The sequence below is a fragment of the Dendrobates tinctorius genome, unplaced genomic scaffold, assembly GCF_039654945.1.
Source record: "Dendrobates tinctorius isolate UK_male_01 unplaced genomic scaffold, ASM3965494v1 ptg000014l, whole genome shotgun sequence".
NCBI lineage: Eukaryota > Metazoa > Chordata > Amphibia > Anura > Dendrobatidae > Dendrobates > Dendrobates tinctorius.
In genome coordinates, this window is record NW_027361682.1 from 7,631,898 (window position 1) to 7,776,076 (window position 144,179).

At 44.7% G+C, this 144,179-nt stretch overlaps 1 protein-coding gene across 1 annotated transcript; it reads left to right on the top strand.

Moving 5' to 3' along the window:
* The first annotated feature begins 17,540 nt into the window (after positions 1 to 17,540).
* LOC141073844 (uncharacterized) lies at positions 17,541 to 91,601 on the top strand. The gene is made up of 7 exons (XM_073561333.1): positions 17,541 to 18,676; positions 18,888 to 19,037; positions 19,167 to 19,346; positions 19,429 to 19,552; positions 19,636 to 19,733; positions 38,687 to 38,777; positions 89,301 to 91,601. Exons 1-7 carry the CDS (start codon positions 18,650 to 18,652, stop codon positions 90,323 to 90,325), a joined length of 1,695 nt encoding a protein of 564 aa, XP_073417434.1. The 5' UTR covers positions 17,541 to 18,649; the 3' UTR covers positions 90,326 to 91,601.
* The last annotated feature ends 52,578 nt before the right edge of the window (positions 91,602 to 144,179 follow it).

Genomic DNA, 144,179 nt, shown 5'->3' on the forward strand with positions numbered 1-144,179 from the left:
TCCACTTGGGATTACATGTCATGGTGACAAACAGATCTGGGCGACCATACTTTGTTACTATACACATAGCATCCTGGTAGCGCTGTTGCATGTTGCACCCCATCTCCAGCACAGGCTGCAAGCCGCGGTCTTTCCTACTGGCTGTGACTGCACGGAGGTGGGTGGGCAGGCAGTAGCAGCGACGTGTCCTGGCAGCATGTCCAGCAGTGGTTCCGGCAGCAGGTTCTGGTGGCGGGTCCAGTGGCGGCAGTTGTGGTCCGGCGTGGGTGTCCCAGCAGCGGGTGTGGTCCGGCGTGGGTGTACTGGAGGTGGTACTGTGGAGGGGCCTGTTACCGCCACCAGGTGCCATATTGGAATACCCATCACTTGGGTATTCCAATATGGCGGTCGGCGTAATTTCGGTCAGCGCGGTGAATCATGGGATTCGAGGACATCCAGACGGAAGTGGATGATGGACAATTTAAGGAAATTACATATAGATATGCATGTGAGCACATAACTGGATGAATGTATATATATAGTATTCAAGATTATATTAAAACAACAATAAGATATATATAATGAAATATTATCTATATAAACAAGGGATGACCAGTAGTTAAATACATTCAATCAACAAACATGATGGTCAATCAAAGGTTGAAACTCGACTCTTGAACCCCTTGAACTTGGCAAATAACTCCTGAAAAAGGTCAATCGGTTTCTTGCCCAGAAAAATCCCACAAATCCAGGACTTGAGGAGGATGTAAATGAATTACATTGATGAATCATTACTATAATGATAAAAAACATACTATTAAAATCATAAACCAGTACACACCAAGAAGGAAAGGAAAAAAGAAGAAAAAGGGGGAATAAAAAGGAAGAAGGAAAAAATTAAAGAAGGGAAGGGGGGGAAAGGAAGAGTGGAAAAAGGGGAGGTGTCCTTATAAAAAGGGGACGAATGAGAGTTTATCAATTGGGAGATAACATACCCAAGGTGACAATCCACCGACACTCAACCTGAGCCAATATGCGTTTCAAATGGCCTCCCCTGATTCCACACTGTATGTGGTCTATACCAATGAACTTCAATTCTGCAGGGTTGCAATTATGGCACAGCCTGAAGTGTCGGGGGATCATCTTCAGAGTGGCCACATCATCCGCCTCCCTAGCAGCCTTGAGTCTCGAATGTGCTCCCTAACGTGAACGCAAAATTCACTTGATGTTAGGCCTACATAGCTCAGGTCACATGTACATGTGGTCAAGTAAACCACAAAACATGTGCTATAAGCACGTGATCCGGTAGTTCCCACTGGTGAAGGTAGAAGTAGAGAATGACGTTGCCCGTGTAATGTTCCTGCAAACCAAACACGACCCGCATGGAAAGCAGCCCCATCTCTGCACACCAGCACCAAAAAAGTCAGAAGGCTTGGCTACATATTGACTTCTCACCAGTAAATCATGTTGATTTCTACTACGCCTTGCTGTCAGTAAAGGACGTTCTGGCAGAATCTTTTAGAGTTTGTTCAGACCTCAGAATTGACCAATGTTTCTCCAAAATTTGGCGCATCACAGACCACTGGTGAATATAAGTTGATATGAATCTGATTGGTGGATCCTTGGCTGAGCAACTCTGCCTGTTGTTAAGCAATTGGGTGCATGGTGTGCCCCTGGCACGGAGATAACCACGTTTAACACTTCTGCTATAGCCCCGATCATGGAACCTCCGGGATAGGTCCCGAACCTGGTCCTCAAAAACTCCAACGGATGAACAGATCCGCTTAACTCGAAGAAATTGACCAGTTGGAATAGCCCGAATGGTGGAGGGCATATGTGCAGATGTCGCATGGAGGAGTGCATTCACCGATGTTTCCTTGCGGAAAACATTGGAAGAAAGAATGCCATCTTCCTGCACTGTGATCTTAATGTCCAAAAAGTCAATGCTGGTGTTAGAACATTTATATGTCAATCTGATATTGCCATCATTTACGATCAACATACTGCCAAATCAAAAAAAGTCATCAATATACCTGTACCAGCAAAGCGCATGGGAGGAGGTGCATGCTCCGCCCACAAACAAATCCCTCTCTCATAACCTGAGAAAGAGATTTACGTATGATTGAGCGTACGCCGCCCCTATCGCAGTGCCTCTACTCTGTAAATAAAACCGGTCTTTGAACGTAAAGAAATTATGAGTTAATATGAATTCTAGAAGCTCCATGATCAGGGCCCGCATGGGAGGATACAAATCACCCATCTCTAGAAAAAAATGTACAGCCGCCAAACCATCTGAATCATTGATGCTGGTGTACAGAGACTCGACGTCAGCCGTGTCAAGGTACATGTCCAGCTCCAGGAGCAGGTCCTCAATCTTCCTCAGGACGTCCGTGATGTCTCTGACATAGGAGGGCAGAGTTTCAACCACGGGGTGCAGGTAATATTCAATAAATCTACACACCGGGTCACATAGCCCTCCCATGCCAGAGACAACAGGACACCTTTATGAATTTTAGGAAGTAAATCTACCTAATCTAAAATTGTATTTATCTTTGAGGGTATCATGCTCCATGTGTTTGTAGGTTCCAATTATATAGGGATTTACCCTTTCTCTACTTATGAGCATGCTTAATTTATTTACCCATGGTGTCGGTTTGTTAAAACACTATGGAATAGTGTATGGCTGAGAAATGTATCCTATGAAAATGACGCAATGATTTTTGGGTGTGTTCTATAACACAGAAAAGGACCTCAAAGCACGTAAATCAAAGTGTATTCAATTTTTTGATCCCCCACAAACAATGAAGCTATATACAGTATTTGCCAACAGACTGTACGGGCCTAATCCCTGTCTACAGACTTTATTCTGTCACTTTTCCTGCTCCTGTGACTCTCTTTCCTTCCCTAGGCTAAATGCAGATTGTATGTGCTGCAAACAATTAGCCTTTAGAAGGGCTGTTAGTATGATGGATCAGCTTTAGCACCACTATCGACACTACAGGCCTCTGATGAGTTATACTATGCACACAAGCAGGGGTGCACCTACCATGAGGCAAGTTGAGCACTCTGCCTCAGGCAGTGGTGCGTCCCTGAAGAGAGGGGGCGGCACATTCTCCTCATCTGCTTTGGTTCCTCATACATGGCTGTTGTGTGCGCACAGGACCTGTGATGAGGTCACAGGAGGGGAGGAGTCAGAGGTCACATGATCAGGGGCCTCATTGTATGCAGGACTCTGCTATGCTGGTTGTCATGGTGCTGGATGAGGGGAAATTTGTGTGGGGTCAGGAGGGGGTTACAGGGTGGATGTAGCAGAGCCGCGTGTACGAGGTGTGCGGAGCAGAGCCACGTGTGTATGGAGCAGATCTGCATGTGTACGAGGTGTGTGAAGCAGAGCCGCATGTGTACGAGGTGTGAGGAGCGGAGCCGCATGTGTACTGGGTGTACGGAGCAGAGCCACGTGTGTACCAGGTGTACGGAGCGGAGCCGCGTGTACCGGGTGTACAGTGGAGCTGCGTGTGTACAGGGTGTATGGAGCGGAGCTGCGTGTGTACAAAGCAGAGCCCTGTGTGTACGGTGCTGAACTGTGTGTACGGAGCGAAGCCGCATGAGTACAAGGTATACGGAGCAGAGCCGCATGAGTAATAGGTGTATGGAACAGAGCCGCATGTGTACAAGGTTTACGGAGTGGAGCCATGTGTGTACTGAGTGGAGCCGTGAGTGTACGAGGCATAAAAAGCGAAACCATGTGTGTATACGAGGTGTGTGGAGCCATGCATGTATGAGGTCGGTGTATGGTGGGGAGCATTCATACCTCCCAACCGTCCCGGATCCAGCAGGACAGTCCCAATTTTGAGAGTCTGCCCCGCTGTCCTGGTCGGGAGATTACTTTTCGCACGGACACAGGAGTGCACGGCGGAGCCCCGAGGAGCACTTTAAAACTCGCATGTGACATTCCACTGGAAGTGATGTGCTGGAACCTGACCGGAAATTAGGTAATTTTGGGAGGAGATTGTGACGGAACAATGGAGGCACTTCAGGTAATGCTTCAGATCCATCACCGTGTTCTCCGACAGCGCAGACAGCGGGATCGCCTTGGAATCAGGGATGCCGGCTATGTGAGCGGATCATAATATGTCCTACATCGGGAGGCTCAGGTGGGCATTACAATGGGAGCCAGGCTGCTATAGTATCTTTATAGATTATTTCTTTTTCTCTCTCTTTCTTTCTCTCTCACTCTGTTCTTTCTTTCCCTCTCTAATCTCTGTTTCTTTCTCACTCTGTTCTTTCTTTCTTTCTCTCTCTCTGTTCTTTCTTTCTTTCCCCTCTTTCTCTCTCTGTTTTTTCTTTCTCTCTCTGTTCTTTCTTTCCTATTTTTCTTTTTCTCTGTTCTTTCTTTCTCTCTCTGTTCTTTCTTTCTTTCTCACTGTTCTTTTTCTCCTTTTTTCTCTGTTCTTTCTTTTCCTCAGTACCAGTCAGTGTGCCCATAGTACCAGCCACTGTGCCCTCAGTACCAGTCAGTGTGATCAGCAGTGCTAAATGGGTGCGATTGGGGCGTGGATATGGGTGCGACTAGTTGTGAAATGGGTGTGGTCAGGGGTGCAGCCTAAAATTTGTCGGGGGCCAGAATGGAGCACATAGGGGGCAGAATGGAGCAGAGGGGCAGGATCATGGGGCAGGATGGAGACAGATGGGTAAGGATGATGGGGCAGGATGGATATGATGGAGACAGATGGGGCAGGATCATGGGACATCACATGGGGGCAGGTTGCAGGATTTGGGAATGTTTAGTTTGCAAAAGAGAAGACTGAGAGGAGACTTAATAGCTGTCTACAAATATCTAAAGGGCTGTCACATTGTAGAAGGATCAACTTTATTCTCATTTGCACAAGGAAAGACTAGAAGCAATGGGATGAAACTGAATGGGAGGAGACACAGATTAGATATTAGAAAAAACTTTTTGACAGTTAGAGTGATCAATGAGTGGAACAGGCTGCCACGAGAAGTGGTGAGTTCTCCTTCAATGGAAGTCTTCAAACAGAGGCTGGACAGACATCTGACTGGGATGATTTAGCGAATCCTGCTTTGAGCAGGGGTTGGACCAGATGGCCCAGGAGGTCCCTTCCAACTCTACGATTCTATGATTCTAGAATGGATACTCATGAGGGCAGGATGGGAGAACATGTGGCTGGAACCAGGAATTTGACACACGGGGGCCAGGATATACCATAGGGGCTAATTAAGGGATTATCTGTGTAGCAAGGTGGATATTAAAACTTAACCTTTATTAGGTAAAATTATAAAAAGCCAAATTAGTCAAACAACAAAAACAAAGGGGTACCACAGTGAAGGAAGTCACCTATAACCGACGAGCAGAAACGGGGGGGTTGTTAAAACGATACTACTGGCCTCTCACATCCTCAATATTAATCTGACCTGATAGCAAATGACTATAGTTGCCCATAGGATGAATAGTATATACATGATCTCATTTATATGGTACAAATAAGTGGTGCTTACAAGAAAACAATGGTATACCCATACATGTTATTGTGACTTACTTGGGCAAGTGGATGACATATCCTATGGGCATCTATAGTCATTTTGCTATCAGGTCAGATTAATATTGAGGATCTGAGAGGCCAGTAGTACCAGTTCAATAACCCCCCCCCCCAATTTTTCTGTTCGTTGGTTATAGGGCACTTGTTTTTGTTTGACTGATTTGGCTTTTTATAATTTTACCTAATAAAGGTTAAGTTTTAATATCCACCCTGCTACATAGATAATCTATTTTGTGGATTGTTCTATTCCTGCTTTACATGCTAATTAAGGTATAGTATTATTGCAGTGAGGTATTAATTTTATTTTTTGAGGATACTGTTTTAAACGGGTGGGCGGTCATGTTAATGTGCAGAGCGACACTGTTGCTTATTTTCTTCATCTGGTGTAGTTTAGAATTTGGGATAAAATTCAGTCATGTGTTCTGGAAGTGGTGCTCTAGATAACTGTGTTATTTCCTGCAGAGATGAGCTCTGGCTGGAACAAGTGATGGCGGTCTGTGCTGGATGAAAGATGAAAACCAAAGATGAAGGACTTAAACTAGAGACATCACTGGTGAGTTAGTGTGTTACCTGTACATTGACACTATACACTGCATACTATATACACTACCGTTCAAAAGTTTGGGGTCACTTAAAAATTTCTTTATTTTTGAAAGAAAAGCACAATTTTTTCCCAATGAAGCTAACATTAAATGATTCAGAAATACACTCTATACATTGTTAATGTGGTAAATTGCTATTCTAGCTGCAAACATCTGGTTTCTAATGCAGTATCTTCATAGGAGTATAGAGGCCCATTTCCAACAACCATCACTCCAGTGTTCTTATGGTACTTTATGTTTGTGTGGCGCCCCTGAGGCTCGGTCGCCACAGAGGTACTGCACCTTTTCCTAAGGTGTAGTGCCCCACCATCCAGGTAAGGTGGGAACTCCTTGCCACACTCCAACACCTGCATCCCACACACAAGATAGTTCAGCAGAGGACCAGATTGCAGCTCAATGCTTAGTGGGTAGCAGAGCACCTTTCGTGGATCCTTGCTTCGTAACACGAGATGTGCTGGGAGGTGGGTGGAGTTAGTATAAAAGAAGGGGAAAGATAGGATCTAGAGTTCAGTTCAGTCAGCTCAGTCAGTCAGTATGACTGGAGAGGAGAGAGCAGGCTGACAGGAGGTCAGCCTGCCGGGAAGTCAGGCGGAGGAAAGACAGTCAGTCAGGAGAGGCTGAGGACTGGTCTTAGTGGAGCTCCTGAGGAAAGGAATACAAGAAGGAGTGCTGCAGCTACCTCAGTGATCTGAGCCAGCTGGCACGGGAAAGGAAGAAGAAAGAGAGAGACGTAGAACTGTAACCTGCATTTCCATAAGAGAGAGAAAGACAAGTACGGAACGAAGAAGGAGAGAGAACAGAGAGGAGGAGTGAGTTGGATAGGAACCCTTCCTATAGGTTCTCAGCGCAAGGCCGGGGCCTGGTCCCCGAGGTTGTATGGACACTTATAGTTCTGCAGCAGACACCGGTGGAGTAGTTGGCTGTAAATGCACTACTCCCATCCAAGACTTGGGACACAACACCAAACGGATAGAGAACTGGGATCCAGGAGGTCGCTGATCAGGCTACGGCTGTCTGTCATGCAAGTGAGAGTTCTAGGAACATCTAGACAGGAGGTATTCCAGGGTAACTAAGTACTGGAGTGCTTCACCAATAAAGGCACATTGGCGGAGTTGTTCAGAAAGACACATGTTGGTGGAGTGTTGGCAGGGAGAGTCCTATCTCACCTGGAGGTTGGCTGGGCCTCTGCCCCGGAGGACACGGTACTGAGGCGGGCACCTGTGTGCACTGCGAACTGTGAGCAAAGCTTTGAAACTGCAAGCTCTGGTGTCCTCCATTCATTCTCGCATCAGCACCGCTACATCTGGGTATCAGCATCCACACCATTTGTGCCTCTCCTCAGTCATTGCACCCACTGGACTACAGCTCCACCTGTGGGGAGCTATACCATCTTTGCTGCATCACACCATCAGTCCCAGTGGATCTGCAAGCAGCGTTGGCTTAACATCTTATTTGCCAAACACCAGGGGTGGCGTCACAAACTATCCATATAAACTACATTACAAACATCACCCGCCATCGACTTGGGCGCCGAGGGCCACGGACCTGGCCACCGCTGCTGTGACACATTCTCCCCCTGACACCGGCCCGGTACCGAGTACCCCACGGCCCTGGGAGGGAGACCCAACTTGGCGTCACAAACAGGATGACGAGACCCGATGCCATTGGGTTCTGTGCGCCTGAGATTTATTGGACTTTACGCTTTTGAAAATGTGCAGAAGACCGGATTTGATAGACTGTAAAATGGACATTAGAAATGGCCGCTGGCATGGAGAAGAAGGGCGTGAAGAGATGGGAGGTCCTAGGAAAAGACCGCGAAGAGTCTTGGGCCTCCCCTGCCTGAATTACTATGTGACAGCTACATGGCCCACCCCCCAAGGGGTTCGTATACTGGCTTGGTATGGAGGCGCTGGAAGAAGACGCCGCCCCTGTAAGGAGGGGCAGGAGAAGCCAATGGCGGGAAAGGGACTGAGGCAGGAAGAAGAACGCCATTTTGGAGAGTGAGGGAAGGAAACCTGCGGAGCGCGGGGAAGTTCATATCCCCGGCGCCATGGCTGACGGCTCCAACCCGAGCTCCGGAATGAACCACCAGCAACTAGAAGATGAAATTGCTGAACTGACAACCCGTCTGCAGCTGAGGCAGGAGGCCTTGGAGAAGCCGAGATGGCAGCGCGCCCCGGCAGGGCCTACGCCTGCGGTACCCTCTCCATCGGTACCCGCTGCTGTGGCACCGAACATTTTCTGGGCAGATTTAAAGGGGCATACAGCCGCTGCCAGACCACCAGCAGCGCACCTTGCTCCCTCCCTGCCGCCGCTACTGGAGGAGTTGTACACAGCCCAGGGAGCTGAAGCGGAGGAAGAGAAGCTCCCACCTGGACCTGGCGCGGCTACGCAGGTCCCACCAGCAACCCCCGCGGACCCGGAGCTGCTAATGGCTCCACCACCGTCCCCGGTGTCTCACCAAACAGCACCCATTGCCATCACGCCTGCACCAGAGTAGAGACCGTACCGCCAAGAACTCCCAGGTATATACCCCGGCCTTCCTAATGGGTTGATGGGGAAGAAGAGGATGACCCTGCTGCTAGGGGTACGGTTATAGCCAATCCGAAAGGAAAGGAATACAAGAAGGAGTGCTGCAGCTACCTCAGTGATCTGAGCCAGCTGGCATGGGAAAGGAAGAAGAAGGAGAGAGACGTAGAACTGTAACCTGCATTTCCATAAGAGAGAGAAAGACAAGTACAGAATGAAGAAGGAGAGAGAACAGAGAGGAGGAGTGGGTTGGATAGGAACCCTGCCTATAGGTTCTCAGCGCAAGGCCGGGGCCTGGTCCCCGAGGTTGTATGGACACTTATGGTTCTGCAGCAGACACCGGTGGAGTAGTTGGCTGTAAATGCACTACTCCCATCCAAGACTTGGGACACAACAGCAAACGGATAGAGAGCCGGGATCCAGGAGGTCGCTGATCAGGCTACGGCTGTCTGTCATGCAAGTGAGAGTTCTAGGAACATCTAGACAGGAGGTATTCCAGGGTAACTAAGTACTGGAGTGCATTAGCGGAGTCGTTCAGAAGGTACATGTTGGCAGAGTGTTGGCAGGGAGAGTCCTATCTCGCCTGGAGGTTGGCTGGGCCTCTGCCCCGGAGGACATGGTACTGAGGAGGGCACCTTTGTGCACTGCAAACTGTGAGTAAAGCTTTGAAACTGCAAGCTCTGGTGTCCTCCATTCATTCTCGCATCAGCACCACTACATCTGGGTATCAGCATCCACACCATTTGTGCCTCTCCTCAGCCATTGCACCCACACTGCCCTGGGACTACAGCTCCACCTGTGGGGAGCTACACCATCTTTGCTGCATCACACCATCAGTCCCAGTGGATCTGCAAGCAGCGTTGGCTTAACATCTTATTTGCCAAACACCACGGGTGGCGTCACGAACTATCCATATAAACTACATTACAAACATCACCCGCCATCGACTTGGGCGCCCAGGGCCATGGACCGGGTCACCGCTGCTGTGACACATTCTCCCCCTGACACCGGCCCGGTACCGAGTACCCCACGGCCCTGGGAGGGTGACCCATTTGCTAACTGTGGAAGAAGGCTGATGGATGGCTAGAATACCCTTGAAAACCCTTGTGCAAATATGTTAACACTGCTGAAAACAGCTTGGCTGATTAGAGAAGCTATAAACCTGACCTTCCTTTGAGCTAGTTGAGAATCTGGAGCATTACATTTGTTGGTTCCATTAAACTCTCAAAATGGCCAGAAAAAAAGAACATTAATGTGAAACTCGACAGTCTATTCTTGTTCTTTGAAATGAAGGCTATTCCATGCGAGAAATTGCCAAGAAACTGAAGATTTCCTACAACGATGTGTACTACTCCCTTCAGAGGAGAGCACAAACAGGCTCTAACCAGTGTAGAAAGAGAAGTGGGAGGCCCCGCTGCACAACTGAGCAACAAGACAAGTACATTACAGTCTGTAGTTTGAAAAATCGATGCCTCACAGGTCCTCAACTGGCAGCTTCATTAAATAGTACTCGCAAAATGCCAGTGTCAACACCTACAGTGAAGAGGCGACTCCGGGATGCTGGCCTTCAGGGCAGAGTGGCAAAGAAAAAGTCATATCTGAGACTGGCTAATAAAAGGAAAAGATTAATATGGGCAAATAAACACAGACATTGGACAGAGGAAGATTGGAAAAAAAAGTCAAACAGAAGAACATTTGTGAGACGCAGATCAACTGAAAAGATGCTGGAAGAGTGCCTGACGCCATCTGTCAAGCATGGTGGAGGTAATGTGATGGTCTGGGGTTGCTTTGGTGATGGTAAAGTGGGAGATTTGTACAAGGTAAAAGGAATTTTGAATATGGAAGGCTATCACTCCATTTTGCAATGCCATACCCTGTGGACAGTGCTTGATTGGAGCCAATTTCATCCTACAACAGGACAATGACCCAAAGCACACCTCCAGATTATGCTAGAACTATTTAGGGAAGAAGCAGGCAGCTGGTATTTTATCTGTAATGGAGTGGCCAGCGCAGTCATCAGATCTCAACCCCATTGAGCTGTTGTGGGAGCAGCTTGACCGTATGGTACGCAAAAAGTGCCCATCAAGGCGAACCAACTTGTGGGAGGGGCTTCTGGAAGCATGGGGTGAAATTTCTACAGATTACCTCAGCAAATTAACCACTAGAATGCCAAAGGTCTGCAATGTTGTAATTGCTACAAAGGGAGCATTCTTTGACGAATGCAAAGTTTGAAGGAGAAAATTATTATTTCAAATAAAAAAATGTTTTTGGAACCTTGTCAATGTCTGGACTAGATTTTAAATTCATTTGGCAACTCATTTCATTAATAAAAGTAAGAGTTTTCATGGAAAATACAAAATTGTCTGGGTGACCCCAAACTTTTGAACGGTAGTGTACATCGTTCCGGTGTATAATGTCACCGCTGATCACTGTATTACCTGTACACTGACACTATATACAGAGCTCCTGTATATAATGCTACTGGTGATCACTGAATTACCTGTACACTATACACTATATACAGAGCTCCTGTGTATAATGTCACCGTCTCCACCTTTTATCAACGCCATCTTGTGACTGCAACTTCTGTCTGAGGGAAGTCAGAAGTAGCAGAAACACTCTATCAGGCCACGTTCACATGTTCAATAATTTAACTTATGTATTTGTAAGCCAAAATCAGGAGTGGAACAATCACAGGAATAGTATAATAGAAACACGTCACCACTTCTGGATTTCTCACCCACTCCCGATTTTGGCTTACAAATACTGAGGTAAAATACTGACCAAATACTGAATGTGTGAATGTGGCTTTACGCTGGTTTCACACATCCTGATATTTTCAGTACCGGAAAAACCGGTAGTAGAGATATTCGTGTCCATGTGTGTAATACGTGTGGCAACTGTGTGACGCATCAGTACTACACGGACAGCCACCGGGAAAGAAGCGCTACAGTAAGCACTGTTCCCTGGCCAGGGGTGCACCTAAAGTGAAGCAAGTTGATCACTTTGCCTCAGGTGGCATTGAGTCCCTAAAGACAAGTGTAAAGATCGATGTTTCAAATATAGGCTAGTAAAGAGTAAACCAGATTTATTTGTACTGATTTTACTACAGGGGGGGCTCCATTTTGCAGTTTGCCTCAGGCAGCAGAGAAGCTAGGTTCACTCCTGCACACATGACTAGACAAGCACTCTCTCCCTCCAATACGAAGTGTCACAGAGCTGTGCAAAAGTGTCAGTGTGCCGAGTCTGGTGGCATCTGTCCTTTTATAACCTCTGATCATGTTACACAGCCAGTCAATGACAGTAATGTCACAACCAAGATGGCTACGGCATTACTGTAACACACAGGCAATCACCGCATGCTTATTGGCTGCGTAACAGGTGCCAAATATGAGGGGCGGGGATTCGAGTTTTCACTTGTGACCTGACAATTGCTCGCCAAGTAACGAGCACATCGGAGCACCGTGATACTCAAGTGATAACCGAGTATCACCGAGCACATTCACTCATCTCTAATGCAGATGATGCGCAATTATACACATCTTCTCCTGACATCACTACCACCTTAATACAAAACACCAGGGATTGTTAGTCCGTTGTCTCTTGAATCATGTCCTCCCTGTATCTGGAAGTGAATTTCTCCAAAACTGAACTTCTCTTGTTTCCGCCCTCTACTAACCTACCTTTACCCAATATTGCAATTCCCTTGGGTAGTCCAAGCATTACTCCCAAGCAGTATGCTCGCTGTCTTGGGGTCATATTTGACCCAGAACATTTCTTTATTTCCTATATCCAATCACTCGCTCATGTCACCTCCACCTTCAAAACATCTCCAGAATCCGGCCTTTTCTCACCTTTGAAACTGCAAAAACTCTTACTGTCGCTCTTATTCATTCTCGTCTGGACTACTGCAACTCTCTACTGAATGGTCTCCCTTTTACCAAACTTTCTTCTCTCCAATCCATCTTAAATGCAGGAGCCAGGGTAGTTTTTCTGTCCAGCCGCTTCACCGATGCCCCCATCTTGTATCAGTCTTTGCACTAGTCGCCCATCCACTACAGAGCACAATATAAATTTATGACTCTCACCTATATATCTCAGCACAGTTCTGCACCATCATACATCTCCTCCTTCAGCTCCATCTCCCACCCTACCTGTGCTCTCCATTCTCCAACAGATCTAAGACTACATCTTACATAATCTGAAGCTCATACCTGCATCTTGAAGACGTCTCTAATGTTGCGCCAGTTTTCTGGAATGCACTTCCCCGGATGCCACTTATACCTAGTTCCCACATTTTTAAGCATGCTATAAAAACGTCTCTTTAGACACCTATCACCTCACTTCGCTAACGTAACTCTACACTATTCCCTCTTTTTAATTTTCGCTCAGTCTTGTCCCTCCTATTCATCTGTCTCCACATCCTCCATGCCCCCATTAAAACTTGGTGACTGTGTAAGCAGGTTGTTGGATGCAGTGTCGCAAGAGATCCAGAAAAAGGGTTAACAACTTGAACAGATTTAATATAACAGGGGTTAAACTCCTCGCAGGGAGATAAACAGTTAAAGGGAGGTTGAACAGTACAGTGGCAGATAATAAGCAACAAAAGTGAGCAGTAAACGTAATAATGGCAGTTTCTGAAATCACTTATGGTATCAAAGGCCTCGCAGTATTTAGCTGTAGCTCTAGAGACGATGGCGCCAGCAGCAGATGGCGTGGTGTGGTTCCAGTGGGATCTTTCACGCAACGGTCCTTCTGGTGGCCAAGGCAAACAGGGCCGCAGCACTTCCAGATTCCGGCGTAAGATGGTCCACGAGGATTAATTGGTCAGGCCACAAAAGTCTATCTGGTGCCCGTCTCTCTCAGCGGCCCGGGCACTGTGCTCACAGCTGAGGAGCACACAGCTCCCAGTCGGGTGAGGGCAGGATACCCAACTGCTCGGTCCCTCCTGGGCACTCGGGTGATGGCAGGGACTGGCGGGCGCAGTGTAAGGAGGTCAAGGGCTTCACCTTGCAAATTTTGACATTGTTATAGCTTATGTGTGCAGTATGCGTGTCGTGTGCATGTGTGTGTTTGTGGCCACACGGCCACACGACATTAGGTTATAGATAGTTGTAGTATTAGAAAAGGGCCAGTAGATGGGGGCACTGAGCTCAACTAGTGAGAAGACTGCTGAAGGGTTAACTCTTAGAGGAGTGGCTAGGCAAGGAAAAAGGAGATAGATTTCCATCCAAAGTAAAGTTGAGGGGGGGTTAGCGAGCAAGACAGAAGTGAACAGGACAGAAGTGAAGAACAGCATAGTGCCTACAGCAGAAGCCAGCACGTAGTGGTTCTGGAGGCCTTGCAGTCAGAGACTGGGGACTGTAAGGCTAGAGAGACAGGAGTAGGAGTCTCGTCGGTTAAGTCAGCTAGCAAGTGACAACCCAAGCCAGTCTATTGAGTCCAGCCCATGTCTGGAGAATTGCAAGCCGGGGAGTTCCGTGGAAGAGTCCCTTGTAAGTAGCAGCTGGAGTACGGAGGCTTTGTGGAGAGTTTAGTGAGCTGCGAACCTAGGACACGAACGGGAGCAACAGTGCCGTAAAGGGGTGAGCTGTAACGGAAAAGTCAGGTACCTTCGTGGGCTGAAGTTGGGCTCTGGAAGAAGGGAAGTGTTCCTTGTTCATCGTGCTCCATGTGATGTGTCAGCTTGTCTGTGTGGTGCATACGTGTGAAGTGAAGGAAGAAGTGATGTACTGCTGTAGATGAAGATGCACTGCTGTTATCAAGTGAAGAGTCCTGTAGCCATTGTGGAGCTGCTGTGCCCTGAAGAGAATAAAGCTGAGTTGTTAACGTTGTTTCCAGCCTCTGTCTGCAGTCAATTGGGTCCCCAAAGTGAACAGCATACGGGTGATGAAACAACCTTCAGCACAGTGAGTACTGGAGCGGCCGCACAAGCTACCCCCCGGCGGCCATGGTATTACATTTAGCGTAGTCGGCAGGATCTTGCTGCCCAAAATGGCGGTGAGACCACATCGGAGGAAGAAGACAGTCTGATAGTGACTGCAGCGCTCTATAAGATGCAAATTGAAGAGAGCAGTGATGGGTAAATGAAGATGATTGAAATACCGATTGTGACAGGAAAAATGCTGAAAAATGAGACCAAGAGACTGATTTTGACCCAAGAAGAAGATCTGCAAAGTGACTCTGTGGACCCCAAGATGGTGACTACCAAGATGGAGAATTCTGGAGCCAAAATGGACTGTCCCTGTCAGCAAGGAGCACTTCATGGGCGTGTCAGTGTCTGGATGGCGCCAAATGTGAGCTGCCAGCAATGTCAGGTCCGCCCCTGGAAGGAGTGGTATGTGCAGCACCCTTTCCCCCTGAATGCTGAGAAGTGGGTGGAGAGGACGGCCAGAGCACCATCCTAGAATGGGAGTGGCCCTGCAGAATGTGCTGAGTGCAGCTGTCTGTCTTCAGTAGGACATCAGTCGCATACTTGTAACAAAGATCCACAGCAGGAGCCTGACATCAGTCTGAAGTTGCATCTGCCCAGAGCGAGCTGACGGAGCTCACCGGAACGGAGGAGGACGCGGCTGCAAGGTGTGGAAGGGCTGCTGATGTCCGTGAAGAGGAGGAGGGAGGACGTGTCACCCAGAGCTGGGAGCAGCAGCTACAGGAGTGCCGAGCTCTTACCCGGACCGCAGTCCCGCTGTCCACGGAGCCACCGACACCTGGCCCTGTTGCACCGGAGAGACGCCTGCACTCACCGCAGGCCACGACACCGAAAGTCTCGTGAGAAGCGGAGCCTGCTTCTCACCCCGAGGAGCCCGAGGGCGCGGTTCCTGCAGGACGGCAGGTAGAGGAAGGACCCAGCATACTGCGGAGGATCAGCCTGGCGGTGACGTTGCAGTGGAGGAGATCACAGAGCTGGAAGAGACCCCGGTTTCCCGCTGGCACAAGTACCTGGAGGAGCTGAGGGCTGGATGGAGTGGAGCTGTGCAAATAAAGGAGGTGAGTGCTACTCAACCTCAACTGGTGGTAGACCACGCTGCCCCAATGCTGTCCCACTGCAGGGATACGCGACCCAATGTCTGTGCCACCGTGCACCCACGCTCCCGCCATGCGTCCCTCAAAGCCCCTGAGCAGCAGCGCTTCAGCCAGTCGTCCCCTGAAACACTGTATCCTCGGGAGCTGATGTGGATCTGCGTGCAGAGGCAATTGAGGACCCCTCTGCCCTTGATTCTTTATAGCCCGTGCCAGGGCCTGGGCAACAAGTGGAAAAATAGTGCAGAATACGCACTGCTGAACTTACTGTGCTTAACCCTTTAAGTGCCTGTTGCACCATTGGCGACTGTTCCGCATCCCCTCAGGGTAAAGGGAACCCTGCAACGCTCTTATGGAGAGCCTATGCTGGTCTACGGGGCCTTTTTGTAAAAATGTTTTTTTCTCTGTCTTCAGTTTTTCTAAGAAGCACTGATGCGCTCTGAAGTTTGGCAGCAATGCGGCCGTTATGGCCTATAAGAGAACGTTATTTTGTATATAATTTGTAGTGATGGCCCTTCTACTGAATTATAGGACTTGCCTTTTGTGGGGCCATAGGTCCATGGACCTTTGGACCAAGTGTGGCTGCAGCAACAGACTGCGTATGATTACCATGCAGCCCGCGCATGTAGCACCGGACTGTGCTGTACACCAGGAAGGGGGTGTACTCCTTTAATAATTGCTAAAAAGACTTGTTTCAGTGCCTGACAGCATGGACATGCGCGGTGCTCCCTTCAAAGGAAGGGGGGAAAGGACACTTTTGTTTTTCTCTGAAGAAGTTTCTTATATGGACACATGCGGCATCGTGTCCAAAAAAATGGACATGACATTGTTGTTTTTTTCTCGTGAGACATAATTTTGTAGAAGTAATAAGAATTTTGATGTGAAGAATGTACAGAAGAACTGTGTTTATAGGGGACAAAGATTGCTATATTTGTAGAAAGTAAACTGAAAAAAGTGGTTTTGAAATATAGAGAAAATATATAGAGATGTTTATATATTTATGAGCTAATAAAGTGTTTATACTTAGTGGGAGTATTTGAAAAAAAAAGTGTGTAGAAAAATATATAAAAAAAGAAAAAAATGGGTTTTTGATATGTAAAGACGAGTGTAGACATATATATATATACATTTTTGTATAAAACAAAGGAAAAGTGTGTTTCTGTTTAATAGTAAAGTGTACAGTATAGTGTAGTCAGGGTTTCTTAAGTAAAAATATGTTTGAAGATAAGAAATTTTTGTAAATTTTTTTTTTAAAAATATGGAGTTTTAGTAACATGTAGAGATATACATATTGGACAGTTTAAAATGTGTGATCTGTTTGGTACACCCCTGCATTGCCGGGGACGGCAATGATTTTAGGAAGGGGGAATGTAAGGAGGTCATGGGCTTCGCCCTGCAAATGTTGATATTGTTATAGCTTCTGTGTGCAGTATGCGTGTCGTGTACGTGTGTGTTTGTGGCCACACGACATTAGGTTATAGTTAGTTGTAGTATTAGAAAAGGGCAACTAGATGGGGCACTGAGCTCAACTAGTGAGAAGACTGCTGAGGGGTTAACTTAGAGGAGTGGCTAGACAAGGAAAAAGGAGATAGCTTTCCCTCCAAAATAGAGTTGAGCCGGGGGTAGTGAGCAGGACAGAAGTGAACAGGACAGAAGTGAAGAACAGTGTAGTGCCTACAGAAGTAGCCAGCACGTAGTGGTGCTGGAGGGCTTGCAGTCAGAGACTGGGACTGTAAGGCTAGAGAGACAGGAGAAGGAGTCTCGTCGGTCAAGTCAGCTAGCAAGGAAGACCTGAAGTGACAACCCAAGCCAATCTATTGAGTCCAGCCAGTGCCTGGAGAATTGCAAGCCAGGGAGTTCCGTGGAAGAGTCCCTGTGGAAGTAGCAGCTGGAGTACGGAGGCTTTGTGGAGAGTTTAGTGAGCTGCGAACCTAGGGCATGAACGGGAGCAACAGTGCCGTAAAGGGGTGAGCTGTAACGGAAAAGTGAGGTACCTTCGTGGGCTGAAGTTGGGCTCTGGAAGAAGGGAAGTGTTCCGTGTTCATGGTGCTCCTTGTGACTTGTCAGCTTGTCTGTGTGGTGCATTCGTGTGAAGTGAAGGAAGAAGTGATGTACTGCTGTAGATGAAGATGTACTGCTGTTATCAAGTGAAGAGTCCTGTAGCCATTGTGGATATACTGTGCCCTGAAGAGAATAATGCTGAGTTGTTAACGTTGTTTCCAGCCTCTGTCTGCAGTCAAATGGGTCCCCAAAGTGAACAGCATACGGGTGATGAAACAACCTCCAGTACAGTGAGTACTGGAGCTGCCGTAGAAGCTGCCCCCCGCCGGCCAAGGTATTACAGTAGAGCGACGCAGCGTGGATGCTCATGGGACAGAGCACACTCCTCAGCCTGCTGCTCGCTATCTGCCCGTGACAAAACTGCTTCCCCACACATTTTCCTTTGAGCACGCCCCCTACTGCCAGGTGAGGGGGTCTGTCCGCGCTTTTAAGCCTTCCCCCGGACAACAAGGGACGTAGCCTCAGCAGTGCCGGACCCGGCGCAGTGCAGGTACCCGCGGTCCGGTGCTTCTCCTTACAACTGCACTTAGATCCTGGCTGGTGACCGGATCCTGCAGCTTTATGTGTAACCCCCTATTTAATATACTGGTGGCTGCACCGTACATGACGGCACGTCCTACCTATTGTGTCCCCCTAATTCCTCACATTGTAGCCTGTGAGCAGCAGGACCCCCACTCCTCCTGTAACTGCTGAACTATCTGTTACTTTGTACTGTGTTTGTTGTCTGTACATGTCCCCTCTTATTTGTACAGCGCTGCGGAATATGTTGGCGCCATAGAAATAACATTATTATTATCACAGCAGAGTCCTGCACACTGAGGCCCCTGATCATGTGACCTCTGACTCCTCCCCTCCTGTGACCTCATCCCAGGTCCTGTGCGCACAGAACAGCCATATATGTGGTGTGCGGCTCTGCAGGTGGAGGTAGGTGCTGGAGATTCCCCATTACTGGGCACAGGTTACATTAACCCCCTCAGTGCTGAGCCTGCATGTGACTATAATGGGACTGTGTGTTATATCGGGGGCAGGACGGGGCCATGACTGGATGTAGTGATCATGTGAAGCCGGTAACAGCTCCGGAGATTTCTTACATGGGATCTTTATGATGTTACATCATCATCTTCTCCCCATTCAGGTCCCTACAATATCGGATCCTCTCAGTGGAGATCTTCTATATAAGAGAATTCTCCTGAGTGACCCTACAAGGATGGATAGGGACAGGGACAAGATGGCGGAGAGGATATTACACCTCACCCTAGAGATCCTCTTCCGGCTTACTGGAGAGGTGAGAGATTCTGATGACGTCACATTACATCATTCTTATCTATGGGAATAACAGATGGACAGAACTGGAGAGGTGAGGACTCTGGAAATGTCTGTAGTGAGGTTTATTAATGTGTCTCTCCATAACTAGGATTACACAGTAGTGAAGAAGACCTCTAGTGAGCGCTGTCAGGCCCCTGTGTCTGAGGGATGGGGAAGACCCCTGAGCCCAATCACGGGGCATCCACCTCACCCCCTGATACATGAGGACATCAATGACCAAAAGATCCTAGAACTCACCTACAAGATGATTGAGCTGCTGACTGGAGAGGTGACACTGCTGGGAATGCTGGGACATTATACAGTAATGTTATGGAGGGATCGGGGGATGACGGTATCATTGTATGTGTCAGGTTCCTTTAAGGTGTCAGGATGTCACCGTCTATTTCTCCATGGAGGAGTGGGAGTATTTAGAAGGACACAAAGATCTGTACAAGGACGTCATGATGGAGGTTCCCCAGCCCCTCACATCACCAGGTAATAGACAGGACTAAATACACACGGCCTATAATTATCTGTATGTAAAGAATGAATTCAGTCCCTGTATGTGTTTCCTCCAGTTCTATCCAGTGAGAGGACAACACCAGAGAGATGTCCCCGTCCTCTTCTTCCACAGGACTGTAAACAAGAAGATCCCAGTGTTCCTCAGGATCATCAGGTAGATGGAGAGAAGGTGTCATGAGATCTCCCCTATGCTGTGTAGAAGCTGTGAAGGTCTTGTGCTCAGTCTTGTTTTATCCACCAGAATTATACGCTGAATGACCAATTTATTAGAGACAATGATTCTTTCATAATTAAGATTTCTGTATATGGTAATTAGACCAATGACACCAGAGTTCAGCAAATAATGAAGTGATAATTTTTCAGTGTTGTTTTACCACATCAAAGTGACAGGGTGGGTATGCCCTTACTTACGTAATGCTCACTAGTATACAAATTAGGCACACTAAATACAGTTTTATGGTAAAACAATAATATAACAATTTATTAAGATTACATCAGGATAATGCTGAATTATGGAATGGCAGTTATAATATTAGCCTGTTTTGTTAATACATTTAATGTGAATCATACAATTAATATAAATTATAGTACATAGAGAAATAAGCATCAATACATTACCAAGTATTGTAACATCTCTTCTCCACTGGAGGGACCACAGTGTCAGAGAGAAGGAAATACTAAATACTCTGGTCTTGTCATCACAGAAACCGTGCGTCCACGATACCTTTTGGAATGTCCCTACCTCGCTGAACCGGGTCCCCTTTTTTATACACAACTCCCACATCCTCCCCTATCACATCAGTGCAGTATTTTTAAGCCGGATCATCAGTATCTTGCAATTGCGCAGTAGGTTGTTGTCTTGATAACAGCACAAGACTTCAAGGTCTGTTTGTTACTGATTACTACAATCTTAAAGTTTGTTTGCACCAACCCAAGAGAAGTGGAAAAAAGCATTAGCCAAGACAAACAGTAAAATTTTTTACGTGATGTCACGGATTATGAATCAAATAAAATTTTTCGCTGGCAAATGAAAAAAATACCCGTTGAGAGAAATATTTCTAGAAATTCCTCTATGGTTTCATTATCTTCAATGAGTGAGGGCGGAGATGTGAGAAGTGAAACAGGTGGAGGTCCTAGAACGAGACAGTTCAGCAAAAGGAAACTTCAGAATTCCCATTTTAATCGGAATAAAAACTTTAAAGCAGATTCTTTAACCCCTTCACCCCCAAGGGTGGTTTGCACGTTCATGACCGGGCCAATTTTTACAATTCTGACCACTGTACCTTTATGAGGTCATAACTCTGGAACGCTTCCATGGATCCCAGTGATTCTGACATTGTTTTCTCGTTACATATTGTACTTCATGTTAGTGGTAAAATTTCATTCAAATAACTTGCGATTATTTGTGAGAAAAACGGAAATTTGGCAAAAATTTTGAAAATTTTGCAATTTTCCAACTTTGAATTTTTATGCCCTTAAATCACAGAGATATGGCACCCAAAAAACTTGATAACTAACATTTCCCACATGTTTACTTTACATCAGCACAATTTTGGAACCAAAATTTTTTTTTGTTAGGAAGTTATAAGGGTTAAAATTTGACCAGCGATTTCCCATTATTACACCATTTTATTTTTACGGACCACATCACATTTGAAGCCACTTTGAGGGGTCTATATGATAGAAAATACCCAAAAGTTACACCATTCTAAAAACTGCACTCCTTAAGGTGCTCAAAACCACATTCAAGAAGTTTATTAACCCTTTAGGTGCGTCACAGGAATTTTTTTGAATATTTAAAAAAAAATGAACATCTAACTTTGTTTCACAAAAAAAATACTTCAGGTTCAATTTTTTTTATTTTACCAAGGGTAACAGGAGAAATTGGACTGCAAAACTTATTGTGCAATTTGTCCTGAGTACGCTGATACCTGATATGTGGGGGGGAACGACTGTTTCGGCGCATGGCAGAGCTCAGAATGGAAGGAGCGCCGTTTGACTTTTTCAATGCAAAATTGTCTGGAATTCAGATCGGACTCCATGTCACGTTTGGAGAGTCCCTGATGTACCTAAACAGTGGAAACCCCCTACAAGTGACCCCATTTTGGAAACTAGACCCCCCCAAGGAACTTATCTAGATATGTGGTGAGAACTTTGAACCCACAAGGGCTTTACAGAAGTTTATAACGTACAGCGGTACAATTAAAAAATCATATTTTTTCCACAAAAATGATCTTTTCACCCCAATTTTTATTTTCCCAAGGGTAACAGGACCCTAAAAGTTATTGTGCAATTTGTCCTGAGAACGCTGATACCCCACATGTGGGGGTAAACCACTATTTGGGCGCATGGCAGAGCTCGGAAGGGATGCAGCGCCATTTGACGTTTTTGGCTGGAATTGAGATCGGACATCATGTCGCGATTGGAAAACCCCTGATGTACCAAAACAGTGGAAACCCCCCACAAATGACACCATTTTGGAAACTAGACCCCCTAAGGAACTTATCTAGATGTGTGGTGAGAACTTTGAACCCCCAAGGGCTTCACAGAAGTTTATAACATAAAGCCGTACAATTAAAAAATCATATTTTTTCCACAAAGATGATCGTTTCACCCTCAATTCTTATTTTTCCAAGGGTATCAGGACCCTAAAAGTTATTGTGCAATTTGTCCTGAGTACGCTGATACCCCACATGTGGGGGTGAACCACTATTTTGGCGCATGGCAGAGCTCGGAAGGGAAGCAGCACCATTTGACGTTTTTGGCTGGAATTGAGATCGGACATCATGTCGCGATTGGAAAACCCCTGATGTACCAAAACAGTGGAAACCCCCCACAAATGACACCATTTTGGAAACTAGACCCCCTAAGGAACTTATCTAGATGTGTGGTGAGAACTTTGAACCCCCAAGGGCTTCACAGAAGTTTATAACATAAAGCCGTACAATTAAAAAATCATATTTTTTCCACAAAAATGATCGTTTCACCCTCAATTCTTATTTTTCCAAGGGTATCAGGACCCTTAAAGTTATTGTACAATTTGTCCTGAGTACGCTGATACCCCACATGTGGGGGTAAACCACTATTTGGGCGCATGGTAGAGCTCGGAAGGGAAGCAGCGCCATTTGACATTTTTGGCTGGAATTGAGATCGGACATCATGTCGCGATTGGAAAACCCCTGATGTACCAAAACAGTGGAAACACCCCACAAATGACACCATTTTGGAAACTAGACCCCCTAAGTAACTTATCTAGATGTGTGGTGAGAACTTTGAACCCCCAAGTGATGATTCTGTCACACTAAGGTGCGACCCGTCTTAATTGTCTGTGGCCGAATTGTAGCTTTGGCACAAGGTATACGTATACTCGAGGAAAGAATACACAAGACAAGAGGGTATCGTGTCAGTATGATTCTTCTCTGTCTTTAATCAAACGTGTACAGCTTTTATAACAGAATTTGAGCTACATCATCAGTTACATCATGGACATGTTTCCAGTTACTATTTGCTTTTCCCAGGTCGCTACACAATCATTATGTACATTTCTGGGTTACCGTTTACTGCTCCCACATTGCTGAACAATACTTATATACACAAGTATTGTTTTCTAGCTTGGCTTACCCTGGTCCACCCAGTTTATTCAATATTTGATGAAGCTTAGGTGAGTGATACCATACAGAAACAACTCTAAGAAAATATAAGAAAATCAGAAGTATCTTAAAGCAACATGATCCCAATATCCAGCAAAGCGTCCATATAGTGATACAGTTTTGATTCTTGTATATATTCATGTGCCATATATTCTTCCCTTAACAGTCCCTCCTTTGGAGATATGCAAAATCAAAATCCTAATCTCGTCGAACCTATCGATCTGTCCTCCCGGCCTACCTATCTCAACAATGCTGGAACCTAACTAACTAACCTTCACCGTATATACGAGACGACCCATCTCTAGTAGATGGACCCCCTCCTAACGGACTTTGCACAGGAGGAAGTCAGATCCTGGACTTTCCCTCATTGGCTTGCTTCAAGCAGGCATATTCCGGAGGTGGTGCTTGCATGTTTTCATTGGGACATCTTTCATACAGGGGATCTTCAAAATCGGCATGCATGGTCATCACTGTGGTTTCCATAGTTTTCATCATCATTTTCTTAAGGCATGGCACTATGCAGCATAGAATTAAAGAAAATATGATCAAAGGACATAAAATAACTTTTGCAAACTTAATGGGTCAATAATTGCCTTTATGGCATCCCCAGTGTATTTTATAAACCGTTGTTGATTATTGTATAAATAGTTTATCCGCTTTGCATTCTTATTTGCGGGGATGGTGGGTTTAAACACAACTATTGTCTCGTTCTCGACTTTGAATTTGTCAGGTGCTCCCTGTGTGCCCCCACTGGTATCTATGCTTCTTAGCCAAAATTTACCTTTTGTGTCACCATTTTCCCTCCCAAGTTTAGTACTTGAGCCTAGTACATATAACCCTTGCTCATACTCTGAAGGGTTGTCAATAGTAAGGTACAGAACTATGCATCCCTCCTTGGGGCAGTGAGTGGCAGTGACAGGGAGTATTGAATCTGGAAGGCCACTCTGACCCTTAAAATGGGCTTTGGACAGGGTCATGCAACTTAATAGGCTTATTCCCCATTTGTCCCTTCGCTGTAGGGCCTGGGCTGGTTGATGTCTCCAGTCACTTTCACCAGTGTGCCACCCAACAAGAGACTAATCCTCCCAGTTTGAACCTTCCCCTATTTCAGCAGTAGTGACACAGATGAATTGTGTATTAAACCTGATATGAAACTGTGCCATGGGGCCTGGACATTCTTATTGTGAGACAGTAGTCAAATTGATATGTTACTCTTGGGGTGGAGACATTATACCAGAAAGTCAGTATGCCCTTCTCATGAGTGACTACCCCTTGGTGACTGACTACCCCTTGAGCTAGGAAAAAGGATAAGTGCCAGATGGATGAAGAGTGGCAGCCGCTACTGGACTCTGGATCCGGCATCTCCTTGCAGTGGGAAGCGAGGACCCATGGACTGCTGCGATAGTTGACAGGACTTGGAACAGGCTGTCATCTCTAGGTTCAAGGGTACGTCTGTTGAACCTCTTGGTGATGAGGACTCAGTCACCGGGCAGGATCTGGTGGGCTCCTATGTCCTCAGGATCTGGGATGGATGAAAAGACTCGAAAATGCATTTTAGTCACATGTTTTTAAACTTAGTCTACATATAGGCAATTATACTTGTGCGTGTATGTGACCCAAGGGAAAGACTAAACTCTTATGCTATGACCCCTGTTTCCTGTATAGCATCAAGTATGTAGAGTTTTGTTCGAGGCCTTAAATTTTCCTTGTTCATCCTTAGGCGTATTTCATCCTGTATAACTTCATCTTAGGTCCATTTCTTCTTTTCTTCCTTGGATACTTGTTTCTGGAGTGTTATTCCTTTTCCTCTGTTTCCGTGTCAACCGGTATTACTGCTGCTTCTTTTGCTGTTACTTCAGCTAGTCTGTTGCCCACTGCTTCCCTTGAAGTGTCTCCAGTGTGTGTGCTTTTACTTTTACCACCGCAACTCTTCCTGGCATCAACAAGGACTCCATTAATTCTTGTATGGCTTTGTGGTGTCAGACTGGCGTTCCGTTAGCCGTGATGAAGCCTCTTTCCCTCCAGATTGATCTTGACAGCTTCATGTTGAGTGGACCTCTCGTATGCTTCTGTCAAGGCCCGCAGTCCTGCCTTTGGATGTAGGCAGTGGTTTTGCTGGCAGCAAGTTACTTCTGTGGCTACTGCTATACCAGTGTGCGAACGGCCTTCTTGGTCTGCATACCTTGGCCTAGCCACAAAGAGCATCAGGTCAGGATCTTCCAGGTGTTCTCTTGCCTCATGACAGCAAGACAATCGCGTTCAGCCATTTCAGAGTCGACTACCTCTTCCACTAATGTGTCAGAGATGTGGTTTTCATCCTCCATCTTCCTCCCCCCTTTGGCAGAGGTAGAAGAGTAGCTGGATTATGGACAGCACATCTGGAGATGGTGACGTTGTCCGGGAGCAGAGTAGGGCATTGCAGACAGAAATATCAGAAGCTTTATCCAGCACAGGTGGGTTGCAAACACGGTTCTCATGCAGGTTTGGACTTCACGAGTCACTTGGTCAGGTTTTGGAGAGTAGAAGCCAGGAGGGCATTGTCTTCCTCCGTGAAGCTGTGTTAGGACTCCATTTACATGGTCAGGCTTCTTCATGACAAACAGACAAAACAGTTCAGTATAGCGTGGCAGTCCTAGAGCTGTGAAAATGTGATTGCAATTTAGCATATAAAACACACCGATACCTTCTTTGGTTAACCTTAAAATAGTTATAAAAAAGGTTGCATGTGTAGAAGAGCAGTATTGTCTTGGCTGTCTTCAGTCAGGGTCGGAGGTCATCCATATGTATTGTAAAAAAAAAAGTGGCTGTGGGATGTATCCTCTTCCAGGGCTCCAGGACCGTGGTCATGGCTCGGGTGAACATAGAGAGGCTATACTGTGCCCCTTGAGGCATCATAGTCCAAATATATTGCTGGCCCTCGTGTGAAAACAAACAGGTACTGGCTTGCAGCATGTAGAAATAAACTGAAGAAAGCATTGGCCAGGTCAATCACCGTGAACCATAGAAAAATAAATAGAATTGATAAAAACAAAACATAGTGTGTGGGTTTGGTACCATAGATGTGTTCAGTACTATAACTTCATTGACATGTATTATCATGTATTATCCATAACTTCATAGAAATAATTGCAAATTATGAAATGGAGGGTAAATATTGCAATTTCCTTGGCAGCTGGGCTACTGGCTTCTGCCCCACCTTTACAAACTGGATTTTCAGCCTGCCAATATTGAGTCTGGGATCAGTGCCATTAGTTCAACGCCCACATGATCTACAGATGTGTCCTGTAAAAAAAAAAAAAAGAAAAGACTACATACTTCTTCAGCAAGTAGATCAATGTCCCTGATCAATCTTCTGATTGCATCGGGACCCACCAGGAATTTGAGAGGAGTATCCTCAACCTCTGTCTGGGTGAGAGATGTTGTTTCTCCATTGTATTTTTGTGGGGGGGGGGCGAGCTGTTTACTAGGGTATCTGTCTCCTGGCATTTCCAGGAGTCCTTGCATGTAGTAGATTGTGTATAAAAGTATGAGCTTTGAGGCTTAAAAGATGATGATGATAATTATGTCCCCTCACCATATAACGATAAATACTGTAGATTATCAGTCTGAGCTATTTATTTCCTGTCTCCTCCGGTTCTGTTTACTTATATACCTCCATGTCATATTCATCTTTTTCTTCATTATTCTTTTCATAAATTACATTAATTAATAAAACTATAATGGATGCTGGACAGGATGTAGCACAAGACGTGCCGTCTATATAAATAGTTGGAAAGAAGGTACGGCTCTTTGGGTTGGTCATCTGACAGTCAGAACAAGTCTCACGATATTCTGCATTCTGCGTTTGACAGCTGGCACACGTCCAGTCATCGGGAATGTATATAAGAAGTATAAATGAATGTAATGCAGATATTGCAACTGACATCTTCCTGTGTAAATATTTGTTTTGCACAAAATTCAGCAATCTTGTTATATTCCTCTCCTCATGCCTTTTTTCCTAACTTCCTCTGCCATCTTATAAAATGCTTCAGGGTCCTGTAACACCTCATAATACCTGAGGCTGGGAAGCTGCTCTCCACTCAGTAACACATTCTTCTATCCCTTCTTATCTAATGCTCCTCCCCTCGTGATCGGAGGGTTTCTTAACGTACATTTTCTTTCTCACTCCACTATGGGTCATATCTGTCTTATAGATATTGACTGACTGCTCCCACCCATTCTATCATCTGAATTCTGAGTATATCTGAAAAACATATGTATGTGTGCGTCTTGAAACAAATTCTCACGGGGTTATGAACAGTTGGATATGTGACTGTAAAAGCTGTATGTACTCCTTATGTCCGAGTAAAGGGGTCTTCAGTGAACACAGTGATGTCTAGCTATCTTGAACACAGTAATATAGGGAATTAACCAACAACTAACACCAGAGTATTTCACATATCTTGTGTATCCAGAAACTGCGTAGTATAAAAATACCTTATAAATTGTTAAAATTTCTGTTTCCTCAAAACTTTCGCTCAAAAATATTTAAAAGAAAACCATCTCATAGAGAAATATAATAACATTAGTAAAACAATAACTAAAAAGTAACAATAGACCTCGGATCTCACAGAGATATCTGTACAAATCAAGCAATTACCATTCAAGTAATTCTCTTTCTACCTGAACCAACTAACCTTATAATTATAGTATGCAGAACAAAACCAGTTTATCCAATTCTCTAATTTCACAACATATATATGTATACACACATAGAATGCATTCAAAAATTTTAACCACATGCTAGTACGCCTCCTGCAAATTATACACACTACAAAAGACAAAAGACAATGAATTTAAAACTGGTGCTGACATCAAATACTGCGAATCCTTGACACCAAAACAATTCGCAATTTACCTATCCATATGCCAGCCTGATTTGTAGAGGTGAAAAATCTACACCTGGGCAAACCATACTTTTCAGGGAGAGAGCAATCACTCAGTCACATCAACACGGTAATTGAAATTACCCTTCCACCCATATAACTTATGAACCTATGCTGCAGCTAAAACACCATCATCTTAGCCAGATGATGTCCGGTGGGAAACCCGCAAGAAGTCACCAACCACTTAGAGGTTGGAAAATCACTGAGAGTAATCAAGCCCCTACTCCCACTTGCCCACTGGGAGAGACACAGTTCAGACTTCTGCGATCATCGGTCAAGCCGAGAGCAGGACCGGAACCAGAGTGACAGTGAATTTGCTCAGTACGTCTCCCTATCTATATTTTTTTCCTTTTCAGGCTGGCTGAGGTAACAATCACGTATGCAAACAACCAAAACAGCAAAGCAGAGAGGCAAAGCAGATAAGGCAGACAATTAAACTTTTAGATTACCGTAATTATAAATATGCTTGAAGGGTTACTGTGTGTATACTATAAAACAACTTATTACACTCTATATTTTATATCCTCCGGACTGAATACAGATAATGTAGCGTGATTGTTAAACACTTTGCATTCAGGAAATGCAGCTGAAATAGCAGTCTAACCAGTATGGCAGTATATTCAATATGAGAGCTGCGGACAGGCGTGTCACAACAATGCATCAATACTTCAAACATAAAAAAAACTATTATGAATGTATTCCTTATCCCTTTCACTGTTCTTTTGTTACCAAGGCAACTAGGGCTGGGCTTTTTGTCACTTTAGGTATAGTAAATAGTGGTAATCACTTCTAGATAGGTGGTTGATATTTCAGCAGAGGGGGAAAAATTAGTAATCACCTCTTTCCTTAAAAATGTATATACCGTGTCATTCACGTCACCGGGCCCAGTTTATACCGTGGGCGTATGGCCGGACGTGAGCACCTATATGTATATATATATACCTATAACTTCTTCGACCTTCTAAGGTCGGAACCAGGGTGATAACCCAGTGTGAACACCCCCTTTGTACTCTGCTCTGTTTTGTTTCTAGTAGCCCTAGTGCAGTATGAAATAGTTTTTATCAGATACTTGACAGATTCTAGACACACCCTCTGAATTGGTTAGACCGGACAATACACACAGACAATTAAGGAATTATATACCTGACCGGGTCCGTAGGCTCAGGACTTTCAAACGTGGTCAGTTTAAGGGTTCAGAGAAGACAGCCAACTATCTCCTCCCAGCCGGACGTGAATACAGAAGGTTAGGTAAGATGATATATTTTCTCACCAGGTCTCGAGCTGCAGTCTCGTCCCGCTGGAAAGACGTCCGTCCTGGGGGAGATTTTGTTGCGGCTGTGATCATCTGGTATCGTCCTGAGCCCCACGTTGGGCGCCAACTGATGATTCTGTCACACTAAGGTGCGACCCGTCTTAATTGTCTGTGGCCGAATTGTAGCTTTGGCACAAGGTATACGTATACTCGAGGAAAGAATACACAAGACAAGAGGGTATCGTGTCAGTATGATTCTTCTCTGTCTTTAATCAAACGTGTACAGCTTTTATAACAGAATTTGAGCTACATCATCAGTTACATCATGGACATGTTTCCAGTTACTATTTGCTTTTCCCAGGTCGCTACACAATCATTATGTACATTTCTGGGTTACCGTTTACTGCTCCCACATTGCTGAACAATACTTATATACACAAGTATTGTTTTCTAGCTTGGCTTACCCTGGTCCACCCAGTTTATTCAATATTTGATGAAGCTTAGGTGAGTGATACCATACAGAAACAACTCTAAGAAAATATAAGAAAATCAGAAGTATCTTAAAGCAACATGATCCCAATATCCAGCAAAGCGTCCATATAGTGATACAGTTTTGATTCTTGTATATATTCATGTGCCATATATTCTTCCCTTAACACAAGGGCTTCACAGAAGTTTATAACATAAAGCCGTACAATTAAAAAATCATATTTTTTCTACAAAAATGATCTTTTCACCCTCAATTCTTCTTTCTCCAAGGGTAACAGGACCCTAAAAGTTATTGTGCAATTTGTCCTGAGTACGCTGATACCCCACATGTGGGGGTAAATCACTATTTGGGCGCATGGCAGAGCTCGGAAGGGAAGCAGCGCCATTTGACGTTTTTGGCTGAAATTGAGATCGGACACCATGTCGCGATTGGAAAACCCCTGATGTACCTAAACAGTGGAAACCCCCCACAAATGACCCCATCTTGAAAACTAGACCCCCTAAGGAACTTATCTAGATGTGAGGTGAGCACTTTGAACCCCCAAGGGCTTCACAGAAGTTTATAATGCCCGGGCATGAAAATAAAAAAATCGTATTTTTTCCACAAACATGATCAATTAGTCCCCAATTTTTTTATTTTCCCAAGGGTAACAAGAGAAATTGAACCCCAAAAGTTGTTGTCCAATTTGTCCTGAGTACGCTGACTCCCCATATGTGGGAGAAAACTATTGTATGGACACGTCAGGGCTCGGAAGGGAAGTAGTGACGTTTTGGAATGCAGACTTTGATGGAATGGTCTGCGGGTGTCATGTTGCCTTTGGAGAGCCCCTAATGTACCTAAACAGTGGAAACCCCCCAAAAATGACCCCATTTTGAAAACTAGACCCCCTAAGGAACTTATCTAGATGTGAGGTGAGCACTTTGAACCCCCAAGGGCTTCACAGAAGTTTATAATGCCCGGGCATGAAAATAAAAAAATCGTATTTTTTCCACAAACTTGATCAATTAGTCCCCAATTTTTTCATTTTCCCAAGGGTAACAGGAGAAATTGGACCCCAAAAGTTGTTGTCCAATTTGTCATGAGTACGCTGACACCCCATATGTGGGAGAAAACTACTGTATGGACACACGTCGGGGCTCGGAAGAGAAGCAGTGACGTTTTGGAATGCAGACTTTGATGGAATGGTCTGCGGGTGTCATGTGCGTTTGGAGAGCCCCTGATGTACCTAAACTATTGAAACTCCCCACAAGTGACCCCATTTTGGACTCTAGACCCCCCACGGAACTTATCTAGATGTGTGGTGAGCACTTTGAACCCCCAAGTGCTTCACAGAATTTTATAACGCTCGGACGTGAAAATAAAAAAATCATTTTTTTCCACAAAAATGATATTTTTGCCCCCAATTTTTTATTTTCCTAAGGGTAACAGGAGAAATTGGACCCCAAAAATTGTTTTGCAATTTGTCCTGAGTAGGCTGATACCCTATATGTGGGGGTAAAACACTGTTTGGGCGCATGTCAGAGCTTGGAAGGGAAGGAGCACCATTTGACTTTTTCAACTCAGAATTGGCTGGAATTGAAATCAGACGCCATGTTGCATTTGGAGAGCCCCTGATATGCCCAAACAGTGGAAACCCCCAATTCTAACTCCAACCCGAACCCCAACACACCCCTAACCCTAATCTCAGCCCTAACCCTAGCCGTAACCCTAGCCCTAACCCTAGCCCTAGCCCTAACCCTACCCTAGCCCTAACCCTAACCGTAATGGAAAAATGGAAATAAATACATTTTTTTTATTTTATTATTTTTCCCTAACTAAGGGGGTGATGACGGGGGGTTTGATTTACTATTTATGGCGTTTTTTATGTTTGGCGGCTGTCGCACGCTAAAAGACGCTTTTTATTGTAAAAATAGTTTTTGCATCACCACATATTGAGAGCTATAATTTTTCCGTGTTTTGACCCACTGAGTCATGTGAGGTCTTATTTTTTGCGGGACGAGTTGACGTTTTTATTGGTACCATTTTCGAGCACGTGACATTTTTTGATCGCTTTTTATTCTGTTTTTTGGGACGCAGAATGAACAAAAACCAGCGTTTCATGAATATCTTTTGGGGGGTGCGTTTACACCGTTCCGCGTGCGGTAAAATTGATAAAGCGGTTTTATTCTTCGGGTCAGTACGGTTAGAGCGATACCTCATTTAGGTCGTTTTTTATGTTTTGTCGGTATTATGCAATGAAAACTATTTTATATAAAAAATAATTATTTTTGCATCGCTTTATTCTGCGAGCTATAACTTTTTTATTTTTTCGCTGATGATGCTGTGTGGCGGCTCGTTTTTTGCGGGACAAGATGACGTTTTCAGCGGTACCATGGATATTTATATGCGTCTTTTTGATCGCGCGTTATTACACGTTTTGTTTGGCGGTATGATAATAAATCATTATTTTTTGCTTCGTTTTTTATTTTAATTTTTTAAGGGGTTCGCTAAAGGGGTTAACTAATGGGACAGTTTTATAGGGCGGGTCGTTACAGACGCGGCGATACCTAATATGTGTACTTTTATTGTTTTGTTTTTGTTATTTTCAAAAAATGGATTTATTTGGGGGAATATTTTTTTTTTTTTGTAATTTATTTGGCGATTTTTTTAAAATTATTTTAACACTTTTTTTTATTTTTTTTTTACTTTATTAAATAGTCCCAGGTGGGACATCACTGTTCTGTGACAGATCGCTGATCTGTCACATCACAGATCACTGTGACAGATCAGCGATCTGTCACAGGCAGTGCACAAGGCTTCCTCATGCCTGCGCTTTGCAGGCACTGAGGAAGCCAGCTTCCTGCAGGCCCCCGAAGGCCCCCGTCGCCATCTTGGATTCGGGGGCCTGCAGGAAAGGAGCCCCCGGCAGCAGCGCTGCACATTGCGCTGCCGTGGGGGGCTCAGGGAAGCACGGAGGGAGCCCCCTCCCTGCCGATGCTTCCCTTTAACCCCCGGTACACCGCGATCATGTTTGATCGCGGTGTGCAAGGGGTTTACGTGTCGGGGCGGTCCGTGACCGCCCCTGACACATTGTGCCGGGTGTCAGCTGTGATAATCAGCTGACACCCGGCCACGATCAGCGGAGCTCACCACGTGGGCACCGCTGATCGCGGTAGACGTACTATCCCGTCCATGTTCATAGGGGCCCGGGTCCCATGGACGGGATAGTACGTCTGATGTCAGGAAGGGGTTAAAGGTAATTAATTTATCATCTCATGTGCTTACGGCTGATCAAATGCAGGTTTTACAGATGGGATAAACTTTTTCGCCCTCTTCTAATTTAGACTCATTTGAAACCATAAAGGATTTACACCTTTTCACTAAAAAATTGCTACTTAATAGGCTTCATAATAAAGGGGATGTAAGGAATATTTTTCCAAACAAGGAAGAGCAGGAGGCATTGGAAATTTTACAATCCTTACTGGATGAAAATGAATCAGAGGTGAGTATGTTTCCTTTGAGATTGTGTGGTAAATCTAAAAAATTTCCATCTCTTTCACTCGTTCCGGCAGTTGAGGTGTTCACCAAATTGGTGAGGGCTGATATTGAAGCCATGAGTGAAAGAAAGATTTACAGCTCTAATTTAAGTAACAAAGAGATGAGGGCCTTAAAAGAACTGGAAGCGTTGCACGATGTAGTGTTTAAAATGGCCGACAAAGGGGGTAACATCGTCATTTGGCCAAATGACATGTACGAGAATCAGGCCAATAAAATTCTTGAAGACCCTAAATGTTATAAGAGGTTAAATTATAACCCCCTGACTAAATTTCAGAATGATCTTGTTGAGATTTTGAATAGGGATTTTGAATGTGGAATTATTCCCAAAAAATTATTGTAAATACATAAATCCGCACATCCCCGTTTGGCTACATTTTATTTACTACCTAAAGTGCACAAGAATGCCCTATATCCACCTGGGAGGCCAATTGTTTCTGCAAAAGAGGGGTTGTGTGAAACAGTTTGTAATAACATTGAGTTCTATTTGAAACCCATTGTCACTGAATTGCCCTCGTACATCAAAGACACTGCGGCAGCTTTGGGGCATCTGCACTAAATACAGCTTAACACTGATATGGTCCTGGTGACCGCAGACGTGAAGGCTTTATATTCATCCATTAGGCATGAAAATGGCCTGAGAGCGGTCTCCAGATATTTGAGACACAGTAGCTTGGATAAAGAAATGATTGAGTTAATTTTGGAATTGTTGGAATTTGTGCTTACGCACAATATTTTCACCTTCAACGAAAACATTTTTTGGCAGCTACAGGGGACTGCTATGGGGGCTTCTTGTGCCCCCTCGTATGCGAACCTTTTCACGGGAGCATGGGAATGGGCTATTTTTCAAGATGAGACAGTGGCAGGTACAGAACACATCCATAAATGGATTCGATTTATCGATGACATTCTGTTCATATGGGAAGGTCCAAATAATGGCCTGGAACAACTAATGGCTGACTTAAATAACAATAATCTTAATATCAGATTATCTTACAAGTTTGGGAGAAGTATTGATTTTTTGGATCTTTCCATCACAGCCTCTCCTAATGGTCATTTATCAACATCGGTATTCCGGAAATCCACGGCAACCAATTCCTATTTATATGCAACCTCAGCACATCCCCAAAGTACTATTCAAGGAATCCCAATAGGACAATTTATGAGAATTAAGAGGATTTGCTCTGATGAACAACAATTTGAACAGGAAGCTTGACGGCTTACTGATCGTTTAAGAGAAAGAGGGTATGGTAAACGAACCATTTCTAAAGGATATCAGAGAGTCAAACAAATATCAAGGAATAATTTGCTGTATCAACAAAGACAACCACATATTCAAACTCAGGATGGTAACCAGGTAAGATTTATTACCAGGTATAATAATAGATGGCAGGAAATAAGAGATGTCATGAAAAAACATTGGCAAATTTTACTTACGGACCCGATATTGAAAGAGACCTTACCAAAAGAGCCATCTTTAATGGCTAAGAGGTCACGCAATTTACGTGACATTTTGGTGCATAGCCACTATAATCCCAAATAATGTGATGAGGACTTACGGGGTAGAGAGAAGTGTGGTTTCTACCCATGTGGCATGTGTAAAGGTTGTAACAACATGACAAAAAGTAAGACATTTAAAAATCAGGAAGCCACCAGAACTTATGACATCAGAACCAATATAACTTGTGCTAGCAAAGGTGTCATTTACTATGCGGTATGTCCTTGCGACAAAATATACATTGGGTTAACAAGTAGAGAACTTAAGATCAGCGTGAGAGAGCACTGTTTAGACATAGAGAAAGCCAGGGGTGTCTTGGATGATTCCTTGTTGAAAACAATTCCAAGACACTTTAAGAAATTTCATCAATGCAATCCCAAACTCTTAAAGTTCAAAGGGATTGATATGATCCACATGGGCTTCCGGGGTGGGGATTTGGGAAAGAGGTTGGCTAAAAAGGAGTGCCAATGGATCTATAGGTTAGGCACGGTGGCACCATTTGGCCTCAATGAAAGCTTCGGTTTTGGGGCCTTTTTGGTGTAATTTTGGATTAATATAAATAGGATTGTCTCTTTCTCTTTTTTTCCTTGTTTTTCATCTTTCGTTTTTTATTTATTTCTCAATTTCATCTAGCAATAAATGGGAAGAATTATTTTAGTATTAGGGTTGGGGGTTTTCTTATTTTGGTTTCTTATTCTTTATCCTAATTTTCTTATTCCTGGAATTTGTTTTTAATTGTATATTGTATTAATTTTCTATTTTAGTATGGATCTTCATGGTTGATTCCTGATAGTGTGACGGTGGTTGTGGAAGCATCTTTGCTGGATTTTTGCCATGTATGGGTGGAAGAAAAGGGCCTTGGATACAGTCTACATGAAATATTGAAATGATGATCGCAATATGGACTGGCCATTTTTTATTTTATAAATGGATGTATTGTCTTTTATATCACAGTAATTTGCACTGATTTGGCACTACTTTTTGCACTATTCATTGTCATGTATGGTATACTTTCTGATATACTGTTTATTATATAGTATTTTTGATAAAATTATATATTTTTGGAATTTTTTATCACCTATTAATTTGATTTTTATATGGTGTAAAAAGTTTTTTATTATATAAAAATATATATTTTTTTATCATATAATGTATAAATATTCTTACACAGCACATATTACTACCTATAATATTTATGTCGCGTTCCCTTCATGAACTTTATTCACTTTACTGTGCATTTGATATATTGAACTATTATGCACTTTGCTTTTGGGGATCACATAATGTCCATTGTTTCGGCCCTTCCGTCCCTGAATGGTAATTTCCCAGCGTCTGGTTAGTACGCATGTGCAGACCATGAGCTCACCAGTTCATGGGTCTCTGGTCTTTTCATGATGACGCACGCATGGAGAGCCTGAGCGGGCGTTCCAGCATGTGTTTATACATGTGACTGGAACACCCGGAACTACTTTAATATGGGAGCGAGATTGGTTAGCGCCGATGAGACCTATGACGCTGGTAGATCTTTCCTCCGGATTGGTCACAGACGGTATTTAACCTTGTCGGCCCCCTGCCCTGACACACCTCCCGAATAAGCTAAGCGAAACGCGCGTCAGGGCAGAGGGACTCCATTGTCTGTGCGGCGGGCAGCACTCTTGGTGTCAGGTAAATTGTTTACCCCTACTTCACAATTTTTTTGGGGCATGTTATTTACAGCTTGTATTTATTGGGGGTTTGCTCCTGTCATTATGTAGGCACATTTGGTTACTAGGGGAAATTGGTTGGACCAAAAACTGATAAAGCATATGTTGTAAAAATAATTATGGTTTAAACCTGGTCCTTTTATACAGATTTTGTGATATTTGTTGGTATGTACTTTTGATATGGGTTTACTGTCCGCATATTAGTTTTGGCACAGCTTGGATTGTTAAGTCCCTCTTTTTAAATGCATCCCTTTCTGTGTATATTGTAATTAATTGTTTAAATAGAATTATATATTTTATATTAAATTATGAGATGCTTCTTGGTGTTTCCATGTTGACATCATGGGTGACATAGTTGATGAACCAACCCAAGGTTGGTAAGATTTGTAAGATTTGTTTGCTAGTAGTTATCGTATAACATTTCAGAGTTCTCCAATATGCTGCTTGTTACAGAATTAAATCTTCATGATCATAGCATAACGCTCTAAGATGGTGGCATGTGATCAGCATGACTTCCATAATCACCTATTCTGAAAACTGGATACCTATCGTAACCCAGTCACACACTCATACTTGTCTCATTTGTATCACAATCGGTCCTTGATTATTGATGTCATGCATGACCATTGATTCATGAGACCATCAAAACATTTTGGTCTCCCTTGTCTCTGAGCATCACAATATCGTTGAACACAAGACTTCCTTGTTCAAGCAGCATAAATATTCATTATCTGTATGGTTGTTATTTTTCCTATTGTCTTTGTAATTTTTCCCAGCACATGTGTAAGAATACACCACACAACTCTTATATTAGAGTACCACACAGAATTAGTTGGAAAGCTCCTTGTAGAATTCCCATCAACCACCCCCCAATTCCTTTTAACACAATTGGCAGGGTATAGAAAAGTATTCAGTATCACTGTGTGTCAAAGCAAATATCACAGTGGTCACTTGTGTGCAAATCAGGATAATGAATCCTTGAAATACACAGCTTGAAAGACCATAGAACAATCAACCTTGTCTTACAGTATTAACACAGAGCAAACACTTTGTGGCTCAGCATCAATGATATTACACTGTAGTATATTGCAATATAGTGTTTGGATTCAAACAACCATATTTCATATTTGCAAAACATTCCACCCTTGGTCTAGTGACCACACTATATCAAAGCATATAAACAATATATTACAATATGTAGGCTATAAGATATCCATATTTTTATTAGCACCACAAGTGTGAATTCACATTAGACTGAAAAACAAGAGTGATCTGAGCATCTTTGAATGAGGCACAGTCATCGGTGCTCGGGTCAGGGCCAATATTTCAGAAACTGCCATCTCAGTGAGATTTATACTGTAATGTGTCAGGAATATACAGAGAATGTTACAATTGATAATAAACTTCCATTGAAAGGGGATCATGTGGATATTAAAATCTCATCAAAAAGATATCAAGAACCGTTCTTAGGAACAATTGGTGCACAACTAATGCAAACTGCAACTGAACCCATAAAATAATAGGAAATTCAAGTGAACTGATCATTTCAGTCTGGTAAAGATGGAGAGCTTACCTAAGCATTGTGGACGACCAAGTTCATCACTTCATGGCAGTCGTTTACCCAGTGGTAGAAGGACAACGCCCCATGCCACAAAGTTTTCTAAAAAGTATCCTGGCTTCATTGGCCAACATTTCTACACCAAGTGTAATCAACAACCACAAATTGCTGAGCTTCTGATGGCCATGGAGGTTCAGTGCTCTACTAGATGGATGTCTCTAATAATATGGCACTTCAGTGTATATTTTAAGCTTGGAGAAGATGTCAGGATAAAGCTGACCGTAGAAATGAGATGTTGTCTGGATCTTCTCCAATTTTCTGGTTATAGAGGCTGTTGGTTAGAATTAGGAGCCAACAGTTTGGATTTATACAGTCCAGCAGCTACTTGATAACTGCTGCTGTCATGTCATTTGTGGCCGTCTTGTTAATTTATAATCTTTTCTATTCTTTCCCGCACCTTTTCCATCTGTCTGTGACTTTTCCAATTTTTCTTTCAGGGTAAAGATCTGCCCCATATTCATACTACAGAGACATATATGAGGGGTGATAAGCGGTGTAAGGAGGAGATTCCTACAGATATCCGCACAGGTGAGTTCTGATTACATTCTGAATTCTGATACAATTATGTGATTAATTTTTGGGTGCATTACTCAGCATTTTTATACTTTTTTATATATTTACTGTATGGTATGAAATGATGCTTCTCAGAATAAATAGAGAGAGTTAATCTCCGTACATTGTGTTCTGGATGTAGAGAAATACGATTGTTGCGTCCAATCACTGGTCACAGTCTAAAAAGATATGGAGGGCACCATCAAGTAATAAGACTAATTAGAAGGGATCCAACCACAGTATGTCTAACTACATGTAGATCACATAAAAGACACAAAGAAGACATACACCAAATGCAGGGATCACCATAGAAAAATTATCAATTTTATTGCATAGGATACACAAGACACCAAAAATTCAATTAAAAACATTTAAAATAGACAGAGGTTATTGAACATAACCAATACATCTGGGAGCAGTAACAAGCCCTACAAAGCTCATCACCCATTTATATATATATAATATGGGGTCGCCCTGCTGGATTTGGCTGCTGTGCACACATTGGTAAGCTGTCTGCTTTACTTTTGGTATCACCAATTATGGCCACTATGAGATGTTTTATGGACATGGCTTGCCAATTTTTGCCGCTAGCACATTGCCATTCTACCTTGTATCCTGCCCTTATTTTCAGCACATGATGCATTTCTGCCTGCTGATAGTTTTGGTTGTGGGAACTCTTTGTGTCATTGTTTAACACGTTCTCATGGCAATTTTTGTGCGATTGGCTTTGATGCACAGGATTATACCTCAGTCTCTCCTTTAATGTTGTCCTGTTTGCGTCTTTTGTATTTGTTGCCACTGTGCTATTTATATGGTAATCATTGATGTTACTGTCGAATAAAATTTATACTTTTATAATGACTTTTTTGAATCCATTACTCCCTTTTTTTCGCCTTTTTTTATATATAATATGTGCAGCAAGTCCACATAACGAACCATGTGGACTTTTAACCATGGGGTTAAAAAAAAAAAAAAAAAAAATTATTTGTCAAATAAATCAGATATGAACCTCCCTTCCCATATACTTTACCACCCAGGACAGCAGGCTGATAGAATTATGACGGACATGCTCACTGAATACAAATGACCATTATAAATGAATAGGTGCGAGAGGATCAGGTATTGCTCCCATAACCCGACGCGTGTCGTTACAATAGTGACTTCATCAGGGGCACAATAAGGTGCCCCTGCTGTCCTGGGTGGTAAAGTATATGGGAAGGGAGGTTCATATCTGATTTATTTGACAAATAATTTTTTTTTTTTTTTTTTTTAACCCCATGGTTCTGTTCTACTTACTAAGCACGGGTTATTATAGTGGTTTATACCACAGTTTATTACACTGGACTAATATTTGATGCCACAATATTCTACCTTTTTGTGTCTATGATGATTCTATTGTGCTTTTTTTATATTTTTGATCCCCCCATATATATCTTTAAAAATCTGCACTCAGGATTTGGTTTTTTGATATACCTAAATTTGTGCATATAGTAACATTATGTATTCAGATGTCCTTGTTTAGGGCTGAGTATATTATATTTGTAAAATCTGCATTCAGGACATGTTTCTGGATGCTCTGAAATTGATGCATCTATTCACATTATACATCTAGGACTGTCTGTATAGGGCTGAGTGTGGTATACACATTATATTCGTTACGTGGACTTGCTGCACATATTATATATACAGTGGGGCAAAAAAGTATTTAGTCAGTCAGCAATAGTGCAAGTTCCACCACTTAAAAAGATGAGAGGCGTCTGTAATTTACATCATAGGTAGACCTCAACTATGGGAGACAAACTGAGAAAAAAAAATCCAGAAAATCACATTGTCTGTTTTTTTTCCCTTTTATTTGCATATTATGGTGGAAAATAAGTATTTGGTCAGAAACAAAATTTCATCTCAATACTTTGTAATATATCCTTTGTTGGCAATGACAGAGGTCAAACGTTTTCTGTAAGTCTTCACAAGGTTGCCACACACTGTTGTTGGTATGTTGGCCCATTCCTCCATGCAGAGCTCCTCTAGAGCAGTGATGTTTTTGGCTTTTCGCTTGGCAACACGGACTTTCAACTCCCTCCAAAGGTTTTCTATAGGGTTGAGATCTGGAGACTGGCTAGGCCACTCCAGGACCTTGAAATTCTTCTTACGAAGCCACACCTTCGTTGCCCTGGCGGTGTGCTTTGGATCATTGTCATGTTGAAAGACCCAGCCACGTTTCATATTCAATGCCCTTGCTGATGGAAGGAGGTTTGCACTCAAAATCTCACGATACATGGCCCCATTCATTCTTTCATGTACCCGGATCAGTCGTCCTGGCCCCTTTGCAGAGAAACAGCCCCAAAGCATGATGTTTCCACCACCATGCTTTACAGTAGGTATGGTGTTTGATGGATGCAACTCAGTATTCTTTTTCCTCCAAACACGACAAGTTGTGTTTCTACCAAACAGTTCCAGTTTGGTTTCATCAGACCATAGGACATTCTCCCAAAACTCCTCTGGATCATCCAAATGCTCTCTAGCAAACTTCAGACGGGCCCGGACATGTACAGGCTTAAGCAGTGGGACACATCTGGCACTGCAGGATCTGAGTCCATGGTGGCGTAGTGTGTTACTTATGGTAGGCCTTGTTACATTGGTCCCAGCTCTCTGCAGTTCATTCACTAGGTCCCCCCGCGTGGTTCTGGGATTTTTGCTCACCGTTCTTGTGATCATTCTGACCCCACGGGGTGGGATTTTGCGTGGAGCACCAGATCGAGGGAGATTATCAGTGGTCTTGTATGTCTTCCATTTTCTAATTATTGCTCCCACAGTTGATTTCTTCACTCCAAGCTGGTTGGCTATTGCAGATTCAGTCTTCCCAGCCTGGTGCAGGGCTACAATTTTGTTTCTGGTGTCCTTTGACAGCTCTTTGGTCTTCACCATAGTGGAGTTTGGAGTCAGACTGTTTGAGGGTGTGCACAGGTGTCTTTTTATACTGATAACAAGTTTAAACAGGTGCCATTACTACAGGTAATGAGTGGAGGAAAGAGGAGACTCTTAAAGAAGAAGTTACAGGTCTGTGAGAGCCAGAAATCTTGATTGCTTGTTTCTGACCAAATACTTATTTTCCACCATAATATGCAAATAAAATGAAAAAAAAACAGACAATGTGATTTTCTGGATTTTTTTTTCTCAGTTTGTCTCCCATAGTTGAGGTCTACCTATGATGTAAATTACAGACGCCTCTCATCTTTTTAAGTGGTGGAACTTGCACTATTGCTGACTGACTAAATACTTTTTTGCCCCACTGTATATAATTGGGTGATGAGCTTTGTAGGGCTTGTTACTGCTCCCAGATTTATTGGTTAAGTTCAATAACCTCTGTCTATTTTAAATGTTTTTAATTGAATTTTTGGTGTCTTGTGTATTCTATGCAATAAAATTGATAATAATTTTTCTATGGTGATCCCTGCATTTGGTGTATGTCTTCTTTGTGTCTTTTTTGTGATCTCCAATCACTGGTCACAGCAGCGATGCATTGGCCCCCGCTGAGGTCAGTGAGAGGCTGAAGTGCTCCCAGTTATAAGGTGAGTATGTCTTATTATTTTATCATACGCCGGACCATAGTTTTTCCAATCCATAACATATAATAATTTAACTCCGGATCCCTTTATATTTATTTGACTCAAACCAGAATTCAGGATAAGGATTAGGGTGTGTGCACAAGCTGCGGATTCTGCTGTGGATCCGCAGCGGTTTTGGCCCTGCGGGTCCGCAGCAGTTTCTGCTGCGTTGTACAGTACCCTTTTAGTCTATGGAAAATGAAATCCGCAGTGCACACTGCGCGGAATTTTCCACGCAGATTTGCTGTGGTTTCAAATCCGCAGAAAGAATTGACATGTCAATTCTTTCTGCGGATTCCACTGCGGTTTGCCACCTGCTCCATTGTAGAGGTGTGAAACCGCAGGGCAAAACCGCAGACCAGTCCGCAGATAAACCACAGGTCTTTTGACCTGCGGATTTTGCAAAATCCGTGCGGATAAATCCGCAGCAGAATCCGCAGCGTGTGCACACACCCTAAGAAGACTGAAGACTATGGAAATGGTTTAGGCCTATTGATTTAAGATGAGACACATGAAATAGTAGAGAATCTGTAAAGATGCAGCTTGTAGCCCATGGGATTGTTCTGATTGATGTTTTGAGTAGATTCAGCCATTGTCTCCAGACTGAAACTGATTTCCTCATTCAACTTTTTTGCATCGATCGTGAGGAAAATAAATCTAACTGAACCCGCAATAATACACAGGACACACCCCAGGACCTTGCTTCAGGCTCTGTACCTGTATCAGAAGCGATTTGCAATGGTTGATGCAGATGAAGATGTGCTTAAATAACTGAGGACAGACTGGTGGCTGCAGGAAGATCGGACAGAAAAAGTAAACCACTTTGAAAAAAAACAGTCCACAATCAGTCAAATAACTGTACAGTAAAATAAGCTGGGTACTTCTGTTATACAGTCCATCGGGAACAGACAAAGGTAGTAACAAGGCAGCATGACACCACAAAGTCCCTGTCACGGGGACACTGTTTATGATCACTTGGCAGAACTTAAGAGGGCTACTTTGAACAGGGTTGTAGCTAGTTAACTGCTGTACAAGGATTGGGACTTACACATGTACCCCTAGACTGGGCCCACGGAGCCACTTGCTGTTCTATGGTACAAGCTGGCCGGAAGAATTGTCAGGTAGCCGGCTCAGAACCATGAGATACGGGTAGATATAAAATCTTCAGGAAGGAGAAACGTCAGTAAAAAAGGCTGAACTCAAAAACAGGAATATCCAAGAAGTCAGGATCTGTGATACACAACCAGAGCCATTTAGGTTAGAATTAGGGATGAGTAAACACTAAAATGCTCAGGTGCTTGACTCGAGAAACAAGTATAATGGAAGTCAATGGGAAACTCGAGCATTTTTCCGGTAGACCCAACCAGGAGATCTGGGGGAAGTAAAATCACTGAAATGAATTTAAAAAGTGCTCAAATGGAATGAGAACAGCACAAGAAAGACGCCTGGACACATTTCTGACTCCCAGGTAGCTGCTGGGAACAATAGTATTAGAGTATTATTGGACTTTTACGGACTGACAATAAAACATACCAAACTGAAGATAAATCGGATTTTACAGGAAAAATGTTAGAAAACATTGCTTCCTGCATAGTGACTTGTATATACAGCAAAATTAAAAAGAGAGAAAAACCGCCTCTGCCACCCCTTAGGCTGTGTTCACACACAGAATTCTTGCTATGGTTTTGCACTTTCTCATTGCTTTCAATGGTGAAAAAATCCAGCAAAAATGCTGAAAGAATTGACATGCTCCTTTTTTCAAAAATACAGCAGTTTTCCATTTCAGTCAGGAAAAATAAAGAATCCTATCAATCTCACCGCAGCTCAGCCCGGCTAGGAACAGAGCCCAGTGACCGGAGGTATCCTCTATGATGTCACCCCCGGTCACTGACGCTGCATTCACAGCAGCTAATTCACCAGTGGTTTTCAGCCTGGACGGTCGCATCTTGGCACCGTCCAGGTTGAATACTAATCATCCCCCAGACTTGGATTACGGCGTGGGACAGAACGACAGACAGGTATGGTATATTGTTGTTTTTTTTATTTTAGTTTTATTACAGGAGAACGAGGGCTTCTGTGGAATAGGCATTTTGTGAGTATAACTGTCACGCTAAAAACCAAAAAGAGGAAAAGAATCATGCAAAAAAATAGGATCACCACGCAGTATCAATAGGTACAAACTAAGAGCAAATTTTATTAATGACAAGCCAAAAAACAGCACACATTTAAAAACATTTAAAACATCCAAAAGATCATAAATGGACTCTCCAAAAGATGACAGAATATAACATAATAGATTTTAATATATCAGTAGACCGCAAATGCTGAAAGTGCACAGAGAAAATTTTTTGGCTTGTCATTAATAAAATTTGCTCTTAGTTTGTACCTATTGATACTGTGTGGTGATCCTATTTTTTTGCATGATTCTTTTCCTCTTTTTGATTTCTATATATGTCATGCAAGAGATCCCCCAGTGAATATAGACTCTAATTATTACTGTTGTGATAGTGGCCGCTTGCTCTTTTTATATAAAAAATATATAACTGTCACGCTCGCGCCTTGGCTGAATGGCGCGAGCCGGGGGGGTGTGGCCCCACTGTGCCACAAACCAGACTACCTTGGAAGGGGCATGACTACGACAGCTACCTTGGTCTTCGCTGGAGCCTCTGATGGTGAAGTCAGGCTTGTGCGGCAGATAGCTGTCGGGTGCCACTCCAGGGGGGTGTCTGGCTGTGGCTGCTGATCCCACTCGGGGACAAGTAACTTGGACAGGTGTGACTAACAGGCAGACTGAGACACAGGGCAAGCAGACATGGCTGAGACACAGGGCAAGCAGGCACGGCTTGGTACACTGGCAGGCAGGCACGGCGTGGAGACACAGGGCATGCAGGCACGGCTTGGAGACAGGGCAAGCAGGCACGGCTTGGAGACACAGGGCAAGCAGGCATGGCTTGGAGACACAGGGCAAGCAGGCACGGCTTGGAGACACAGGGCAAGCAGGCACGGCTTGGACACACAGAGCAAGCAGGAGTGGTATATGAGGGAACAGGTAGAGACCTGTTCACACAGCGAGTACCAGTACTGATACAGGCAGGAAGGAGTGGAATATGAAGGAACAGGTTTGGACCAGTTCACACAAGGAGATGCAGGTATGGATACAGGCAGGAAGGAGTGGAGTATGAAGGAACAGTCTTGGACCTGTTCACACAGGAGGTGCAGGTATGGATACAGGCAGGAAGGAGTGGAATATGAATGAATAGGTTTGGACCTGTTCACACAGGAGGTGCAGGTATGGATACAGGCAGGAGTGCGGAGTAGGCGGAGCCGCAGGAGTGTGGAGTAGGCGGAGCCGCAGGAGTGCGGAGTAAGCTGAACCACAAGGTCTGCGGAGAGAAGCTGCAGCAAGAGGTTCTGCAGCGGCAGCAGGAGCAGAACAAAGCTGAACCACAAGGTCTGGAGAGAAGCTGCAGCAAGAGGTTCTGCAGCAGCAGGAGAGGAGCAGGCAGAGCTGTAAGGGTGCAGTGGCACAGACAGAGCTGCAAGGGTGCAGCAGCACAGAAAGAGCTGCAAGTAGAGATGAGCGACTTTGCCTTTTTTCGGGTCGAGTCGGGTTTCATGAAACCCGACTTTCGCAAAAGTCGGGTCGAACGAAATCGGCCAACTATAGGGAAAAGTCGGGGGTCTGACTGAAACATGAAACCCAATGTAAGTCAATGGAGAATAAAAGTCGGCAGTGAGAGGACAGGAAACACACCTACAGTGTCCATTTTAATGCCAAAAACATCAATTCTTATTCCTTAAGCTTGGCAACCTTAATTTACTTTATAATAATAGTTAGGCATTGAAAACTGGGGGTTATTTGGCTAAAGTTGTGGGAGGGTAGGTCTGGCTCCAGATTTTCGTGGGCCCTGGGCCAAAGAGTGTCACTGGGCTCCTTTAACACATGCCACAATTCATGATCTTCTGATACGGCAGAGAATTAGCGGTATAGTACAATGAAAAATACTTCACTTCTTACATCTCATGACTGATATCCATTTTAAATTCTCCAACAGCTCCAAAAACAGACAGTATATTCCTCCGTACAGTATTATGGGCACCGCATAGTGCGCCATACAGAGTAATGAGGCCCATATATTTCTCCATACAGAATCATTGGTCTCATATAATGTTCGATACAGTATATGATGAGCTCCACATAATGCTACAGTATATGTTGGTTCCCATGGATGAAGCTCCACTGTCTTATGGGCCCAAATAATGCTCCATATATAATGGGCCCCATATCTAATGCTCCAGTGTATTATGGGCCCTGTAAATGCAGCTCCACTGACTGATGTCCACCTTTGGAATGCTCCAGTGTATGTTGAGCCTCAGATATCATTCTCCAGAGTATCGTGCTCCCCAAAAACTGCTCCCAACCTTTAAAACAATTAAATAAGTCTCCTCACTAGGGAATCCCTGTACTAGTCTGGACTCCTCGTCGTCCCCATCTTCCCTCTCTCTGCACTTGGACTGTTTAGGCAGCGGGCATACAGACGTGATGTCATCGCGCTCTTTGACCAGCATGTCACTGTCAGGAAATGCGGAAGACGTCAACGCGGAGGAGCAAGGAGAGGTAAGTATTTCAACTTTGTAAGTGCTGTGATCCTTACCAAGCATGGGGGGCACACTCGTTGGTGACGGCACTGGCACAGGGCCCCTCATAGTACGGCGGTGTGTCTGATGGCGGGTGTGCCGAACCTGCACTTTCATCTGCATCTTTCTCTTTGTCACCGTGTAAGCTGGTATAGTATGTGGGAAGGGTAACCTGAGTTTCATCAGGGTCAGATTCTGGCTGTGTAGAGTGTGAGGGGAATGTAGTGTTCGGGGTCAATATTCCAGCAGAATCATCTAGCATTGGCTGGGCATCTGTGCACTTGTGGTGCCCCAAGGAGTACGTTCGCCACAGTGGCATTACCTTCCTCCTAGGGAGTGTGATGCAATGCTTGTGAGCAACGAAGGATCTCTCTAGCAGGTAAACCGATCGGGCAGCGATATTCCTACGAGTCACGACCCTCCAAACAGCGTCCATGAAGGCAAAGTGTTTATTTTCCGGGGACAGTATGGTTGCAAAGCTGAACCTTAAAGGAATGTCCAGAAGGGCACCACCAGGAGTGGAGCCTGCAGCTTAATTTGACTCAACACGGGCAACCTCATCCATCCAGCCACAGAAAAGATGCACACATTGCAAGCTTATTTCCGTTAACGAACGAGACTCCGTCATGCCCCCGCGGTCCGCGTCCAGCTTACTAGAGGGACACGCTGTAATGTATAATAATTAGATCTGTCTCTTTAAGCAAGCCAGACTTATGGGACTTGGGGGGTGGAGACAAGAGGGATGAGAAGGGAAGTTTCAGTTTCACTTCTGTGTAGCATGGGAATGCAACTGTTATGCTGTGTGCTGGAGGACGAAGAATTAAACATATCTAAAGTTTAATACCTTGAATTCTTCATAACGTGTGGATATTACAACTGGCGACGAGGATGGGATATAATCACCTACTGCTGTGAGTACGGACTCTATTTTACCACTTCACACGCCAGCACCACTGAGAGACTCTATCATGGCTGACTACTTGCACACATTCCCACAATTTGATATGACTGATGTCATTAATCTCTCCCATAACTGGAGAAAATGGCTAAACAGATTTGAGAATTTCCTAGAAGCCATGGACATAAAGGAGGAGAAAAGAAAGAGAGCTTTGCTCCTGCATTGTGCAGGCACAGGAGTCTATGACATATACAGTACGTTACCTGCAGCAGAAACAGACACATACAGCAACTGCACTAAAGCTCTCACTGGCTACTTCAACCCCAAACAGAACATCAGATATGAAAGATATAAATTCAGGATTGCCAAGCAGCTTCCAGAAGAGTCCATAGACACTTATGTCACACGGCTGAAAGAGTTAGCACATGGATGTGCCTTTACAGATGTAGATGATGAAATCCTAACTCAAATAAGTGTCACCTGCTCGTCTAATAACCTAAGGCGTAAGGCTCTGCAGCAGGATATCTCTCTACATGATTTGCTCAAAATGGCCCGTGCTATAGAAATAGCAGATCATCAGGCTACCATAATGGAGAATGGGGATAAATTACATGTGCATAATCTCAAACAGAAAAATTTACCAGACAAACAAGCCCAGAAACAGAAGAAATGTTATAGATGTGGACAGGATTTCCCTCACCACCAGAACAAATGTCCAGCTATGGGACAAACCTGCAGTAAATGTGGAAAAGGGAATCATTTTGCAGCTGTTTGCAAATCAGCGCACTACAAGCCTCCGCTGCCTATGACAAAATCTGCAGATGTAAAAGTGATAAATCAGGACACAGAAGAAATGTCTGCAACTGAGAACTATGTGTTCACTACCTCTGTCACTGGTTCAGTACAGTCTCCCTGTGTTACACTCTCAATCTGCAACACTGACATTACCTTTACAATAGATACAGGCGCTTCAGTGGATATCATAGATGGCACTACATATGAACAATTGAAAACAAGGCCAGTCTTACAACAAGTGCAGACTAAAATCTTTCCTTATGGATCTAAAGCACCTCTAGCTATAATGGGACAATTTGATGCTGAAATTAGATATAAAGAAAACAGGCAGAAAACCACTTTCCACACATTACAAGGATCGGGAGGCTGTCTTCTCAGCTATCACACTGCCTTGGAGCTAGGGCTCATCCAGATTATTCATACCATAACTGACCCTGCGGATATGGATGTACAAACTATGGTGAACAGCTTTCCCTCCCTATTTAATGGTTTGGGAAAACTAAAGGACTCTCAAGTACACCTTCATGTGGATGACAATGTTCGTCCAGTAGCCCAGCCTCACAAGCGTATTCCATTTCACCTGAGACAGAAGGTAGAAAAGGAACTCCAATTGCTCATGGATGAGGACGTTATTGAAACTGTTACTGGTCCCACTCCGTGGGTCTCTCCACTTGTGGTAGTTCCAAAACCAAAGACTCCTGATCAAGTGAGACTGTGTGTTGACATGCGCCTGCCCAACACCGCTATCCAGAGGGAAAGACATATCTCACCTACGATTGATGACATTATTCATTTATTAAATGGAGCCACCGTCTTCTCAAAGCTCGACCTCAATAAGGGATATCATCAATTAGAACTGAGTCCAGAGTCCCGATACTTGACCACATTTTCCACCCATGTGGGCCTCAGAAGATACAAAAGATTGACTTTTGGAGTCTTCTCAGCAGCAGAAATTTTTCAGGATGCAATAAGGAGTGTCATTCAACACATCCCAAATGCCTTTAATTACAGTGATGACATATTGGTTTTTGGTAAAACTCAAGCTGAGCATAATCGTGCTCTATATGCTATCTTCGAATGTCTGCTTTCTGCTGGACTCACTTTAAACAAAGAAAAGTGCGAGTTTGACAAGGGTTCATTAGAATTCTATGGTCACATCTTCTCGGCAAAAGGAGTACAACCCGACCCCAAGAAAGTGGAAGCTATCAGAACAGCCTCAATTCCACAGGATGCCAGTGAAGTGCGTTCTTTCCTTGGAATGGCAAGTTACTGTGCTAGATATATTCCGAATTTTTCAACAATCAGCAATCCACTACGGGAACTTACAAAACAAAGTTGTATTTTTCAATGGTCTCAAGACTGTCAGGCCTCTTTTGAAACAATTAAAAATAAACTCTGCTCGACAACCACTATGGCTTATTTTGATCCAGCTCTTCGAACTGAACTGATTGTGGACGCCAGTCCCGTGGGACTGGGTGCTATTCTAGCGCAGTACAAGGATAACAATCAAAATCCTCACATCATTTCTTATGCAAGTAAGAGCTTAACAAACACTGAAAGAAAATATTCTCAACCTGAAAAAGAAAGCTTGGCAGTTGTCTGGGGATGTGAACACTTTCACTTATTTCTCTATGGAGCTCCCTTCACCATTGTCACAGATCATCAAGCACTTCTTACAATTTTTGGAAATCCCAGAGCTAAAATGCCTGCACGAATTGAACGATGGGGCCTACGTCTACAGGACTACAACTATAAAATTGTTCACAAACCTGGAAAATACAGCAATCCGGCTGATTATCTTTCAAGACATCCTACTAATGATGATATACCTGTGCATTCCTCCATTGAATAATACCTACGTTTTGTTACAGATCATGCCGTGCCAAAAACACTTTCTCTTGATCAATTTATAAATGAAACAACAAAAGACAAGACACTCTGTGCCCTAATACAAATCATCCAAAATCGAAGGTGGCATGAAATTCAAAAGGAAAAATTTCCTGATTCTGAGATTGATCTGAAAGAGTTAAAACTATTCTCAAACGTACGTGAGGAATTATCAGTCACTGAAGAACACCTCATTCTTCGAGGTACCAAACTAGTTGTACCTAAGACTTTGCGTAACTTAGTCATACAGATAGCACATGAAGGTCATTTAGGAATTGTTGGCACAAAGAAGTTACTCAGAGAAAAAGTGTGGTTCCCAAATATGGATCACTTGGTGGAAGAAAAGATTAGACGCTGTTCTACTTGTCAATTAATCACTCCATCATCAACCTTAGAGCCATTACAAATGTCTCCGTTACCCACTGCTGTCTGGGAGGAAGTGGCAGTCGATATATATGGACCATTGCCAAATGGCCAATACATTCTCGTAACAATTGATGAATATTCTCGATACCCTGTCATTTCATTTATCTCTTCAACATCTGCTAATAATGTTATACCAGAGCTGGACGACATTTTCTCGGCATATGGTATTCCAAGAGTGGTCAAAACAGACAATGGACCTCCATTCAATGGACATGTGTTTACACAATTTTCTGAATACTTGGGATTCAATCACAGGAAAATCACACCTTGCTGGCCGCAAGCCAATGGAATTGTGGAACATTTTATGCGCACTCTGGGGAAACGTATCAAGGCAGCGAGTCTGGAGCACATCCCACTGAAACAGTCATTATACAAATTCATGCGTAATTACCGCAATACGCCACACTCCGCTACTAATGCTGCTCCAGCTCATTTAATGTTCAGCAGAACCCTGCGTATATGTCTCCCTGATGTGACCAGCCATCCCCGACCGAGTGACTCCTCAGTGAGATCCACAGATTTCTCCAACAAACAAGCCATGAAACGTTATGCAGACAGAAGGCGAAGGACACAGTCAAGTGCCATCGAAAGAGGGGATGTCGTGGTGGTACGTCAAAGACCAACCAACAAGACCTCACCTGTATATGGTCCTGCAAAATATTATGTTACTAAAAGGAAAGGCAGCATGATCACAGCTGAACGAGATGGACACTCCATAACGCGAAATTCTTCATATTTTAAAGTCATACCGCAGAATGATGACAATGAACTCTCTTTGGTGGAAGATTTGGTATCCGATGGTGGAGAGGACCAACAAGAGGTAGCTGGTCCATCAATAATGAACCCTCTCAATGAGCCCAGACGTTATCCTACACGAGAGAGAAGAGCTCCATCGAGGCTTATTGAAGAAGTGTAATTACAGTTTTGTTTTGTTTTTTTTTTGTTTGTTTCTCTGGTTTTGGAATTGAACAAATAAGACAAAACGGACATATGATTTCTTTGGACGTTTTCATGTTGTTGCATTTATCAGTAATATGGGTTATTTATAAAAAAAAAAAAAAAAAAAAAAAAAAGGGGATGATGTAATGTATAATAATTAGATCTGTCTCTTTAAGCAAGCCAGACTTATGGGACTTGGGGGGTGGAGACAAGAGGGATGAGAAGGGAAGTTTCAGTTTCACTTCTGTGTAGCATGGGAATGCAACTGTTATGCTGTGTGCTGGAGGACGAAGAATAAAACATATCTAAAGTTTAATACCTTGAATTCTTCATAACGTGTGGATATTACACACGCGAGGCTCTGGCACGCGAGATCGGCCAACAACAGGTGTGTCATGCCCTTACATGTCCGTGGCTGCATGCGCGCTACACTGAAAGGACCAGCGTGTGTCGCTTACAGGTGCAGATAACCCGCTGAACACCGTTAGTGATGGGGATCTGGGATTACAATTCTTCCCTGCGAACGAGGATTTCCCAGTAAGTGCAGGTCAACCGGAATTCCAGAAAAAAGGAAAAAATTAAGTGTCAAACCACAGGTGCTGTAGCTTGCTTAACAGCTGGGCTCTTCTGCTGAGTAGCACACAGTTCTTACCTAAACAGGCAGCATAGCTTTGTTCACGGGTGGCCAACTCTGCTGAGTAGCATACACAGTTACTAGACCCAAAGTATTAAGTGGTGTAAATGCAGTCAAAAACTGGTTCTTTTATAAACAGGCGGCATAGCACGGTTCACGTGTGGGCTCCTCTGCAGAGTAGCAGACACAGTTACTAGGCCAAAAAGGATTTTCATGACAATAGGTGCTAAAAAATTCTTAGAAGCACACACGGTGTAGCTCCTTCACAGGTGTACTACACCGCTGGCTTCCAGACACCGCTACTATGCCCTGAAACTGTCTATTATCTTTGAAAACCATTATTAATGTGAAAATAAAGTTATGCGTTTGTTTAATGAAACTTTCTCGAACGGAAACTCAAACAGCCGAATTGTAATCAAAGTTTTGTAGTTCGACGAACGGATCTAACACCGCCCAAAACAGCTAGAATTTGAACGTTGCTAACAGTTCCACTCAAACACCACTCAGCTGTAATCAGGAGGCAGACTCAGATGGTCTCAGGCAGAGTATGGATTCGACAAGATTGCAGAAAGTAGAGAAAGGGTACAGTATCACTGGATTACAGGTGTATTTATAGCATAGTTTACACATTACAAATATATGTCTATAGATCAGGAGGCAGACTCAGACGGTCTCAGGGCCAGTATGGATTTGACCAGATAGTACAAAGTTGAGAAAGGGTACATTTTCACTGGATAACATATATATGTAGCATAGTTTAAACATTTAAAATCTCTGTGTTTTTTCAGTATGGATTAGACAACAATCTAAAAAGTAGGGAAAAGGAAATGTATTGGAAGCGTACACCAGTATACACTTTTAGTGGTATTTTTAAATGTTCATATATATTTCTGTCTCGGTAAGACAGTCCAGACTCTCCGCAATAGGAAAATGAGATGCATTAAAGTACAGACATAAAGTCTAGTGATTGCAGAAATGTAGGAATTAGTAATCACAGGAAAAACTTCCGGGAGAATTCTCAGAGGCGATGCTGACCCTCAATTACTTTGTGTGTGGAGACAGCGAAAACAGTTCTTTGTGAAGAAATGGTTGCTGTATCGCAGTACCGTTGATCCCATCACCGTTACTCATCTCCATCAAATTTTGATCACAGGGAGAGATGTAGACATGGTGCTCACTGCCTATCATGATCTGTCACGTAACTTTGAAGTGCAAAAGACAGAAGCCACAGGCCGTAGGCGATTCTATTGGATTGGCATGAGAGGGCACATTTAAAAATGTGCGCAGGAATGTCACACGTCTGTGAGTAGGAAAACTGTGAAAGCTGATGATAAACCACCACTGCATCTCATTGTGAGTCGACGTCCATAAGAAATGGAAGCCATTGATCATCTGAAGCTAGATCCCGGCCAGCAGGACAGGGCATAGCTACGTCTTAACCATCATCTTCTATCAGTTCACCAAATTTGTAGTGGCAGTCCCAGTGAAGGATTTGACAGCCCAGACTACACAGCGGAGGAGCAGGGAGAGGTATACATTGCAAATGCTGTGGCCCTGCCCAAGCAAGGGGGGCCCACTTGTGGGCATCGGTACTGGCAGTGTGCCCCTCATAGTACGGTGGTGTGTCTGACAGTGGGTGTGCACCCCAACCGTCAGAGACACTTGATTGCACTATGAGAGACCCTGTGCCGGTGCCCACGCCCAAGAGTCGGCCCACCCACCTGTCCAGGGCAACGGCACTCACACGGTTGCGTGCGCTAGGTGGTGACCCCGGCCATGGGGGGGAGGCAGCCCAGTTACGGAGCTTTACAAAATGGCATATGTTGATGTTGGACATTCAGCTGCTGCAAAAGGCGAAATTGGGCAAGTCCGAGGAAGAGGAGGACCAAAGCAAGCCATTTTTCTGGCAACCTATGTGTCATCAGGGGAAGGCGGGACAAAATCCTTGGAAACCCATGCATGGTTCATTTTAATGAAGGTTAGATCATGCCCATTTTGGGTCGACAGACGGGTCCTTTTTTCTGTCAGGATTGATCCAGCAGCACTGAAGACTCTTTCCGATAGCACACTAGCAGCTGGGCAAGCGAGCTCCTGTAAGGCATATTGTGCCAATTCAGGCCAGGTGTCCAGTTTAGCGGCCCAATAGTCAAAGGGGAATGACCTGTGAGGGAGAACATCGATATGGGAGGAAAAGTAGATTGTAACCATAGTTGACAGCTGCTGTTTCCTGTCACTTTCAATTGATGCAGTATTACCTGTCGTGTGAGCGGGACTTGAAAAATCAGTCCACAACATGGTCATGAAACCCCTGTCTCCAACGCCACTTCTGATGTGTGCACCACCAACACCTCTTCCAAGTTGCCCCCAGCCCTTACGACTCATGTGAGAACCATCACCACTGCTGTGTGCTGGGAATGCCTCAACCAACCGGTTTACCAGAGTTGCTTGTTTGTTAGCCAATATTAGGTCAAGGTTCTCCTGTGGCATGATGTTTTGGAATTTGCCTTTATAACGTGGATCCAGGATGCTGGCCAACCAGTAGTCGTCATCGTTCATCATTTTGGCAATGCGGGGGTCCCTTTTTAGGATCTGCAAGGCATAATCTGACATGCGGGCCAATGTTCCTGGTGTCAATGATACACTGCGAGTGCTGGGTGGAGGAGCACTTTCTGGCAAATCCACATCCCTCCAGTCACGCACAAAGCCTGTACCAGACCTTGCCACACCAACATTTTCTCTTGCCCCACGAGAAGCATCCTCCTCCCCTAAATAATCATCCTCCTCCTCTTCCTCTTCTTTCTCCACCTTGTCCAGGAGAGGTCCCGGAGCAGACAATGGCTGACTGTCATCAAGGTTTCCCTCCTCCTCTTCCTCATCATCCTCGGCTGCAGACGCCTGCTCCTTAATGTGCGTCAAAGTTTGCATGAGCAGACGCATAAGTGGGATGCTCATGCTTATGATGGCGTCGTCTGCGCTTACCAGCCGTGTGCATTCCTCAAAACACTGAAGGACTTTACAGAGGTCTTTCAGCTTCGACCACTGCACACCTGACAACTCCATGTCTGCCCTCAAAGTGCCTGCCCGTGTATCCTCCCAAAAATGCATTACAGCCTGCCTCTCTTCGCACAGCCGCTCAACCATGTGCAGGGTGGAGTTCCACCTTGTTGCAACGTCGATAATTAGGTGGTGCTTGGGAAGGTGGAGCAATCGCTGCAGCTTCTGCATACGACTGGAGTGTACGGGCGACCGGCAGATGTGCAAGCACAGTCTTTGAACCTTATGGAGCAGGCCTGTTAACTCAGGATAATTATTGAGGAAGAACTGCACCACCAGGTTCAAGGTGTGAGCCAAGCAAGGTATGTGTCTGAGTTTTGAAAGGGCTATGGCTGCCACAAAATTCCGGCCGTTATCACTAACTACCTTGCCTGCCTCAAGATGTAGACTGCCCAGCCATGACTCAGTTTGTCGCTGAAAGTAGTTGGCCAGTACCTCCGCGGTGTGTCTGTCGCCCAAACACATCATCTTCAACACAGCCTGCTGATGCTTTCCACTAGCTGTTCGATAGTGGGACACCTTCTGTGCAACACTGGCAGCTGCGGATGGAGTGCTCGTGCGACTGCGCTCTGTGGATGAGCTTTCGCTTCTGGAGGAGGAGGAGGAGGGTCGAATGCCTACAGCCAACTGTTTCCTATACCGTGGGCTAGGCAGCACTGTCCCACCACCGCTGTCCCCTGTGGACCCTGCATCCACTACAATAACCCAGTGCGCAGTGATGGACACGTAATGGCCCTGGCCATGCCTACTGGACCATGCATCTGTGGTGAGGTGCACCTTTCCACTCACTGATTGCTTGAGTGCATGGACAATGCAGTCTTTCACATGAAGGTGGAGGTGTTATGAATGGGTCACCGAGGAGGAAAAAACTAAACAAGCTAAGTCACAGAAAACCAGAGAGGTTGGTAACTATGCAGATTGCAGATCCCTGATCCTAACCACACAACTAGCAGCAGCCATGGAGCGTACCTACGATGATCCTAGACGCTTCGTCACAGCCGGAGAGCTACATAAGCCTGAAGCAAGAAAAGGGGAAAACTAACTGCCCCAGAGCAGACCCCAAAGGAAAGACAGCCCCCACACATGTATTGATGGTTAGACAAGATGAAGCCACAAACACAGGCAGGAAAATAGGCTGAGCAAACGATGGGGCCCAAACTAACTAGAAAGGACAGGAAAGGAAAGACACTGTCTGCAATCTGCCAAAAACCCTACAAAAATAATGTCCAACACTTCTGATAGCAAAGTTAACCCTGAAGTCACTAGACTTCTCCCACTATATCAGCACTCTGAAATATTCTGAGACAGAGCAAAAAAGAGGCCAATCTAATAAAGGACAAAAAAGCAAATTGGCAAGTACAGATAAATAAGAGTGGAAATTCAGCAGAGCCCCAGTCGGGGTCGGCTAACCACACAAAAAACTGAATAGACCAGCAAAATCAAGTGTGAACATTAGCAGAAAACTTAGCTTGAAATTACTGGAAGAGAGCTGAAAACCAAGACCTGAAGAGCCTGAAGGAATCACCAGCACAGGAATAGGGCGTCGGCTGTCTTAAATCCAGTCTGAGATTCCTGAGGTCCAATCGTCATCCTTATTATCAGGTGGCAGATCTCTACTGATTAAATCAGCCTCACTACCTCCTGTTACCACCAGAGGGAGCCTGGAAGGAGAACTCACAACTGGTGGAGCAGAGAATGAACTCACAACAGGAGGGCTGGGATGGCTTTGCGAGAAAAGAAGTGCCGACTGGGTAAGTCATAGCGTGGTACTGCGTAGGCCATGAGTTCGCGGAAAGCTGCGCTTTCAACCAACCGGTAGAGCATCATCTCTAACGAGATTAGCTTGGCAATGTGGGCATTCAAATCCAGTGTACACAGATGAGAGGATGAGTACTTTCTTGTCTTACTCATAGTCTCTGGTAGGGTGAGCTGGACTTGAGAGCTGCATATGGCGGAACTAGCAGTGGACATGGCGGACTGAGAGAGGGTTGAAGATGGTGATGGAGTTGGTGTTCTTTCTGATAGCCTAGATTCAGTCTTTCGTAGCAATAATATTGTGATTCCCTGACTGCTTTGGCCTTGCGACAACACCTCAACACTTGCTGCTGGTGGTGTGCTAACCGGTGTGCTTAAAGTGGGGGAAACAATGTAGCGTTGCTGACTACCTTCATTGGGAGGAGTTTCACATGTGGTATGTGAGGTTTGCAAGTGCATGGTGGTTAAATGTCTAAGCATGCAACTGGTATTCAAATTTCTCAGATTTTTCCCTCGGCTAAAGGTCTTTGCGCACTTCTTACAGATAACCTTTGCCTGATCATTAGGATTTTGTTCAAAAAAGTGCCACATTGCACTCTTCCTACTAGGGAAGACATTTTGAGGCCTTGCACGCTGTGCTAATTTGACCGTCTGGCCAAGCTGTCCTGCAACTCTTTGGGTTTTTGTAATCCGTTTTTGGACTTCTACGGGCCTGCCAGATAACAGCTGTTGCGATGTTGATGCCTGCTGTGTATGCTCCTTCTCCTCTTCTGAGATATTGGCAGCGGCACCCTCTTCCCCCAATGGATGCCAATCTGGGTCAACGACTGGGTCATCCATCACCTCCTCTTCAATGTCATGTGCACCTTCCTCTGTGTCACCGTGTATGGTGGTATAGTATGCGGGAAGGGGCACCTGAGTTTCATCTGGGTCAGATTCTGGCTCAGTACACTGCGAGGACAATGTAGTGCTCTGAGTGAATGTACCAGCAGACTCATCTAGCAGTGGCTGTGCATCAGTGCACTCCATGTCAGATTCATCTTGGCCTGGGTAATTCTCGATTTGACTTGATAACCCAGGCATGGTATGTGAAAACAGCTCCATGGAGTAATCTGTAGTGTGGCCTGCCGCATCCTTCAATTTTGGTACGGGTGAAGGAAACAAGGAAAGGTGTGGCTCATGACCATGAGCCTCCAATGACGACTCTGCTTTTATTTTTTAAAACTTCAGAAGAGGAGGTGATAGAGCTGGAGGCTGAGTCAGCAATGTAAGCCAAAACTTGTTCCTGAAGCTCCGGCTTTAAAAGCGGTTTACCTACTCCCAGAAAAGGGAGCCTTTGAGGCCTTGTGGAACCAGACGATGATGCAGGCTCAACACCTCCTGCATTAGGTGCTATTTTGCTTTTACCACTACCAGCAGATCCACCAACACCACCACCAACATCATCATTACCAGCTGGCAACCCCCGCCCACTTCCACGGCCTCTTCCACCACACTTCCTCATTTTTGGGGAAAATGTACCCAAAATTCCACCAACTATATGGTACTGTAAAACAAGGTACAAGGTGTATATAGTAGTGGGGAGAATTTGAATCTCCTTACACACTTCTGGATATTGAAGTATTCTTTCAGGCCCAGTGTATATTACACCACAATGTAACAGGCTGATTTTGGATGGTGTAAAAAATGTCTATAGAGGACTGGGGAGAATTGGAATCTCTCTACAGACTTGAGGACACTGAAGGATTCTCTCAGGTCCAGTGTATATTACACCGCAATGTAACAGGCTGATTTTGGATGGTGTAAAAAATATCTATAGAGGACTGGGGAGAATTGGAATCTCTCTACAGACTTGAGGACACTGAAGGATTCTCTCAGGCCCAGTGTATATTACAAGGCTGATTTTGGATGGTGTAAAAAATGTCCATAGAGGACTGGGGAGAATTGGAATCTCTCTACAGACTTGAGGACACTGAAGGATTCTCTCAGGCCCAGTGTATATTACACCGCAATGTAACAGGCTGATTTTGGATGGTGTAAAAAATGTCTATAGAGGACTGGGGAGAATTGGAATCTCTCTATAGACTTGAGGACACTGAAGAATTCTGTCAGGCCCAGTGTATATTACACCGCAATGTAACAGGCTGATTTTGGATGGTGTAAAAAAATGTCTATAGAGGACTGGGGAGAATTTGAATCTCTCTACAGACTTGAGGACACTGAAGGATTCTCTCAGGCCCAGTGTATATTACACCGCAATGTAACAGGCTGATTTTGGATGGTGTAAAAAATGTGTATAGAGGACTGGGGAGAATTGGAATCTCTCTACAAACTTGAGGACACTGAAGGATTCTCTCAGGCCCAGTGTATATTACACCGCAATGTAACAGGCTGATTTTGGATGGTGTAAAAAATGTCTATAGAGGACTGGGGAAAATTGGATTGTCCCTAGAGAGTTTAGCAAGCTGACAATGATGCTCTCAGTCCCAAGTATGGCAGCAGGCAGAATAATAAGCAGGACTGCTGCACACAAAAGTGTGGAAAAATGAACGCTTGGTAACTGGGAAAAAAAGAGGATGAAAAGTATTTTTGCTTTTAAAAAAGCAGTTTGCACAGCAGTGTGAAAACAGCAACGCAGCTATCAGGGAGCCTTATAAGGCAGCCTAATAACCAACAGAGCTGATGTACCAAAATATAGCCTCCCCTTGCACTGCACAGTGACTGGTGTGTTGTACAGGCAAAATCACTAGCAGCAGAAGCAGTTTTTTTATCTTCTTCCCTGCCTAACGCTCTCCCTACAGAATCATCAGCAGCAGCAGCTCTCCCTATTCTGAGATCAGCATAAGTAAGATGGCGGTCGGCGTGCACGCCCTTTTATACCCCCTGTGACGCCCCACAAAGCAAGCCAATCACTTGCATGCCCTTCTGAAAGATGGTGGTGACCGCTGCCTATGTCATCACGTTGCCCACAGTGTCCGTTCTTCCTCATTGGCTGAAAAAGGGCACTGAAGCATCTTTTGAAACGCGACTTTGGCGCTAAAGTCGCCGACCTCATGGCCGACCTTACGCTAAGGTCGGGTTTCGTTTCATGAAACCCAACTTTAGCGAAAGTCAGCGACTTTTGAATTTTTTCGACCCGTTTCACTCAACTCTAGCTGCAAGGATGCAGTGTTATGAATGAGTCACCGTAGGAGGCAAAAACAGAAATACTAGCTAAGTCCAGAAAACCAGAGAAGTTGGCAGCTATCGGATTACAGACCCCTGAATCTATCAACAACAACTAGCAGTAGCCGTGGGGGGTTCCTACGGTGCCCTAGACCCCTCGATCACAGTCGGAGAACTACATAGCCTAAAGACAGAAAGGGAAATCTAAACTGCCCCAGAGCAGACCCCAAAGCAATAGGCAGCCCCCAACATATAATGACGGTGAAGTAAGATGAAAAAACACTCACACAGATAGAAAGATAGGCTGAGCAAACGATGGGGCCCAAGCTAACTACATAGGACAGGATAGAAAAGCTGCTGTCTGTAATCCGCCAAAACCCTATCAAAAAAAGAGCCAACAGCTGATAGGGAAAAAAGCCCTGAAGACGCTAGGCTTCAAAAAGACTATATCAGTACTCAGGTATTTTCTGAAGACAGAGCAAAAAGGAATTCAGCACACCCCAGCATGGAATGGCAGAAATCCAGAAAAACAAGGAAAAACAAAACCAAAACACAAATGCAAAAAGCAGGGCAGAAAACTTAGCTTTTGAGGAGCAGGAATCAGACTGGTCTCCTAGAATCCCTCAGAGAGATCACCAGCAAGGCAGAAGGGCGTCGGCTGCCTTATATCCAGTCAGCAATTCCCGTCACCCAGTCATCATCCTGCCCAGATGCTTGGTAATCAGCCTCACTACCTTCCTTCACCAGAAGAGGGAGTTCATCAGACCTCAATGGTGAAGGGGAAAATAAACTCACAACAGTGCAGAGGCTCAGACAGAGCTGCAAGGGTGCAGAGGCTCAGACAGGGAGGACACGAGGAAAGACACAGCAGGGAAGGAAGCCACAGACAAGGAGACAGTACAAGACAAGGTACAGGAACAAAGACTCAAGGACCAGGATATTCTGCTCCCTGGCAGGCAAAAGGACAAGTAAACACAAAGCTAGGACAAAGATACAGAGACCAGGATATGCAGCCTCCTGGAGGGCAGACAAAGAACACAAAGCAAGGCTAAGAGTATTCCTACAGAGAAGGAGATATACAGAACAGGGCCTGGCTTCCTCAGCAGCAAGATACTAACTGAGTTTAGACATTGCACAGGCAAGGGTTAGTGGGTGTGGCGGCCCTATATAGTGAAGGGCTCCAGGTGATTGGTCAGGGACATATTAAACAGGTGCTCCCTGACAGCATAAGAACCAGAGAGTTCTGGCGCGGCCCCCCCTATACACACATAGCCAGGAAGCATGTAGGAGAGCAGAGGTAGAGAGCACAGAGCATAGGACTGGCAGCAAACAGAATTCACAGCATGACCCGGAGCAGTGAGTAAGTTGGTGTGTGTTGGATGGGAGGCCATGCAGTGATGCCAGCAGGGTTGTTATAATAACTGTGTTTGTTAGTTTTAAATAAAAAAGTAAAACTGTGTTTTGTTTTATTTCTAATAAAAGACTTTATTCTGGCTGTGTCTTTATTTACCATGTAACTTTAGGATTAGTAATGGATAGGTGTTTTTTATAGACTCTGCTCCATTACTAAGCCATGGGCTTGATGTCACCTGACAATACAAGGATGACATCAACCTCACAAATATGAACTCCACTTGCCACCGCTACAGGGCAAATTGGAAGAGCCGGGCAAAGCTCCAGAATTGGCAAATCTAATAGATTTAACTTTTCTAGGCAGCTGCAGGCTGCTATTTTTAGGCTGGGGGAGTCAATATCCATGGCCCTTTACCATCCTGAGAATAATAGTACCCAGCTGTGAGCTTTAGCATGGCTGGCTGTCAAAAATGGGGGAACCCCACGTTGTTTTTTTAAAATATTTAATTAAAAAAAACAGCGTGGGGGACCCCTCTATTTTTGACAACCAGCCTTGCTGAAGCTGACAGCTGAGGATTGCAGCCCCCAGCTTTTGCCTGGCTGGATATAGAAAATACAGCGGAACCCCCATCAGCCGATCCTGCTCTCACTGTTATTAGCAGCAGCAGGGGTAGGCTGATCGGAGGAATAGTCCCATCAGCCACGCCTGCTGTCTGTTTTATCACTTTTTTAAATCAGATTATTTTCATTAAACAGTTTTAACTTACAAAATTGAGACAAGGCACACACAGTTTTAACATACAGATTTGAGACATACCTCTTATATACAACTCAACCCCCCCCATTATCAAATTATAACTAGAGTTGAGCGATACCGTCCGATACTTCAAAGTATCGGATAGGAATGGATCGGCCGATCTTTAAAAAAAGTATCGGTATCGCCGATTCCGATACCGGAAGTCCCATTCAAGTCTATGGGACTTCCGGTATCGGAATAAGAAAAATCCTGTTTTTCCCTTGTACAGCCTCTCTGGGGTCTGTACGGGCCTTTCGGGGGGCTGTGCCGGCCTGCCAGGGGGTCTGTGCTGGCTCCGGTGGTCTGTGCCGGCCTGCCGGGGGGCTGTGCCGGCCTGCCGGGGGGCTGTGCAGGCTCCGGGGGGCTGTGCCGGCCTGCCGGGGGGCTGTGCCGGCCTGCCGGGGGGCTGTGCAGGCTCCAGGGGGCTGTGCCGGCCTGCCGGGGGGCTGTGCAGGCTCCGGGGGGCTGTGCCGGCCTGCCGGGGGGCTGTGCAGGCTTCGGGGGTCTGTGCAGGCATCGTCCGATGGGACTACAAGTCCCATCGGGTGATGCCTGCTACCATGACAGTGATTGACACATTAGCCAATGATGGGACAGTAGTAGTCCCATCATCCGGCTAATGTGTTGAATGTAAAAAAAAAAAAAAAAAAATTACATGCTACATACATACAACATGCATACTACATACATGCTACATTCATACTACATACTACATACATGCTACATTCATACTACATATATACTACATGCAACATACATACTACATATATACTACATGCAACATACATACTACATATATACTACATGCATGCAACATGCATACTACATATATACTACATGCTACATACATACTACATATATGCTACATACATACTACATATATACTACATGCATGCTACATACATACTGCATGCTACATACATACTACATGCTACATACATACCACATATATACTACATACATACTACATGCATGCTACATGCTACATACATACCACATACATACTACATACATACTACATACATACATACTACATGCTACATACATACTACATATATACTACATGCAACATACATACTACATGCATGCAACATGCATACTACATATATACTACATGCTACATACATACTACATATATGCTACATATATACTACATGCATGCTACATACATACTGCATGCTACATACATACTACATGCTACATATATACTACATACATACTACATATATGCTACATACATACTACATATATACTACATGCATGCTACATACATACTGCATGCTACATACATACTACATGCTACATACATACCACATATATACTACATACATACTACATGCTACATACATACCACATACATACTACATACATACTACATATATACTACATGCATGCTACATACATACTACATGCTACATACATACTACATATATACTACATGCATGCTACATACATACTACATGCATGCTACATACATACTACATGCTACATACATACTACATATATACTACATGCATGCTACATACATACTACATGCTACATACATACTACATATATACTACATGCATGCTACATACATACTACATACATACATACTACATGCTACATACATACCACATATATACTACATACATACTACATACAATACATTCATACAATACATACATAGACATACAATACATATAACATAGAGTAACATACTTACCAATACTTGTCACATTGTTCCCCGAAGCCATTGTCTTTTACGGAATAAATATTAACATAACAAACCACAAAAATACTCACCCACGATCCGAAGCAGTCCACGAGTGTGTCCCACGACGATCTTGGGTAGAGAACTGCAGCATCAGCTGCTGCTGCCGTTCTCTACGGGCTGCAGGAATCCAATGACGGAAGGTAGGTATCCTTCCGCACTGTATTCCTCCGCCACTTAAAAAAAAAAAAGTCCCTAGTCTCACTTTATGCCATTGCTGTGTGGGAAAATCTCTGGGCCTCCGATAACGAAAGACAGGGCACTGAACTCAACACATAGTCCCACTGATCATCTAAGAGCTGGCCAACATCCTCGTCCCATCTGGCTTTGGTGCAAAGGGGGTACTTATCGTGGAATGCATTGAGAAGTATTCTATAGATGGAGGAAATCAGTCCTCTTCTGGAGCCCAAGCCCCCCACCAACATTGTCAAGGGATTATGGTCTATACTAAGATCTCTAGTTTTGATATGAGCTGCATATGCATGCCGGAGCTGTAAAAATCTGTAGAAAAACCTATGGGGAATGTTAAATTCAGTACACAGTTGTTCAAACTGTTTTAATGTATTTTCAGACTGAATGTGTGCCACCGTCATCACCCCCTTCGCCTCCCAATCAGAGCACCCTTGTAAAGTTTGAAAATCTAGGAGATTAGGATTATGCCACAATGGTGTAAACAAAGAGCTATCAGAACCACCCAACAAGTGCTTTCCTCCATCCCAAACATTATAGATCATGGCCAGAGTTGGAGCTTGAGATAATTTGTTTCCCCCTCCCCGGGCGTCTACCATATACATTGGTACTCTCCAGGGGCTATTCTGAATTGCCAGTCGCCCATTTTTCTCCAGTGCACCACACTGATCCCAACCCTTCAGTTGCTGAATCTGAGCCACCAGATAGTAGATCCAAGCATTCGGGATAGCTAGCCCCCCATTTGTTTTTTCTCTTTGTAGGTACTCCAGACGGATTCGAGCCTGCTTTTTTTTCAAAGTAATTGTCTGAATAACCTATGAGCCCTCTGAAAGCACCATGCCTAGATCCACACCGGGGAGTTGTGATGTATATAGAGCAATTGGTGCATTATAGCCATTTTGATGAGATTTCCTCTCCCAACAACTGATAGGGAAGTCTACATGCATCAATTTTAGTTACAAATCTATCTAACAGGGGTATCAGATTAAGAGGCACATAGTTAGCAGGTTTAGCTGTAACATTGATCCCCAGATACTTAAATTCTGTTACCAGTTTAATATTGATTTCCTCTAACCTCTGCGTGTATACACACAGGTCTATAGGCATAAGTATTTGTTCCAATTTATAAGGAGGACCGACCACTTATAATAATAATAATAATAATCTTTATTTATATAGCGCCAACATATTCTGCAGTGCTTTACAGTTGAACAGTTTCAAACACAACAGTCATAAGTAACAACGTTAACAATACAATAATTAAAGCGAAATAAGACGACCCTGCTCGTGGAGCTTACAATCTACAATGAGGTGGGGGAGATACAAAGCACAGGTTTGTATTTACAATGATGTATTTACAATGACGGTACAGCCATCTTCAGGGGGTGGGGGTTAGATGGAGATAGTGAATGGGCTACACACACAAACATGACTTTGATTACTGAATGTGATAGGCCGCTCTGAACAAATGTGACCACTTACCAAATTCCTCAAGGATAGCCATAACTGGTCTAATAGAGGAAGAGGCATCCCCCAGATACAGAAGCATGTCATCCGCATACAGTGAGATGCGTTTCTCCAGGTCCCCCACCCTAAATACCCACACTTCCTTAGAGGCCCCAATAATACATGCTAAGGGTTCAATAGCGATGGCAAATAGGAGGAGCGACAGAGGACATCCTTGTCTTGTTCCCCTCCCCATCAACACCACCCCAGACAACTCACCATTGACCCTAATCCTAGCTGACGGACCTTTATATAGTAGCTTAATGAGGGCCAAGAACTTAGGGCCAAACCTCATTCTTTCTAAAATCTTCCCAAGATAACTCCACTCAACCGTATCAAAGGCCTTAGCTGCGTCATGCAATAGCACCGCCCTGGCCCCCGCCTCAGGAGAACTTAACTGCATATTGAGGAACAACCGACGCAAATTAATAGCAGTAGACTTCCCCGGCATGAACCCTGACTGATCCTCTTGAATGAGCCCAGCAATAACCTTAGCCTGTCTGACCGAGAGAACTTCGGCAAGAATTTTAACATCCGTCTGGAGTAGAGAAATGGGCCTGTGAGATTCAGGATGGAGGGGATCCTTACCCTGCTTAAGGATGACCACTATAATAGCCTCTAGCATGGACAGAGGGAGCTGACCCTATCACACAGATTGAAAGACTTTTAGCAGCAGAGGCAGTAAACCACTACTGAAGGATTTGTAAAATTCACCAGGGATACCGTCCGACCCTGGGGCCTTCTCATTCGGAAACCCTGAAAGCGCATATTCCACCTCCTCAATTGTCAGGGGCCTATCCAACTCCTCAACTGCCTGCTTAGAAAGTTTAGGAAGTTTTATCTTAGACAGATATGTGTCCATTTCTCCCTCGCAAGGCGGGGCCCTAGAAGCATACAGTTCAGAATAGTACTTTTTAAACTCTGCTAACATGTCCTTATTATCTGTGATAGTTACCCCCTCTGTATTATGTAAACTTGATATATGGGCCAAGCCCTCCTGTGCCTTAATAACAGAAGCCAATAGGTGTCCCGTACTTTCTCCCGCCTCAAAGAACTTCTGCTTATAGAAAAAACGTTTATGCTCAGCTTTGTCATGTAAATGGTCCGAGTATACTTTCTGAGCCTCCTCCCACTGCCTCCTACTGGAGTCTGATGGTGTATTAGTAAATTCAAGTTCATATTTAGCTACCTCTTCACGGAGGAAGGATGTCAACCTTCTGGATTTGGACTTAAATTGGTAAATTTCTTTTGAAAGAACCCCTCTACAAAAAACGTTAAGAGCATCCCAGACAATGTTTAGCGGGGCGGTGTCAATATTATGATGTACATTAGATATTCCTTAATACACCCTTCTATAGTATTCCCATTAATCAGATGAAGCCAATTTGGGTTTAGCCGCCATGGGGCCCAACTTCTCACTCCATCAGCTCCCCATCTCAGCTGCACTCTAATGGGTGAGTGGTCCAAACACACTTCTTGTTAAGTATTCGACCTCGGCCACCAGAGTCAGCATCGAATCAGAGCCTATCGCCAAGTCAATTCTTGACAATGTGTGGTGGGATGAGGAGTAACAGGAATAGACTTTCAGTTTAGGATTTTTTTAACCGCCAAATATCATGAAGACCCAACTCAGTAAGTGCAGCATCCATTTTCGTGGGGGGGGGAGCACTGATATATTACCTGAGTGGAATTTATCCCAGAAGGGATGGAGGTAGTTGTTAAAGTCCCCCCAACACAAGGACTGGGGCTGGAGGGATTTTGCTGATAAAAAGAGATATTTTCCTAAGAACTTCACCAGAGTAGGGGGGTGGGATGTACAGGGCAACCAATATCATATGAATACCATAAACAGAGCAGACTAGACAAACATATCTTCCATCTGCATCAATAGAAGAGCTGTCACACACAAACGGGATGGAGCGATGAATTAGAATGCTAACCCTTCGAGCATGCGTGGAATACACTGAGTGGAATGATGCACCCACCCAGGGGTTTCTAAGTGTCTGGAGATTGTCCCTGACTAAATGTGTTTCTGTCAAGCAAACAATAGCTGGGTGATATTTACGGAGGAATAAAAAAATTGCATACCTTTTATTGGCGTTCCCCAACCCTCTTACATTGCAGGCCAATAGGTTCACGTTTTGAGCCATATCATATTTATATAATTGTTTACCAAAATATCCAAATTATCTAAGTTGACTATGCCTGCATAATATAACTGAAACCTGGGCCCCCTAGTGAGCATCTGTTCCATACTGAAACCCCCACACACAAACCCAAACAACATCCACACAACAAAACGTTTCTCTCTAGAAGAGAGATTAGGGGCCTTTAAGAAAACTAGGCCAACACCGCAGTTAAGGCAGTGTGCCATGCACATAGGCAGATACAAAAATTTCCACACAGGGAGACCCGCCATCCGGCGGGACTAGATAGCACTCAGCCCCTCCTCAAGTTCAAGTCAACCAAAAATCTGTGCGAGTTTTGGTGTGGTCGGACAAGCAATTTAAGGCTATCCCGCATATCATCCAGATCCACAGCTGCAAGGATGAAAAAATCCAAGTGCAAGTGGATATGAGAGCCACCGGCTTAGCAACAGATGCCGAAGAAATTGCCAGAAAGTGCTGGTGTCAATGTATGCTCCTCCGTAAGTCTTTCTCGTTATCATCAAGCCAGTCCAGGGCGGTTTTTGGAGAGTCAAAAAATGAGTAGTCCCCTTGGCCACCACACGTAGCTTGGCTGGGTAGAGCATAGCATAGGGAATTTGGGTATTCCTCAGACATTTCTTGATATCTAGAAATTGCGCCCTCTTTTTCTGCACCTCCAGGGAAAAGTCTGGATATATAGAAACCCTGTTGCTATCAATGGTGAGTTCCTGAAGTTCTCTATCCCGCCTGAGGATGGCGTCTCTATCTTTGTAATGCAGGAGTTTCAGGAGAATGGGCTATGGGGGTGTCCCAGTTGGGGGAGGTCGAGCTGAGACCCTATGCGCCCTCTCTATGGAAAAAAACGGGGAGAGAATGTCCTTTCCCATGGCACCTGTCAGCCACGTCTCCAGAAAGGCAGCCGGATTTCGGCCTTCCGCTCTCTCCGGGACCCCCACCAGGCGCAAGTTGCTTCTGCGAGAGCGATTTTCCAAATCATCAACTTTGCTGATCAATAGAGATATATTGTGGATACCAGGTCTCGAGTCACAGGGGTCAATTTGTCTTCAGTTATGCCCACTCGCCTCTCCAACTCACCCACTCTCTCATTCACTGTGTGTAGATCGTAGATCATTCTTTACACAGGATATGTCCGCTTTTATCTCTGCCATCTGAGTGGTTACATCCTTCAGAGTGGAATTACAGGCATTGATTGCTGCTAGGATCTCACTCAGCGTAGGTTCAGACATCGAGGAGTTAACCTGTGAACTGTCTCCATTCTTCCTGCTGGTCTTATCAGCCTACTTTGTGGAGCTAACAGGGAGGTTTGTACTCACAGTCTCTGCAGATAATGAACGCTGCTCCTCCTCTCTGTCAGGGTGTTCATGAAGAGGAGCTCTGGCAAACTTCTCAAGTTTAGCACGTGCATCTGAATTCCTGTTTGCAGGAGAGCTTATCTTAGATTGTCTTAGGGTACCGTTACACCTAGCGATGCACCAGCGATCCCGACCAGCGATATGACACGGTCAGGATCGCTGGTGCATTGCTAGGTGGTCGCTAGTGAGCTGCCACACTGGCAGATCTCACCAGCGACATCGCTGGGGATCGCTACTTACCTGTCAGACGCGGCGGTCCTGCGTCCTCCCGCCCGGCTCCACGCGTCGCTCGTCGGCGCCGCAGGAAGTGGCCGACGAGAAATGATCCAGGAACTTCTCGCGTGATCAGCGATAACCAGTGGGGGAGCCGGTCGGAGGTAAGTATCACACATAGCGATATCGCTAGCAATATCGCTATAACGTCACAAAATCGGTGACTTTACGGTGATATTGCTAGCGATATCACAGTGTGTAACGGGGGGCTTTAGAATCTTAGATTGTCCTCTTTTACCCCTTGCTGAGTCCATATCAGTCCTCCTCCTTCGGGAAGAAGCCACACTCATTCCCCAGATAATCTCTTTGTACAGGAGGATTTGGGTGAAAGAGCAGAGGGATCACAGATAGCAAATATCACCGGTGGCAGGATAAACACAGGATAATCTGCGGGAGCTCACACTTAGCAGTGTGCCCTACATGCCGTCCAGGCCACGCCCCGTCTGTTTTATCACTTAAATGTAACTCATCATTCTCTCCTGCTCACGCCGAGCAGGGGAGAATGACGAGAGCTTTTTTCGGCACCAGGGAACAGCGCTTACTGTAGTGCTTCTTCCCCTGCACCAATGCATGTCACATGGATGACATCCATGTGTGTTATGCATATGCACATGTGCGGGACGTTTTGTGGCCCGTGCCGACATAAAAAAATGGACGTCAGCGTGTTTTGCCCACGGACACATGGTCCATGGAAACACACTGACATGTGCACAGACCCATTTACTTGAATAGGCAAATAATGCTCTGTTCTTCCCGAGTCTCTTCGCATGGCTAAGTAGTACTGTACAGCCACATGAGGGGTATTGCCACGTTCAGTGGAAATTGTGGGACAAATTTTGGTACCATTTTTACCCACTTTTTGTGTCAAACTGTAAAATCTTTGGCTAAAACAAATTTTTGGTGGTAAAAATGTAGTTATTTTGTCTTCACTGCCCAATATGATCACTGCACCCCTAGATGAATTCATTGAGAGGTGTAGTTCGTAAAATGGGGTAATTTATGGGGGGTTCTGGCACCTCATGAGCTCAGTGGGTCATGGCACCTGCAAACCAAAACATTAAAATCTGGCGCTCCTTGCCTTCTGAGCTTTGCACTGTGCCTGAAAAATATTTCCCGATTACATGTAGGGTATTGGCACACTCAGGAAACATGGACCTCAGTTTGTTGTAAAAAAAATTTCCTATTAGGCTAGGTTCACTTTTGCCTTCAGGAGTGCTGTAGAGATGGCTGCTTACTTCCTCCCTTCTTCCTCCGTGAAGCTCCGCCTACTTCTGTATGCATCCTGCGTTTCCCTGCATACCTATCTTTAACATTGGGTACGCAGGGACATGCGTTGTGTGCGGATGCATCCGCACGTGGCAATTTGACGTGTGTGGCGACCGCACAAAAATGCCATCAGGAACCTCATCCCTCGTTATCACATATTACTGCCCTGGCTAGTACACTGGCCAGCAAAGGACGCTAGCCTCACCACTGCAGATAATACCACAGGGGACAGTGGCAAACACCAAAGGGACAAGGAGAAAAAACAGCAATTAGCTTCCAGACACCGCTGCCAAACTTGACATCGCAGATAGCACATCAACATGACTAATCACCAGAAGTGGCTGACACCAGAGAGCTGCTCCTGGAAACATGGATCATGACACCTGAGGAAATGCTAAGCCTTTAACCCCCCCCCCTTGGTGCAGTCTTTACATTTGTGAAAGTCAGATGTATTTATCCCCATCTAATATATCGAACGGTGTTAGGTAGATAATGGCAAGGATATATATTACTCGGTGGTTGGTCCACTTTTTTGCAATGTGAGGCGTGGATCCATGTTGATCTCCCTTCAAGTTTCACTGAGGTAGATGTTATCAGGAGTACTTGGTATTGTTAGGTGTTGGGTTCCTGCAACTGCACAGCAGGGATCCAGAGCCTCACATTCAGCGGTCTCCCATTCTCCATCAACCGCAGAGGAGCCTGCTCAGCAGTTCCATTATTCCCGACGCTCTGCTCAGACCAGCTCTGTAGGTCTGGTTGTTGTTGCCACCTCTGGGCCAGCAATAACAACGCAGGCTGCTCAGCAGCAAGCCGCTCCAGAGGCTAAGTCCTTCCGTCGCTCCACTGAGCATGTTCACGAGACGATCTCCCATTGGAGATAGGGAGTCACATGCACAGGTCCTTCTGCAGATCTGATTGGTCCATCTCAGGGATCTGGAAGCTTCCGGAAGGTCCCAGCTATAAAAGGTTCGCTCGGCCATGCGCTAGTATAGACTCTAGTTGCTACCTGTGTGAAAGATGACGGATGCATGGACTGGCAAATGACTCATTATGATTCCCCTCCCTCTGATATTACATGTGTGGATAGGGAACTAGTGATAGAGTCAGTGCCAGTCAGTGGCAAGCTACAGGCCACAGTTCATATCATCCACGGTACTAGCGTCCGACAGTGTGCCTGCTACCAGGCATTGTCATCTTGCAGCAGTGTCTGTCGCCGCGCTGCAGTCAGCAGTACTTATTGGCGTCTGCGGTTGCAACGCCGTACGCACGGTAGGTCTAGAAGGACGCTAACCCTGTGTCTTGGGCCCGAGTCCTGTGACCATATGCCGTGCATGCTTTCCGCTGAGACCTGTGAGTTCAACAGGCTCAGCATTTGTGTTTAACGCCTTGGCGTCTCCGTGAATTAACAGAGTCCGCCCAGCGTACCCCAGGTGACGTTCAACCCGCGTGCGCAATACCACCATATTGTGCATCTGCCATTACATAGCAGCAGTGTAACACCTCTGCACGGTGGACCCGGGGCGGTGAACGCACTTTCTATTATTTATTATTCAGTGCATTCTGCCGTCCCTAACATTATACTAGCGCCAGGGTCTGGCTAGTGACAGCGCACAAGCAGCAGCTACTGCAGTACATTCGGCAGCTGGAGGGCAGGTTGGCGGCTCTCGAGAGTCCCACCTCAGCTGCGAATGCTACTTCGACCACTGTTCAGGCAGTCGCAGAGGCTGTCTCTCGTATGCCCACATCCACGTCTGTGCCGACATTATCCCGTCTCCTGTTGCCCGACAAGTTTTCGGGTGACAGCGCCACCTGTAGGGGTTTCGAGAGCCAGTGCTCTATCCAGCTTGAGTTACTGGCTGCACGATTCCCTACAGAGCAGCCTAAGGTGGGGTTTATTGTCTCCCTCCTGTCAGGCAGGGCGTTAGAATGGGCCACGCCACTGTGGGAGCGTGATGACCCAGTGGTTCTGAGTGCTGCTCAGTTTCTAATGTCCCTAAAGCAGGTCTTTTTGGGACCACGGGTCACTCACGACACCTCTCTCCAGCTATTAGCTTTAACACAGGGGTTCCTTTCGGTCAGCCATTATGCGTCCATTTCCGGACACTGGCTTCCGAGCTGGAGTGGCCTGATAAGACACTCGTCCCTGTGTTCTGGAGGGGTTTGGCGGAGCATGTCAAAGACGCTCTAGCTACCAGGGAGGTTCCTGTAACTCTGGAGGAGCTGATTGCTATCTCCACCCGCATTGATCTCTGTTATACTGAGCGCGGGCTGGAGCGAGCTCAATCCAGATAGAACGTGAGGTTGGCTTCCACCTTCTCTGAACCTCTTGAACCCATGGAGGTGTCTCGCACTGGTCCCAAGTCGAGCCCGGTGCGAAGCTCCGCACGCTGTTACCAGTGTCGACAGTTTGGTTACCCGGCTAACAGGTGCCCGCAGCGGTCGAAAAAATGATCACGTACAGTGGTAGTAGGGGGGTCTATCTGATATGAAACCTTTCTCCCCCAAACCAGTATTCCGAGGGACGTTAGATAGCGGTGCTTCCACCTGGGAGGTAGAGGTCATGGTGGACTAAGGGGCTGAAGGAAACTTCATGTCCTCGGCCTTCGCCCAAAAGCACGCAATCCCGCTGGTGCTACTGCCCCATCCTATGACCGTCAGGGTGGTCAACGGTTTGGCCTTACCATCCCAGATTACCCACCAGACAACACCCTTTGGGCTCTCAATCCCACCATCTCACCACGAGATGTTGTCCCTGCTCATTATGCCAGAGGGCATCGACCAGGTGCTTCTCGGAGTTCCGTGGCTCCGTTGCCATTCCCCTCATGTAGAGTGGTCTTTGGGGAGTATACTGGGTTGGAGCAAGGACTGTGAGGGAAGGTGCATGAAGGGCAGCGTTCAAGTAGCCTCCACGGAAGTGCCGGCAGATCTCTCCGCGCTTCCCAGACACTACCAGCAGTACGCAGATGTCTTCTCCAAAAAATCAGCAGAGACGCTTCCGCCGCACCTCCCTTACGACTGTCCGATAGACCTTTTGCCAGGCGCGGAACCTCCTAGAGGCTGCGTGTATCCTCTGTCTCTCCCGGAGACGGAGGCCATGTCACTATATTCGGGAGAACCTGGCAAGAAGGTTTATCAGAAAGTCTGTGTCGCCAGCTGGTGCAGGGTTCTTCTTCGTGCAGAAGAAGAGTGGAGAGCTGCATCCCTGCATTGACTACAGAGGTCTGAATGCCATCACAGTAAAAAACAAATACTCTCTTCCTTTGATCTCTGAGTTGTTTGACAGATTGCGAGGGGTCTGGATCTTCACTAAGTTGGATCTACGGGGGGCGTACAATCTGATCCGCAAACGCGAAGGAGACGAGTGGAAGACAGCCTTTAATACCAGGGATGGCCACTATGAGTACCTGGTCATGCCCTTCGGCCTCTATAATGCACCTGCTGTCTTCTAAGACTTCATAAACGACGTTTTTCGCGATATGCTCTCCACCTCGGTGGTGGTCTATCTGGATGACATCCTCATCTTTTCTCCAAATTTGGCCACTCACCGTCTGCAAGGTCTTCGATCGTTTGCGGGTGAATTCTCTCTTTGCCAAGTTGGAGAAGTGCCAAATTGAGCAGGAGTCCTTGCCGTTCCTGGGCTATATAATCTCGGCCCAGGGGATGGCTATGGATCCTGCCAAACTGCAGGCTGTAATGGACTGGCAGGAGCCCCATTCTCTTAAAGCAGTGCAGCGCTTTTTGTGGTTCGTTAATTACTACCATCAGTTCATTCCCCACTTCTCCACACTGGTAGCTCCTTTGGTGGCCCTCACCAAAAAAGGAGCTAATCCCCAGGTTTGGTCAGAACAGGTCTCCATGGCCTTCTCGTCTCTGAAAACCCATTTTGCTGGCGCTCCTATTCTACACCATCCCGATGTGGATAAACCTTTTATCCTAGAGGTGGATGCCTCATCCGTCGGTGCAGGAGCAGTCCTTTTCCAGAAGGATGCTCAAGGTCGGAAGCACCCCTGCTTCTTCTTCTCTAAAACCTTGCCACCGGTGGAGAAAAACTACTCCATCGGGGCCAGGGAGTTGCTGGCAATAAAATTGACCTTTTCCGAGTGGAGACATCTCCTGGAGGGAGCCCGGTTCCCCTTTCAGGTGTACACTGACCATAAAAACTTGGTCTATTTACAAACAGCCCAGTGCTTGAACTCTCGTCAAGCTAGGTGGTCGCACTTCTTCTCCCGTTTCCGCTTCACCTTGCATTATCTGTCCAGTGAGAAGAACGTCCGTGCTGATGCTCTCTGGTTCTGTGGTTTCGGCGCAGGAGGAGGAGGCTGAGCCTCGGCTAATCGTCCCCACTGAGAGACCGAGGACCGTGGCCCCGGTTGTTCTCGAGTCAGTGCCGCCGGGCAAGACCTTTGTCCCTCCTCGCCTGCGGCCAGAGGTTCTCGCGTGGGCACACGCGTCCAGGGTAGGTGGTCACTTTGGCAATAAGCGGACCACAGAACTCCTGGCAAGGTCTTATTGGTGGCCGCACATGGCTTGGGACAGAAAAGAATACATTCAGGCATGCGTTTCTTGTGCTCGGAACAGGTCCTCTAGGCAGACAGACCAGCTGGGTCACTGTATCCCCTGCCAGTGGCAGACAGACAGACAGATGGTTGGCATGGATTTTGTGGTTGGCCTGCCCAAGTCCGGTGGCAGCGCACGGTCATCTGGGTGGTCACCGATCATTTTTCTAAAATGGTGCATTTGGTGCCACTCGCACGGCTGCCTTCCGCTTAAGGTCTCGCCGCACTGTTCATAAAGCAGGTATTTTGCTTGCACGGTATGCTGGACAAAATAGTTAGTGACCGAGGTCCCCAATTTGTGTCTCGGTTTTGGAGGGAGCCTTGCAGTCTACTCAGTATCGAGCTAAACTTGTCCTCCACCTATCATCCCGAGACGAATGGGTTGGTTGAGAGAGCCAACCAAACTCTGGTCACGTACCTGCGACATTTTGTCTCTGACAAGCAGGATGACTGGGCATCCTTACTACCATGGGCCGAATTTGCCCTGAATAATGCAGTGGCTGATTCCAATAGTCAGACACCGTTCCTTCTTAATTACGGCCAGCATCAGCGCGTCGCCGTCCCGATGCAAGTGTCTTCCACTGATTCCAGGGTGGCAGACTGGGCAGTGGAGGCTTGCGACATTTAGGATCGCACCCAGGATGCCATTCGAGCCTCTAAGGAGAGAATGAGGGTGTCCGCCAACACACATCACCCCGCTCCAACTTTTGCCCCTGGCAACTTGGTGTGGCTTTCTGCCCGAAATATCAGGCTGTGGGCCGAGCCCACCAAGTTCGCACCGCGATACATTGGTCCCTTCAAAATCCTCAAGCGGATCAGCTCAGTGGTCTACCGTCTGGCTCTTCCACCACACTTGGCCATCTCTGACATCTTCCACGTGTCCCTTCTCAAACCTGTTCACATGTCCCAATTTTCCGAGTCATCTGCCGGGACATCAGATTTGTCTTCGGATGAGTTTGAGGTCAACGCCATTGTGGGACGCAGGGTAGTGCATGGCAAAAGATTTGATTTGGTGGATTGGAAGGGTCATGGTCCAGAGGCCCGGACCTGGGAACCAATAGAGAACATCCACGCCCCGCTCCTTATCGCGGCATTTGAGCATTGTGAGGCCCAGAGGGGAGGGGGCCCTAGGAGGGGGGTAGTGTTAGGCGTCGGGTTCCTGCAAGTGAACAGCAGGGATCCAGAGCCTCACATTCAGCGGTCTCCCATTCTCCGTCGACCGCAGAGGAGCCTGCTCAGCAGTTCCCGATGCTCTGCTCAGACCAGCTCTGTAAGTCTGGTTGTTGCTGCCACCTCTGGGCCAGCAATAGCAACGCAGGCTGCTCAGCAGCAAGCCGCTCCAGAGGCTAAGTCCTGCCGTCGCTCCACTGAGCATGCTCTTGAGAAGATCTCCCATTGGAGATTGGGAGTCACATGCACAGGTCCTTCTCCAGATCTGATTGGTCCATCTCAGGAATCTGGAAGCTTCTGGAAGGTCCCGGCTATAAAAGGTTCGCATGGCCGCTCGGCCGTGCGCTAGTATAGACTCTAGTTGCTACCTGTGTGAATGATGACGGATGCATGGACTTGCAAATGACTCATTAAGATTCCCCTCCCTCTGATAACATAAGTCTGTCGATAGGGAACTAGTGATAGAGTCAGAGCCAGTCAGTGGCAAGCTACAGGCCACAGTGCATATCATCCACGGTACTGGCGTCCGACAGTTTGCCTGCTACCGGGCATTGTCGTCTTGTGGCAGTGTCTGTCCTCACGCTGTTCTCAGCAGTACTTACTGGCGTCCGCGGTTGCGACGCCGTAGGCACGGTAGGTCTTGAAGCACGCTGACAATGTGTCTTGGGCCCGAGTCCTGTGACCATATACCGTGAGTGCTTTCCGCTGAGACCTGTGAGTTCAACAGGCTCAGCATTTGTGTTTAACGCCTTGGCGTCTCTGTGAATTAACAGAGTCTGCCCAGTGCACTCCGGGTGACGTTCAACCCGCATGCGCTATACCACCATATTGTGCATCTGCCATTACATCGCAGGAGTGTAACACCTCTGCACGGCGGCGAACGCACTTTCTATTATTTATTATTTCGTGCGTTCCGCCGACCCTAATAGGTATGGCCCCTCATATCTGGTCTCGAGCGGCGATATCCTGGTGAACTTTTTGACAAGGATGAAGTCCCCGGGCTGCAAGCAGTGGGCGGACACGTCTTGGTCAGGGTCTGGAATGGAAGACAGAACCTTTGCATGTGTTACTGACAGTTCTTTGGTTAATGCAATAACAAAATTTACTAACCAATCATGTCCTGCACTAAGCTGTTGAGGGAAATGACATTCTAACCTGGGTGGGCCGCTGAAAAGAATTTCATAGGGTGTCAGTCTGTGTACCTCCCAGGGAGTGTTTCGGACAGAATATAGGGAAATTGGGAGAATATCCGGCCAGGGTAAAGACACTTCCTGGCTAATTTTGAGAATTTTGTGTTTGAGGGTGCCATTGAGTTGCTCAACCTGTATGCCCAGTCCCACCCTGACCGTGTCCCAAAGTTCTTTTGTGATGTGCTGCTGTGAAGGCCTGACCTTGGTCGCACTCCTCAACTTCAGACATAACATATCTGCAAACCACTTCTGTCATAAGTCATTTTGCGGTGGTCCTGGCTGTCATGTTGGCTACTGGGTAGGCCTCTGGCCATCCTGAGAACATGTACACCACCACCAAGGCATATTCGTATCTTTCGGCCTTAGGCATCTGGATATAGTCGATCTGAAAACTCTGAAAGGGGTATAGGGGCTTTGCTAAATGTTTCTGGGGTGTTCTTGCTCTTCTCCCTGTGTTGTAAGAGGCACAGACAGACAGGACTTGGTGTAGGCGTGTATTGGTGTAGATATGCCCAGTGCCACATAGTACTTGTTGATAGTATCATTCATCTGGTTCTTTCCTCTGTGGCCAACCCTTAGGCCAATGCTATAACTGAGGAGTATAGGCTTCGGGGAAGGCATAATTTGGTACCTAGCAGCCACAATCCATCTTGACTTTTTACTGCCTTCTTGCTGATACATTGGCCTATTTCCTCAGGCTCCAGTTGGTCCTGATGTATCTTTAACTTGGTCACAGGGGGTAGCTGTGGTTCTTCATCTTCCCGCATATCCTTGTTTTTACTTTTTACTCGTGACCACATACATCCTTGCTTCCTCTTTCCCTGGGTCTCACAGGGCTGCCCATTTTGCCATCTGGTCTGCCAAGTAGTTTCCTTTTGCTTCTGCAGAGCTTAACTTGCCATGAGTGTTGGTCTTAATGACTACTACCGCCTTCGGGAGCGTCAGACCATCCATTAGCAGGCGAATTGCTTCGGCAGCTTGGAGTTTGTCTTACTTTGCTGGCTTTGAATGTGGCAAGGATCTGACTGAGATAAGTTCTTCTTGGGTCACTACAGCCCATCCGGTGTGAAATCATCCAGTTTCATCAGCATACCTGGATCCATCTGTATACACCACAAGGTCGGCTCCTGGTAGTGGTGCTACCGATATCCAGAGTAAATATTGAGTCTCCGATAGCATGTGTTCCAGGCAGTCATGATTTGAAATGGCCCAGTTCATCTGGTAAAAGGTCGTTTGGAGGTTTGGGGGTCTCTGGCCATGGGTGGTCGAGATCCACTGGATCCCCCCCCTGGAAAGAGGAAGTAGGGTGGATGGATTGAGCACAGTACATCTCTTCAGTGTTACATTGCTTGGAAGGAGAAGAGAGCATTGAAGTCTGAGCTGTCGCTCAGTAGACCAGTGCTGAGGCTGTGTCTGGGAGAGGATGGCTTGTATGATATGGGGAGCATAGATAACAATTTGGTGTCCTAGAGTTATATCCTCTGTCTTATCCAAGAGGATGTGAGCTGAATGAACGACTTTGAGACTGGACAGTGAGGCAAGGGCAACGGGGTCTAGTTTCGCTGTATAGTATCCAATAGGACATATTTTCTCTCCGTGCTTCTAGCATAAAACTACAACTGGGTAGCCATCAGTTTTGCTGATAAAAAGAGTAAAAGGCAAATCCATAGTTTGGTATACCAAGTGCTGGTTTTGACTTTATAGCCTCTTTCAGAGCGGTAGTATTGCATTCGGAACTAGGATAAAGTCTAAAGTAGGAACTGCTGACTGCACCTGACTTAAGATCCTCATACAGCAGTGCCAGGAGTTGTGAGGCATTCGGGATCCACTGGCGGGAGTAGGTAACAAGCCCAAGAAAAAACTGAAGTTCCGTGAAGCCTCTAGGCGTGGGGATTCTATATATAGCTTCCTTTCAGTGGTTAGATGTTTGAGTCCTTGGGAGATGCAATGTCTGAGAAAAATAACTTTGCTCTGGCACCACTGTACCTTGGCTAATGAGACCTTGCAGTTCTGTGAGGAAAGGAACAAGAAGAGAGCCAGACTGGATGTCTAGCAGGATTCCTCATCTGGGGCACACAGGGGGAGGTCATCAACGTACTGCAGGAGATTGACCTGAGAGTTTACATCCTTCCTGAGAGTGTACATCCTTCCATGGTTGGAGGCAAACCTGGAGAGCTTGAGAGAACTGGTTAGGGGAGTTCTAGGCCACTTGAGGCATAACAGTCCATGTATACTGGGACCCTCGGTAGGTAAATGCAAAATGATATTGGCAGTCTGGATGTAGGGGAATGCTGAAAATGGCATTAGCTAGATCGATGACAGTAAATGTTGCTGCCGTAGATGGAATTTCTGATAGAAGGGTATGAAGGTTGTGGACTGTTGGAGTTTTGAGGACCGTAGTCTTGGTGTTGTGAGGTGGTGGTGATAGCAGTGGAGGTAGCTCAGGAAGCAGTTCCACATCTTCCTCATCATTAAGTTTCTTGTCCATTGTTCGGGGGTGGGGGCCTGTCACGGTTGAGGCATCATTCCACTCAGTACTTGCGGGGATTGGGTTCTGGTATGAGAGTGCCCCAGGGAGACTGGGTGCCCCTGCTGGTTCACCCAGATTATATGGGGGTGGTGTATGTTCCCAGGTGGACGGGACAACGCCTGCATACCCGGAACTCAGATTACTGTCAGCATTGGGGACAAGCGGGCTGGGGCTGAGAACCGGGGGGGACGTAAGGAAATAACTGTGACATTGAGAATATAGATGCCAATGGATCAGGTGGTGGAGTGTAATATTGACCATTAAGGATAAGGACGGGGTAGGCCGCTGCAAGCACCGATGTGGTTTCAGCCAGGGCCTTCTCGGGATGTGACTTGGTTGTCCCAAGATGGCCGCCGATGGCAGCTGGGGGCTGGATGGGGTGTGGTTTCTGTATCCCAAGATGGCCTCCAATGGGGGCTGGACCGGTCACAATGACTGTGCAATTAGCTATTCTCTCCTTTACAAAATGAGTTCCATATTGGGGGGTTCTGTTGTTCTGGCACCTCAGGGGCTCTGCCAATGTGACAGCAAATTCTGAACTCCAGTAAGGCGCCTCTTCCCTCCTGAGCTTTGCACTCTACCTCAAAAGTAGTATTCCCGTAAATATGAGTTATCGGTGTACTCAAAAGAAATTGCACAACAACTTGTGGGGTCCAATTTTTCCTGTAACCCTTGGTAAACTAAAAAAAATATTGGATCTGAAGTAAATTTTTTTGTGAAAAAATGTAAATGTCCTTTTTTTTTAAAGATTCCAAAAATTCATGTGACGCACCTGAAGGGTTAATGAACTTCTTGAATGTGGTTTTCAGCACCTTGAGGGGTGCAGTTTTTAGAATTTTGTCACTTTTGGGTATTTTCTATCATATAGACTCCTCAAAGTGACTTCAAATGTGGTGTAGTCCCTAAAAAAAAACAATGTTGTAAAAATGAGAAATCACTGTTTAACTTTTAACCCTTGTAACGTCCTAGCAAAAAAAAATTTTGGTTCCAAAATTGTGCTGATGTAATGTAGCCTTGTGGAATATTTTACTTATTAAGTTTTTTGTGTGCCATGTCTCTGTGATTTAAAGGCATGACAAGTCAAAGTTGGAAAATTGCGAAATTTTCAACATTTTCACCAAATTTTTGTTTTTTAAATCAATAAATGCAAGTCATATCAAAGAAATGTTACCACTATCACGAAGTACAATATGTCATGAGAAAACATTCTCAGAATCACCGGGATCCATGGAAGCGTTCCAGAGTTATTACCTCATAAAGGGACAGTGGCAGAATTGTAAAAATTGGCCTGGTCATTAACAAGCAAACCACGCTTGGGGGTAAAGGGGTTAATATTCCACTTAGGAGACTTGAAGCTGTGATGATCCGATCACGTGTGCTATACCTAGCATGGCTTCAGCATTGCTGTGTATAGCAGAAATCATTATCTCCTGTGATTACCATTATTGTTATTATGATTATGAAATCATTATCTCCTATGACTATGATACAGAATTATCATAATGATAACTCAAAGGTCTTGTGCTGATCCTTTGCTGGGCTGTCATGACAATTCATCAGCGCACTGCGATCTTGCCACTGGCACGCTAATAGGAGCGTGTAATGACGAGCGCCCCACTGACAAGTGTTAAATCTCGCTGTCCGAGATTGACAGATTTAACACATTAATAGCTGTTAAAGACACATGACAGCTGAGTGCGGTCTTCTAGAGGGGATAAGACAAATGACGTAAATAGCTACCTTGGATCTAATCCTTATAAACAGGGAGGAAATGGTTGAGGAGGTAAAAGTGGCTGGGACCCTAGGAGGTAGCGACCATGCTATTTTATAATTTTGGATAACTAGAGGAGGAAGACCTGTGAAGACTCAGACGTCAAGGTTAGGTTTCAGAAAAGCAGATTTTAAGGGATTCAGAAAGAGAATTGGAGGGATCCAATGGATGGATATCCTTAAAGACAAAAATGTCCAGGAAGGATGGGAAATCTTGAAAAATGAAATTCTCAAAGCACAATTGTTAACAATTCCGAAAAGAGGGAAGAATAGGAAGCATTTAAGGAAGCCAGGATGGATGAACACAGAGCTTAAGCACATGCTAGAAAGGAAGAAAAAAATGTTTATAAAATGGAAAGAGGGAGGCATATCTAAAGAAGAATATAATGCTGTCTGCAGAACCTGCAGGGCACAAATCAGATTATCTAAAGCTGACAATGAATTAAGGCTTGCAAGAGATGTCAAAAGCAATAATAAAGGATTTTGGGGATATGTCAAAAGTAAAAGAAAAGTCAAAGATGCTATAGGATTTTTACAGGATGAAAATGATGAAATGGTAAGACAGGATGTTGAGAAGGCCGAACTTTTAAATTCCTATTTTGCATCTGTTTTCTCTCAGAAAGGAAATGTAACATCAACTGTTCTTCACTGTCCTATTAAGGGAATAGAAGAATCCAGGATATCTATAAACAGAAAGATAGTGAGGAAACACTTAGCTAACCTAAATGAATTCAAGTCTTCAGGTCCAGATGAATTACACCCCAGAGTACTGAAGGAGATAGCAGAAGAAATTTTTGAACCCCTCTCCATAATCTTTGAAAATTCTTGGAGAACAGGAGAAGTGCCAGAAGACTGGGGAAGAGCAAATGTTGTTCCTATCTTCAAAAAGGGGAAGAAGGTGGACCCAGGCAACTATAGGCCGGTGAGTCTGACTTCTATACCAGGAAAGATCTTTGAACAAATTATTAAACAACATGTATGTCAGTACCTGGATAAGAATGAAGTGATTAAACAGAGTCAGCATGGGTTTGTAACTAATAAGTCATGTCAGACTAACTTAATTTCCTTCTATGATGGAATCACTGATTGGGTGGATCAAGGAAATGCTGTAGATATAGTATATCTTGACTTCAGCAAAGCATTTGACAAAGTATCTCATACAATCCTTATTGAAAAAATGACTAAGTATGGAATGGACAAGGCAACTGTTAGGTGGATTCATAACTGGCTTAGTGATTGGACCCAAAGTGGTCGTAAATGGCTGCACATCCAGTTGGAAGAATGTCTCAAGTGGGGTACCACAGGGCTCTGTCCTGGGCCCTGTATTGTTCAACATCTTTATCAACGATTTAGATGAAGGAATTGAGGGTAAACTGATTAAATTTGCTGATGACACAAAGCTAGGAGGGATAGCTAATACTAGAGAAGAGAGAGAGAGGATTCAAAAAGATATAAATAAACTGGAGAAGTGGGCAGCAACTAAGAGAATGGTTTTTAACAGGGAAAAATGCAAAGTACTACATCTGGGCAATAAAAATGAAAAAAGCATATACAGAATGGGAGGAACAGGGCTAAGCAACAGCACATGTGAAAAAGACTTAGGTATACTAATAGATCGCAAAAAAGGCAAATGCAATTCTAGGATGTATTAACAGAAGCATACAGTCTAGATCACGTGAAGTCATTATTTCCCTCTACTCCTCTTTGGTCAGACCTCATCTGGAATATTGTGTCCAGTTTTGGGCACCACATTTTAAAAAAGACATCAATAAACTGGAGCAAGTTCAGAAAAGAGCGACCAGAATGGTGACCGGTCTGCAAACCCTGTCTTATGAGGAAAGGTTGCAGGATTTGGGAATGTTTAGTTTGCAAACGAGAAGACTGAGAGGAGACTTAATAGCTGTCTACAAATATTTAAAGGGCTTTCACATTGTAGAAGGATCAACTTTATTCTCATTTGCACAAGGAAAGACTAGAAGCAATGGAATGAAACTGAATGGGAGGAGACACAGATTAGGCTAGTTTCACACTTGCTTTTTTTTGCAGCGCGTTTTTCCCGCAAAAAAACGCATTGAAAAAACGCATACAAAAGCATACAACTGCTGCGTTTTTTTCAAGCATTTTTATGAGCATGCATGAAAAAAACGCAGCGTTTTTATGCGTTTGTATGCGTTTTTAGTGCGTTTTTACCGCATTTGCGTTTTTTCCAAACATTAGGTGGCCCTCACACTAACCCAAACCATGACTTTACTAACCCTATCCCTGACCCTAACTCTAACCCTAACCCTGACCCTAACCCTGACCCTAACCCTTAACCAAACCATACTTAACCCTAACCCAAACCCTAAACCCTAACTAACCCTGACCCTAAACCTAACCCTGACCCTAACCCTTAATCAAACCATACCCTAACCCTAACCCTTAACCAAACCATACCCTGATCCTAACCCTGACCCTAACCCTTAACCAAACCATACCCTAACCCAAACCCTAACCCTTAACCAAACCATACCCTGATCCTAACCCTAACCTTGACCCTGACCCTAACCCTTAACCAAACCATACCCTAACCCTGACCCTAACCCTTAACCAAACCATACCCTGATCCTAACCCTGACCCTAACCCTAACCCTTAACCAAACCATACCCTGATCCTAACCCTAACCCTGACCCTATCCCTAATCCTAAACCCCCTTAACTAACCCTAACTCTAACCCAAACCCCTAAATTCCATTGTCTAAACTAATGGTAAAAAAAAAAAAGCATGTGCAAAAAAACGCATACATAAGCATGCCAATACGCACATATGCTCACCATAGACTTATAATGGGTGTCTTGCTGTAAAAAAACGCATTGCGCGCGCATGCGTTTTTTTGAGGCAAGTCGGACGCACAAAAAATGCAACAGGTTGCATTTTGTGCGCCCGAGCGCATACCGCAAAAAAACGCATGCGCGGAAAAACGCGTACAAACGCATGTGTATGCGCACATAAGCGCATCCCATGCAAAGTATAGGGAAAAAAAACGCATGCGCTATTTAGCGCTAAAATACTGCGAAAAAAAACGCAAATGTGAAACCAGCCTAAGATATTAGAAAAAACTTTTTGACAGTTAGAGTGATCAATGAGTGGAACAAGCTGCCACGAGAAGTGGTGAGTTCTCCTTCAATGGAAGTCTTCAGACAGAGGCTTGACAGACATCTGACTGGGATGATTTAGCGAATCCTGCTTTGAGCAGGGGGTTGGACCAGATGGCCCAGGAGGTCCCTTCCAACTCTACGATTCTATGATTCTATATGTCATACGATATGTCGTGAGAGGGTTAAGAGATTTCCAAATCATTGCATTCTTGTTTTCTTTCCATCTTAGGCCTCTTTCACACATTTTTTTTTTCCAGTACGTGTAGTGACAGTTTTTTCATGTACCGGAGACACTGACACATGTAGACCCATTCAAATGGGTCTATGCACATGTTAGTGTGTTTTCACAGACCATGTGTTCCGTGTGCAAAATACGCTGACATGTCCGTTTTAACACGGACACAAGGCCCGCAACACGTGCTGCACACGTGCACACGGAGAACAATTCACACTGTCCTCCGTGCCGCCAGGGAAGAAGCTCTACTGTAAGCGCTGTTCCCATGCAGGTGGTGCTGAACGCGGCTGCCATTCTTCTCTCCTGCTCTGCCAGCAACAGCGAACAGGAGAGCAGAATGAATGAAAACCCAACGTGGGGTCCCCCTCAGTTTGCGAACCAACCAGATGAAACTTATAGCTGGGGGCTGCAGCCCTCAGCTGTCAGTTTCATCAAGGTTGGTTCTCAAGAATAGAGGGGTCCCCACGCTGTTTTTTTAAATATTTAAATACACTACCATTCAAAAGTTTAGGGTCACTTAGAAATTTCCTTATTTTTGAAGGAAAGCCACAGTTTTTTCCAATGAAGCTAACATTAAATGATTCAGAAATACACTCTATACATTGTTAATGTGGTAAATGACTATTCTAGCTGCAAACATCTTGTGTGTAATGCATTATCTTCATAGGCGTATAGAGGCCCATTTCCAACAACCATCACTCCAGTGTTCTTATGGTACTTTGTGTTTGCTAACTGTGTAAGAAGGCTAATGGATGGTAAGAATATCCTTGAAAACCCGTGTGCAAGTATGTTAGCACAGCTGAAAACATTTTGGTTGATTAGAGAAGCTCTAAACCTGACCTTCCTTTGAGCTAGTTGAGAATCTGGAGCATTACATTTGTTGGTTCCATTAAACTCTCAAAATGGCCAGAAAAAAAGAACTTTCATGTGAATTTCGACAGTCTATTCTTGTTCTTAGAAATGAAGGCTATTCCATGTGAGAAATTGCCAAGAAACTGATGATTTCGTACAACAGTGTGTACTACACGCTTCAGAGGAGAGTATAAACAGGCTCCAACCAGAGTAGAAAGAGACGTGAGAGGCCCCACTGCACAACTGAGCAACAAGACAAGTAAATTAGAGTCTGTAGTTTGAGAAATCGATGCCTCACAAGTCCTCAACTGTCCGCTTCATTAAATAGTACACGCAAAACGCCAGTGTCAAGTCTACAGTGAAGAGGCAACTCCAGGATGCTGGCCATTAGGGCAGAGTGGCAAAGAAAAAGCCATATCTGAGACTGGCTAATAAAAGGAAAAGATTAATATGGGCAAAAGAACACAGACATTGGACAGAGGAAGATTGGTAAAAAAGTGTTATAAACAGATGAATCCAAGTTTGAGGTGTTTGGATCACACAGAAAATTTGTGAGACTCAGAACAACTGAAAAGATGTAGAAGAGTGCCTGACACCTTCTGTCAAGCATGTCGGAGTTAATGTGATGGTCTGGGGTTGCTTTGGTGCTGATAAAGTGGTAGATTTGTACAAGGTAAAAGGGATTTTGAATAAGAAGGCTATCACTCCATTTTGCAATACCATGCTATACCCTGTGAACATTATTTCAAATTAAAATATTTTTTTCTAACCTTGTCTTGTCTGGACTAGATTTTAAATTCATTTAGCAACTCATTTGATTAATAAAAGTATGAGTTTTTTAAGGAAAACACAAAATTGTCTGGGTGACCTCAAACTTTTGAACGGTAGTGTAAATAATTAAAAAAAACAGCATGGGGTCCCCCCTATTTTTGATAACCAACTTGACTAAAGCTGACAGCTGAGGGCTGATATTCTCAGGCTGGTAAGGGGCCATTGATACTGGCCCCCCCACAGCCTAAAAACAGCAGCCCCCAGCTGCCCAGAAAAGGTGCATCTATTAGATGCGCCTATTCTGGAGCTTTGCCTGGTTCTTCCCACTTGCCCTGTAGCATTGGCAAGTGGGGTAGTAAGGGGTTAATGCCACCTTTCTATTGTAAGGTGACATTAAGCCTGGATTAGTAATGGAGAGGTGTAAAATAAGACACCTATCCATTACTAATCCTATAATAATTAAAGGGTTAGATAAACACACAATAAGAGCAAAGTATTTTAATGAAAGAATACACTACACAGTTTTAAAATCTTTGTTCCACTGCTAATTCCATTGCGACACCATCTATCTCCTGTAAAAAAGGTGAAAATAATAAAACAACAATATACATTACTTGTCCGGCGCTCAGTCACATCCTACGGCGTTAATCCATCTCCATCTAGCTACTGACCATGCGCCGGCTGCTTCCATTCATTCTACAGTAGCTTACAGTTGGGAGCAGCTGGGTTAGCAGTGTTCCGCCTGTAAACTCATTAACCCCCCTTAGATGGATTTACGCCGTGGGACGTGACTGAATGCCAGACAGGTGATGTATATTGTTGCTTTATTATTTTCACCTTTTTTACAGGAGATCAATGGAGTTGCAATGGAATTAGCAGTGGAATAAAGATTTTAAAACTGTTTGTAAGTGAATTCTTTCATTAAAATATTTTGCTCTTATTGTGTGTGTGTTTATTTAACCTTTGACTGACTCTAGTATTAGTAATGGAGAGGTGTCTTATTGACACCTCTCCATTACTAATGCGGGCTTAATGTCACCTTAAAATAGAAAGGTGGCATTAACCCTTTATTACCCCTCTTGCCACCGCTACAGGGCAAGTGGGAAGAACCGGGCAAAGCTCCAGAATAGGCGCATCTAATAGATGTGCCTTTTCTGGGCCACTGGGGGCTGCTGTTTTTAGGCTGTGGGGAGCCAAGATCAATGGCTCCTTACCAGCCTGAGAATATCAGCCCTCAGCTTTCAGCTTTAGTCAGGTTGGTTGTCAAAATTATTTAAAATTATTTATTTTATTAATTATAACAACAGCGTGAGGACCCCTCTATTCTTGAGAACCAACCTTGATGAAGCTGACAGCTGAGGGCTACAGCTCCCAGCAGTAATTTTCGTCTGGTTGGTTCACAAACAGAGGGGGACCCCACGTCGGGTTTTCATTCATTCTGCTCTCCTGCTCGCTGTTGCTGGCAGAGCAGGAGAGAATGACAGCCACGGTCAGCACCACCTGCAGGGAAGAGCGCTTTTACTGTAGCGCTTCTTCCTGGCGGCCGTCCGTGTGGTCCTGATGCGGCCACACGGAGGTACCACATATCCACACGAATTGCTCCGCTACCGTTTTTTCCAATACTGGAATTATCTGGACGTGTGAAACTGGCCTTACACAGCGTCCCAAAGTTTTTGGAATTGGAGTTGTACGAGGTCTTTTGCTAAAGCCAAAATCTAATTTTACTACAAATTGTATAGACAATTTAATAAATAAATGTTGTAAAATGTATATCAGAATCAATAAACCCAAAAGACAATGTTATTGAAAAATATCAATGGTTTTATTTTTGACAGATGAAAATACTTGGAGCTCAACGGAACATATAATATTTTCAGATATTAAAGCAGATGACCATAGTATCACACCAGATACATATGAAGAGTATGTCATTATCCAAGGTATTCCACAAGTCATTCACAACATAGATGTATTATCTGATCCCTTTCAACAGGTTCTTTCTACTGATTCATCACAGACGTTTAAACAAAATAAAAATAACCAAAGGCATGGTAAACATCAAAGATTTCACGCAAGAAAGAAGACATGTTCATGCTCAGAATGTGGTAAACTTTTAAAAGACAAAAGAAATCTTGCTATACATCAGAGAACTCACACAGGGGAGAAGCCATTTTCATGCTCAGAATGTGAGAAATGTTTTAGTCAGAAATCACATCTTGTTGAACATCAGAGACGTCACACAGGAGAGAAGCCATTTTCATGTTCAGAATGTGAGAAATGTTTTAGTCAGAAATCACATCTTGTTGAACATCAGAGACGTCACACAGGGGAGAAGCCATTTTCATGTTCAGAATGTGGTAAATGTTTTACAGACAAAACAACTTTTGTTAGACATCAGAGAAGTCACACAGGGGAAAAGCCATTTTCATGTTCAGAATGTGGGAAATGTTTTACTCAGAAAACAGGTCTTGTTGGACATCAGAGTATTCACACAGGGGAGAAGCCATTTTCATGTTCAGAATGTGGGAAATGTTTTACAGACAAAGCACCTTTTGTTAGACATCAGAGAATTCACAAAGGAGAAAAACCATTTTTATGTTCAGAATGTGGGAAATGTTTTATTCAGAAAACAGGTCTTGTTAGACATCAGAGAATTCACACAGGGGAAAAGCCATTTTCATGTTCAGAATGTGGGAAATGTTTTAATCAGAAAACAGATCTTGTTAGACATCTGAGAATTCACACAGGGGAGAAGCCATTTTCATGTTCAGAATGTGGGAAATGTTATGTAAACAAAGCACATCTTGTGAAACATCAAATAATTCACACCGGAGAGAAATTATTTTCAAGTCCAGAATGAGGGAAATGTTGTTCTCAGATATATGATTTTGCTAAACATCAGAGAACTCACATAAGGGAGAAGCAATTTTTATGTTCAATGTGTGGGAAATGTTTTTCACAGAAAAGAAATCTTGGGCATGGGCAGTAACAGCTATCGGAGACAGCAGAGAGCTGCTACTGCTGAGGAGTGGGTGGCGCCATCTGGGAGGAGGAAATTTTTTTCTTCTCCAGCAAGATGGCTCCGCCTGCGCAGTAGCAGCTATCGGATCACCTTTATAGACACCGATACCTGCTACAGCGCAGGCGCGGCGGACGCCATTTAAATTTTTTTTTGTAACCTCAAGGACAATTATTATTAGGACAGTAAACATGTGATTATGCTGCAATGCAAGTGTCACGGCTGGCACCTGCCTGCAGAAGGTTTTTTTTTTCTTCAGTATGTACAGATATTCATTATGCAAACTATGGGACAGGTCACTGAGAGATCAGTGACCTGTCAGCACTCTGCATTATGAAAAGCTAATCAGAGCACCACATGAAGACCCCTCCCACAGGCCCGTCCTGAAGCAAGAGCATATCATTAACTCAAAACTGAAAGTAAAGACGAAACAACAACCACAAGACGGATTTCATCCACCAAGGTATCATTTTAATCATAACGGCGCCAACCTGACACTGTTTTTAGGTTACTTTGCACAATACTGCTGACAGGTTCTCTTTAACCCTTTCGCGCCTGAGCCTGTTTTTGCCTTCGTGACCAGGCCAATTTTTTCAATTCTGACCAGTGTCACTTTATGAGGCCATAACTCTAGAACGCTTCAACGGATCCTGCTGATTCTGACAATGTTTTCTCATGACATATTGTACTTCAGGATAGTGGTAAAATTTCTTAGATATGAACTGCGCTTATATGTTAAAAAAATCGAAATTTGGCAAAAATTTTGAAAATTTTGCAATTTTCAAACTTTTAATTTTTATGCCCTTAAATCAGAGAGTGATATCGCACAAAATAGTTAATAAATAACATTTCCCACATGTCTACTTTACATCTGCACAATTTTGGAAACATAATTTTTTTTTTTTAGGAAGTTATAAGGGTTAAAAGTTGACCAGCGATTTCTCATTTTTACAACAAAATTTACAACACCATTTTTTTTAGGGACCACCTCACATTTGAAGTGAGTTTGGGGGGTCAATATGACAGAAAATACCCAAAAGTGACACCATTCTAAAAACTGCACCTCTCAATGTACTCAAAACCACATTCAAGAAGTTTATTAACCCTTCAGGTGCTTCACATGAATGAATGGAATGTGGAAGGAAAAAATAAACATTTAACTTTTTTTCACAAACATTTTACTTCAGAACCATTTTTTTTATTTTCACAAGTGTAAAAACAGAAAATGAACCACAAAATTTTTTGTGCAATTTCTCCCAAATACGCCGATACCCCGTATGTGGGGCTAAACCACTGTTTGAGCACACGGCAGAGCTCAGAAAGGAAGGAGTGCCGTTTGACTTTTTCAATGCAGAATTGGCTGGAATTGAGATAGGACGCCATGTCGCATTTGGAGAGCCCCTAATGTGCCTAAACAGTGGAAACCCCCACAAGTGACCCCATTTTGGAAACTAGACCCCTTAAAGAACTTATCTAGATGTGTCGTGAGCACTTTGAACCCCCAAGTGCTTCACAGATGTTTATAACGTAGAGCCATGAAAATAAAAAATCATTTTTGTTCCACAAACATGATCTTTTAGCCCCCAATTTTTTATTCTCACAAGGGTAACAGGAGAAATTGGACCCCAAAAGTTGTTGTCCAATTTGTCCTGAGTACACTGGTACCCCATATGTGGAAGAAAACTACTGTTTGGGCACACGGTGGGGATCGGAAGGGAAGTAGTGACGTTTTGGAATGCAGACTTTGATGGAATGGTCTGCGGGTGTCATGTCGCGTTTGCAGAGCCCCTGATGTGCTTAAACAGTGGAAATCCTCCACAAGTGACCCCTTTTTGGAAACTAGACCCCCCCAAGGAACTTATCTAGATGTGTGGTGAGCACTTTGAACCCCCAAGTGTTTCACTAAAGTTTATAATGTAGAGCCGTGAAAATAAAAAAATCATTTTTTTTCCACAAAAATGATCTTTTAGCTCCCAATTGTTATTTTCACAAGGGTAACAGGAGAAATTGGACCCTAAGAGTTGTTGTCCAATTTGTCCTGAGTACGCTGGTACCCCACATGTGGGGGGGGACCACTGTTTGGGCACACGGTGGGGCTCGGAAGGGAAGTAGTGACGTTCTGGAATGCAGACTTTGATGGAATGGTCTGCGGGCGTCATATTGCATTTACAGAGCCCCTGATGTACCTAAACAGTGGAAACCCCCAATTCGAATTCCAACCCTAACCCCAACACACCCCTAACTCTAGCCCTAACCCTAACCCTAGCCCTAACCCTAGCCCTAACCCTAGCCCTAGCCCTAACCCTAGCCCTAACCCTAGCTCTAACCCTAGCCCTAACCCTAGCCCTAACCCTAGCCCTAACCCTAGACCTAGCCCCTAGCCTGCCTACCTGCTTTTTTTTTCTTTACTTTTTTTTTTTATTTTTGTGTTTTTTATTTTTTGCATTTTTGACTCATAGTAACGCCACTTCTCCTCTGATCTCACACTGGCAGATGATCAGAGGAGAAGTAGCGTTACTATGTGACAAGATCGCTGCCCGGCACATAGTAACGCCACTTCTCCTCTGATCTCACACTGACAGATGAGCAGAGGTGAAGCAGCGTTACTGTGTGACAAGATCGCTGCCTGACACAGCTGTGCCAGGCAGCGATCAGCTGTGCCAGGCAGCGATCTAGTCACACTGTAACTCTGCTTCACCTCTGCTCATCTGTCAGCATGAGCTCAGAGAAGTCGGGTTATAATGAGGGAGATCGCCGGGAAACAAGCAGCTTTCCCAGCGAGCTCTCTCATTGGCTGCTGTGTCGCGACGTCATCAGGACCTGAACCAATCAGGTCTCGATGACGTCGGGGGTCCCAGCATGCATTGTGCACCGGGATTCCCGCGTTATAAGGTATGAGGGGGTCCCGGGGGGCACAAAACCGCCGACAGTAGATAAACGTCGGCGCTGCACAAAGCCCAGCAAGCGCCAACGTTTATCTACTGTGGGCGGTCGCGAAGAGGTTAAAGCATTAATTGATGATTCAAGAATATAGGAAATAATCAGTAAGCATTTGTCATCAAAAAGCAAATTGAATCTAAAGAACTCACATAAACACTAAACCGGTGTTGTTTTTGCTGCAATTTCCTTGAATGTGAACTGCCTGCTTCTCAGAATGATTCTTAATGGGGGTTTTCGGATTTTTTTTAAATAAAAAAAACCTGTTCTTTTACTCACAGTCCCTTGGTCCAGCGTTGAGTCCCTGCTACTGCTTTTTTTTCTTTAATGCGTCTTCCAAGCAAAATTGACAAAATGGATGATGGCATTAGGGTGTCAGTTTCAGAAATGGTAATCCTAGTGTATGCTGCTCTTCCCAATCAAAGGGCGAACAGCTCGGCTAAGATAACTTAGGTGCAGTAAGAGCTTATTCAGGACATCTTCACTGCTCAAAAAAATAAAGGGAACACTTAAACAACAGAATATAACTCCAAGTAAATCAAACTTCTGTGAAATCAAACTGTCCACTTAAGAAGCAACACGGATTGACAATCAATTTCACATGCTGTTGTGCAAATGGAATAGACAACAGATGGAAATTATTGGCAATTATCAAGACACCCTCAATAAAGGAGTGGTTCTGCAGGTGGGGACCACAGACCACATCTCAGTACCAATGCTTTGTGGCTGATGTTTTGGTCACTTTTGAATGTTGGTTGTGCTTTCACACTCGTGGTAGCATGAGACAGACTCTACAACCCACACAAGTAGGTCAGGTAGTGCAGCTCATCCAGGATGGCACATCAATGCGAGCTGTGGCAAGAAGGTTTGCTGTGTCTGTCAGAGTAGTGTCCAGAGGCTGGAGGCGCTACCAGGAGACAGGCCAGTAAACCAGGAGACGTGCAGGGGGCTGTAGGAGGGCAACAACCCAGCAGCAGGGCAGCTACCTCCACCTTTGTGCAAGGAGGAACAGAAGGAGCACTGCCAAAGCCCTGCAAAATGACCTCCAGCTGTCCACAAATGTGCATGTGTCTGCATAAATGGTTAGAAACTGACTACATGAGGATTGTCTGAGAGCCCGACATCCACAATGGAGGTTGTGCTCACAGCCCAACATCGTGCAGGACACTTGGCATTTGCCACTGAACAGGATTGGCAAATTCGCCACTGGCACCCTGTGCTCTTCACAGATGAAAGCAGATTCACACTGAGCACATGTGACAGAGTCTAGAGACGCTGTGGAGAGCGATCTGCTGCCTACAACATCCTTCAGCATGACTGGTTAGGCAATGGGTCAGTAATGGTTTGGGGTGGCATTTCTTTGGAGGGCTGCACAGCCCTCCATGTGCTCGCCAGAGGTAGCCTGACTGCCATTAGGTACCAAGATGAGATCCTCAGAACCCTTGTGAGACCATATGCTGGTGCGGTTGGCCCTGGGTTCCTCCTAATGCAGGACAATGCCAGACCTCATGTGGCTGGAGTGTGTCAGCAGTTCCTGCAAGATGAAAGCATTGAAGCTATGGACTGACCCGCCCATTCCCCAGACCTGAATCCGATTGAGCACATCTGGGACATAATGTCTCGCTCCATCCACCAATGTCACATTGCACCACAGACTGTCCAGGAGTTGACGGATGCTTTAGTCCAGGTCTGGGAGGAGATCCCTCAGGAGACCATTTGCCGCCTCATCAGGAGCATGCCCAGGCATTGTACAGTAGGGAGGTCATACAGGCATGTGGAAGCCACACACAATACTGAGCATCTTTTCCTTGTCATGAGGCATATCCACTGAAGTTGGATCAGCCTGTAATTTGATTTTCCACTTTGATTTTGTGTATCATATCAAATCCAGACCTCCATGAGATATTCATTTTGATTTACATTGCTAATGTGCAATCATATAATCCCTTTTAAAAACATGAAACTTTAATGAATTGAGGTAAAAAAAAAACCCTAGTGCAATAATCAATAACAAACTTTATACATTAATAACCTATGATAGCCCTATGCTAGTCTGCTATCCCTTCCTGACAGTGGAGGTTGGCACCCTAAAAGATACGATTTGGCGCCCCCACTCCGCGGCGGCTGATCCATACTCACCCTAAATGACCCTTATAAACTACAGGTGGGAAAACAATAAGCAAATAAAAGAGATGAAAAAGATAGTGCTTAATATAATACACAGGCTATTAATGTACAATATAATAAAAAAACAGGCTATTATATGTAAACATAGAGAAACCTATTGTATAACCAATAGATAGTAGCAAGTCTTGTCTTTTTGGGTATTAATAGACTACAGAAAACACAGATTCCAAATGCATTATCAGATAGAGCCAAAAAACAATCTCTCTGCAGTAAATCAGACAAGCATAAACAAGAGGTAAAAAATAGCATGGTTCAATAAAGGAACATCAGAATCATATCCATATTGGTTCCCATAGAAGGCAATGAATTATATCAATTGCCAGAAAAATCTGCCTCTCTATCTGGACAGCTCACATCTATGAATTGGCTGGTTCCTTATTGTGCCACCGTGTGGACAGGGAAACGCGTCGAGGCTGGAAGCTAAGTTTGGGTTAACCCCCAGCTGTTTCTTTGATTTTTTCTGGCAGGGAGAAAGATAAGCTATGGTCATGATATCCCCATCGCCTGGAGGAAGATAGGCTGTGACTGCACACTATACCGGCACTATACCGTCTGGAGATACCAAAAGCTGTGGGCCAAACAAAAGTTGGGAGACAGTGGGTATCGCATGTTATGGGGACAGTGGAACTATCGATCTGAGATTGGGAACTTGTGGTCTAAGGATATTGAATGTTGGCCATGGATTTGTTGTACAACCATGGATGTATGGAATAAAAATAGTTGCATCGTTAACCTGCCTAGGTGATTTTTATAACTCACAACCTCAGGTCTTCACAGTAGAAAATAACACAAATGCTTATGTAAATGTGTAAAGTTTTTTTCTGCATATTTGGTTCACTCTAAACAATTGGGGGGGTTTAGTTTTTCTAGACAGACCTGGCTGCCGCTAGGAATTTTGGGGCCCCTTTGAGACTCCACCCTGCCTCCTCCCCTCAAATTGTCCATAGTCCCACCACTCTCTCTTTGAAAACTCCACTTCTCACCAGTCACACATTAATAGTTCCCATCACCAGATCACACACATAACCAGCAGCTTTTGTTTTGGTCAAAAGATTTTTTAAATCTGCCACGACGACAAGGTAGACACTTTTGGCTGGGCCCTACTCTACTCTAACCTATTAAACATTTGTTAAAATATGCAATATAATTTAGGTATATTTTTAAAATGACCAATAATATCACATACAAGGGACAAATACCACGGCACCATGACCAGACACTATATTACCACCACATAGCGACCAATAATACCACATACAAGGAACAAATACCACCACACCATGTCCATACCATATATTACCAACACAGTGACCAAATAATATCACATACAATTGATAAATACCACCACACCATGACCAGACCACATTCTACCACCACATGGTGACCAAATAATAGCACATACAAGGAACAAATACCGCCACACCATGGCCAGACAACATATTACCATCACATTGTGACTGAATTCTACAATATTGATCATTAGTAAAAAAAACAATACTACCACCATAAGTGCCATTATACACCGGAGAGCTGTACTTAGTATGCAGTGTCAGTGTAAAGGTAATACAGTGATCACCGGTGACATTATACACAGGAGCTCTGTACATAGTGTCAGTGTACAGGTAATATAGTGATCACTAGTGACATAATACACAGGAGCTCTGCAAACCATGACCTATGAGGAACGGTTATAGGATTTGGGAATGTTTAGCCTGTAGTATATAGCTAGAGAAGCAACAACAATCTCCTTCCACAATTCTACCACATCACAGAAATTTAGCAAAATATAGCAAAAATGGTAGTCTAAAACTTAACTTTTAATCATAGTTTTTCATAAAAACCGTTTTTCACCATTATCCAAAGTGAACCAATACACCAGTGCACAAAAATACATGGTACATGGAGCGCATAGTGTTCCCTCAGGGCATTCTCCTCCCTCAACGCAAGGAGCGCACACCTCCACCAATTCACGCCCACCAACATCGTGATATCATTATTCTGTCTCATAAATATAGCAGAAGCCTCTGTCAGCGCTCACCCATATATGACGGCATCACCACTTTTTCTCATATAGGCAGCCAAGTCACCATGCCCTGTAAAGGCATCTAAAAAGGTGCATTATGCATATGAGTAAGATTTAAAGAGCGCTCACCAATATAAGGTGGTATCCTTGCTTTATCTCATATATACAACCAAGGCACCATACCCTGCAAGGGCATCTAAAAAGGTGCATTATGCATATGAATAAAAATTATAAAAAGGTGGGAGTGAGAACATTACCATATTGGAATGCAGTGCAGCAAGATTATCCACACTTCCTTGCTCTACCAGTATACTTAGAGAAACATTATTAATATTTCATTCGCATGTCAGTGGGGGATTTTCTCTCCAGATAAAATAGGAGACAATATTATTGTACCATGTCACACATTAATCGTGGTTTTTAAGTATTTAGCAGGTTTCCCTCACAGTTGAGAATCCTTAGATAAAACAAGCAAAAGTCAACTGCTCATTCAAACCTAGGGGAGAGACCGTATTAAGATGGAAGATCCATCTTATCTCTCTTTGTAAAATTAGATGGTCCCAGTCTCCCCCCCTAATTGGTTTTCTCACCTTTTCAATTCCAATGAATTTTATCACTGACTTCTTACCCTCATAAAATTAATTTACGTGTCTTGCTATAGGGGTGTCCCTCTTGTGTTCAATATCCCCAAGATGCTCCCCTATTCGTCGTCTTAGTTCCCTTTTGGTCTTGTCAATATATTCCAGGCCACATTGACATGTTCCTTTATAAATCACTCCTTCCGTCCGGCAATTTATAAAGCTCCTTATGGTAAATGTATCCTTTGTATTCATACTCATAAAGGTTTTACCTGTCTGTATATAAGGACACACGACACATTTTCCACAACTGAAACAACCTTTGATATCCGATTTTAGCCAAGTCTCCGATTTAGGTGGTAAGAAGTGGCTAGGCACCAATCTATCTTGTAATGAGCGCCTCTTCCTAAATGTAATGTGTGGATAGCCCCCCAAAAAAGGTTTCACCTCTTCATCCATCTCAAGGATGGGCCAATACTTCTCAAATATCTTCCTAATTTGATCTGTTTCATTACTGAAGGTTGTTATAAACCTCACTATCTCATGATCACCATTTTCCTTTTTTTGGGGGTTCAATAGATCTCTCCTGATCTTCCCTTTACTGTACCTATAGGCTTCAGGTAAAACCCTCTTAGGGTAGCCCCTCTCCAGGAACCTCCCTTCCAAATCCTTTGCCTCTTCCTTAAAAGCCATGTTGTTAGAGCAATTCCTACGAATTCACAAGTATTGGCCCCTTGGAATTCCCCTCTTTAAAGGGGCAGGATGGTTGCTTTTCCAATGTAACAATGAATTTGTGGCTGTCGGTTTTCTATAGGTACATGTCTCTAATATACCATCCTCTGTTTTTTTAATCATCACAACCAGAAAGGGGAAACAATCAGAATTTACTTCCCTAGTAAATCTAAGTCCAATTTGATTGACATTAATCTCCTCTACAAAAACTTCAAAATCCTCTATCGTACCTCTCCAAATAACAAAAATGTCATCCAAGTATCTGGCCCACATATCCACCTTCTCACAATTTTTTGGGCCATCCTCACCAAAGATCACTGTTTCCTCCCACCAGCCCAGGAGCAGATTTGCATACGTGGGCGCATAAGGGCTGCCCATCGCGGTGCCCCTGAGCTGGTGGTAGTACTTGCGATCAAAGGTGAAAATATTTTTGCTGAGGCAGAAATTCAGGGCTTTGAGAACAAATTAATTGTGGGCCCAACATTTTATACCCCTTGTTGATAAAAAATATTCCACAGCTTCCAAACCTTTACAATGTAGAATTGAGGAATACAGGGCCTCGACATCTATACTAGCCAGTATACAGTCAGAATCCACTGTTAGGCCCTCAAGTTTAAGCAAGAGATCAGCCGTATCCCTAGTGTAAGATTGTAGTCCATATACAAATGGACGTAACACCTTATCCAAATAGATCCCAAGATTTTGACAAAGTCCATTTACCCCTGAAACTATTGTCCTACCCTTAAGAGGAACAGTCCCCTTATGTACTTTAGGTAGACTATAGAATGTGGATAATATGGGATTTTGGGGTAGTAGGAAGTCAAATTCATTTTTGTCTAGTACCTTAGTTTTTAAGCCATCTTGCAACAAAGTATTAAGTTGTCCAAGGAACCTTCTCGTAGGGTTTTCCTGTAGTACTGCATAACCATCATTGTTTTTAAGTATATCATGGCACATCTTGGTATATTGTTCCACATCCATAACCACCACATTCCCGCCTTTATCTGAAGGCTTTATTACAACTTGGCGGTCCTGTTCAAGATTTTTTATTGCCACAATTTCCTCCTTACTACAGTTAAAAGCTAGATGAAATTTATCTTTGTTTAGGGTTTTTAGTTCTTTAGACACCATATTAACAAAAACCTCTACTGAGGAGAAATCTCTTTGGTTAGGTGGCATTTTCGTACTTTTCTTCTTTAAATCCGTAAATGGACCTAAGCCCGTAGTACTTGCTACTGGGTCACTAACACTAGACAGCAATCTAACATCTGGAAGTAGATCCACTGGAATATCCAAGGACTCACAAATTTTCTGATCCTGTTATTGAAAAAAAAGTTTCCATTTTATTTTCTTTGCAAAGAGGTTCAAGTCTTTTACAACCTCAAAGATATTTGTGTCTGAAGAGGGAAAAAAGGATAGTCCTCTACTTAATACATTGATTTCATGCCTACTTAGAGACCTAGAAGAGAGATTGATAATTTGATTATCTAGTTGGCACATTGTTTTTTCCCCCTGCCTACTCTGTTTCTTAGGGGATAACTTAAATCTAAAAAACGTGAATCTTGTCCCGCATATTGTCTACCTCTGTTGAAACCACGGCCCCTCCCTCTCCCTCTATTTTTCCCCCTCTCTGATCTAGATTTGGATTCAGAGTCCGATAGGTCAGTGTCCGTGGATGAGAGGTCCGTTCCCTGTTCAACTGATAGTGTTTTATTATTAAGGAAGAGATATGCCTTATTTTCTTTGAAATCTTGGAGATCTCTAAGGTACTGCTTATGTTTTCTCTCCTTAAGGTGATATTGGAAATGTTCTATGCCTCCCTGCAACTTACTCTCCTTAGTTCCAAAATCAGCTTCTGTTGAAAATTTTTTTGCAATTTCTATTTGCTCTCTTAAGTTTTTCATTTAAAATAGTCAAGTTTAGTCTCTCTTCCTCCAAGAGGAGTGTCATCAAGCGTAGAGAACTACTGGTTGCCTCTTTTTCCCATTTTGACAGAAAACCAGGATTTCTCTGTTTATTACCAGGATTAAGACTAATTCTAAGTCCACTAGGGACTATACCAGCCTTAATATAACTGTCTAGACTTTGAACTTCCCACCATGAGGAGATCTTATCCTTATAAACTTTAGTAAGCTCTTTAAATGCTGCATTATATCTGGTGTGTACTTTTTTGAGAAAAGTTTTTTTCTGAAAATACCTCTTTGGCTTCCACCAGCCACTTATCTGTACTCAAATCTGCAGATAGAAAACCTGCCATACCATCAATCAAAAAGTAGTATATAGCTAGAGAAGCAACAACAATCTCCTTCCACAATTCTACCACATCACAGAGATTTAGCAAAATATAGCAAAAATGGTAGTCTAAGGCTACTTTCACACTTCCGGTGTGTGCGGCAAGAGATACGGCTCGGACATTACTTAAAGGAGCCGCAGGACGAGGTGGACAGAGGCAGCCGATGAGAGACAGCTGCTGAAAGGGAGGTGAGGGGAGGAGAGGAGAGGATAGGAGAGGGGAGGGGGGTGGAGAGAGAGAGACATGGGGGGTTAACACTTAGTGTCCAGGCGAGAGAATTTCTCTCTCTTGCCGGGCACTTGTGGGGTTAACCCCACAGAGAGATCTCTCTCTCTCACCCAGACACTGTGAGTGTTAACCCCACAAGTGCCCGGCGAGAGAGATCTCTCACAAGTGTCCGGGTGACAGAGAGAGATCTCTCTCTCTCTCGCCGGGCACTTGTGGGGTTAACATTCACAGAGTCCGGGCATGCGCTATGGAAAAAGCCGGTCCGGCGCTGACAAAAAACGTTGCAGGGAACGTTTTTTGCAGATGCCGGACGGCTAATTTATGCTGTGTCCGGCAACAACCGGACACGACGCATAACCATCCGGCATGATGCGGCGACCATGAAAGCTTATGGGACAAAACCGGATCTGGTGCTGGATCCAGTTATTAAAAATTTTGCTGCATCGTGCCGGATTACTAAAACCGGATGTGTGAAAGAGGCCTAAAACTTAACTTTTAATCATAGTTTTTCATCATAGTCTTGGGGTTTTAGGATCAGTCCATGATAGGGACTGGTAGGGATAATATGGACCCCGACTCTATGAATGGGATAAAGGATGACTAGCACCAACCGAAAATGGGTGAGATTGTTCCTTTTATCTTTTTTGAACTGCTTATTTGGATAGTTTTAATGAGCTCCACATGAGAGATATATATAAATTTGGTATGCTGAATCTGTCCTTTTTGAAGAAATCATTGAAACAGAGTGTCTTCCTATACAGGGAGTTGATGGTTTTGTAAAAATATCCCTGACAGGGATGTAAACCAGTTTTTCATAGTATTGTTTATGTATGTATTTTTGTGCACTGGTGTATTGGTTCACTTTGGATAATGGTGAAAACCATTTTTTATGAAAAACTATGATTAAAAGTTAAGTTTTAGACTACCATTTTTGCTATATTTTGCTGAATGTTTTGCCTGCAAACAAGACTGAGAGGAGACTTAATAGCTGTCTACGAATATCTCAAGGGCTGTCACATTGCAGAAGGATCATCTTTATTCTCATTTGTACAAGGAAAGTCTAAAAGCAATGGGATGAAACTGAATGGGAGGAGACACAGATTAGATATTAGAAAAAACTTTTTGACAGTGAAAGTGATCAATGAGTGGAACAGGCTGCCACGAGAGGTGGTGAGTTCTCCTTCAATGGAAGTCTTCAGAAACTTGACAGACATCTGTCTGGGATGATTTAGTGAATCCTGCTTTGAGCAGGGGGTTGGATCAGATAACCCAGGAGGTGCCTTCCAACTCTACCACTCTATGATATAGTGTACAGATAATAAAGTGATCGCTAATGACATTAAACACAGCACCTCTGTATATAGTATACAGTGTATAGTGTCAGTGTACAGGTAAAACACGGACTCACCAGTGACGTCTCTAGCTGAAGTTCTTCATCTTTGCTTTTCTTTTTATTCCAGCGCAGACCACTATCACCTCTTTCAGCCAGGACACGTCTCTGCATAAAATAACAGTTATCTAGAGCACCACTTCCAGAGCACATTCCCCACTTTTTCCTTCTACACTACACATCTGAATGCAGACGTGCACCCACAATCAATATAAAATTGGTTATTATGCAACACACCATTCAAAAAATAAATTATAGTCTGCCACTGTGCCCTCACTATCTGTACATAGCCACTTTCCCAATGTAATATATAAATTTATTAGCACCTGTACTCTTTCCTCCAATTCAATACCAGTCACTTTATCCTCAACACCCCAGACTATGTACCTTCTGGTCTAACCCTTAACTCGATTCATTATAGTTACATGCCTCTTCTGCCTCAATTCATTGTCATGTCTTTCCCATCCTCTATTCATTATCAACTGCTCTTCCCAACATTCAATGCATCGTTTACTCCCCCACCCTCAAAATTCATCATTATTTGATCTCCCCACCTTCAATTCAATTGCTGTCCCTCTCACTCAGTTCATCATTTGCAGTCACCATCACCCCACATCATCATCTTTTGCAGTCACCATCACCCCACTTCATCATTTGCAGTCCACCTTACTTCATCATTTACAGTCCCCTATCCTCCTTCACTTCATCTGCAGTCTCCCTTACTTTAACACTTGCAGCCCCCTATCCCCTTATCATTTCATCATGTGCAGTACCCCCAAACACACTTCATCATGTACAGTCCCTCTTACCCCCCACTTCATCATGTGCAGTCCCCATTACCCCCCACTTCATCATGTGCAGTCCCCTTTACCCCCACTTCATCATGTGCAGTCCCCTTTACCCCCCACTTCATCATGTGCAGTCCCCATTACCCCCCACTTCATCATGTGCAGTCCCCCTTACCCCCCACTTCATCATGTGCAGTCCCCCTCACCCCAATTCATTATTTGCAGTCCCCCTTACACCCCTGCTTCTTGTGCAGTTGTCCTTACACTCCCACTTCTTCATGTGCAGCCTCCCTTACCCCAATTCTTCATGTACAGTCTCACACCCCCTTCATGAGCAGTCTCACTCCCCCCACTTTTTTATGTGCATTCTCAACCCCCACTTCATGTACAGTCCCCCTTACTACCCACTTCATCATGTGCAGTCTCACTCTCCCCAATTCATCATGTGCAGTCCCACTTCCCTGACTTCATGTGCAGTCTCACTCCCCCCACTTCAGCATGTGCAGTCTCACTCCCCCATTTCATCATGTGCAGTCTCACTCCCCCAATTCATCATGTGCAATCCCCCTTACTCCCCACTTCAGCATGTGCAGTCTCACTCCCCCCCACTTAATCATGTGAAGTCTCACTCCCCCCACTTCTTCATGTGCAATCTCACTCCACCCCACTTCACCCATTTAAAAAAAACAAAAACATTTTTTATACTTCAGTCAAATCACAGCAGTGTAGATGCTAGAATGTATGAGCGCTTCCAAGTATGATGTCATTTACAGGGGAGTGTCAAACCGGGAGAGAGATTCTAGTGTTTTCTGCAGTTAACCAGCTGGACAGTATGGGCTGCTGACAGTACCTGGAAGGAGCCCATACAGTCTAGCACATTCACTACCGAGACAGCTAGAATATATGGGCTGTAGTCAGAACCTGGAGGGAGTCCATATATTCTAGCTACAACCGAACAGGAGCTGCGCAGCCGTCACGGTTATATATCCGTGCACAGCTCCGAGAAGGCTCCTGGGCCCCTGCGCCGATGTGTGCACCGCAGTGCACAGTATTTTAGTACACAATGAGGCCCGATGAGCAGAAGCACAAGAGCTGGGCCACGGACCTGTTGGCCCCTCTTTGTAGTGCTGCTCACCGGGCCCCATACAGCAGTAAGGACAGTAATGCCCTGATGGCGGCCCAGGTGACAGACTGGATCATGCATTATGGTGGAACACATAACCCTTTCCTTCATCATTTCTCACCCTCCCATTTGAACTTCACTGAAATTGTTTTGGCATCCTCTTCAACCTGGCATTTCTGGAGTCTCCTGTGCTAAATAGGCAGTGACATCGAGACTTTGTAACCTTGTCGCCGCAGGAGATGCTAAAGATGCTGGGAGCCGGAAGATGCCAAAATGGCTCATGGAAGACCGCTTCATTGATGTGATCAAAGAAGTTGACTGTAGTTGTGCTTTGCTGAGTGTGATTTTCCAAGATTTCTTTTACATCTGTTTATTATGCGCTGGAGTCTGGATTGATCTTAGTAACATACATTTGAGTCTAGAGAAGAGTGACACATTTGAAATTCAAATTTGCCAACTTTGCCGATCTTTTTAAAAAAAATCTAAACCTCCAATTGTTTTGCAGGGTATTTGCTCATTTTGTTATTATCTTAGCTTTTGAGAATTGAAATTGCTGTTAGCCAGCAACTTAACACTATATCTGCAGGTATATGGCAGTTTTGGTGGCAGTAGGTTCTCTTTAGCATATATTGTGGGTAAATGGATGGTAGCTGATGGTAACCAAAGCCTGTTTAATAACACACTGCAATATACACAGTCATTGTACATGGAAAAATACATGTCAGTTTTACAGGTAGTGCTCCAAAAACGTATCCCTTTTTACAGGAGTAACAACAGGTTGTTGTTTGGAAAATGAAGACACAATATCTTATTTTACTGCAAGCATTCCTTTTAATGGGATCATCAAAAGGTTTGTTATTTAGAAAATGAAGAAGCAATGGCTTTGTAACCAGCCTGTCACAAATCTGTTGTTGGGTATCCCGAGACCAGGGGCTCCTTCCCTGTCCCTAATGCTAGGGACGTCCTAACTTGTCCTGTTCCTCGGAATACTTATGATGGCGAAGACACTGGGGCCACATAGATTGCCTTATCTCCTGGTACCCTTCCCCCACCCAGGTAAGAGGGGAGGATGGGGTCAAACCAAAGGAGGGAAATTAGCACACAGCCAAAACCTAGCAACAGTCTCGGATAAATCCACCAAACGCCTTCTGAAACAACAACGTCCAACAACCATCTATTAACCATGCAGCATGAGCTAGCTGTGGCAATGAGTGCTTGTCAGGGCCCAGATTATATAGGCGATGGCAGTGGCTAATCGTGAAGAGTTCAGAGCCTTAATGCAGGAAAACTTCCAAGAGCTCTCAACTGAGTAGATTAACCCCTGCACTGCTAAAAGAAACCTGTACCATTTAATGTGAAGGTGAAGTGCTTCCAATCAGTGCAGGAGTTAGAGAAATGAGATGCTGTCTTCAGGCTCATCTCTGCTGTGGTAAACCCATGACAGTACCCCCCATTCTACGAGGGACCTCCAGAACCTCAGATACTGGTTTATCAGGGGAATTAGCACACAGCCAAAACCTAGCAACAGTCTCAGATAAATCCACCAAATGCCTTCTGAAACAACATCCTCCAACAACCATCTATTAACCATGCACCATGAGCTACTGTGGCAATGAGTGCTTGTCAGGACCCAGATTATATAGGAGATCATAGTGGCTAATAGTGAACAGTTCAGAGTCTTAATGCAGGATAATTTCCAAGAGCTCTCAACTGAGTAGATTAACCCCTGCACTGCTAAAAGAAACCTGTACCATTTAATGTGAAGGTGAAGTGCTTCTAATCAGTGCAGGAGTAGGAGAAATGAGATGCTGTCTTCAGGCTCCTTTTTGTTGCGGTAAACCCATGACAGTACCCCCCATTCTACAAGGGACTTCCAGAACCTCAGATACTGGTTTATCTGGGTGGGCCACGTGAAAAGACCATTCAACCTGGCCACATGAATGTCAAATGCTGGTATCCACATCCTCTCTTCAGGAACATATCCCTTCCAGTGTAGCAGATACTGAAGCGACCGACAAACTAAGTGAGAAACAAAAATTTTAGCTATTTCAAATTTCCATCCACAATGGCTAGAGATGGCAGTAGCGGTGATGGTACACAGGACGCAACGTAGAGATCGATGAATCACATTATAAATCGTAAAGGTGGATGGCTAAGGCAGAATGCTACAGAATTAAAGACGGTCACAATCTTATAATGACCGATGAACCTGGGACCCAGTTTCCAAGCGGAAACCTTCAACTTAATGTTCCTTGAGGACAACTACACCAAGTCACCAATATACAGTTCTGAATCCAACAAAAGTCTCAGATCAGCCACACTCTTATATTTGAACCCCATCATCCTCAAATTATCAAGAACCTCTTACCACATAGATGTAATTGATGATGAAAACCATTCTTCAGGAAATCCAGAAGAACGATTCCTATTAAATGAGCTGAACTGAGCTTGAAACCCACATGCCCCGAAAAATGGGGACTTAACAATAGACTCATAACAATGATTATTTATCGCAAATTCAGCTAGAGATAAGTAGGTAACCCAATCCTTCTGACTCTCAGACACAAAAGACATAAGATAAGTTTCAAGATTCTGGTTAACTCGTTCAGTTTGCCCATTAGACTGCGGGTGAAATGCTGAAGAGAACAACATATTGGAGCCCTTTTGCAGGCTCCAGAACTTCCTGCGGTAAGACTCCGGAGTGAGGTTGAACTGCTGGATCAGGGCCTGTTTGATGCTCCTATAGTCCTGTTCTGCCCCGGCAGGTAAGTCCTCTAAAATTTCCAGAAATTTACCCCTCAAACAGGGGTCAAGTACTTGGCCCACTGATACGAGGCCAGATGGTGCTCTCGGCAGGTCCGTTCAAAGGCCCGCAAAAAAGGAGTCCAGGTCTCCTTCTCCAGCAAAGGGAAGTTCTCAGTTCGGACCTTGGCTGTCTTGGGTTCCGGAGGTGCTGTGGTGAGCGATAGGAGACCGTGCCGAGCCAACTCCAGCTGAATCTGTCGCTCTGCAGCTTCACAGTATTCCACCGCCTCGCGATCCCCCTCTGCTTGTGCTGCCATTCGCTTTGCAGCCGCATGGCATTCTGCTGCGTCTCGCTCTGCCTGGCAGTCTGCCACTTTCAGGAGGGCTGCAGAGGCTTCCTCTTGCCACCGCCTCGAGACTTGCCAGGGCAGCTTGAAAGAGGGCCTCCGACCTAAGCTGTCCGGGGAGAAGGGTAATAGGAGGGTGTTCTCCTGCGGCAGGGTAGTGAACTGGCGGCAAGACAGTTAGGGAGCCTGGGCGAGACCCCCCTGGTTCACCCCTTCATTGGAACCAGTACAGTGTTTCTCCGCATTATGGGCTAGCTCCACAGCCTTCATTCTTGTGCGGCTTTGAGTTCTTGCAGCCAGTCTTTTCAGCCCTTGGTCATGGACACAGCAGAAACCCAAGCACCCATTCCTCTACAGTACTTGCACTCAGACTGTCTAGTGCTGAGCTGATCTTAAGAGTCCAGCAGCAAAAGCTACTACTGTTAGTCCTTAGTGTCTGGGAATAGGAATCCCATGCACACAATTATCTCAATCCCACCGATCTGCCACCAATCTGTGGGATCGCACAGGAGAGAGGTGTGTCACCTTCACTCACCTCTGGGGAGAGGAGATAAGGAACCAGCAGGGATCGGCTCTCTGGTGCAACCACTTGCCCCAGGTCACTAAGGGAACTGCACTCAGGGCAAATATTCACTGCACAATCTTCCCTTATTGGTACGAGCTATTGAGGCGCTCCCAGTGAGGGGGATATACATCACCAGTCCAGGCAGGGGATATATATATACATATATGTATAAACCTCCCAGCCGTCACTGTCGGAGTTCCTCACTAACACAGTACGGTATACTGCCACCAGTTCCTCGTTCGATATACAAGCCTCATCCAACATCAGGCTTATATTTTGTCAGAAACACCCTGAGGGTAGTGTATAATATAACTAACTGAGCGTGCAGACGAGGGGATTCATGAATCGAGATAAAAGAGCAGCCCAAGATTAATTTTATATTTAGTCACCGAAAAGGCGCACTAGATGAGTACCAATATGGATATACAGAACAATATACAAGTATACAATCAAGAGTGTAGTACAATGGTAGGGTACAGCTAGGTTACAATTACTATGTTATGTAGCATGTGACCACACAGAGGCGCTGATAGATCACAGGTCCAAATCTTAGTTAAGGGAATTCCTGGCCACCTCAGCTAACGGTCCTCCTGCCAGTAGAAAAACTGAGCTAAAGGTAATATCACACTAAGCGATATCGCTAGCAATATCGCTATAACTTGTGACGTTATAGCGATATTGCTAGCGATATCGCTGTGTCTGAAGTACTGAAGTACTGAAGTACTTCAGTACAGAGTACTGAAGGAGATAGCAGAAGAAATTTTTGAACCCCTCTCCATAATCTTTGAAAATTCTTGGAGAACAGGAGAAGTGCCAGAAGACTGGAGAAGAGCAAATGTTGTTCCTATCTTCAAAAAGGGGAAGAAGGTGGACCCAGGCAACTATAGGCCGGTGAGTCTGACTTCTATACCAGGAAAGATCTTTGAACAAATTATTAAACAACATGTATGTCAATACCTGGATAAGAATGAAGTGATTAAACAGAGTCAGCATGGGTTTCTAACTAATAAGTCATGTCAGACTAACTTAATTTCCTTCTATGACGGTATCACTGATTGGGTGGATCAAGGAAATGCTGTAGATATAGTATATCTTGACTTCAGCAAAGCATTTGACAAAGTCTCTCATACAATCCTTATTGAAAAAATGACTAAGTATGGAATGGACAAGGCAACTGTTAGGTGGATTCATAACTGGCTTAGTGATCGGACCCAAAGAGTGGTCGTAAATGGCTGCACATCCAGTTGGAAGAATGTCTCAAGTGGGGTACCACAGGGCTCTGTCCTGGGCCCTGTATTGTTCAACATCTTTATCAACGATTTAGATGAAGGAATTGAGGGTAAACTGATTAAATTTGCTGATGACACAAAGCTAGGAGGGATAGCTAATACTAGAGAAGAGAGAGAGAGGATTCAAAAAGATTTAAATAAACTGGAGAAGTGGGCAGCAACTAACAGAATGGTTTTTAACAGGGAGAAATGCAAAGTACTACATCTGGGCAATAAAAATGAAAAAAGCATATATAGAATGGGAGGAATAGGGCTAAGTGACAGCACATGTGAAAAAGACTTGGGTATACTAATAGATCACAAACTGAATATGAGTCAACAGTGTGATGCAGCAGCAAAAAAGGCAAATGCAATTCTAGGATGTATTAACAGAAGCATACAGTCTAGATCACGTGAAGTCATTATTTCCCTCTACTCCTCTTTGGTCAGACCTCATCTGGAATATTGTGTCCAGTTTTGGGCACCACATTTTAAAAAAGACATCAACAAACTGGAGCAAGTTCAGAAAAGAGCGACCAGAATGGTGACCGGTCTGCAAACCCTGTCTTATGAGGAAAGGTTGCAGGATTTGGGAATGTTTAGTTTGCAAAAGAGAAGACTGAGAGGAGACTTAATAGCTGTCTACAAATATCTAAAGGGCTGTCACATTGTAGAAGGATCAACTTTATTCTCATTTGCACAAGGAAAAACTAGAAGTAATGGGATGAAATTGAATGGGAAGAGACACAGATTAGATATTAGAAAAAACTTTTTGACAGTTAGAGTGATCAATGAGTGGAACAGGCTGCCACGAGAAGTGGTGAGTTCTCCTTCAATGGAAGTCTTCAAACAGAGGCTGGACAGACATCTGACTGGGATGATTTAGCGAATCCTGCTTTGAGCAGGGGGTTGGACCAGATGGCCCAGGAGGTCCCTTCCAACTCTACGATTCTATGATTCTATGATTCTATGATTCTATGATACTTACCTACAACCTGCTCCCCCGCTGGTAATCGCTGATCGCGCGAGAACGTTCAGGACTGTTTCTCGTCGTCAGCTTCCTGCGCCGCTTCCTGCTGTGACGACGAGCGACGCGTGGAGCCGGGCGGGAGGACGCAGGATCGCCTGGTGTGACAGGTAAGTAGCGACCCCCGTCCCCAGCGATGTCGCTAGTGAGATCTGCCTGTGTGGCAGCTCACTAGCGACCACTTAGCGATGTACCAGCGATCCTGACCGCGTCATATCGCTGGTCGGGATCGCTGGTACATCGCTAAGTGTGACAGTACCTTAAAAATGAGGAGCTGCTTCTTATCTCCTAGGCTGCTCCCTCCCACACTCTGCACCCACCCCTGGGCTGGACCTCTTCTCTACTCCCATATCTGAGAGTATGGTTTTCCAGGCCAGAACCGTGAATGTCCATAACTTTTCGCCCAAAGCTCTAAATAAGCCGGCACCAGCGCCACTGGTTTCTGCTGGATTTTATCTGTGCATAGAGACTAAATACAGCTACTATATTTAATTTCTGGTAGCTATGCTTTGTAACTCAATAATGTAGAGTGCAAGGGGTGGCTGGATGTTATGGGCTCATAGGGGAAGGAATGCAGAATCCGATAATGTGCTCTGGATTCTGTGGTCCCACGATGTCAGCCTGAATGAACAAAGGGAGCCAACTGGCTGTAGCAGCACAAGAGTTCACACCCTTATGATAATTGCTGGGGACACAGAGCTTCAAAGGGCTTGTTCCTGGAGTTAATTAAAGAAAAACATTAGATTGCTCTTTATGGCCTGGATGAACGCAAGGGTAGGGGCTGATTTTGGAGCACACATTCTGGTAGAGAATTCCATCAGATAGGAAAATGATATCAAGTAGATTTTCCCATATCTCACAAGATGTTATAAGGATTTTAAGTTTGCTATTACAACCTGCAATAGGTAGGTTGTGTCAGGAATAATATATTGTTACTAATTATAATGTTTAATGATTTGACCTGTCTCTTTAAGAAAGGAAATTGTCAGGAACACCACACTGCACTCGCTCACTGAGCCAGTGCGTGTGTCCTGAGTACAAAAACAGTGCTCAAAGATACCTGTGGAGCAGGATAGCAGCGGTGACGATGCGTGCTTCAGACTATCAGGACCTGAAGCACGTGACTGCTGGGGGCGTGACCTAAGCTCCACAGAGCTTGGAGCTGCAGGGAAACTCCTAGAAAGGTAACTACGGGACAAGTTACCAAGGGGCATTGACAGGGACATAAACCAGATCAAGCCGGGTCAAAGCACGAGAAAGCAGTACAGTACCAAAGGGTTAGACAGAGAGAATAGTCAGGACGTAGCAATAGATCAGAAAACCAGAACGGGCAATGGATGTTATAATAGGGACAAACTGTACCGGAGTAACAATAGCCAAGTCAGGAGGTCAGAACCGGAGAAGACAATAATACCAAAGCGTGAGACAGAGAACTGAGTGAGGGGACAGACCAGGTCATACACGGGAATCAAACAAGCAATGCAGTATACACGCACACCAGGGGTCAGACACACAGCCAGAATAACAGTATAGCTGACAGGGAATCCTAGTTTGGAGTGAGTATAAATACCACTCCCAGATCCAAAGAGAGGCCGTCAAAAGTTAACCCTGTGAGAACAGGACATTAACCATGTCATAACCATGACAGAAATCTTGTGACCATAGGTCCCAACCGTCCCAATTTCCGCGGGACATTCCCGATTTTGGGTCCGTATCCCGCCGTCCTGACCGGGAAGCTTTCTTTCCCGCAATCGACCGCGAAATACAAGCAGTCTGACTCTGAGCTGCACTTCACGTTCCACCGGAAGTGACGTGCTGTAAGCTGACCGCCGGAAATGACTGCTGACCTCGTTTCCGGTGGTCAGCTTACAGCATGTCAGTGGGTAATCGTTCGGGTCTCCACAGGAGGACAGAGAACCGGCGGCGGCGGCACTTCAGCGCTCCATACAGTACCCGGCTCTCACTCTAACAGATGCTGATCCCAGATCCTGCCTGTCTCTATCACATGCTGCCGCGGCACTCCATGTGGCATCATGTGACAGAGGGAGACAGGCAGGATGTGGTTAAAATGGGTGTGGTTAGGGGCGTGGCTAAAATTTACCTTCTTCAAAAGTTGGGAGGTATGCTTGTGACTAGAGGGTTATAGACAGGAAGTGGGTGAGGAGAGTTTCAGTTTCAGTTTAGCCTGAGGAGAGAAATGTTATGCCGTGTGCTGGAGGAAGAAGGAGAAGAATAAAATATAGTTAAAGCATTCTCTCTTGAATTCCTTATACCGTGTGGACATTACAACTGGCAACGAGGATAGGATTCAATCACCTGCTACTGTGAGTACTAACCCCTGCTTTACCTCTTCACACGCCAGCGCCACTGAGAGACTCCATCATATTGGCTGACTACTTGCACACATTCCCACAGTTTGATATGACTGATGTCATTAATCTCTCTCATAACTGGAGAAAATGGCTAAACCGGTTTGAGAATTTCCTGGAAGCTATGGACATAAAAGAGGAGAAAAGAAAGAGAGCTGTGCTCCTGCACTGCGCAGGCACGGGAGTATATGACATATACAGCACGTTACCTGCAGCAAAGACAGACACATACAGCAACTGCACCAAAGCTCTCACTGACTACTTCAACCCCAAACAGAACATCAGATATGAACGATACAAGTTCAGGATTGCTAAGCAGCTTCCAGAAGAATCCATAGACACCTAACGTATTTTTTGGACCATAAGACGCACTTTTTTCCCCCAAAATTTTGGGGGAAAGTGGGGGGTGCGTCTTATGGTCTCAATATACTAACCTCCGAGGCTGGTGCGGGTGCCGCAGGCTCTGTAGTGCGGTGGTGGCAGCGGGCTGTGCTCCGGTGCAGGGGTAGCGGCTCTCTGTGCTCCGATGCAGGGGCGGCGGCTCCGCCGGCATTTCCTCCAAGCCCAGAGGCCCCCGCACATCCCTTGCTGGCCGCCGCCATGTTGCGGTGGCCTCCGGGAACATGGACGACGGGAAGATGGCCGCCGGTCCGGGGACGGCGCATGCGCAGTTTCAGATCTCGTCCCGAGATCTCAGGGGACGAGATTCAAATCTCGGCAACGAGATCTCGTCCCCCGAGATCTCAGGACGAGATCTGAACCTGCGCATGCACCGTCCCCGGACCAGCAGCCATCTTCCCGGCGTCAATGTTCCCGGAGGCCACCGCAACATGACGGCGGCCAGCAAGGGATGTGCGGGGGCCTCCGGGCTTGGAGGAAATGCCAGCGGACCCGCCGCCCCTGCACCGGAGTACAGAGAGCTGCCACCCTCACCCCACAGAGCCCACTTGCCCCAGCCCAGCTGCTCCAGCCCCAGCCCAGCTGCTCCAGCCCCAGCACAGCAGCCGCAGCACAGCACAGCTGCCCCAGCACAGCACAACTGCCCCAGCACAGCTGCTCCAGCCCCAGCCATCCTCTACCAAGTGACTCTTCAGTGCGCTCAACAGATTTATCTAACAAGCAAGCCATGAAACATTATGCAGACAGAAGGCGAAGGGCACAGCCAAGTGCCATCAAAAGAGGTGATATCATTATTGTGCGTCAAAGAACAACTAAGAAAACCTCAGCTGTATATAGTCCAGCAAGATATAATGTTACTGAGAGAAGAGGCAACATGGTCATGGCTGAGCGAGATGGACACTCTATAACCCAAAATTCCTCACATTTTAACCCCTTCATGACCCAGCCTATTTTGACCTTAATGACCTGGCCATTTTTGGCAATTCTGACCAGTGTCCATTTATGAGGTAATAACTCAGGAACGCTTCAACAGATCCTAGCGATTCTGAGAATGTTTTTTCGTGACATATTGGGCTTCATGTAAGTGGTAAATTTAGGTCGATAATGTTTGCATTTACTTGTGAAAAAAACAGAAATTTGGGGAAAACTTTGAAAATTTCGCAATTTTCACATTTTGAATTTTTAATTCCGTTAAACCAGAGAGTTATGTGACACAAAATAGTTAATAAATAACATTTCCCACATGTCTACTTTACATCAGCACAATTTTGGAAACAAAATTTTTTTTGTTGGGAATTTATAAGGGTTAAAAGTTGACCAGCAATTTCTCATTTTTACAGCAAAATTTACAAAACCATTTTTTTTAGGGACCACCTCACATTTGAAGTCACTTTGAGGGGTCTATATGGCAGAAAATACCCAAAAGTGACACCATTCTAAAAACTGCACCCCTCAAGCTACTCAAAACTACATTCAAGAAGATTATTAACCCTTCAGGTGCTTCACAGAAACTAAAGCAACGTGGAAGGAAAAAAATGGACATTTTAATTTTTCCAACAAAAATTTTCTTTTAGCATCAATTTTTTAATTTTCACATGGGTAACAGGATAAAATGGATCCTAAAATTTGTTGGGCAATTTCTTCTGAGTGCACCAATACCTCATATGTGGTTATAAACCACTGTTTGGGCGCACGGCAGGGCCCGGAAGGGAAGGAGCGCCATTTGAATTTTTGAATGGAAATATGCTGGAATATTCAGTGGTTGCCATGTCGAGTTTGGAGAGTCCCTGTGTGCCTAAACATTGGAGCTCCCCCACAAGTGACCCCATTTTGGAAACTAGACCCTCCAAGGAATCATAGAATCGTAGAGTTGGAAGGGACCTCCTGGGCCATCTGGTCCAACCCCCTGCTCAAAGCAGGATTCGCTAAATCATCCCAGTCAGATGTCTGTCCAGCCTCTGTTTGAAGACTTCCATTGAAGGAGAACTCACCACTTCTCGTGGCAGCCTGTTCCACTCATTGATCACTCTAACTGTCAAAGTTTTTTCTAATATCTAATCTGTGTCTACTCCCATTCAGTTTCATCCCATTGCTTCTAGTCTTTCCTTGTGCAAATGAGAATAAAGTTGATCCTTCTACAATGTGACAGCCCTTTAGATATTTGTAGACAGCTATTAAGTGTCCTCTCAGTCTTCTCTTTTGCAAACTAAATATTCCCAAATTCTGCAACCTTTCCTCATAAGACAGGGTTTGCAGACCGGTCACCATTCTGGTCGCTCTTTTCTGAACTTGCTCCAGTTTGTTGATGTCTTTTTTAAAATGTGGCGCCCAAAACTGGACACAATATTCCAGATGAAGTCTGACCAAAGAGGAGTAGAGGGAAATAATGACTTCACGTGATCTAGACTGTATGCTTCTGTTAATACATCCTAGAATTGCATTTGCCTTTTTTGCTGCTGCATCACACTGTTGACTCATATTCAGTCTGTGATCTATTAGTATACCCAAGTCTTTTTCACATGTGCTGTCACTTAGCCCTATTCCTCCCATTCTGTATATGCTTTTTTCATTTTTATTGCCCAGATGTAGTACTTTGCATTTCTCCCTGTTAAAAACCATTCTGTTAGTTGCTGCCCACTTCTCCAGTTTATTTATATCTTTTTGAATCCTCTCTCTCTCTTCTCTAGTATTAGCTATCCCTCCTAGCTTTGTGTCATCAGCAAATTTAATCAGTTTACCCTCAATTCCTTCATCTAAATCATTGATAAAGATGTTGAACAATACAGGGCCCAGGACAGAGCCCTGTGGTACCCTACTTGAGACATTCTTCCAACTGGATGTGCAGCCATTTACGACCACTCTTTGGGTCCGATCACTAAGCCAGTTATGAATCCACCTAACAGTTGCCTTGTCCATTCAATACTTAGTCATTTTTTTCAATAAGGATTGTATGAGAGACTTTGTCAAATGCTTTGCTGAAGTCAAGATATACTATATCTACAGCATTTCCTTGATCCACCCAATCAGTGATTCTGTCATAGAAGGAAATTAAGTTAGTCTGACATGACTTATTAGTTACAAACCCATGCTGACTCTGTTTAATCACTTCATTCTTATCCAGGTACTGACATACATGTTGTTTAATAATTTGTTCAAAGATCTTTCTTGGTATAGAAGTCAGACTCACCGGCCTATAGTTGCCTGGGTCCACCTTCTTCCCCTTTTTGAAGATAGGAACAACATTTGCTCTTCTCAAGTCTTCTGGCACTTCTCCTGTTCTCCAAGAATTTTCAAAGATTATGGAGAGGGGTTCAAAAATTTCTTCTGCTATCTCCTTCAGTACTCTGGGGTGTAATTCATCTTGACCTGGAGACTTGAATTCATTTAGGTCAGCTAAGTGTTTCCTCACTATCTTTCTGTTTATAGATATCATGGATTCTTCTATTCCCTTAATAAAACAGTGAAGAACAGTTGATGTTACATGTCCTTTCTGAGAGAAAACAGATGCAAAATAGGAATTTAAAAGTTCAGCCTTCTCAACATCCTGTCTTACCATTTCATCATTTTCATCCTGTAAAAATCCTATAGCATCTTTGACTTTTCTTTTACTTTTGACATATCCCCAAAATCCTTTATTATTGCTTTTGACATCTCTTGCAAGCCTCAATTCATTTTCAGCTTTGATAATCTGATTTGTGCCCTGCAGGTTCTGCAGACAGCATTATATTCTTCTTTAGATATGCCTCCCTCTTTCCATTTTATAAACATTTTTTTCTTCCTTTTTAGCATGTGCTTAAGTTCTGTGTTCATCCATCCTGGTTTCCTTAAATGCTTCCTATTCTTCCCTCTTTTCGGAATTGTTAATTGTGCTTTGAGAATTTCATTTTTCAAGATTTCCCATCCTTCCTGGACATTTTTGTCTTTAAGGATATCCAGCCATTGGATCCCTCCAATTCTCTTTCTGAATCCCTTAAAATCTGCCTTTCTGAAATCTAACCTTGACGTCTGAGTCTTCACAGGTCTTCCTCCTCTAGTTATCCAAAATTCTAAAATAGCATGGTCGCTACCTCCTAGGGTCCCAGCCACTTTTACCTCCTCAACCATTTCCTCCGTGTTTATAAGGATTAGATCCAAGGTAGCAGTTCCCCTTGTTTTCTCCCCTACCTTTTGGAAGATAAAGTTGTCAGCAAGAGAGGATAAGAATTTCCTTGACCTATTAGTTTTGCCTGAAAGAGATTCCCAACAACTGTCTGGATAGTTGAAATCTCCCATGACAACTATGTCATATTTTTTGGAGAACTTGGCCATTTGATGCATAAAGAGTTCATCCATATCTTCAGCTTGCACAGGCGGCCTGTAGTAAATGCCTACAATGGTGTCCTTTCCATTGTTCTGTCCTTGTATTCTTACCCAAACAGTTTCCACAGAAGTCCCAGTCTCTGAAGCTTCAATCTCTGTGCAGATATACGCGTTTCTAACATACAATGCGACACCTCCTCCTCGTTTATCAAGTCTGTTTCTTGTGTTTCTTGCAAATAAGTTGTATCCTTCTAGTCTTGTATTCCAATCATGTGTATTGTCCCACCAAGTTTCAGTGATTCCAATGACATCATATTTCTTTTCCTGTGTTAGTAGTTCCAATTCTCCTTGCTTGTTGCCCATGCTTTGTGCATTAGTATAGAAACATTTTGTCATGATCTCAGTGCGGGTTTGACTCGCACACGTGGGGTTAATGTTTGGAACCAGTGCTGATGACTGGCATTTCTGGGGTTAAAGGTTGTGATCCTGGTGCAGGCTTACCTGCACACCTGGGGCTATGATTGTGGCTTCTCCCTGGTTCTGGGGGAGGCTTCTTATAGCCTCAGGACGCTCCCATCCCTGTCAGTTATACTTTCGCCCTTGGCATTGTGTGGTGACCCCTGAGTGTGTTAGTGCTGTGTTCTGGTTACTTGATTCTCTGTGTATGACTCGGTCTGTTCCCTGGATATCGCTTTGGATTCTGCCTGGTACCTTATATGTCTGTTTGGTTTTGATCTCTGCTTGGCCCTGATTATCCGCTCTGTCTCCTCCCTGGTACTGTACTGTGATCCTGTGTATGACCTTTGGCTTTGTCTGACCTCCCATCTGTTTATCTCTCCTGTACCTCGCTGGTCTGTACTGTGCATGACTTCTACTTTGCCATAATCTGAGTTCTCTGGACCCTGACACTATTAGCTTGAAGCACGCTTTGTCACCTTTGCTGCCCTGCTCCCCAGGTAACTCTTAGCACTGCTTCTGTACTCAGGACACGTGCACTGGCTCTATGAGCAAGTGTAGTGCGGTGTCTTTGACATTATAACTGACCATTTCAGTTTTTTGGTTTTTTTTTCCTGAAGAAAAAAAAAAAAAAAAAAATGGTGTGTGTTATCCTCATGGATCCCATACAAGCCTTGTCTGATCAGGTCAAGCACCTGACCTAAATGTTCCATAAGCTCAATGTGGAACAACGCACGATGGCCCAGACCCAGCAACAGTTGGTGGTTACTGTGCAGGAGGCTGTCGATGCAGGGGCTTCTAGTTCTGGGGGTAGGGATGTGTCATTAGCGTCCCCCGAATCTCCGGTCAAATTGCCAGACTTTTTTTCAGGGGACAAAAAGGAGTTCAGGTCTTTCAGAGAAGGATGCAAGCTTTTTTTTTCTCTAAGGCCCCGCTCCTCCGGGGATGAGTTCCAGAGGGTGGGGGTCATTATTTCCCTACTTCGGGGGGCTCCGCAAGCATGGGCTTTCTCTCTGTCTTCCTCTGCTCCTGAACGTATGTCAGTGAACGCATTCTTTGAGGCCCTCGGGCACATTTATGATGAACCTGACCGAGTGCGATTGGCAGAGGATATGTTGATGAGTGTCTGTCAGGGGAAACATTCAGCTGAGTGGTTTTGTTCTGAGTTCCGCCGCTGGGCGGCAGAGGTCTCTTGGAGCGAGGCCGCACTCCGAGGACTCTTTCGCAGAGGCTTGTCCGAGCGGCTGCAGGATGCCTTGGCGTTACATCCCCCACCTAACTCTCTCGAGGACGCCATGACCCAGGCCGTCCGGATGGACCACAGGCTGCGGGCCAGAGGGGTGATGCAGGTGGATACTCCATTATTCCCCAGTGGAAAAGAGACTGCCCCTGAGCCCATGGATGTAGGCGCCCTCTCCCTGAAGGATACAGAGAGGAAACGCCGGAAGGACAAGCAGTTATGCTTTTACTGCGGTAAAACGGGACATTGGAAAAGGGAGTGCCCGAATTGCCCGTCTTCAAACCCGGTCGGCGGGAAACGACTAGGTCTGGGTAGTCAACGGGGAGGCTGCTCAGACCCTCAGGTACCATTTTCCTCGTTTTCTAAAGTATTACTGCCTGTGGAACTATTTGTGGACAGTAGTTCTTTTTCCTCTACAGCCTTCGTCGACTGCGGATCATCTATTAACCTCATTGACTCCCAATTGGTCACACACTGCAAGATAGGGACAGTTAGGCTCAAGGTTCCGATCAAGGTGATGGCCATTGACTCATCTCCCCTCACTAAGGAGGGAATTCGCTTTATGTCTGATGTGTTTTCGCTCAGAGTGGGCGCTATTCATGTGGAAAACATAAGTTGTTTTGTGCTGGACAATCTACCTGCAGGGTTGGTGTTGGGCATGCCCTGGTTACAATGCCATAACCCAGTTATTAACTGGAAAACGGGGGAGATTGTTCAATGGGGATTTAATGATTTTGAGTTATGTGATAAATCCGCACTGCTGGTTGAACCAGTTAAATCTGTGTCTGTATCATCTGTCGAGCTGGAAGGTATTCCGGAATGCCTGAAGGACTTCGAAGATGTATTCTCCGAAAGCGAGGCCGAGACGTTACCGCCAAATAGACCCTTTGACTGCGCTATTGAGCTGGTCCCGGGGGCTAAATTACCCAAAGCCCGTCTGTTTAATTTGTCTGGTCCTGAGCGCTTGGCTATGAAGGAGTACATTACTGAAAGTCTGCGCAAAGGACACATACGTCCTTCAGTCTCACCTGTAGCGGCAGGTTTCTTTTTTGTAAAGAAAAAAGATGGCGGGTTACGTCCCTGTCTCGACTTCCGGGAGCTTAATCAAATTACTGTACGGAATACGTACCCCCTTCCGTTGATTCCCGATTTATGTAACCAACTATCAGGGGCAAAGTGGTTTTCTAAACTGGACCTTCGGGGAGCATATAATTTGATAAGGGTCCGAGAGGGGGATGAATGGAAAACCGCGTTCCTCACGACCGAGGGACTATTTGAAAATCTAGTCATGCCGTTTGGTCTTACCAACGCCCCTGCCATATTTCAGAATTTCATCAACGTGGTATTCTCGGATCTCATTGGTCGTTTTGTCGTTATCTACTTAGATGATATTTTGATATATTCCCCCGACAAGTATTCTCATTTGGAACATGTACGAACCGTGCTCCAAAGGCTTAGAGAAAATCATTTGTATGCCAAATTGGAGAAATGTGTATTCTGTGTACAAGAGTTGTCCTTTTTGGGGTTAATTGTATCCGGTGAGGGTTTTCGCATGGACCCCAAGAAGGTGCAGGCCATTGCGGATTGGGTGCAACCCCGAGATCTTAAGGGTCTTCAGCGCTTCTTGGGGTTCGCCAATTATTACCGCAAATTTATCCGGGGGTTTTCGCAAGTGGTCAAACCTCTCACGGATCTAACATGCAAAGGTGCGGATGTGAGAAATTGGTCCTCGCTCGCAAAAGAGGCCTTTGCAACGCTGAAAAAATGTTTTATGTCTGCTCCTGTGTTAGTGCAGCCAGATCCGTCCAAACCATTCGTCGTGGAAGTGGACGCCTCTGAGGTGGGGGTGGGGGCGGTGTTGTCCCAAGGGCCTGCCACTCTAACCAACCTCAGGCCATGTGCTTTCTTTTCCAAGAAGTTCTCTGCTGCGGAAAGAAATTACGACGTAGGCAATAGAGAGCTTCTTGCGGTCAAATTGGCGTTTGAAGAATGGAGGCACTTTTTGGAGGGGGCCAGTCACCCGGTTATGGTGATCACGGATCACAAAAATCTGTTGTACATTGAGTCTGCTAAAAGACTAACTCCCAGACAGGCCCGTTGGTCACTTTTTTTTCCCGTTTTCAGTTTACGATTACATTTCGTCCAGCGTCTAAGAATGTCAAGGCTGACGCCTTATCACGCAGTTTTCAGCCGGTGTCGCCCACTGAGCCACCGTCCTCCATTCTTCACCCTGGGGTTGTGATAGCAGAGGTCTCATCTGAATTGGAACGGGAGATTCTGGGGGCCCAGTCGCAGGCCTCGGCGGCCAAGCCGGAGGGGAAGTTGTTTGTCCCAGAGCAACTTCGCCTGAAACTCTTGCAGGAGTTCCATGAATCCAAGCTGAGTGCTCACCCTGGTATTTCAGCCACACGTCTGGCGGTGGCTAGGATCTTTTGGTGGCCTACCCTTGGTTCGGACATAAAAAAATTCATTGCTGGTTGTGGGGTCTGCGCTCGTTCTAAAAGCTCTCATAGCCGGCCGGCAGGGGAGCTGATACCCTTGGCAGTGCCCGAAAGGCCATGGACTCATTTATCCATGGATTTTGTTACCAATCTCCCTCCATCTAAGGGTAATACAGTGGTATGGGTAGTGGTGGACAGGTTTTCTAAGCAGGCTCATTTCGTACCCCTGTCCGCACTACCGTCAGCTGAGACGTTGTCCAGGTTGTTTGTGCAGCATGTGATCCGGTTGCATGGGGTACCCCTGAATGTGGTGTCTGATCGTGGTGTGCAGTTTGTGGCTAAGTTTTGGTGTGCTTTCTGCAAAAAATTAGGTATGTCTCTGTCCTTTTCGTCTGCATACCATCCTGAGAGCAATGGGCAGACGGAGCGCACTAACCAGTCCCTGGAACAGATCCTCAGGTGTCTAACCTCTGCTAGACAGAATGACTGGTGCGATGCACCGCCGTTGGCTGAATTTGCCTTCAATAGTCGGGTGAGTCAATCCACTGGTAGGTCCCCTTTCTTGATTAACTATGGGTTCAGTCCTCATTTTGGTGAGTTTTCTCGTCTGGATTCGGGGTGTCCCGGGGCTGAGGATTCTGTTCAGCGGTTAAAAGATACATGGGCAGAAGTCCAGCGGCGTATATCTAGGTCTCAAGGCAGGTATAAGTTTTTCGCGGACAGGAAACGAACACCTGGTCCCATGTTTCGGGTGGGAGAGAAAGTTTGGCTCTCCACGCGAAACATTAAGTTAAAGATTCCGTCAGCCAAGTTGGGACCCAAATTCATTGGCCCGTACAAGATTGTGGAAAAAATGAATCCAGTGGCGTATAGGCTGTGCCTTCCACCCTCTTTCAAGATCCCTAACGTCTTCCACAAATCTCTACTGAAACCTTTTGAAGCAGTACGGGGAGACTCCGAGTCTGCTGCTCCTCCGGTTTTGGTCGAGGGGCAGGTGGAGTACGAGGTTGGTCATATCGTAGATTCCAGGTTGGTACGGCGGTCGGTACAGTACCTGGTTCATTGGAAGGGGTATGGACCAGAGGAAAGGTCCTGGGTACCAGCCCGGTTGATGCATGCTGATCGCCTGGTGCGGGCTTTCCATGCTAAGTACCCGGGCAAGCCTGGGGGTCCAGAGGCCCCCCGTTGAGAGGGGGGTACTGTCATGATCTCAGTGCGGGTTTGACTCGCACACGTGGGGTTAATGTTTGGAGCCAGTGCTGATGACTGGCATTTCTGGGGTTAAAGGTTGTGATCCTGGTGCAGGCTTACCTGCACACCTGGGGCTATGATTGTGGCCTCTCCCTGGTTCTGGGGGAGGCTTCTTATAGCCTCAGGACGCTCCCATCCCTGTCAGTTATACTTTCGCCCTTGGCATTGTGTGGTGACCCCTGAGTGTGTTAGTGCTGTGTTCTGGTTACTTGATTCTCTGTGTATGACTCGGTCTGTTCCCTGGATATCGCTTTGGATTCTGCCTGGTACCTTATATGTCTGTTTGGTTTTGATCTCTGCTTGGCCCTGATTATCCGCTCTGTCTCCTCCCTGGTACTGTACTGTGATCCTGTGTATGACCTTTGGCTTTGTCTGACCTCCCATCTGTTTATCTCTCCTGTACCTCGCTGGTCTGTACTGTGCATGACTTCTACTTTGCCATAATCTGAGTTCTCTGGACCCTGACACTATTAGCTTGAAGCACGCTTTGTCACCTCTGCTGCCCTGCTCCCCAGGTAACTCTTAGCACTGCTTCTGTACTCAGGACACGTGCACTGGCTCTATGAGCAAGTGTAGTGCGGTGTCTTTGACACATTTTAGTTTGTGATTGGTTTCTCTTTCTCCAATATTTTTATTAATTAGATTCTTTTGTCTTTGTTCTTCCTTTCCACTTCTAATAGCAGAGTTCTCAATAGCATTTGTCAGGTGTATGGCTTTTTCTGGTCTTTTGCTTCCCTTCCCATGTTGTTCTAGTTTAAAGCTCTCCTTACAAGTGTAGCAAGGCAACTTCCAAAAACATGCTTTCCAGTCTTCGTAAGGTGCACCCCATCTCTAGCAAGTAGTCCATCGTATAAGTAATTCACTCCGTGATCCAGAAATCCAAATCGTTGCTGACGGCACCATCGACGTAGCCAAGACTCTTCCCCTGGTTTTCCGATTTCCTCTTTTCAGCTGCAACGGCCAAAACCCAGTGATCGTTGAGCTCGCGGAGACTCTTCACTTATCCCAGAAGGCACTGGGAATATGCAAATAATCTCCTCAAGACTCTTCCCCTGGTTTTCCGATTTCCTCTTTTCAGCTGCAACGGCCAAAACCCAGTGATCGTTGAGCTCGCGGAGACTCTTCACTTATCCCAGAAGGCACTGGGAATATGCAAATGATCTCCTCAAGACTCCTTATCTAGATGCATAGTGAGCACTTTCAACCCCCAGGTTCTTCACAAATTGATCCGTAAAAAAAAAGGACTTTTTTCACAAAAATTTTCTTTTAGCCTCAGGTTTTTCATTTTCACATGGGCAATGGGATAAAATGGATCCTAAAATTTGTTGGGCAATTTCTCCTGAGTGCACCGATACCTCATATGTGGTCATAAACCACTGTTTGGGCACACGGCAGGGTCCGGAAGGGAAGGAGCACCATTTGACTTTTTGAATGGAAAATTAGCTCCAGTTGTTAGTGGACACCATGTCGTGTTTGGAGAGCCCCTGTGTACCTAAACATTGGAGCTCCCCCACAAGTGACCCCATTTTGGAAACTAGACCCCACAAGGAACTTATCTAGATGTGTGGTGAGCACTTTGAACCCCCAAGTGCTTCACAGAAGTTTATGACGCAGAGCAGTGAAAATAAAAAAATATTTTTTTTTCCTCAAAAATGATATTTTAGCCCGCTATTTTTTATTTTCACAAGGGTAACAGGATAAATTGGACCCCTAAAGTTGTTGATCAGTTTGTCCTGAATACGCTGGCACCCCATATGTGGGGGGAACCACTGTTTGGGCGCACGGCAGGGCTCAGAAGGGAAGGAGCGCCATTTGACTTTTTGAATGGAAAATTAGCTCCAATCACTAGCGGACACCATGTCATGTTTGGAGAGGCCCTGTCTGCCTACACTTTGGAGCTCCCCCACAAATGACCCCATTTTGGAAACTAGACCCCCTAAGGAACTTACCTAGATGCATAGTGAGCACCTTGAACCCCCCAGGTGCTTTACAGAAGTGTATGACGCAGAGCTGTGAAAATAAAAAATCTTTTTTTTTCCTCAAAAAATGATATTTTTGCCCGCAATTTTTTATGTTCACAATGGTAACAGGAGAAATTGGACATCAAAAGTTGTTGTCCAGTTTGTCCTGAGTATACTGGTACCCAATATGTGGGGAGGGACCACTGTTTGGGCACACGTCGGGGCTCGGAAGGGAAGTAGTGACGTTTTGAAATACCGACTTGATGGAATGGTCTGCGGGCGTCATGTTACGTTTGCAGAGCCTCTGATGTGCCTAAACAGTGGAAACTCCCCACAAGTGACCCCATTTTGTAAACTAGACCACCCAAGGAACTTATCTAGATGTGTGGTGAGCACTTTGAACCCCCAAGTGCTTCACTGAAGTTTATAACTCAGAGCCGTGAAAACAAAAAAATCATTTATTTTCACAAAAATCATTTGTTTAGCCCCCAATTTTTTATTTTCCCAAGGGTAACAGGAGAAATTAGACCCCCAAAGTTGTTGTGCAATTTTTTCTGAGTACGCTGATACCCCATATGTGGGGGTAAACCACTGTTTGGGCACACGTCGGGGCTCGGAATGGAGGGAGTGCTGTTTGACATTTTGAACGCAAAATTGGCTGGAATACAGCATGGCGCCATGTCGCGTTCGGAGACCCCGTGATGTGCCTAAACAGTCGAAACCTCTCAATTCTAACTCCAACTCTAACCCCAACACACCCCTAACCCAACCCTAATAATAACCCTAACCACAACCCTAACCCCAACACACCCCTAAACCCTAATCCCAACTCTAACCCTAACCACAAGCCTAACCCTAATGCCAACCCCAACCCACCCCTAACCTTAACCCTAATTCCAGCCCTAACCCTAATTCCAGCCCTAACCCTAATTCCACCCCTAACCCTAATTCCAACCCTAACCCTAATTCCAACCCTAACCCTATTTCCAACCCTAACCCTAATTCCAACCCTGACCCTAATTCCAACCCTAACCCTAATTCTAACCCTAACCCTATCTATAACCCTAATTCCAACCCTAACCCTAATTCCAAGCCTAACCCTAATTCTAACCCTAAATGGAAAAAAAAATATTTTTTTTATTTTATTATTTGCGCCTGGCTATGGGGGTGATAAAAGGGGGATGTATTTACTTTTTTTTCATTTTGATCACTGTGAAAGTTTATCACAGTGATCAAAATGAAAAATGAATGGGCAGCTGGCAAATTCATGGGCACCGCCATCTTGGACAATGGCAGGCGCACTGCGCATGCTCCCGCCATTTTGCAAGATGGCGGCGCCCATGATCTGGACGGCGGGACACCGGGAGCCACGGCGGGACACCGGGAGCACCAGCAGGACATCGGAGGTGCCAGGGGGGCAATCGGAAGGTGGGAGGGAGCGATAGGAAGGGGAGGGGGAGCAGATGATGACGGCGGCGACCGATTGCTGCCGTTCATCGGTGGCGGGGGCCGATCGGCCCCGCCAGTCGGTGTGGGGGGGTTGGGGGTCGGTGTCCAGCCATGTCCGATGCTATTGCAGCATCGGCCATGGCTGGATTGTAATATTTCACCAAGTTTCATTGGTGAAATATTACAAATCGCTCTGATTGTCTGTTTCACTTTTAACAGCCAATCAGAGCGATCATAGGCATGTGGGGGCTAAGCCACACCCCCTGGGATTAACCCATGAGTGTCCTCTGTGTGCGGGTCGGGTGACCTTTCAGTGACTCGGGTCACCCGACCCGCAGGGGGGCTATTTATAGCATGACGCCTACGGGGGCGTCATGGCTCGTTTGGGCACGACTTTTCATGACGCCAACGTAGGCGTCATGGGTCGTGAAGGGGTTAAAATCATACCACGGAACAATGGTAATGAACTCCCACCGGTGGAAGATTTGGTACACGATGGTGGAGAGGGCCAACAGGGGGTAGTTGACCCGTCAGCAATGGACACCCCCAATGAACTCAGACATTACCCTACATGGGAAAGAAAGGCTCCATTGAGACTTATTGAAGAGATGTAATTAAAATGCCTGATTTGGAATTGAACAAAAAAGACAATACAGACATATGTCTTTTCTTGGATGTTTTCTTGTTGCTTTTTTTTCTTCTTCTCTCTGTTCTTTTTCTTCTTTTCGCGTTGTTGCATTGTCAATATTTTTTTTGAGGTTGTTAGCATGCAAAAAAAAAGAGGGATGATGTAATGTATAATGATTTGATCTGTCTCTTTCAGAAAGGATATCTTGTGACTTGAAGGTTATAGACAGGAAGTGGGTGGGGAGAGTTTCAGTTTCAGTTTAGCCTGAGGAGAGAAATGTTATGCCGTGTACTGGAGGAAGAAGGAGAAGAATAAAATATAGTTAAAGTGCATTTTTTGTAGCATATCTTTACTTGTTTTTAAATTGTTCACTGTGCAGCTTGCAATCATGTACCTTGTTCTCTCCTTATTGTCGGTTTCCTCATACCTCCCCATGTGTTTTGTGTTTCCTCATTTGTCATTAGTATATTTAATCCTTGCTTGTATTTCCCCCAATAAAAGTTTGCTATTTTTTAAATAAGCCCTGAGAGTGGCAGAATACAGCTAGGCAGGGCTTAGGGCTTTGCAGTCTGTTGTTAAATACTGCTGCACATGACTACATTTTTTTTCGCGTGAAAAAATTGACTATATTGGCATTCATTGAGTATTACATGCTTTGTGTTACATTAAGGTGGTATATAACACTCCAAAAAAGCATTCAAATTGTTTTCTGGATTCAATTAGTCATCCATAGAATATTAATTGATTTGTTTTGTTTGAATATAACACTACAGAAAAGCGTTAAAAAAAATTTTTGGGATTCAGTTAATCATCCATAGAGAATTACTGTATGTTTCGGACTATAAGATGCAGTTTTCCTCCAAAAATGTTGAGGAAAATGGGGGTACGTCTTATAGTCTGGACATACCTGCTCTGGCTATGGTGTGGAGATGGGGGAGCGTTCCAGGATGAAGATAGGGGCCAATCATACCAGGATAAGGATGGGACCATGCATACCAGGACAGATATGGGGCCCTGAATATACCAGGATAGGGATGAGTGAGCCATGCATATCAGGATAGGGATGAGGAGGCCTTGCATACCAGGATAAGGATGAGGGGGGCCATGCATACCAGGATAGGGTTGAGCAGGACATGCATATCAGGATAGTGATGAGGGGGCTATGCATACCAGAATGAGGATGAGGGAGCCATGCATACTGGGATACGGATGAGGGCTCTGCATACCAGAATAAAGATTAGGGGGCCATGCATGGCATACCAAGTTAGGGGTGAGGGGTCCATACATACCAGGATAGGAATGAGGGGGCCATGCATACCAGGATAGGAATGAGGGGGCCATGCATGCCAGGGTAGTGATGAGGGGGGCCATGCATACCAGGGTAGGAATGAGGGGGCCATGAATGCCAGGATAGGGATGAGGAGGCCATGCATACAATGATGGGGATGAGAGGACCATATACTGTATACCAGCATAGGTGATATTAGTACAGAATTGACCACATTTTCTGCTTTAATATTTTTTTTTGTAATATCCTCCTCTAAAACCTAGGTGTATCTTATGGTTGGCTGCGTCTTATAGTCCGAAAAATACATTACGTGCTTTCTGTTAAGTTTAGGTGGTATATAACACTCCAAAAAATCATTAACATTTTTTTCTGGATTGAATTTGTCACCCATAGATACATATACTTTTCCTTGCTTTGTTTTACATTACGGTGGTATTAAACTTCACAAAAATGCTTGACTGCTCCAGATGACCAATTTTTTGTTTTGTTAATAATAAACTTGGTTTCAAGAAACCTAGTAATTAGAAAATGTGTAAGGCATGCGTTAAGGGACAGAGAAATGGAAGTGCTCTAGATGGTGCACGCAGACATGGAGCAGACGCAGCTACACCTGTTGCTGCAGCACAAGAAACACTCTCATCTACAACACATAGGTTCCAGTTCCACTTTGCAGGGAGGCACGGTTCACCACTTCTTAAGCCACATCAGTGTGATCAGGTGGTCGGTTGGATTGCAGACATAGCTTCCAGCATGCTTGGCAGCACCACCCAGTATTCCACACGTTCCAGTCCAGTCAAGAGTCTGGGTCACTTAATTCTCACCCTGATCCTCCTTGCTCCCTCCATGTTGAGTCCCACGAGACTAGTGTTCCTGTAAGAGGGTCAAGGGTCTAGCACTTTAAATGTTGATGCTATTGTTTACACGTACATAATTTCCATATTTGCATGTGTCGTATGTACGTATCTTTGTATTATATGTAAGCTGTATATACGTGTTTATTGTCACATTGAATTATATGTAGGCTAGGGACAGTGCAGTTAGGGAAAAGGCCACTAGATGGGGGCCCTGAGTACACTGCATAGTTGTAGGACACTTTAAAGGTTAATTGTAGGAGTGGTAGGTGGGGAACAAGGTAGACAGATTTCCTGGTTATAGTCAGTCGGAGGTAGATATATAACTTTCCCAAGTAAAGAAATCCAGCCATCCATAGTAAGGAGTGGAAGTACTCAGGAAGAAGTGAAGCATGCAGTGTATGGTAAATGCAGCAGTGTAGTGAAGAAGCCAGTGAAGGAGTCACTGATGAAGTTACTGAAGAAGTTTGGGTGCTGAAGTAGTAGAGTGGGCCACCAGCGAGTGCGCGGGCAGGATAACCAAAAGAGGGTGGACGACCTAGTAGATGATTATTTCTGTGTTTGGGCTGCGGTTGGTTCCAGGGAGATAGATTGAAGTGCCATTTTCACCGGGCTCCTCGTCCCGTTGTAACTTTGTGGCCTATTCCAGTGAAGCAGAAGAAGTCAGGGAAAGACAAAGAATAATGCAATGCTGGTACTGTGACAAGTGTGCTGGAAGTGTTATGGATGTGCTGTGTCCTGAAGAGAATAAATCCGTTATGTTTAAAGTTGCTTTGGACTCTGCCTCCTGTCCTTTAAGTGAACAGAAGAACAGGGAACACAGCAGGGAAGAAGCAGTTGACAGCACAGTGAGTATGGATTGCGCTGACCGGTCGACACCTCAGCCGTGATTTTACATTCCTATACTAGGACACTCCGAGGAGCTATTTGTAACCTTATTTCTTGATTGTGGCCTCTTATTTCTTGCTTGTTCCAATAGGGACAGGAGGGAATGCAGTTAAGTGATGCACAAAACTTATAGCAGTCATGGCCACAAGAACATGATGGTGAGGAACAGCAAATTTGGGACAAGTAACAGGATTATGATGATCAGACACAGTTGCCGCTAATTCTTATTGTTAAGCTTGTTGCCAAGCCTGCTGGAAGCATTGTCTGCTATCTAACCGACTACCTGTTCACACTGCTCTGGTTTCAAAAGTGGTGTACTGTGCCTCCCTGCAAAGTGGGACATTAACCTACAGTATGTGTCGTGGATGGGCGTGTGTCTTGAACGCCAGCAACAGCTGTAGATGCACATGCCCCACGTCCTCGGCATATGCATGCACCATCATCAGCACTTCCCCATCCCTTATTGATCACCAATAGCAATCAAAGCAGTTTTTGTGAGTTTTCTCCACCGTCATGTAACAGAGAGAACGCAAAAGTGTATGGATGACAATCAAACTCAATCCAGAAAAATGTTTCAATGCTTTTTCTCGGTTTTAGAGCTCACAGAAATGTTCACAGACCACATAACACTGTATGTCTGAGAAATGGAGGCCTACAAACATTTTTAAAAGCTTTTTTGCAGTTTTACAGATCAAAAAATGTTCACAGACCATGTAACGCTGCATGTGTAAGGAGGTGGCGGAGAACCTTGTTTGCCTCTCCCTCATGCAGAGCCCATGTGGCCCTGTTTCCACGTTGTATATGTTATCCTACTGTGTATTACCTTGCAAATATGTTCATATTATTTCATATTGGGAAGTTCTCCTTTAAATTGTGTATGTTACGTGTATACAGTCATATGTTAACGTTTGGTTTTTGCAACAGCTATTTCAGTTTCATATATCTAATAACTGATGGACTCAGTTATATTTCTGGATTCAAATGAGGTTTATTGTACTAACAGAAAATGTGCAATCTGCATTTAAACAAAATTTGACCGGTGCAAAAGTATGGGCACCTCAACATAAAAGTGACATTAATATTTTGTAGATCCTCCTTTTGCAAAAATAACAGCCTCTAGTCGCTTCCTGTAGCTATTAATGAGTTCCTGGATCCTGGATGAAGGTATTTGTGAACATTCCTGTTTACAAAACAATTCCAGTTCAGTTAAGTTTGATGGTCGCCGAGCATGGACAGCCCGCTTCAAATCATCCCACAGATGTTCAATGATATTCAGGTCTGGGGACTGGGATGGCCATTCCAGAACATTGTAATTGTTCCTCTGCATGAATGCCTGAGTAGATTTGGAGCGGTGTTTTGGATCATTGTCTTGCTGAAATATCCATCCCCTGCGTAACTTCAACTTTGTCACTGATTCTTGCACATTATTGTCAAGAATCTGCCGATACTGAGTTGAATCCATGCGACGCTCACCTTTAACAAGATTCCCGGTGCCGGCATTGGCCACACAGCCCCAAAGCATGATGGAACCTCCACCAAATTTTACTGTGGGTAGCAAGTGTTTTTCTTGGAATGCTGTGTTTTTTAGCCTCCATGCATAACGCCTTTTTGTATGACCAAACAACTCAATCTTTGTTTCATCAGTCCACAGGACCTTCTTCCAAAATGTAACTGGCTTGTCTAAATGTGCTTTTGCATACCTCAGTCGACTCTGTTTGTGGCGTGCTTGCAGAAACGGCTTCTTTCGCATCACTCTCCCATACAGCTTCTCCTTGTGCAAAGTGCGCTGTATTGTTGACTGATGCACAGTGACACCATCTGCAGCAAGATGATGCTGCAGGTCTTTGGAGGTGGTCTGTGGATTGTCCTTGACTGTTCTCACCATTCTTCTTCTCTGTCTTTCTGATATTTTTCTTGGCCTGCCACTTCTGGGCTTAACAAGAACTGTACCTGTGTTCTTCCATTTCCTTACTATGTTCCTCACAGTGGAAACTGACAGGTTAAATCTCTGAGACAACTTTTTGTATCCTTCCCCTGAAAAGCAATGTTGAATAATCTTTGTTTTCACATCATTTGAGAGTTGTTTTGAGGAGCCCATGATGCCACTCTTCATAGGAGAATCAAATAGGAGAACTACTTGCAAGTGGCCACCTTAAATACCTTTTCTCAAGATCTGATACACCTGGCTATGAAGTTCAAAGCTCAATGAGGTTACAAAACCAATTTAGTGCTTCAGGAAGTCAGTAAAAAAGTAGTTAGGAGTGTTCAAATCAAGAAAATGATAAGGGTGCCCATACTTTTGCACCGGTCAAATTTTGTTTAAATGCAGATTGCATATTTTCTGTTAGTACAATAAACCTCATTTGAATCCAGAAATATAACTGAGTCCATCAGTTATTAGATATATGAAACTGAAATAGCTGTTGCAAAAACCAAAATTGTTATAAAGAAAAAAGGCTAACATTAATAGGGGTGCCCAAACTTTGACATATGACTGTATGTATTGCACTGCATATGTCATGTAGTTTGAATGCACTGACTTCTGTGTTTGCATTGTTCCAATTGTAATGTGCTGTGCTGTGTATGCCTCAATTTTCCATGTTCAGTTATGTGTCACTGTTGTAGAATTAGGGAAAGCAAGAAGTTAATGATATGGGCTGGGCCAGCAGTAGAAAATACAGCCGGAAGCTGCTGCTCCTGGTCAGAAGCCTGGTCACTGTAAGAAAAAGTTCTATTGAGAGCTGGAAGAGTCGGGAAGAAGTTCCACAGACGATCTCTTATCAAGCTGAGGTTGAAGGTTTATTCGGAGATACACGGCAAAACAGCAAAACAGATACAGAATAACAGAGGAGTTGGAATATGCGGGCAAAAACAGGAATTCAGACAGGCAGAGATTTGCTAGGAGGTCTAGCGGTGATAAGGCTCTGTGCCCTGGCCATGGTGAGGCACAGTGGCATGATGGCGATGGAATGGCCCCGATCGACAATAACAGGGGCTTCTTATACATTATCAGAACAAAGAAAGCTGCATTTTGCCGCAGAGGGCGTTAACATTATAATTCTAAGGTGTTTTCATGTAATCTACAGAAACGTGGTTTAGAACAGAGAATATAATGACATAATACAAAGATATTAATTAACATTTCTCCAAGCAACACTAAAACCCATGTCATTGGTATCTATGGCTACTGTCCTAAAATCTTATCATTGTCTCCAGTCTAGGTCCCTAAATTCTTACATCCTGACATTTTAACTACTCTACACTTCGCTACCACACTATCACGTATAAGCATACTGGCCATATATTTGGTGACCTGTGATCCTATTGATTGATCCAATCTTCCTCTACGCACATCGGCTGAGGTTGCTAGGAGACATGATCTCATTTTCCATCCTCCATTTAATACATTTTATCAGCTCTTTTGTAAAAGTTGAATCTTCTCTAACTTTCAACAAAATGGCTGCTAGAGACAACATGGCCGCTCAGTATATTATGACTGACCATTCTCTTACAAGTCCCCCTCTTGTACTCTATCCAGAGTACAACATACAGTACTGTAATATTCATGGGTGAATTATTGAAAATAAGAATATTGAGGTAATTCAGCACTTTATGCACGTGTGTGTAAGGCAAAAGTCCCTAAAAATAGAACAAACACATAATAAAAAAATAATTCAAATAGTCCCAAAAAAATAAGTTGCACAATAGTCAAGTCTTTTGGTCTTTTTCTTCTCATTCTTTGTCTTCTGGATTTTCCTGATCTTCTCCCCCTCTCACACTATCAGAGTCCCACTGTATAGTGTGAAACATCTTCTCCTGGTCATCCAATAGGTTCATGGTCCCAGGAGTCGAATATGAAAATCTTCAGCGGACCTGGAGAAAATAGAAAAAAAGAGTGGAGTATCAGTCCTTACCAGAAATCTCAGTAAAATAATTAAGAAGTCTACACTGATTGATATGAACCATTTTAATCACCTTTTTAGCTTGAAAATTTGAGCAAAGACCTAATCATTGTAGTTGGGATATAAGGTACAAGTCTATCATTAACCCGTTTGTAGTACAAGCACTCCCCCTCAATGGGCAGGGACTTGAGGGAATTGAACAGAGATGAGTCTCCATCCTTCTCCTGTGCTTTTACTAGATCTTGAAGAGAAGAATAAACAAGGGGGGGCTCTCGGGGTTTTTTTAGTAACTGCAGCGATGACTTCTTGGGGATATTTGTCCTCGCCTGTGAGTGCAGCTTCCCTGGCTGCGTGATCTACATATGCATTGCCAAGAATGTGAGGGTCAGGAATTAGCCTCTGGTGTCCTTTAATTTTGCAGAAGGACCATAATTTTGGGAATTCTTTACCCCGTTGCTCAATTTGTTTTAGAATGTCTGCATGCTGCAAGGGCTTGTTCTGAGAATCAACCATCCCCCTAAGGGCCCATACATTAAGATATAGAGTGAGTGACGACACGACATATGCGCTATCACTGAAGATATTCATTGGCTCTGGACACACGAGAATGACCTGTAAAGCTGCTTCCAACTCAGCTCTTTGAGCGGAGAAATGACCAGGGAGTTTATACTGCAGCAGCAATGGCTTAGCTGGAAACCACACCGCGAAGCCTGTGGCGTAATGCCCCTCATGCCAATAGCGAGCTCCGTCAATATAGGCACAGGGGATTCCCTCTTGAAAGTCTGCTCGGAAGGGAGAGGGAGTAACATTAGCCTGTTCAATTTGACAATCGTGACTTTTTCCTGCATACTGCATCATCTGGGCTAAGTGATATTTCTCACCCACTTCGATTTGTAAGTCTCTAGTCTCAAAATCAATGATCCATTGGGCCATTCTCTGTGAATTAATACCTGAAGCTTTTCCCTTCAGCAAAGTTTTTAAAGTGACATGCGGGGTATGTAGAATTAAAGGAGCAAATCCCACTATATGCTTCACTTGATTCATAGTCCAGTGCACGCCCAGTAGGTGCTTCATGCACTGAGTGAATCCTTTTTCCACGGGGGTCAGCAACCTGGAGTAATAACCTAGGGCATACAACTGACTAGACACTTCTGGGCTTTCTTTGGGCCATTTTTGTAGGAGCACAGAAGAAATAGAGATATCACCGGTGTGAGTCTGAATGTAGAAAGGCTGGGAAGGGTCAGGGTTAATTAATGCAGCAGCTGCCGTAAGGGCGCGCTTCAATCCCTCAAAAGCCTGTAAGGCGGTTCCCTCTACATTAACAGGGTCAAAGTCATTATCAACATTTTTCAATAAATCATACAGTGGTTTAGCCAAATAATCAAAATCTTCAATGAATTCTCTGGAAAAATTAATAAGACCCAAAAATTTTCTGAGTTCAGTAATGTTTGTTGGTATGGGGACAGCCTGAATAGCTTTAACCCTATCATGCATGGGCTTCTTTCCTTCTGCTGAGACAGACACACCCAGAAATTTAACCTCTGATTTCATCAATTGTACTTTATCTAGACTCATTTTGAGTCCTGCATTTTGTAAAGCCTGACAAACATTTTCAAGGGTTTCTCTGTGTTCACCTTCATCAACAGTTTGAATCAACAAATCATCCACATACTGTAAGACTTTGTCTCCGTAACCAAGGGATTCTAACATCTGAGCCAATGCCTGATGGAAATACACAGGAGAACTGTGAAATCCCATGGGCAACCGCGTGCGAAGCGGAGTGCAGATTCAGGTGTTAGGGGTACTGAGAAAAAGCCATTTGCAATATCCAAACAAGAAAATACTTTACAATCACTCCTCAGCTGCGACATAACTTCAGGGACAGATGCAACAAGGTGAGCAGCTGAGGGAGTGTACTTATTTACAAGTCTCAGGTCTACTACCATTCGAAAACTGTCATCTTCCTTTTTTACAGGTAGAATAGGACTGTTACATGGAGAATTACCTTTCACAACAACACCTTGTTTCTCCAATTCACTGACTGCTACCCTTATGTAAGGGATTGCGTCCTCCGGAATACGGTACTGACGCTGGAAAGGTGGCAGTTTTTCACCATCAATTTTAACCTGAGTTTGCATTAACCCACAATCAGTTTTCTTTAAGATCCACAATTCAGGGAACTTTTGCTTCAATTCATTCTTTAAAGCATCATTGTCAGCATTTTCAACATTTTCACCAGTACATACTCTGAAACTAGCAATGGGTAATTTATGACTCTCCTCCTCCTCCACAGGGACAATTACAGAACAGATAGTGGCTTCTTTCTTCCGCCACAAGACTTTGTTACATAAATCAACAACAATTCCCATTGCTCCTAAAACATCAGTTCCCAAAATAGTGTACCGTAACTGTGGGTTTACCCAAAAAGCGCATCGAAGACCCCTTTGCTTCGATCCTCCTGTGTCCTGAAATCTCAGGTTCACTGGACAACTTTTTTACTGCTTGAATACAGGAGCCCCCAAATTCTACCCAAAATGGTAGTCTCAGGCAGTCCAGGGGGTGACTGCAATTTGTGTCGTGTTATTGAAACTGAGGCTCCTGTATCGATGAGGATGTCTTCCCAAGACAGCCCCTCCATTCTCCCTGACATAAGGTCTACCGTCCCTGCCCAGGGAAAGGGGGGCAAGGAGGGTAAGGGGAACAGGGAGAGCACTCCATCAATCAGTGTTACCTGCCGTGGGAAGCCCGAAAAATCCATCATCCCCATCTGGACTCGGCTTCCGTCCAACAGCTGCCACCTCCGCCCCAAAGAGATCCTTAGTCAGGGTCCGGTCCTCATGTTCCCGCAGCTCCTTAATCAGCGGAGCATAGGGACGAGGAGGAGTGACCCCTCCCTGAATAGCTTGGATCTCCGGGTGCGGATTAGTGAAAGCAATTGGGGAGGGAGCAGGAGCAGAAGGCTCCTGTGAGACTGGGTTAACCATTTGAAGACCGTTGTACTGCTGATACTGCCTAGGGTCATTCACTGCTGGATACGGAGGTCTAACTCCGAAAGGTGGTCTAGAAAACTCCCTGGGATGTTGGGAGTTAAATGGCTCCCGGGGTCCTCGGGGTCCAATCCCTGGCACAAGGTTGGGACAAAAACGTCTAACATGTCCCAGATGTCCACAAAAATAACACAAGGGGGGGGCCTCTCATGGGATCCCTTGGGGGCTCTGCCGAACGGGACCTGCCCATTCTCGGTACCTGGCCATACCCCCCCGGAACCCCTGGCCTCCCCGAATCAGCAGATACACCCCGAGGTGAATGGTATGCAAAAACATTAGACTCATCACCCCTCACCTCGGATTGCATCGTCCTAACAAAACACTCACTTACTTTCCTCCCAATTAGGCAACATTTTTTTAAGAAATTTAAGATGGACCAGGAACATTTGGCCTGGGATTTTTTTCTCTCGGGGGTTGAAGCAGCATCACACCTAACCTAGGGTCTGCATGTGCTGGAGCTGTCGGGACAATATATCTTTCCTCAACTGTGTCTACATAAGCTGGAGCTGTTGGGACACTATATCTTGTTATGTACTACTTTACTCATTCTCCTAACTCTTCTCCATTCTACAACTGTATTTACATCAGCACTGTGTCTTGAAGCTGCAGTGTCCATCTGTGACATAACTGCTCTCAGCTGCTGCTCGCACCCCTCCTCTCTGTGCTTCCGTGCTAGCTCCAGCATCTCACTGAGCTTTTCTGATCTCTCCCTATACGCTGCCCCTCCCCGGGTGATCATGTTAACATATTGTTGTGTAGACTATTTATCAAGAGCCTGATCAAAGGTTATGACTGTCTTACACAAAGCCACTACTTGGCCATTAGCTTAACCTAGTGAATTCTTTCTATCCAGTTCCCTGTTCTCGGTGGTAAACCAACGCATACAATTTAACCACGTGGTTTCCACATTAACCCCCTCCAGCTGGGGTGTGCCAGCATATTTCTCTGCCTGCTTCCGTAACCACTCCATATTTACAGTGGTCTACAAGGACGAGTTTTACTCTGTTCTAGTATCAACAAATGCAATTTAAGCAAAGTTAGATACTCACACCTCTCTCGAATGGAAGACCTCCTGCAGGCTGGGTCGACCAGATATCAAAAGAGGTGCAGCCGTGATTCCAGCCTCACTCGTTAGCTTGCCAGGCGTCTCCCCACGCCCTTTTAAAGCTTCTTGCTACCGGGCACAAAAAAATTCTCACGTCCTTGTAGATAGCTTCTTCTTAGTTACTCATCTTTTTATAGTCTTTTTCTTTGTCCGTGGTTTTATTATAAAAAACTCGGGCAGGCGGTCTCGGAGCGATCACGAGAGGTTCTCCTTCAGGCTGGCTTCCTTTGATCGGTTTCACGTATGGCCACACGCGTTTCTTTTATTTTTTCTCTTCCTCTTCCCACCTCCAAGCCCTCATCTGCGGCTTCTTCCGGTGGTTCTTCTGGAGGCAGCTCTCCAGAGCCGCTCCTCCTGGCTGGCAATCGCCACTTGTAAGAAAAAGTTCTATTGAGAGCTGGAAGAGTCGGGAAGAAGTTCCACAGACGATCTCTTATCAAGCTGAGGTTGAAGGTTTATTCGGAGATACACGGCAAAACAGCAAAACAGATACAGAATAACAGAGGAGTTGGAATATGCGGGCAAAAACAGGAATTCAGACAGGCAGAGATTTGCTAGGAGGTCTAGCGGTGATAAGGCTCTGTGCCCTGGCCATGGTGAGGCACAGTGGCATGATGGCGATGGAATGGCCCCGATCGACAATAACAGGGGCTTCTTATACATTATCAGAACAAAGAAAGCTGCATTTTGCCGCAGAGGGCGTTAGAATTCTAATGTTAAGGCGTTTTCATGTAATCTACAGAAACGTGGTTTAGAACAGAGAATATAATGACATAATACAAAGATATTAATTAACATTTCTCCAAGCAACACTAAAACCCATAAGTCATTGGTATCTATGGCTACTGTCCTAAAATCTTATCATTGTCTCCAGTCTAGGTCCCTAAATTCTTACATCCTGACATTTTAACTACTCTACACTTCGCTACCACACTATCACGTATAAGCATACTGGCCATATATTTGGTGACCTGTGATCCTATTGATTGATCCAATCTTCCTCTACGCACATCGGCTGAGGTTGCTAGGAGACATGATCTCATTTTCCATCCTCCATTTAATACATTTTATCAGCTCTTTTGTAAAAGTTGAATCTTCTCTAACTTTCAACAAAATGGCTGCTAGAGACAACATGGCCGCTCAGTATATTATGACTGACCATTCTCTTACAGTCACCTTTGCCTGGACAGGTGTGTGACCTGAGCCGAGGCATTGCCAAACTCCCAGGAGGGAGAAGATCAGCTGCCCCGGGCAAAAAGGGACACAACGGAGCATTGCCAGGCTCTCAGGAGGGAGAAGATCTGCTGCCCCAGACTAAGGACTTAAGAACCATAACACGGGCCCCAGGACTTTGGAAGGGCCCCTCGCTGAAGGGACTATAAGGCTAAGTTCACACGTAACGGAACTCCCGCGGGTTACCGCGAGAATTCCGGAATTCCATTCCGTCGGAAAATCGCATTTTAAATTCCCGCGATTTTCCCGCGGAAACACTAGCGATTTGCAAGCGTAATTAGCTTGCAGAATGCTAGTGTTTTCCAAGCGATCTGTGGCATTGCTTGGAGAACTGATTGACAGGTTGGTCACACTTGTCAAACATAGTGTTTGACGAGTGTGACCAACTTTTTACTATTCTATAAAGAGAGCACGGCACTCAGGAATAGTTTGGTTGTTGGTGCTCAAGTCGGGTATCCAAACCATCAATCAAAAATGACAAAAATCTTGGCACTCAATATGTGAAATAAATAAATCTTTGTAATGGTAGCCAAAAAGAAGGACAAAGTAGAGAATCTAAAAGCAAAATGGAGGTTCTAATTAAATAATGCAATAGATGTGACACAATGTATATGGCAGTCATATAGCAGCACAGAACCAACTATGCGTGGTCATGTAGACTGAACAACAATCTAAGATGGAATACCTGGATGGCCAGTGAAAATGTTAAATGGCTGGCATCTGGAAAGCGTATGTGGACCGTGCCGTCCAAAATTAGAAGAGGCAGCTGTAAAATAAATGGCCTATCAAACAATGAAAAACAAGAGGGAGGCAGGGAATAGGTTGAAGGAAGGTAAATATACCTGTACAGCGTAGGGCTTCAGAAAGGGGACCTCCAGGGTCACTAAAATAAGGAGTGAAGGCAGCGCTGATAGCAGTGGGTATACAACCTCTAGAATTGAATTGCGCTGTAAAAATGAGAAAGAAATGTACATGAAGAGTTAAGTGGCAGGACTTCGGCGTGCGCCTCATCTCCTGCTCTATCTACCTGGTGAAGCCCCGGTCCGTGTTCTGGCTGCCCTGCGTGGAAGACGCTGTGAGGGGTGAGCACTTCCGGGTTTAAATGCAGTCCTGGAGTGCATCACAGCGGTCACGTGACCAAAGGGAAGTGAGAGCTTGCACAGTAGGGCAGGGGAGAGAAATTAACACCAGCTGTGCTGTGTATGGAGTGAGGCTGAACAATAGGGCCAGGGGGAGATCAAGAAGACAAAAGACGCCACTTTGTGTATAACACCTCAGTGAATAGGGGGAGTTAGTCTCATACAAAGATGTGATTGTGAACTATGCAGTTGAATTAGATATGCTAATTAAGGGTAACTGGTTAGCTGCCTAGTTGTCTGTTTGAGATATACAGCACCATTATGTGGTGAAGCACAGAGCCTCAGGCATATTAAATGAAAGATGGAGACTACTCACAAATGCGTATGTTCATGTTTGTATATATGATGCTCAAAAAATGACCTCCCAATGTGTATGTTGGTGTTGAGGGTTGTAATGCGGTGACTGCTGCCAAATGAACCATATACATTACCATGTATGGAGTCAGAGGTGACCAGTGAGAGACATGGGGTGAAGATTAACGATTCTAAAAGAAAAAAAGGAAAAGATTAGGGTGGAGATCATAAATAAGAAAACACGTCACACAGTAACATTATAAAAACATTATAAAAATGCAGAAACCTCATATTTCCTATTGAGTCCCTTTGGCTCTAGAGTCTGTAAAGTGAATATCCAAAAGGCCTCCCTCTTTTTGAGTATTTTGGACCTATTTTGGCCCCTCCTACTGATGTCAACCTGTTCCAAAACCTGAAACCTGAGCTGTGATATACTGTGATTCTTATCATGAAAATGTAATGGAAGGGGCAAATGAGTTTTTTTGCAATGGATAGTGGATTTGTGCTGTGATATCCTGTCTCTAATTGTCTGAGTGGTTTCGCTCATGTAAGCGAGTCCACAGGGGCATTTTATAATGTATACAACAAAGGACGACTCACAAGTGTAGAACCCCTTAATTGGAATCCCCGCACCCGTTTGAGGGTGGAATACATTAGAGCCTTTTTGGACGTTGCTGTACTGTAAGCAGTTCAGACAGGGAAAAGCGCCCTGTTTCTGAGTTTGAAGGAATATCTGTCATGGAAGAGTAGAGGCGGAGCCAATGTCTGCTTTCACCAACCTATCTTTGAGATTCCTAGCCCTGCGGAAGCAGGGTAGAAATGGGGCCTGAAATTCCGGGATCTTAGGATAACTTTTTGACAGAATGTTCCAATGTCTATGAATGGTAGATTGGATTATTTTGGAGAGGGGGTGATATGTAGTAACAAAAGGAATCCTTTTTTGGGCATTGGAGTCCCTACTTGATGATGTGTAACTTTTAGCTTGGTTAAGTACCCCTGGGGGTATCCCCTGTCCGAGAATTTGTTTTCCATTTCTGACATCCTGAGTGCCCAGGTGTTGGTATCCAAGACTATGCGCTCCACCCTTTTGAATTGTGATCTGGGTATTGAATTCTTAATGGCTGGTGGATGACAACTGCCATAATGTAGGAGACTGTTCCTATCTGTGGGCTTGGTGAATAGGTCAATGGACAATGCGCCCGTTCTGTCAACGGTAATTTTGGTGTCCAAGAAGTTGATGCTATCAGTGTTATATTGGATGGAAAATTTAAGCTCTGGCCAAATGCTGTTGATATAACCGTCAAATTGCATTAGAGAGTCAACTGGGCCAACCCAGATGCAAAATATGTCATCTATATAACAACGCCAAAGCATGGCGTGACTAGTGAAGAGAGGGTGATCATAAACGAAGTCCTCCTCAAATTTTGCCATATATGCAATTGCATATGGAGGCGCGAGGTGTGACCCCATCACGGTGCCCTGCCGCTGAACATAGAACCTGTCTTCGAACATTAAATAATTCTCCTTGAGAACTAACTCAAGGAGATCAGAGCAAAACCGTCTGACTTGTGTATTGGCCCCGTCTCCAAGAGGAGGCAATCTATAGCCCCCATGCCTTTCTCGTGTGTGATGGAAGTGTGTAGAGACTATTGACGTCCCATGTGACGAGTATGGAGGATGCAGGGAGAGGCCCTAAGGCTTTTATGAGTTGCAAAAACTCATTGGTGTCTAATAAAAAAGACTTAGTAAGCTTAATAAGGGGCGTGAGGATCTTTTCCAGCTCTATGGCTAGTGGTGAAAGGATAGAATCAGTCAGTGAAACTATGGGTCTACCTGGTGGTTTTTGTAGCCTCTTATGGATCTTAGGTAAGGAAGGGATAGAACACGGGGGTTATGGGATCCGTTTTGGTTAAAAATTCATACTTTTTTTGTCAATTGTCCCCTCCAAATGTTTATCCAAAATCACTTTGATCTTGGAGGCTATCTGTGCCAAAGGATTGCTTGGTATTTCTCTGTAAACCTCAGTGTCACTGAGCTGCCTGTAAATTTCCTCAAGATAATCCGATCTATCCATAATGACCATAGCCCCTCCCTTGTCCGCTGGTTTTATAATAAGGGTTTTGTCTGAGGATAATTGGTCTAAGGACAGCCTTTCCTCCAGTGTGAGATTAGCCTGGGAGTAAAATTTTCCCTGATTAAAATCCTGAATGAAATTATCAATGTCCCTATCGACTAGGGATACAAACGTTTCTACGGGCGGGTTGTCCTTAGGTGGCCTGTAAGTGCTCGGGATCCTAAGACCTAAGTCACAGAGTTTCACTAGAGCTGGAGTCTCACAGGCAGCTGATGTCGGTTTTGGGGATTGTTGAGAAATGTGCCTTTAAACGGAGATTTCGATAGAACCTCTGTAGATCCATGTTTAAGTCAAAAGTATTGAATTTGTACATCGGGCAAAAGGAAAGACCCTTCTGTAGGACAGACAATTGTTGGACATTAAGACTTTTAGAAGAAATATTTATCACCAACGGGGGATGTGTACCTGTGATCGTGTCAGCATTGGATTTTTGGAGTCCCCGGCGGCATTGGCCCCCCCTCCTCGTCTTCCGCGGGAGCGGCCCCGGTTGTGTCCTAAAAAAGAACTCGATTTGGGGCATTTGAACCGGATCTGCTGTCGGCTGAACCCGAGGAGCTTTGGGAGGTGCGCCTCTTGGTGAAGCGCTGAGTATCGCGCCAATGACATACCCGATTCTGGAGGTAGTCCTCCATATCCCTTAAGAATTTCATTTTTTTCTTCTTTTCTAACTCCATTCTGTGAGAGCATAGGATTTCCTGGTTCTTTGTTTTTAGTTCCTGAAACTCCGCCTGGGGCATCGTGTTGGTCAGTTGATTCTCGATTGCGCTTATCTGTGCGTTCACTGGGTCCAGGTTCTTCTGTAGGAAGGAAAGTGTGAGGGTTATCAAGTCGAAAGAACATTTGTTCAAAATCTGCTCAAAGGTAGTGCAGTAATCTTTATCGTCCCGAAAGAACGTAGGTTGCAGTGGGACCCTCAGTCCCCTGGGAATACGCTGCACCCGGAGATATTCTGCAAGGGTGGCGATGTGTAACTCAAGATTCACAGCCCTCTTGGATTCCCGTTCCAAGTCTCTATTTTTAATTTCCTGAGTAGGAATTTGGAGAAATTCACTGGAAGCAGTAACCTTGGATAGGATTTCGGCCGTCTCGG

Coding starts and splice junctions, on each gene's coding strand:
- LOC141073844 (XM_073561333.1), top strand. CDS start 18,650: ATGTGGTGTGCGGCTCTGCAGGTGGAG. Junction 19,553..19,635: donor CCAGCCCCTCACATCACCAG/GTAATAGACAGG, acceptor TGTTTCCTCCAG/TTCTATCCAGTGAGAGGACA. Junction 38,778..89,300: donor TCCTACAGATATCCGCACAG/GTGAGTTCTGAT, acceptor TATTTTTGACAG/ATGAAAATACTTGGAGCTCA.